Source organism: Anolis sagrei, chromosome 2 (assembly GCF_037176765.1).
Source record: "Anolis sagrei isolate rAnoSag1 chromosome 2, rAnoSag1.mat, whole genome shotgun sequence".
NCBI lineage: Eukaryota > Metazoa > Chordata > Lepidosauria > Squamata > Dactyloidae > Anolis > Anolis sagrei.
Genome location: NC_090022.1, coordinates 159,539,883 through 159,676,714, shown reverse-complemented (window position 1 = coordinate 159,676,714; position 136,832 = coordinate 159,539,883). Strand labels below are relative to the sequence as shown.

Here is a 136,832-nt window from a genome sequence, read left to right as displayed (position 1 = left end):
GACATCAATTCAATTATATTTTAGGAACGTCAACAAGGACAGATTTTCTGCTTTGAACTGGATTATATGGCAGTGTGGACTCAGATAACCCAGTTCAAAGCAGATATTGTGGGATTTTCTATCTCGATATTCTGGGTTATATAGCTGTGTGGAAGAGCCCTAAGAACCAGATCTTTCAGAGGGAGAGCAACTCCATCCAAAACAGGCTGCGATCCCAATCCCAGCTTGGTATTCCTACTGTCCTTCCCTCTTCTCTGCAGTAAATTTCAGCATATTCACTCACATCCAGTCTTATATTGCATTCAGACAATTCAATACTACTACAGCCTTCTTGGTACCATGTCTTGGTTTCAAACCTGTAACATGTTGGAGGGTATATACAGAGGCCCTAGGTAATTTTCAACGGTAAGCAAACAGTATTTCCCCCCCCCCCCCCCCGCCAAACCAATTACTGATACATATTTTCTGTTCGTCATGTGTGTGCCATATTTGGTTCAATTCCATCATTGGTGGAGTTCAGAATTCTCTTTGATTTTAGGTGAACAATAAATCCCAGTAAATACAAGTCGCATATGTCAAGGTCTATTTTCCCCCCAAGAGCGCCTCAAGAGCGCCCCTAGGCAAAATCAACTATAATGCAAATGCTTACTTTGCGTAATGGGTTGAGCTGCCCCTGGGTATATAATGGAATCTGTTGGCTAGCAGCACCTGGCTGGCCACATTTGAGTAACTTCATTTGGAAGGATATGTCTACAACAGGGAAGAGTTTCCCTGTAGGCAATCATCAGAGGATATGACTCGTGACTGAGTAAGATTGCCTTCCAAGTGTAGGGTTTTGGTAGTGGTGACTGTAGAGACCTATTCCTGATCCGCGTGTTCTTTTACAGTAACGACATCAATTTCCAGGTGGAAGGTAGCCCTGACAAAGGATGGCTTGACACACCTTCCTCTTGACATGTTTCTCCCTTTCGTCCTCCATTCATGCCTCTTCAAATTCTACAACACTGTTGGTAGCAGCTGACCTCCAGTTAGAACGCTTCAGGGCCAGGGCTTCCCAGTTCTTGGTGTCTATGCCACAATTTTTAAGGTTAGTTTTAAGCCCATCTTTAAATCTCTTTTCCTGTCCACAAACATTTCATTTTAGGCAATATAATGTTGATGAATTCATGTGGCATTTTACGCATAATAAAATAGAATTAACTGAGATGAGGGATCTGCTCATGTGGTTAAGCAGGGGTTACCTTGGCCTCATCAGTTTTGTATGTTCTGGCAGCAAAGGGAATATTACGGCAAGGTTATTATCTCACAACACAAGAAAGAACCTCCTATTTCACCAGAGTGGGCAAAGCAGGGGGAGCAACACAAAGGTTTGCATTGCTACCATCATTCTACTGCTGGTTTAACCAGTAGAACCACTTTCTGGAAGGTTACAGGTGCTGGCGCCTGAAAAGCTGGCACATTTTAGAGCTGCCATAACAAAAAGTGACACCGACTACAAGTATCACACCACTGTGATGACTCCCCACATTCTTCCATCATCCTGGGCACAGTGCTGTACAGCCCCCCTAACATTGGTTAATGGATGAGCTGGCCCTTCACGGGTAATCTCTGATTACGGTGAGCATATACTAGTCTCTAGTAATAAAGAGAGCATCTCCAAACACCAGGGTATAGGGATACATCAGCAGGGAGATGCTATAACTGTCATGTTGTCATCGAGGGCAGCAGAGGCCCCCACTTTCAAGTTGGTCTGACCCACAGCGGAGAGTTCCGCAGTTCCTGGAAGCCACAATTGGGACAAACTGATGAAATGTGCCCCAACAGACAGCTCAACAGGGACTGCACTCAGCCTCTATGCCTTTCTATCACTTTCCCCCAAGCCCTAACTTTGTAACTATTCCCTTAATAAAGATACTTGAAATTGCAACTTTTTAACTTTCTAGCCTGATACTTTGTGTCACTTCTTGCCTGAACTAACTAAATGCATGAATTCAACCTTTTCCAGGCTGCGGGAGACTGCGAGCCTTCCCGGAGTGCCTCCCTGGTGTTCCGGGGACGCCGGATCCGCGCCGCTTGAAACCGCGGATACGGAATCTTTCTTTTCAGATCTCCGTATCCACAAAATGGCGGATTAGCTCCATTTTAACTACTTATTTTTCTGTACTAAATTCTAACCCTATCTGCCATCTCCCTTTTCCCATTATGGATCCCTATGCTCAGGAAATAACCTCTCAAGTTTTGAGGATATATTTTATTAGAAATAGCTGATTGTCAAATGTGCTGGTTCCATTGCTGCAGCTCCATTGCTCCTCACTGCCCCTCGCCTCTGCCAAGCTCCAGACCCGGGGACTCAATGCGGTTCCCCCATGGGACTTCAGGGAAGAGCCTGGCCATAGAGCCTCAGACCCTGAAGGGGAGTCCTAGTTTTCCAAGGACCAAAGTGTGAATCCATTGCAGCACAGCTGAGGTTTCATCCGCCAGCCTTTACAAAGATCGAGGACTTTCTGTTGCCTGTTTTGAACTTCAGAAAACACCAATTCCCAATGAACTTTCTTCAGAGACACTGGACTCAAAGTTTCCAAATGAAATTAAATCTTTTATTAAATGTACTTGGAATGTGGGGCAAGGATGGGGTTTATTGCTATGAAATGTTTATGGTTTGAATGCATGTATATCTTTTTATGAATTATCCCTTGCCCTTTTGCTTTGCCCAGCTCTTGGCTCCTTGCCCAACCTTAGAGTGATGGCCAGGAAGTGACCAGCTGCCCGAGGGGGCCGTTGCCCTCACAAAAGCAAACATTACACAAACTCTTGCATGGACAATAGCAAAGGAAGTTCCTATTGATTTTCAGAGTTAGGCTGATGATAGGCATCTCCTCCGGTCAGTTTTGATTAATAGAAACAATACGGGCCAGACTGCCCACAGGGAGTCTTCTGCCCAGCTCCGTTTTGCCTCATGCGAAACACATCACAAACATCCCTTATCAGATCAGGGACAGGAAAACTTTTCTTAAGTCAATCAACTTCTCATTATCAAAACAATAAGCCAGTTCCCCAGCTGGCCGACTTCCTGGACGCAGGGACACATAGGTTTCAGGAATGTCATAATCCTATCATCCCCCATTGTCCCTGATCGTCCCGCCTCCTCTTCCCTGATTCGTCAATTCCCCGAAGGGGGGGAAGCGCTCTGATAGGCTCCCCTTAAGCGGGGAAGCCTCGTGATTGGCCCAGGCTGGGGGCGGGCCGCCAAGCCTCCTCCCAGCTGTCCGGCCACCAGCCAATCACTGTCAAGCTGGGCGGGGAAGGGAGGGCGGGAATTTTGAAATCTCTGTACATGTTTTTGCTATAAAGATGCTTGCAAACTTTGTAACGGCATGCTTGTATGTGAGCCATCACTACAATTGCATCCGCTTCAGCTGAATCGCTCCAATAAATGCCTTGGTTGCCACTTCTTCCGCTTTGGTGAGAAAATCATTATTTTTATTATTTTAATATTGCTAGAATTCATCTTCTCTGTCCTTGCCAAAGTTGCGGACTCTCTTTGGTGCGGTCCTAGGGGTCTCTCTTACCGGGGAGACCCTCCTAAAGTCTAGTTTGACTTCAGAATGAAGCATCTTGTTTTTCACAGGATACAAATATCAACACAGACCATTACGAAATCACATAAGAGTTTGGGCAACTTTATTCATACGTTCCAAGTGAATAGGGGAAATATAGCAACTTTAGTTAAGAAAGGTTTCTCATTGTTTTATAAAATGACACAATTCAGACCTTCAGATCACCTGGCAGTCTGACTTAGAGGTTGTCATTGCTGTTGAGAGATCTTTTGAGCCACAAGTAAATGTTTGCACAGATAGGGCATCCCTGCAACTCCTTAATGTGTGCTTAAAGTTTGCATTGAGCAATATTGCCTCATCCCTGCCCAAAAGAAAAGATCCTGTGGCAATTCCAGTTCCCAATTCCTAAATTCTAGGGTCCTTCCAGACACCCTCTATATCCCAGGATCTGATCCCAGGTTTTCTGTTTATCCCAGATTTTCTGACAGTGAGCATTCATATAATCCAGTTTAAAGCAGAAAACCTGGAATCAGATCCTGGGATATAAGGCCTGTCTGGAAGGGCTCTCAGTTTCCTCCATTACTATCGAGTAAGTGGTTTTAGTAGAAATAGGTTTCACTTGTTCATCAAATAAAGAGTACACTGGCAAGCAACCTATATTATATTGTACGATGAGATTTTGATAAACAGTGGTCTCTGGTTAATGAAAGCTGACACAACTATTTGTCCATGAGGATATAAGAAGCCTTTCTCTTTTACCAGAGCAAACATCAGTCCAAGAAGGGGATGATAATTGTTACTGAGGAAACAAAGCAGAGGAAATATACAACTTGCTATGTTATACAGCTTACTGTGTTCACCAAGATCCTGACCAGTTTCCTACCCGGGGAAACCCATTGAAGTCAATGGTTGCTAAACAACGCCATTTTTCCAATAGTCCCTTTTGAATCAGATGGAGCTGTCACTGGATTTTGCCCTTACATTCCAAAGCATGCGACTTGGCCTCACCTCCAATTTACTCTTCTGCCGATGTTGGGCAATATGGCAAGGCCTGCTGACTCAATACGGCCCAAAAGCAAAAGTCAGTCATGTAATCATCACCAATACACTAGGATTCAACTCTTTCTTCTTTTTTGTTTTTTTGGGGGATTTTTGTTGCTGTTTTGTTTTGTTTTTTGGGTTGTTTTTTTTGTTTGTTTGTTGAACAACCATAGTTAAATTAAATCATATTTCAGGAACGTTAAAAAGGACAGATTGCTATATGCCCATCCAAGTGAGTAAGGTGGCAGTACTCATGGGCGCTTCTTCTGGCTCAGAGCCCTTCCACACAGCTCTATATCCCAGAATATCAAGGCAGGAAATCCCACGTTATCTGAGTGTGGACTCAGATAACCCAGTTCAAAGCAGATAATGTGGGATTTTCTGCCTTGATATCCTGGGATATAGGGCTGTGTGTTATACTTGTGATCAGTGCCACTTTTTGTTATGGCAGCTCTGAAATGGATCTGTTTTTCAGACACCAGCACCTGTGACTTTTCAGAAAGTGGTTCTACTGGTTGTGCTAGAAGTAATATGATAGTAGCACTGCAAACCTTTGTGTTGCTGCCCCCCTGCTTTGCCCACTCTAGGCTGGCAAAACAGGGGGTGCTTTCTTACTGTTGTGAACTATTCCTGTTGTCAGACTATTCCCATTTGCTGCCAGAACATGCAAGAATGATGCGGACAGGATAGCCCATGCATTACCCACACTAGCAGATCCCTTATTTCCATTTATTATATTTTATGATGCATAAAATGCCAGCATGAATTCATCAACATTGCATTGCCTGCAAGGAACCATCCATCTTCCAAAGCCTCATGGTAGTGGTGTATGATTTTCCTTCCCTCTCAATCCTTCACAGGATATGGTGCATTTGCATTGCTTTATGGCCCTTCAATTGCGATCCCTGGTCAGGACAGCCGCATACCACCTCTAGATCTACAAGCCACTCTAAACACCTTCACAGAAACATATGAGAAGCTTGGCCTGTCATTGAACATCGAGAAAACCAAAGTGCTGTTCCAGCAGACACCAGCCAACCCCTCTCCAATGCCAGCGATACAGCTTAATGGTGTAACATTAGAAAATGTTGATCATTTCCGCTACCTTAGCAGCCACCTCTCCACCAAAGTCAACATCGACACCGAAATACAACACCACCTGAGCTCTGCGGGTGCAGCATTTTTATGAATGAAGCAGAGAGTGTTTGAGGACCAGGACATCTGTAGGGATACCAAGGTGCTTGTTTATAAAACTATTGTTCTCCCAACCCTGCTATACGGCTGTGAAATGTGGACTGTCTAGAGACGTCACATGCAACTCCTGGAACGATTCCATCAGCGCTGCCTCCGGAAAATCCTACAAATCTCTTGGGAAGACAGGCGGACAAATGTCAGCATGCTGGAAGAAGCAAAGAACACCAGCATCAAAGTGATGGTACTCCACCATCAACTCCACTGGACCGGCCACGTTGTCCGGATGCCTGATCACCGTCTCCCAAAACAGTTGCTCTACTTCGAACTCAAGAACGGAAAACAGACTGTTGGTGGACAGGAAAAGAGATTTAAAGATGGGCTCAAAGCCAACCTTAAAAACTCTGGCATAGACACTGAGAACTGGGAAGCCCTGGCCTGTGAGTGCTTGGAGGACCATCATCCTCGGACTATGAGGGATCGCTTAAGTAAGTATACCACCACTAGTAATAGTGCCTTCAAACACCAGGGCTGGGGACACATCAGCCAGAAGGTGCTATTGCTCTCATGTTCTGGTTGCGAGCTTTTCATGGGCATCGAGCTGGTCACTTTGGAAAGAGAATGCTGGGTTAGAGAGGCATTGGGTCTGATACAACATGGTGCTTGTTACATTATTAGTCCCTAGGCTGCAGATAGTTATTGGGGAGCTGCACGGAATTTTTGTTATCTGTGCACTCGTGAAACAAATATCTAGGGCTGAAGATGGGGCTGATACTCAAATTATTGAGGGGAGGTAAGGTGGTATGAAAGTCTTTGTGTTAGTGTGTTTCATTAAACCCACTGATATGTGTTTGGAGGTTTTTTTGGGGGGGGGGGGAGGGGGAGGAAGCTGAACTGGGATGTTTTCTGGAAAACAATGCTACCCAAGGCAGATAACGTTGTCTATTTAGGACCCTTCTACACTGTCAGATTATCTGATTTGAACTGGATTATATGGAAGTGTAGACTCTGATAATTCAGTTCAAAGCAGATAAAGTGGGTTATCTGCTTTGATATTCTGGATTATATAGCAGTGTAGAAAGGTCCATAGTGTTTTTTTATTAGAAACTACAAATGACTTCCATTTCAAATCCTTTCCATGTAGAAATGTATAGCTCTGACCAACACACATTTTGGTGCCTCAAATGTTAGTCCTGTTTCTGGATATATTTGATCTGCTGATTCCAAAAATGGCACTAGTTTTCCCCTATCAGCTCTAGCTTTTGGAATACAGAACATATGCCATATGTGAACCTTCAGCTACTTGCTCATAGAAAATCATGGTAATCAAGGGCCCTATATCCCAGAATATCAAGGCAGAAAATCCCACAATATCTGCTTTGAACTAGGTTATCTGTGTCCACACAGCCATATATTCCAGTTCAAAGCAGAAAATGTGGGATTTTATTCAGCTGTGTGGAAGTGGCCCAAGAAACTAGAATTGGTGAGGTCTACCCTCTGCAAAATTGGACATGAATCAGTGCCCCAAATAACCCCTGGAATAAGCTTAAAAACCAAGAAATGTTTTGTGTTTAATTAAATAACATGTTTGGCAGAAATATAAATATGGAAACTTTAAAAAGCATAATTGATTGCACTACAACAAATGAAAAAAATACAGATTAGTGTGCTTGCACAAATGTGCATGCATGTATGAATTGGAAATGTCACAATGAAAGCTGTAACACTGGGAAAATTCTGTGGAAAATTTTCTATCCCACAATTTTAAAGATGCTTCTAGAGAGCATAAAAATGTGGTTTTTTAATGGAGGCCAAAATAATGATGATGATGATGATGATGATGATGATGATGATGATACACTTTATTTATATTCCGCCCTTCTCCCCAAGGGGACTCAGAGTGGATTACAGCATATAAACAGACACAGGCAAGCATTCAATGTCGTGTTACAGTGGTTACAGTGAAATACAATAAAACACACAAACAGACAAAGGCAAAGGTTTCCTTTCATTTCCAGGACCTGAGAATATGCCCCCGCATAGACTTGTGAGTCACTGGATTTCTTCCCCCGCCGTCCTCACAGGCTTTCTCTGTATTGGAACAAGATGGAGGGTAGACATTCGGTAGAATATCTTTATAAAAAATCACACTGTTATGTGCTGAACTGTATATGTGAATGTGCACATATGAGGTTCAGCACATAACAGGGGGATTAAAAAAAACTTTTGCCAGATTTCTATCTTGCCCCAATTATTTATTCGAGTTTTGTTTAATATTATAAAGTTTAAAATAAAGAGTTTCAGAGAGTTCTAATTGTTCTCCATTTATGCTTCCTATAAACCACCTGTGTGTCCATTTAACAGCCCAAACAGCTGATTAGCTGTTTCAGGCTTTTTAAAAGCAGATGTGTGCTGTAGCAGTCAGGGGGGAGGTAAGTGTTGTGAGTGCAAAGATATTCAGTGATGCGAATATGCACATTTTTCAACGGGAATATGGATAAAAGGGGACCTTTTTACCCTGTGTTCTTTGTCCATTATAGTGAATCAGTGCGGATTTATCACTAGCATCATGTAGTCATGTTATAGAGCTAAAATTTAAGGGTCTTTGCCAGGAGGCAGAGACCAATTAGACTCATCAAAGAGTTCTTTTTCCCTGGCGAGACAAAGAAGCATCCCATATTTTTCCCTGATTTCCCAATGAAATGTCTCACCAGTTGAAGAAAAGCCATCGAAGTTTAATGCGATTCAGCTGAAACCGGATGCAAAGCTGCAATCATTCGCCAGCAGAGCATGAGGAGATTACACCAATGCAGTCTTATTTATAGTAAATTCAAATTTGCAGAGTTCAAACTCCCCGCCCCGGCTTCCCTGTTGTTCCCTACTGTGATTGGGTGATGGGCGGACACCTGGGAGGTGGCCCTCCCACCCCCGGCGCCTCTGGACCAACCAGGAAGCTCCAGTGGTCCGTAGGATCCAATGGGGAGACCTCTGCCACCTGGTGGCGACAGCCAATCAGGAGAGATGGAGGCGGGATGATGGAACACAAAGGAATCTGGGAAGGAATCTTTAAACAAAGGAAATGCCATGTGCTCTTGTGAGACAAAGAGCCCATACAGGGCTGCTTTGAGTGTTGTGAATCAACATGTGTCCTTCCTGGCTGTGAGACAGGGGAACAATGCCTGGGGTTTATGCTATCAATGGAAAGTAAACATAAAGCAGAGGGGAAGGTTTCCCCTTATCTTACAGAAACGTTTGTCAAACAATTGTTTAGGCCAGGTGGTTCCCTTACATATTTCTTTGGAGGGAGAAGGGGCAAAGGGTCAGGAATACAAGGAAACATAAAAACCATATAGAAATTATACACAGGGAAATCATATGCAGCTATCTTCCCATCCAGGACCCCAGAGAGAGATTAATAATACCAATTATAAAAAGCAGATGGTATCAGGACACAGCATGAATTCATAAGTTGTCTTGAAGAAAGTTCATGGGTAGAGAGCGAGTCCTTGAAGAGAGTGAAGTCCAGGAATGTAGCAGAATTCAAAAAGCCAGACAAAGGGAGTCTATGGAGTTCCACTGGGTCAAGACACAAAGCCCTGCAGCGCTGGGATGGAAGCCAGTCCCATGGTCCTTGGAAAACTGCAACTCTCTCTCGAGAGAGGCAGAGACCCCAAGGTCTAGCCATTCCCAAAGTTTCATGGGGTCCTCATTGTTGTTAAGGCCTTGACAAATTGACCAAGACTTAACCCCTATTGTGCAGTCTGGTACCTTTGTCCTTTGCAGAACTATAAGTCACCATCCCTTGTTAGGGGGGTGGTCATGTTCGGCTTCATTCACACTCCTTTTAACTAGGGAAATCTCATGCTTTAGGTACTGTGTAGGTGGGCCCTAAGTTGCAGAGCCCCAGACTCTATTCTTCCAAGAAGGTAGAGCAGAATCAACACCCCTATCCATTCTTGCAGTTTAAAAGTCAGTATGTTAGCAGCTGTAAGCAAGGCTTTTAAACTCATGGTTGGTACTCTCTTTGTAGCCCTTCAAGGAACAGTGAGACTCTATAATGGCACTTTTCTTTATTTTCTCTTTGAGACAGAAGATGTTGGGAACCTGGGACTGTAAATAATGCCTAATCCCTCGGTGAACAAACAGCATTCCCCACCCGGACATACACAAAAGCGTAAGGAAACAGGGATGGGTGAGCTCATTTACCCTCATTATGTTTATCATGTTCAAACAAAGAGAAGTTTAAACAAATAAGGGAAGGAATTGACTTCATCAGCTCTCTACTTATTTTTCATGCACTAGAATTCATTCCTTGGGCTGTGTCCATGCCTGTGCATCTACATCACAATCCTGGAAAGTCCTACGAGGGTTGAATGAAAAGTAATGCCTCCACCTGTGTAACTCCTCAACAGATGGCAGTACTGCTATATGGCAGGTACTGGCTTGTTCAGTAGACTCTCCTCTACAGTTCCATTTTGGAGGGAAGCCTTAGCATTGAATGGTTGTGTTGTTAAAGTGCGAAATATGGAACCCTGTTCAGACGATCGGTCAACTTAAGCAATGTGCAGTCATTGAATTCTTGATAGCAGAAGTTGTCACCCCAAAGGAGATTCATCAGAGAATGCAAGCTGTTTATGGTGATTGTGTTGATGTGAGTACTGTGCGTCATTGGGCGAGTAAGTTTAATGATGTTGAGGAGACACCTTCTGCTGTCAAGAATTCAATGACTGCACGTTGCTTAAGTAGTATTGACCGACTGTCTGCGCAGAGTTCCATACTTCGTACTTTAACAACACAACCGTTCAATGCTAAGGCTTCCCACAAAAATGGAACTGTAGAGGAGAGACTAGCTGGAGCAGACTTCAGCTGGAGTAATGCCAATTTGCTACTGAGCACAATTCAAAGTCTGGCTTTAGCCTATAAAGCCCTAAACTATTCTGGCCCAGCTTACCTGTCCGAAAGTATCTCCTCCTATGAACCATCTAGGAGCTTAAGATCGTCTGGGGTGGCCCTGCTCTCGATCCCGCCTGCCTCGCAAGTGCGACTGGCAGAGACGAAGGACAGGGCCTTCTCAGTGGTGGCCCCCGGATATGGAACTCCCTCCCCAGGGATATTAGTTCGGCCCCCTCCCTCCTGACTTTCCAGGGGGGAAAAGAGCAAGCTTTTGAGAATGCAGTGGAAAAGATAACACGGAACTATGAATGATGAACATGGAATGGCCAGACGATGTTACTGAATAATGTTTTTAACAAGATGACACCAATTATTATATGCTTTAACGGTTTTTATTTATGTTTTCTTTTGTAATGTTGATTTTTAATGGCACTTTTATGAATGCCTGACATTGAATCTGTAACTGGCTGAGAAAGGCGGGCTATAAATATTGTAAATAAATAAATAAATAATGCAGCATAAAGGAGTGATGTGATAAGGATCTAATTGTAGTGGTTCCCTTCCAAGAATTCTTTGAGTTGCGATTTGGCGAAAGCACTCTGGATTCTTTCACTTTAAGTCCCTGCATCACAGAGCTATTTTCTAGAGAAACAAAAAGCATTGCAAATATGTGATGTAGGTGTTTCCTTAATCTAGGCAGAAACTGTGCTGTTTGCTTTGGTCTTCCATAGAAAGCAGCTCAACACATGCCAGTGCAGCTTTTCCATGACCTTTGGACCACAAGACAAATTAGTACACAGACAGAAATCCGGTGTGTTTTCTCCCTGTAACGCCCTTCTGAAACCGGTGTTGGGATGAAATCTCACCATCTCATCACACAGGGTTTATTTTTTGGCCCCTGGGCTCATTTAAAAACAACTTGTACCCATTGCTACTGAACACCTTTTCGTTTAAAGGGCCCGGTCCTGTTCAACATCTTTATTAATGACTTAGATGAAGGGTTAGAAGGCATGATCATCAAGTTTGCAGACGACACCAACTTGGGAGGGAGAGCCAATACTCCAGAGGACAGGAGCAGGATTCAAAACGATCTTGACAGATTAGAGAGATGGGCCAAAACTAACAAAATGAAGTTCAACAGGGACAAATGCAGGATACTCCACTTGGGCAGAAAAAATGAAATGCAGAGATACAGAATGGGGGACGCGTGGCTCGAGAGCAGTACATGTGAAAAAAGTCTTGGAGTCCTCGTGGACAACAAATTAAACATGAGCCAATAGTGACATGAAGTGGCAAAAAAAGCCAATGGGATTTTGGCCTGCATCAATAGGAGCAGAGTGTCTAGATCCAGGGAAGTCATGCTCCCCCTCTATTTTACCTTGGTTAGACCACACCTGGAATACTGTGTCCAATTCTGGGCACCACAATTGAAGAGAGATGTTGACAAGCTGGAATGTGTCCAGAGGAAGGCGACTGAAATGATCAAGGGTCTGGAGAACAAGCCTTATGAGGAGTGGCTCAAAGAGCTGGGCATGTTTAGCCTGAAGAAGAGAAGGCTGAGACATGATAGCCCTGTATAAATACGTGAGAGGAAGTCATAGAGAGGAGGGAGCAAGCTTGTTTTCTGCTTCCCTGGAGACTAGGACGCGGAACAATAGCTTCAAACTACAAGAAAGGAGATTCCATCTGAACATAAGGAAGAACTTCCTGACTGTGAGAGCTGTTCAGCAGTGGAACTCTCTGCCCCAGAGTGTGTTGGAGGCTCCTTCTTTGGAAACTTTTAAACAGAGGCTGGATGGCCATCTGTCGGGGATGCTTTGAATGCAATTTTCCTGCTTCTTGGCAGGGGGTTGGACTGGATGGCCCATGAGGTCTCTTCCAACTCTATGGTTCTATGTTTCTAAAGTTCTCACAAAGCCATTCTACTACATTTTTGCAGGATTTCATTCTTATAATGTCATGCAAGAAAGGGGTTTGCTATCTACTCTCCAACTTCCAAAATTGTGTGCTTTTGGATGTTCAGGTAGAGGGAAGGGAGTCCCTCTTGTGAAAGAAACTAAACCAATGGTTCCCTTTTCCCATCCAGAATCCAGACCCCTATCCAGATGTTTTTTGGGAATGAAAAAAGTGTGAATTCTTGCAACCCAATCCTCCAATTTTTGCCAGTTATTGCTAAGGATTTTTTTTTTTTTACTGTTGCTATTTGGAATTTTCCAACACACCCTTTTGACTTCTTGTGCTTTTATTACAGTTTTATTAGTTTCCTCCAACCCTACCACGTTCTAGCCTAAGGTAGTTTACATATTTCTCTCCTCTTAATGCATCTATTTTATTTATTTAAAATATTTACATTCCGCCCTTCTCTCCTAGAAGGGACTCAGGACGGACACAGCACATATACGGCATTGGGCAAACATTCAATGCCGGGACAAGAATTCATTATATGCATACATAAACATTCAAAACATTGTATTGTCAAAGGCTTTCATGGCCGGAATCACTGAGTTGTTGTAGGTTTTTTTCGGGCCATATGGCCATGGTCTAGAGGCATTCTCTCCTGACGTTTCGCCTCCATCTATGGCAAGCATCCTCAGAGGTAGTGAGGTCTGTTGGAACTAAGCAAAAGAGTTTATATATCTGTGGAATGACCAGGGTGAGACAAAGGACTCTTGTCTGCTGGAGCTAGGTGTGAATGTTTCAACTGACCACCTTGATTAGCTTACAATGGGCTGACGGTGCCTGGGGCAAACTGTTGTTGAGAGGAAATTAGATGGTCTCACAGCCAAGTTTTTATATATGTGGATGGCATTCCCTAAAAGAAGATCACAGAATGATGACAGTAAAAAAAGTGAATTTAAGATGGGGAATATGTGGGTAACTGGACTGTATGTCTCATTAACCTGTACCATTGGTTGAGCCTCCTGATGGGCATTGCAATACACAGAAGGCAATGCATTCCTCATGGGCCACAATTTACTACCCATCTCCTATACTGTCATGATGTGCCACATAATCTATCCTTAAATAAGCCTTCTAGCTCAGGCTCCTTCTACACTGCCATATAATACAGATGATCAAAGATGATAATCCACATTATCTGCTTTGAACTGGATTGTCTGAGTCTGCACTGCCAGATAATCCAGTTCAAAGCAGATACCCTGGATTTTTTTTTAAATGTAATTTTGATGTTGTTGTTGTTATTTGTTGTTTATGTTTTGATTTTATTGCTGTAATGTGTTATTCGGGCTTGGTCCCATGTAAGCCGCTCCAAGTCCCCACAGGGGAGATGATGACAGGATATATATAAAGATTATTATTATTATTATTATTATTATTTGGCAGTGTAGAAGGGGCCTCACATGCGGAAGTGCATAATGAGACCGCTTCTAAACTGCCATATAAAATCCAGGTTATCTGCTTTGAATTGGATTATATGGCAGCGCTGCCTCCGGAAAATCCTGCAAATCTCTTGGGAAGACAAGCAGACAACTGTCAATGTGCTGGAAGAAGCAAAGACCACCAGCATTGAAGCGATGGTCCTCCGCCAACAACTCTGCTGGACCGGCCACATTGTCCGGATGCCCGACCACCGTCTCCCAAAGCAGTCGCTCTACTCCGAACTCAAGAACGGAAAACGGAATGTTGATGGGCAGGAAAAGAGATTTAAAGATGGGCTCAAAGCCAGCCTTTAAAACTCTGGCATAGACACTGAGAACAGGGAAGCCCTGGCCCTTGAGCGATCCAGTTGGAGGTCAGCCATGACCAGCAGTGCTGCAGAATTTGAAGAGGCACGAATGGAGAGTGAAAGAGAGAAACGTGCCAAGAGGAAGGCGCATCATGCCAACCCCAGCTCCCTTCCACCTGGAAACCAATGCCCTCATTGTGGGAGAAGATGCAGATCAAGAATAGGGCTCCACAGTCACCTACGGACCCACTGCCAGGACACTACACTTAGAGGACCATCATCCTCAGACTACGAGGGATCGCCTAAGTAAGTAAGTATATGGCAATGTAGACTCACATAGTCCACTTTAAAGCAAATAATGTGGATCATCTGCTTTGATAATCTGCATTATATGGCAGTTTAGATCTAGTCTAAATCTCATCTGACTATGGATGATGGGATAATGCCTGCTGACATTTCACCTATCACTCTGCAGACCATTTCCCTTTTTGCACAGCTATTAAAAATACAGAAACCTTCTCTGGAAACCTTAGCTGGAACATAAGGTATAGCTCTCCTCCTCCTTCGTAGCATACATTCGGGATCACCACTGTGTTCCTTGCCCGGAGAGGACATCCAAGAACAGGCAAGAAATTGCCCCAATCCGAAGGAGTCTTTTTCTTCTTTTCCATTCTGGGAATTGTTACAAAGTGTGTGGGGGAAAAAATGCCTTACATTGTTACTTCCCTTGTCCTGGATTTCAAGCCGAAAGAGAAATCCAAGATGATTCTGGCAACTTCGGAGATCTTTTGGCCTTGGGTGAAACTGGCAGAGGAATGAAGTATGCAATGAGGATTGTCCTGTGGTGCAAAAAACGCAAAGATGGCCTTCACTGAAATGTTATATTTCCTTTATGGTTTTGGGACACCATAACAAGACAACCCACTCCCTAGAGCAGAGCTTTCCAAACTATGTGTTGTGACATATTGATGTCTCAGCTGCAGTGTGTAGTCCTGACGTAATGAGGCCCTTTCTGCACTGCCATGTAAATTCAGATTATCAAAGCGGATAATCCAGATTATCTGCTTTGAACTGGATTATTTGTGTCTACACTGCCATATAATCCAGTTCAAAGCAAATAATCTGGATTTTATATGGCAGTGTAGAGGGGGCCTGTGTCTATGTGATACACAAACACACACACACACATATCAATAGGTAAAGGGAAAGGTATTCCCCTGACATTAAGTCTTGTCGTGTCCGACTCTGGGGGTTGGTGCTCATCTCCATTTCTAAGCTGAAGAGCCAACGTTGTCCGTAGACACCTCCAAGGTCATGTAGCCAGGAGCGCTTCCCGCCGGAGCGGTACCTTTTGATCTACTCACATTTGCATGTTTTCGAACTACTAGGTTGGTAGGAGCTGGGGCTAACAGTGGGAGCTCATGCTGCTCCCCGGATTCGAACCTCCGACCTTTCGGTCAACAAGTTTGGCAGTTCATGTGTTTAACCCACAACGCCACTGGGGGCTCCTTACACATATACAAACATATATACACATACACAAAAGGTTTTCACGAGATATATTGTGTGCTCTTACATTTCATTACTTGGATTTATGTTTGTCTGTATCGCTTATAAGGACATGGTTTAACCTTCAGGTTGGTAATAAAACTGAATGACAATGTTGCAAAATGATACTGGTCTAAAAATATATACTGTATATATTCGAGTCAAGGTTATTTATTATTTTACCCTGTCAGAAATACATAATAAATGTATTGTTGTTGTTGTTGTTGTTGTTGTTGTTATTCCATTGATCATTCTACTTTATTATTGTTTTTATTATTACATTTATTATTTTACTCTATTATTACTGTTATTATTACATTTCCATTATTTTACTCTATTATTATTATTAGTATTATAACATTTATTATTTTACTCTATTTTTATTGGAAGGATATGCAAGCACATTTACTTTGAAGAAGGTTTGAATAATGGTTTAATCAGAGTTACACAGTCTTATCTTAAATTATAGTTTTATGTAAATATTCAAAACATTTAACCTACTGATGCCTCAATTAATGTAATTTTATTGGTGTCTATTTTTATTTTGAAATTTACCAGTAGCTCCTGCATTTCCCACCTTCGGCTTATACTCGAGTCAATATGTTTTCCCAGTTTTTTTGGTAAAATTTGGGTCGGCTTATACTCGAGTATATATGATATATCACCAAAATGCAGTGATTGAAAAGCCCTGTCCTAGACGTTTAATTTATGGAAAGAAGGCAGGGAAATAGGCAGACAAATTTATGCCGACTATTCAGCGAGGGCAGAATAACCTAGTATTTTGGCAAGCACACATTTCCAAATCTGTGCTTGTGGAGAGATTCAGGCCCCATCTACACTGCCAAATAAAACCCAGATTTGTATCCACAGGGGGTCCTTGAACCAAGCACCAGCAGATACCAAGATCTACTGTATGTATTTACAGTATTTATAATATTCATAACATACCTTTCCATTGTGGATAGCAATTCCCAAGATGCCTTCTTGGGAATTGTGAAAAAGATCTTGGAGTTGTGAAAAAGATCTTGGAGTCCTGTGGACAACAAGTTAAACATGAGCCAACAATGTGATGCAGCGGCACAAAAGGCCAATGGGATTTCGGCCTGCATCAATAGGAGCATAGTGTCTAGATCCAGGGAAGTCGTGCTACCCCTCTATTCTGCCTTGGTTAGACCACAACTGGAATATTGTGTCCAATTCTGGGCATCACAATTGAACGGAGATGTTGCTAAGCTGGAATGTGTCCAGAGGAGGGCGACTAAAATGATCAAGAGTCTGGAGAACAAGCCCTATGAGGAGCGGCTTAAAGAGCTGAAGAAGAGACGGCTGAGAGGAGCCATGTATAAATATGTGAGAGGAAGTCATAGGAAGGAGGGAACAAGCTTGTTTTCTGCTGCCCTGGAGACTACAATGTGGAGCAATGGCATCAAACTGAAAGGGTCTTTGTGTGAAATTTGCAAATGCTAAGCAAGGGGCTTTGAATGAAATTAACAGCAAAAGAGAAACATACCCTTTCTCTGTAGAAAAGGAGCAACAGGGAAGAAAATGTTTTTAAGAAACAAGATGTGACATGTAGAGGTTGGAAGTTGTGTTGTGGTTAAGTTCCAAGGTTGTGGTTAAGAGCAGAGTCTGCAGGTACAAGAAGGTACTTTCCATCAAAAGGTCAAGGGAGAGGGGCTGGAAAGAGAGTACTTTCCATGATCTATTACTTGAGTATAAAAGTCAGCAGAAAAAGAGGAGGGGCGCGGCAGTCACTTGAAGGGTAGCATCTGCGTATGCTGCCAGGCTGTTCGTCTTCTTCATGAAGAAACTAAAATAAACCTTGTTTTTTTATCTTTTTTGGGACTGTCTCCTTCCTTACGTGTTCCCGTGATGTGGACCTAAGGAGACCCAATTTAGGGTCTCTAACAAAATTATAAGAAAGGAGATTCCGTCTGAACATTAGGAAGAACTTCCTGACTGTGAGAGCTGTTCAGCAGTGGAACTCTCTGCTGTGGTGAAGGCTCCTTCTTTGGAGACTTTTAAACAGAGGCTGGATGGCCATCTGTCGGGGGTGCTTTGAATGCAGTTTTCCAGCTCCTTGGCAGGGGGTTGGACTGGATGGCCTATGAGGTCTCTTCCAACTCTATGATTCCAGCGATTGAAACAACTCTCAGCGGAGACTAAGGCTCAAAATTGCAAGCAGGTTTTACACCTGCCAGAATAAACTGTTTGCTTCTACCTAATTCCACAAATAAAGGAGTATTCCTGCAAAATGATGCAAACATGCTTTGCTGCAATGGGCCTGCTTGGCTAAAGACCGATTTATTGGTATGCCGGGAAGGGGAGGGCAGGGGTGTTTTCTGTCTCTGTCTCATCATGCCAAGTGACGCCCCATGTGCACTTGCTTGGCATTGGCATTTCTCTGCCGCTCTTGCCACTCTGTGGGTGGGGATGGAAATGCAGGCTTTGGATGTGGAGGAACAACTTTTAAAGCAACCATCAGAAAGCCAGGAGCCCTTAAGGACAGTTAGTTAGGCCTCTTCTACAATGCCATTTAATCCAAGTTATCAAAGAAGATAATCCACATTCTCTTCTTTGAGCTCCAGTTACATGGGAGCCCATCTACACTGCCATACAAAATCCAGATTATCTGAAGCAGATTATATGAGTCCGCACTGCCAGATAATCTGGGATAAATAGAAAACCTGAGATCAGATCCTGGGATATGGGGCCTGTCTGGAAGGGCCCTCATATAATCCAGTTCAAATCAGATAATCTGGATTATATATAGCAGTGTACTTGAGACTTCAGGCTCCTTCTACACTGCCACACAGAATCCAGATTATGCTTTAAACTGGATTATATGAGTCCACACTGCCAGATACTCTGGGATAAATAGGAAACCTGAGATCAGATCTTGGGATATAGGGTGTATCAGAAAGGGCCCTCATATACTCCAGTTCAAATAAAATAATCTGGATTATACACAGCAGTTTATATGGGACTTCAGGCTCCTTCTAAACTGCGATATAAAATCCAGATTATCTGCTTTGAACTCGATTACATGGCAGTGTAAATTTAGGCATCATCTACACAGCCATATAAAATCCAGGTTATTTGCTTTGTACTGGATTATATTAGTCTACACTGCCATATAATCCGGTTCAAATCAGATAAACAGGTTTTTATATGGCAGTGTAGAAGGGGCCTCACATATGGTGGTAGATATTGATGCCCCTTCTACATTGCCATATAAAATCCAGATTATTTGATTTGAACTGGATTATATTAGTCTACACTGCCATATAATCCGGTTCAAAGCAGATAATCTAGGTTTTATATGGCAGTGTAGAAGGGGCCTCACATATGGTGGTGGATATTGATGCCCCTTCTACACTGCCATATAAAATCCAGATTATTCGATTTGAACTGGATTATATTAGTCTACACTGCCATATAATCCGGTTCAAAGCAGATAATCTGGGTTTTATATCGTAGTGTAGACGGGGCCTCACATATGGTGGTGGATATTGAGGCCCCTTCTACACTGCCATATAAAATCCAGATTATTTGATTTGAACTGGATTATATTAGTCTACACTGCCATATAATCTGGTTCAAAGCAGATAATCTGGATTTTATATGGCAGTCTAGAAGGAGCCTCACATATGGTGGTGGGTATTGAGGCCCCCTTTACACTGCCATATAAAATCCAGATTATCTGCTTTGAAGTAGATTACATGGTCGTGTAAATTTAGGCCTCATCTACACAGCCATATAAAATCCAGATTATTTGATTTAAAGTGGATTATATTAGTCTACACTGCCATATAATCTGGTTCAAAGTAGATAATCTGGGTTTTATATGGCAGTGTAGAAGGGGCCTCACATATGGTGGTGGATATTGAGGCCCCTTCTACACTGTGATATAAAATCCAGATTATCTGCTTTGAATTGGATTATATTAGTCTACACTGCCATATAATCCGGTTCAAAGCAGATAATCTGGGTTTTATATTGTAGTGTAGATGGGGCCTATATAATCCAGTTTAAATAGCATGGATTATTTGATTTAATAATCTGGATTATAAGGCAGTGTAAATCCAGCCTCTCTAAACCGCAAATCCCAGGACTCCATCTGATTTTGCCATGTAGAGTCCTAATGCTATGCTTGTTTAGTGTGATCCTCATTTTGATTCGGGTGCATCTACACTGGGGAATTAAAGCGGTTTGACACCGCTGGATCAATATTATGGAGCCCTGGGAGTTGTATTTAGGTGAGGTACGAGCACTCTTTGGCAGAGGAGGCTGAAGACCTTGGGCGGAATTCAAGAGATAAATAAAGTGTGTCTGAGACTAGATTAAGCAGTTACATACAAAACAAAAGCGTGTAGGTCTCTGGACTACATTTCCCACCGCACCCTGCGGCCTCTCTGCATGGCTATTGGTTGCTGTCCTGCTATCATGTGACTCGTGGGACTCTGGCAAAGCACGTGTGAAGGCGGCCTGCAGGAGCTTCCGGGGCAAGATGCTGCAAAGGATAGCGGTGAGGAGGCAAAACACGTGGGAATGGGATTGGAAAAAGGGGGAGGAGAGGGATTGGCACCCTACAAAGTCTGGAGGGTCATCTATACTGTAGAGTTGATGCAGTTTGATCCCGCTTTAACTCCTGCCTCAATGGTATGGAGCTGTGGTTATGAGAAACCATATCAGGCTACTCTAGGGAAGTGTGTCAAAGGGAATCTGGTGAAAACAGACCTCCCAAACCCAGGCCCCTTCTAATTCGGATTATCGAAGCAGGTAATCCACATGATCTGCTTTGAACTGGATTATTTGATACTATAATCCAGTTCAAAGCATATAATCAGGATTGTATATGGCAGCGTAGAAGGGGGCCTCACACTTTAATCTCCCAGCAGCAGACTGTGACATGCCTTTGATGGCTCAGATATAAATGTTGAATGTAAACAATGCTTCCCATTGCCATAGACTTCATTATTGTGCTATGAACATAATATAATATATTGTATTTACTTTTTACTTGTAAGCCGCTCTGAGTCCCCTTCGGGGTGAGAAGGGCGGCATAGAAATGTCATCAATAAACAATAAATAATAATAAATATTCTTTCGCCTCTTCCTATGAGGTTTCATGGAATCCTAGACTTCGCAGAGAGCTCCAAGGGCCATCCAGTCCAGCCCCTTTCTTCCATGTAGGAAAAGCACAAGCAAAGCACCCCCGACAGATGACCATCCAGCCTCTGTTGAAAAGCTTCCACCACACTCCCAGGCAGAGAGTTACACTGTTGAACAGCTCTTTCAGTCAGGAAATTCTTCCTAAATTTCAGGTGGAATCTCATTTTATGCTGTCACGGTTGATGCTGGTAGAGTTGGCTTCCTGCCCAGTCAGACTACATCACTACAGGTAGAGCCGCCCTATTAGGAATTCCCAAAATGCCCCATGTTTTTTGTTTTGTTGTTGTTGTTTTGGTCATGTCAGGAGTGACTTGAGAAACTGCAAGTCACTTCTGGTGTGAGAGAATTGGCCGTCTGCAAAAAAATTTCAGGTGGAATCTCATTTTATGCTGTCACTGTTGATGCTCGTAGAGTTGACTTCCTAAGTCATTACAGGTGGAGCCTCCCTATTAGGAATTACCAAAATGCCCCATGTTTTGTTGTTTTGTTTGTTTGTTTTTGGTCGTGTCAGAAGTGACTTGAGAAACTGCAAGTCGCTTCTGGTGTGAGAAAATTGGCCATCTGCAAGGACATTGCCCAGGGGATGCCCGGATGTTGTGATGTTTTAACATCCTTGTGGGAGATTTCTCTCATGTCCCCGCATGAGGAGCTAGAGCTGATAGAGGGAGCTCATCCGTGCTCTCCCCAGATTTGAACCTGTGACTTGTCGGTCTTCAGTCCTGCCAGCACAGGGGTTCAACCCACTACACCACCGGGGGCTCCAATGCCCCATGTGAGTGGCTTAGATAGTGGTGCCTTTGCTTTTCAAGTGTGCCCATGTTTCAAAAATATTATGTATAAAATTACCTTCAGGCTATTGTGTATAAGTTATATATGGAAACATAAATGAATGTTGTATTTATTTTTGGGTCCCATCTCCAGCTTCTGTGGAAATACAGATATTCCAGGGTCCAAAGCATTTTTGGTCACAAGCATTTTGAATAAGGGGTGTCCAACCTATATTACTATAAGTCCATATAAGTGCCATAGCTTCATACTGTGTAGTCCTGGGATTTCTAGTTTGATCAGAGGCATTAGTGGAGCTCTCTAGCTGGAGACTAGGATATGGAACAACGGCTTCAAAGTACAGGAAAGGCGATTCCACCTCAACCTTAGGAAGAACCTCCTGACTGTGAGAGCTGTTCAACAGTGGAACTCTCTGCCCCTTTGGAGGCTTTTAAACAGAGGCTGGATGGCCATCTGTCGGGGGTGCTTTGAATGTGATTTTCCTGCTTCTTGGCAGAGGGTTGGATTGGATGACCCATGAGGTCTCTTCCAACTCTGTGATTCTATGAATTTTAACTCCCTCCCACAAACTGCAAATCCCAAGCACAGAATGTGGATACACTTAAATGCAGTCACAGCACTATAATTGTATAGTGCAAAAGTGTCCCTGCATGATTAGTCTCCTTCTGCCTCTTTTGAGGGGAAAAAAACAAGGTTGCCATCCTATCTTATGGAAAATAAAGCCGGCTCCTTCAAGACGTTTGTGACCTGCATCTTCCAACATCCTTCATTGTTAGTAGACTTGATGGGAGTTGCAGTCCAACAGCCTCTGAAGGATAGAAGATCCCTTCCCTTGCCCTAGATCACTGTTTCTTGAACTGTGGGACCTGACTTGAAATGTGATCCCTTTTATTATTATTATTATTATTATTATTATTATTATTATTATTATTATTATTTACAGTTTTTATATACCACCTTTCTCACCCCTGGGGGGACTCAAAGCAGTTTACACATAAATAATGGCAAGAGTAACCAGTAACCAGGTCTTCCACCCATTCTTCTTTCTCTCTCTGCAGCACCCCTTGCGGCTAGGATGCCACGTCCTCTCTGTTTCTCGGTGCCTCCACCAGTCTTCCAGGAGCCACATCCCTCTTATCCCCATTGTGGTGGAACAGACGGTAGGCGCAGCATGCTAGGATGTGTTGGCAAGGATAGAAACACTTGTTTGGGAAGGAAGGAAGGAAGGAAGGAAGGAAGGAAGGAAGGAAGGAAGGAAAGCAACCAATCTACCTACCTAGATAGTCAAATACCTGCTTGAAGTTATAGGAAAAAAAGGACACATTCAGCAGGTTTGGTGGGGTCAGTTTTGCCCTGTCCCCGTTGTGGGATAGTAGTGAATCCCGTAAGTTAATATGAATATTAGCAAGCAGAAGGTGAGCAACAACCTGCCCCACCTCACCAATTCCCACACTGCATCTGGCAAAGAAAACAAGGAAGGCTTTTTAAAATCAGTTTTTAATCAGTTTTTCTCGCACATGTAGCCGCCCATTATCACTGTGACTGTGTTTATTTATGTATAATCTTATATTGTTAACGTATTCATATGTTTTATGTAATTATGATGTTGTTTATTGCATGTGTTTTTGGTTTTATTTTGCTGGAATTTGTTGATTGGGCTTGGCCTCATGTAAGCCACCCCGAGTCCCCGTTGGGGAGATGATGGTGGGGTATAAATAAAGATTATTATTATTATTATTATTATTATTCCTTGTAAAAAGAAAAACAAGCAAGTGTCCTTTGTATGTACCTTACAGGTACTAAGGATTTCATTTCATGATGAGAGGATGTGTGTGTTCAAACGTGGAGGGGAAATGGAGAAACTGCAAATCGAAGGATGGACAAATTTGGATTAAGAGACAGTGGAATAGAGAAGAAGTGGCCAAAACCAATAAGCAGGAAACAATATCAATAAACACTATGCAGTTAGGGAGATGAAAAAAATCATTAAGTGTGTTATGAACCCAAAGAGGTTCCTGTTCTTTTTGCAGAGTGTTCAAGGATAGTAAGGCAGTTTAGACCAATGAGACACTTTAGAGACCAAATTTGGCTTTGACACTATTTATGTAACATTTATTGAAATACAATCATCACAGAATCATATCAGAATCACATCAAGGAGAGCTCTCGTACACACACACATTCACACATACTCAGGCATATGCAGGCCTTCTCCAGACGAAGATGATCAGCTTTCCTCTGAGAAGGTGTGGATGTTCCCGTTGCCACGGGTCAGGAAGCGTGTATGTTGTTGGGGGTCCCCTGCATTTATAGGCCAAAACCCATTTTTCTTATTTTTAATAATCAGGTTGTTCTGTCCTTTTCAAGCTCTTCCAAGTTCTTGTTCTTCCCAAAGTTCAAGATATTCACATTCCAGACCTCATGACTTACGGGGTACCTCCTGCACACTCCTTATCCTCCTTACGTTCTTGACCGCATACCTCACTATTCATTGTCCTTCAGGTATGCCTTGCTGCCTTCTCGCTTAGGCTGCCAAATTCGTCCCATATCATGCCTTGCGAGAACTCCATGTTGGTTTTTCTTCAGGCCTGTTTCTTCTGCCCTTCTACATGCATCCTGAACATTCATTCTTTACAATGTTGTTGTTGTTGTTGTTATTTTACTGAAACAAAAACACAGTATGTCACAGCAAATGAGATCTGTATGCTGGATTTCGTATCACAAAATCACAAGTCGAACACTTCCCAAGAGTCTAGGACTGTGTGATGTATTTTCGAATGATATGCGCAGATCCAAGTAAGGTGGCCTTTTGCAGTTGACAGATCATGATTTTGTCAATGTTTATTACTTCCAAATGCTGGCTGAGATCTTTTGGAACGGCACTCAGTGTGTCAATGACCACTGGGACCACCTGTACTGGTTTGTTCTAGAGCATATGCGATTTGATTTTGAGGTCCTGATAAAGCCTGAGTTTTTCCTGTTGTTTTTCCTCAAAGCGGTTGTCACCTGGTATGGCGACATCAATGATCCAAACTTTTTTATTTTCCACAATCGTGATGTCTGGTGTATTGTGTTCCAAAACTCTGTCAGTCTGGATTCGAAAGTCTCACAGTATTTTTGCGTGTTCATTTTCCACAACCTTCGCGGGTTTATGATCCCACCAATTCTTTACTGCTGGCAGGTGGTACTTGTGACATAAGTTCCAGTGAATCATTTGGGCCAGAGTTGTGCCTCTGTTTGTAGTCCATCTGTGCGATTTTCTTGCAACAGCTGAGGATATGATCCATGGTTTCATCAGCTTCCTTGCACAGTCTGCATATTATTATCATTATCATCATCATCATCATCATTATTTACATTGTTGTTGTTGTTATTATTATTATTATTAATTTTACTTATACTCCTTTTTTCTCTGCCGAAGGAGACTCAAAGCAGCTATATTGATGCATTTGTGATTCTAAGCCAGTGTTTCCCAGATGTTTTGGACTTCGGCACCCAGAATTCCTGACTGTTGGTCAAGCTGGCTTCTGGGAACTGAAATTTAAAACACCCAGAGGGCCAAAATTTGGAAATCACAAACCCCGGCCTCCAAGTTAAATTCCAGCAAGCTTGTTTCCTATGCAGAAGATCTGTGGGTCCTCTCTGGAGGAAAATGAGACCAAATTTCAGGCTTGAGGGCACTGATGTTGACCCAATGTCTCTTTCAGGGCCGTGGGGAGCGAGCGTATGACATCTACTCTCGACTTCTGAGAGAGCGCATTGTCTGTGTGATGGGCCCGGTAAGTCTATAACTTTCTCCGTACAGACCTAATCCAACTTGGGTAAAGGTTATTTTTAAAAACAGGTTTCTTGCCTGTTCTTAAAAATAAGAAACATGAGAACTGTGTGGTCAAAAGGATATGCAGAAATGTTAGTAGCCAGAAGAGTGACAATGTAAGGCTTCTTGTATTGCAAAGTCAGACATTCAATGCCCAGCACAGTTTCCCTCATGGCATGAACTGTATACATTATTTAAGCATTCTGTGATAGGGTTACTCTATGTCGGAAATGATGAAGTCACACAACTACATGTACCTGAAGATCTCAGGGGAGGTATCGTCTGTAATACAGCTTTAGCTGAAACATTTTCAAAAGGTTAAAACATTGAAACATATCAAAATAAACCTGCAATCAAAAAAATATGCAAAGTATGAAAAAATGCAGATTACCTTTGCGTAATTTTTATATATTGCATAATATGGATTACTGTACTGGCCAAAATTTTAATTAATCCTTTAATATTGTATCGGCTGAAATCTTAATTCTTTTCATGCATAAGATGTTTACTAAAACGAATGCAAAGTATAAAGGCCTTTTAAAATAATATTATAGTAATAATTTTATTTTTTCTATTATTATTAAATAATTCAACATTGTGCTTCTGCATGTAAAGGTAAATGTAAACGTTTCCCCTTCCCATTAAGTCTAGTTGAGTCTGACTCTGGGGTGTGGTGCTCATCTCCATTTCTAAGCCAAAGAGCTGGTCCGTAGACACCTCCAAAGTCATGTGGCCAGCATGACTGCATGGAACGCCGTTACCTTCCTGCAGAAGCGGAACCTATTGATCTACTCGCATTTGCATGTTTTCGAACTGCTAGGTTGGCAGAAACGGGCTAACAGCAGGAGCTCACCCTACTCCTTGGATTCCAACTGCTGACTTTCCGGTCAGCAAGTTCTGCAGCTTAGCGGTTTAACCCGCTATACCACCGCAGCCCCTTGGAAAGCATGTAGCCTTCTAGATATCCCTAGACTGCAGTTCCTATCAGCCCTATCCGGCATAGAAAGTAGTGACTGCATGTCAGCAACACCTAGAAACAAGCTGTCCCTTCTTCTGATTTAGACAGTTCATTTCAAGAATTGCCTATATTTTATCTGAATTAAATCCCTTGCATCTTAGTAAAGTGTGTGCTTTGCTTTCAAAGCCTTGGCTGCAGTTTGGAAGCCTCAAAAACAAAATTTGTTTTCTACCACAAGGAATCCCTCTGGGCTGATCATGAATTCCCTTGTGTTTACTGTTTATAGATTGATGATGGTGTGGCGAGCTTGGTCATTGCACAGCTGCTCTTCCTGCAATCGGAAAGCAACAAGAAGCCCATCCACATGTACATAAACAGCCCAGGTAAGTGGTTGAAAGCAGCAAGTGTCTGCGGGAATCTTTGGAGGTTTTCCCCTCTCCATTATTATTATTATTATTATTATTATTACTGACAAAAACACACAGTATGTCACAGCAAACGAGATCTATATGCTCGATTTCATATCACAAAATCATAAGTCGAACACTTCCCAAGTGTCTAGTACTGTGTGATGTATTTTCGAATGATGCGCGCAGATCCAAGTAAGGTGGCCTTTTGCAGTTGACAGATCATAATTTTGTCAATGTTTATTGTTTCCAAATGCCAGCTGAAATCTTTTGGCACGGCACCCAGTGTGCCGATGACCACTGGGACCACCTGTACTGGTTTATGCCAGAGCCTTTGCAGTTTGATTTTGAGGTCCTGATAAAGGCTGAGTTTTTCCTGTTGCTTTTCATCAATTTGACTGTCACCTGGTATGGCAACATCAATAATAATTTATTATTATTATTATTATTATTATTATTATTATTATTATTATTATTAGAAACACAAGATGAGTACACAGCAAACAAGATGACTATGCTGGCTGTTGTATTGGATCACACGTTGGAAACTTCCCAGGTGTCTAGGACTCTGTGATGTATTGACGAATAATGCGTACAAATCCCAGTAAGGTGGCCGTTTGCAGCTGGCAGATGGTAATTTTGTCAGCGCCAGTTGTGTTTAAGTGCAGGCCAAGGTCTTTAGGCACTGCACCGTGTGCCGATCACCACTGGGACCACCTTGACTGGCTTGTTGTTGTTGTTGTGGTTGATGTTGTTACTAAGTGCAGTCCAAGGTCTTTAGGCACTGCACCAAGTGTGCCGATCACCACTGGGACCACCTTGACTGGCTTGTTGTTGTTGTTGTTGTTGTTGTTGTTGTTGTTATTATTAAGTGCAGTCTAAAGTCTTTAAGCACTGCACCCGGTGTGCTGAATTATTATTATTATTATTATTATTATTATTATTATTATTATTATTTTACACAGGTGGTACAGTGACGTCTGGTCTGGCGATTTATGATACCATGCAGTATATCCTGAACCCCATTTGCACATGGTGCGTGGGACAGGCGGCCAGCATGGGCTCCCTGCTTCTTGCTGCAGGTTCACCAGGCATGCGCCACTCCTTGCCCAACTCCCGCATCATGATCCACCAGCCCTCCGGTGGGGCACGGGTAAGCCAGTTAAAGGTGTAATATCATCTAGCCAGCATAGAGTCCTGATTGGAAACGGTATTGTGGGAAACGGGGGAAAGGCCTGTACTCCTCTGACTTCCCAGTGGACCCTGGTGGATCAAATGCTCCAATGATTGGTCAAGATAACTTTTCCTTGCTTTCCTGTCCCAGGGTCAGGCAACAGACATTGCCATCCAGGCGGAGGAAATCCTCAAGCTAAAGAAACAGATCAATGGCATCTATGCCAAACACACGAAGCAGAATCTGGAAGTGATTGGTAAGGAGTGTGCAAGCCAGTGTTGGTGGGGTAGGTGGGTTTTTCCCCCATCAAATATTGTGTAATGATGGCATACTGAAGGAGAGGGAGACCAAGCCACTGTACAGGCAAGTTACAAATATGATAGGTTCTGTAGGTTTGTTCTTAAGTTGAATTTGTATGTAAGTCAAAACAGGTACATTTTTAAAGTTCAACTCCAGCCATATATATATACACACACTAGCTATCACCTGCCACGTGTTGCTGTGGCCCAGTCTGGTGATCTGGAAAATAAAGTAATGAGAAAGTGTTGGTTTCTAATATATGTAATTTCTTTATGCTTGTGGGTAAACAGTAGTTCTTGTTTTTTTGTCAGTGTTGATGTGGAGAGTGTCTGGTTTGCCTACTCTGGAATATGCAACATATCATTGCCCTTCTTTAGGGGTCCCTTTCAAATCTAGGATACGATATCTGTGTGTGAATCATATCTATCTATCTATCTATCTATCTATCTATCTATCTATCTATATCTATGGCTGGATGGCTCTTTGTCAGGAGGGTTTTGATTACATTTACTTGTCCTGGTGAAGAGAGTTCAACTGGATGGCCTTAAGTATTTTCTGTTGGTCATGGGGGTTCTGTGTGGGAAGTTTGCCCCAGTTCTGTCATTTGTGGGGTCCAGAATGCTCTTTGATTGTAGATGAACTATAAATCCCAGTACCTACAAATCCCAAATATAAAGGTCTATTTCCCCCACACTCCATCTGTGTTCATATTTGGGCATATGGAATATTTGTGCCAAGTTTGGTCCAGGATCCATCATTGTTTGAGTCCACAGTACTCTCTGTATGTAGGTGAACTACAACTCCCAAACTCAAGGTCAATGCCCATCAAACCCTTCTAGTGTTTTCTGTTGGTCATGGAAGTCCTATATGCCACGTTTGGTTCAATTCCATAATTGGTGGAGTTCAGAATGCTCTTTGATTGTATGTTAACTATAAATCCCAGCAACTACAACTCCCAAATGACAAAATCAAATTTTTTTGAGTGAAGGACATACATTGGGTTGTTAGGTGTATGCTGTCCAAATTTGGTGCCAATTCATCCAGTGGTTTTTGAGTTCTGTTAATCCCACAAACGAACATTACATTTATATTTAGAGAGAGAGCTTTGGATAGCATAAGAAAGGATTAATACCCCTGTGGTGTATTTGCTTCGTGTGCCCCTATGCAGAAGATTTCACCTCCCTTTCTGTCCCTGTGATAGTTGGATTTTGAAAAATATGTGTTATTTGGTGGTCTTCGGCGACCCTTCTGACACCCCCCCTCACACACCCCCCCCCCCCCCGGGGTCCCAAACCCCAGGTTGAGAAATGCCATCCAGTCCAATTCCCTTCACCAGGGCAAGAAAGGGTCATCCAGCCATTCACACACACACATATATGTATATGATAGATGCAGTATCAAAGATTTGAAAGGGACCCCTAAAGAAGTACAGTTATATGTTGCATGTTCCAGAGTAGGCAAACCATACAGTCTCCACATAACACTGACAAAGAATTACAAGCATACAGAAATTACATATATTAGAAACCAACACTTTCTCATTACTTTATTTTCCAGATCACCAGATCAGGGCCACAGCAACGCGTGGCAGGGGACCGCTAGTATTTTAATAATTTTGCACATTAAACAATGCGTGTGTACATTGAATCTTCAGAAAGTTAACGTGTCACTGTCTTACCCACCCGTGTGAACAATTTTGGAGTATTTCTGAACTCAGAATTCTAGATTAAAGGATGCTTGACCTGCAATTTGTTGTCAACTATTAATGTTCTGTGCCAGAAGAAAATTGATGTGTGATGGTCTGTCTAGCTCTATTTTCTTCCATTTTGTGTCTTCACAGAGGCAGCCATGGAGAGAGATCGCTACATGAGCCCAGTGGAAGCCCAGGAATTTGGCATTTTAGACAAGGTGCTTGTCCATCCTCCACATGATGGAGAAGATGAGCCAGAACTGGTCCAGAAGGAGACTCCACCAACAGCCAGCCCTCCCTCATCCTCAGCTGAGCCCTGAGAGGAGAGTTGCATCCTCCAAATCCTTGTTGTTTGGGGAATTATTATCACAGTGGAAATCACCCAAAATGAACCTTTCCCTCACTCTTTAGCCAGATCTTGGAATTACCTGGGGACACAAGTCTTAGCAGACCACTTCTTAAGGCTGATAGTTGGCCAGCTCTGATTCAATAGCGGGTCTCTCTGCCTTTTGCTCTTCAAGATCTGATTCTGCCTGTAGCAAAGAAAGGTTCCTCCCCCCTTCTTACTGTTACAGCATTGTAGAGTAATGGTTCGAAATTAAACTTTGACTCCAGTGTTGTAGGCATTTTTTCCCTTCACTTTCTTTCCCAAAAGACTGTTGCTAGAGATCCTGAGGTTCAGACAACTGCCCTGGCTGATTCTGCAAAATGTACCATAGTGTTTTCAAAACTCAAACTATGATGGATTTGGACCAAACTTGGCACGTATATTCCATATGCCCAAATATGAACACAGATGGAGTTTGGGGGAAATAGACCTTGACATTTGGGAGTTGTAATTACTGGGATTTATAGTTCACCTACAACCAAATAATGTTCTGAACCCCCCAATGACAGAATTGGGCCAAACTTCCCACACAGAATCCCCATGACCAACAGAAAATACTTAAGGCCACCCAGTCCAACTCCCTTCACCAGGGCAAGAAAACGTAATCAAAGCCGTCCTGACAAAGAGCCATCCAGCCATAGATATAGATAGATAGATATGATACACACACACACAGATATATCATAGATTTGAAAGGGACCCCTAAAGAAGGACAATTATATGTTGCGTGTTCCAGAGTAGGCAAAAGCAATTTTCCCCCTTGTAGATTTGCATGTTGCATAAATCTATCCCTGTAAGACAAATGGATTAAGAAGAAAAGGTAAAGGTTTTCCCTTGACATTAAGTCTAGTCGTGTCTAAATCTGGGCGGTGGTGCTAATCTCAATTTCTAAGCCAAAGAGTCGGCATTGTCCATAGATGCCTACAAGGTAATGTGGTCGGCATGACTGCATGGAGCACTGTTACCTTCCCGCCGAAGCAGTACCTATTGATCCACTCACATTTGCATGTTTTTGAACAGCTACATTGGCAGAAGCTGGGACTAACAGCGGGAGCTCACCCTGTGCTCCGGATTTGAACCTCAGCCTTTTGGTCTGCACGCTCAGCAGTTTAACCTGCTGTACCACCGGGTTAATAACAAATGGATTATTATGTCTATTTTATGCCATCAAATATTTATGCAACCATTCAAATGTTTATGCAACTATGCATAATAACAGTTTCAACAACTAACTGCTTTATAGAAACTTTGGATAAACCTTATGTGGAAGATGTGCCCTACACAACCCTTACATACCCAAAAGCCACAATGTATTTATTATAGTCTTCTTGTGTCTATGCAGATATGGGAGAGTATGGCCTGCCCAAGGTCACCTGGCGGATTTTCATGGCCAAGCATGAATCTGAATCCTTTTCTCCTGAGTCACAGTCCAGTATTCAAACTACCACACCTTGCTGGCTCTGGTCCCAAATGGTCCATGGGTATTTTTGGGGGGAAAATTCAATAAGCTTTTATTTTTATTTCATGTCAAAAGCATTGTATAAATACATATAAAACTGATAATAGAGGGAACACAAGCAGTTAAATAAAAAAAACGGGCAACAGCAACTGTATTGTCTGTAGCTTTAAACAATTCTTCCTCTGTATATGAGGCAGGACATTGTGGACAAGCATTCAGATGCGGAATTGTTTGCTCTGCTCCACAGTCGAACAAGGTGGAGGGTTATTCTAGGAAGTGACATTTTGCCAGGTTGTCTTTTGATCTGCCCACTCCACTTCTGACACAACCTCTGAGAATTTATTTATTTATCATGTCAGGAGCGAACCAAAACAGTTGTATTGCATTAAAAAACAGACAAACAAAACACAAAGTTTGCAGACTTGGTATTTTATTAAAGGTCCTTTCACCAGTATCTGGCCACTTGGAGTGCCTGTGGTGTTGCTGCAAGAAGGTCCTCCATTGTGCATGTGGCAGGACTCAGATTGCATTGCAGCAGGTGGTCAGTGGTTTGCTCTTCTCCACACTCGCATGTCGTGGATTCCACTTTGTAGCCCCATTTCTTAAGGTTGGCTCTGCATCTCGTGGTGCCAGAACGCAGTCTGTTCAGCGTCTTCCAAGTCGCACAGACTTCCGTGTGCCCAGGAGGGAGTCTCTCATTTGGTGTCAGCCATTGATTGAGGTTCTGGGTTTGAGCCTGCCACTTTTAGACTCTCGCTTGCTGAGGTGTTCCAGCGAGTGTCTCTGTAGATCTTAGAAAACTATTTCTTGATTTAAGTTAATGATGTGCTGGCTGATACCCAAACGGGGTGGGCCGGAGATGTCACTGCCTTGGTCCTTTCACTATTGATTGCTACTTTCCGGCGGATGTCAGGTGGTGCAATACCGGCTAGACAGTGTAATTTTTCCAGTGGTGTAGGGTGCAGACACCCCGTGATGATATTGTTTCTAGCGCCCACTTTTTGCTTGATGTTCAGGCAGTGCTTCTTGTAGGTAAGAGCACGGTCCAGAGTGACTCCCAGGTATTTGGGTGTGCTGCAATGCTCCAGTGGGGTTCCTTCTCAGGTGATCTTCAGAGCTCGGGATGCTTCTCTGTTCTTGAGATGAAAGGCACATGTCTGTGTTTTGGATGGGTTGGGGATCAGCTGGTTTTCCCTGTAATAGGCAGTAAGAGCACCTAGAGCTTCGGAAAGCTTCTGTTCTACCATCTCAAAGCTCCCTGCTTGAGCAGTAATGGCACAACCTGGGGATCACAACCAGACACAGTGAAGACATCTCTGCCCTTGCGCTGTGTTACTCTGCTGCTGAGTATGCATGCCCAGTGTGGAACACATCTCTCCACACTAAAACAGTGGATGTGGCTCTTAATGAGACATGCCGCATTATCACGGGGTGTCTGCGCCCTACACCACTGGAGAAATTACACTGCTTAGCCGGTATTGCACCACCTGACATCCGCCGGGAAGTAGCAGCCAATAAGTGAAAGGACCAAGGCAGAGACTTCTCCAGCTCATCCCCTGTTTGGGTATCAGCCAGCACGTCAACAACTTAAATCTAGAAATAGTTTTCTAAGATCTACAGAGACACTCGCTGGAACACCTCAGCAAGCGAGAATCCAAAAGTGGCAGGCTCAAACCCAGAACCGCAAGCAATGGCTAATAACCAAATGAGAGACTCCCCCCTGGGCACACAGAAAACTGGGCGACTTGGAAGGCGCAGAACAGACTGCGCTCTGGCACCACGAGATGCAGAGCCAACCTTCAGAAATGGGGCTACACAGTGGAATCCTCATATGCGAGTGCGGAGAGGAGCAAACCACTGACCACCTGCTGCAATGCAACCTGAACCCTACCACATGCACAAGGGAGGACCTTCTTGCAGCAACACCAGAAGCACTCCAAGTGGCCAGATACTGGTCAAAGGACATTTAATCAACTACCAAACTCACAAATTTTGTATTCTGTATTTTGTATTTTTGCATTTTGTCTGTTTGTTTGTTTTGTTCTATTAGAAATGTAATATAATTGACTGGTTGCTGATGACTCGATAAATAAATAACCCCGTGATAATGCTGCATGTCTCATTAAGAGCCACATCCACTGTTTCAGCGTGGGGAGATGTGTTCCACACTGGGCATGCATACTCAGTAGCAGCAGAGTAGCATAGCGCAAGGGCAGATGCCTTCACTGTGTCTGGTTGTGATCCCCAGGTTGTGCCAGTCAGCTTTCGTATAATATTATTTCTAGCGCCCACTTTTAGCCAGTTGTGCCAGTCAGCTTTTGTATGATATTATTTCTAGCGCTCACTCTAGAAGCGACCTCTGAAGATGCCTGCCATAGATGTGGGTGAAACATAGACATACCACCCAAAATAACAGCAGCCCAAGCCTTGTACAGCAAGGTGACAGGGAAAAACAGTAATGGAGTATAGTATTTATTGTCTATCTTTAGACCAGTATGATCAGGGGAAAGCGCGAACGCAGTCCCCCACTACCACAAATTATGCAGTCGAGTTTCCCGCATTTGGGGAAATCGCAGGGGTCAGCACACCCGGAGTGCAATGGATGAGCCTCACCCTGGGAAAACCACCTTCGTGATCATGGTGTCTCCCCTGCCAGGTAAGTATGAGTTGGAGCAGCACCCTCCCCTCCTCGACTCTCATCTGCACAATCTTTTAGGGCACAGCGGCCTCCCTTTGCAGAACTTGCCCTGAGCTTCACTGGACAGAACGGCATTTCTGGCTTGTCCCACTCTGAAGATTTGTGTCTTGGGGTGTCATACAATCCCTAATCTGCACCCGAGTTTTACTCCCGTCATGCCCTTGTGTGTGAGTATTTGCATACCTGCATCTGATTTCTCCTTTCCTGTGTCAATCTGGAAGCATCCATCCATTCTGGTTTCCCATTGGTGCTGCAAGACAAAAGGGAGGCGGGACTCAGGAAGATTCTATCCCTTGGCCTGTAATCCGCCACAGAGGTCTAGAGGCAATGGCTGTGGCAGCTGCATCAACTCAAGATGCTTTGTACATTCGCTGTATTCTCTGATTTACTCACCTCTTCCATGCAGTCATGCCGGCCACATGACCTTGGAGGTGTCTACGGACAACGCTGGCTCTACGGCTTAGAAATGGAGATCAGCACCACATGCCAGAGTCAGACATGACTGGACTTAATGTCAGGGGACTACCTTTACCTTTACCTTCCAAAGAAAACGGCGTATTTCGCATGTTTGTTTTAGCCCTGCTTTGATCAAGGCTCTCTTGACCCCAAAGACAAGGAACCGATTTTTCTGCATCCATCTCCTCTCCTCCAGATCCTTCTCTTTCCCAGTCCAACACGGAATATAAATAAAGTGTTGTTGTTGTTGTTATTCCGCTGAGATGCTGAACCTGCTGACCGGAAGGTCAGTGGTTCAAAACATGGAGAGCAAGGTGAGCTCCCGCTGTTGGCCCCAGCTTCTGTCAACTTAGCAATTCGAAAACATGCAAATGTGATTAGATCAGTAAGTACCACCTTTGCGGGAAGGTGACAGTGCTCCATGCAGTCATGCCGGCCACATGACCTTGGAGGCATCTATGGACAACGCCCGCTCTTTGGCTTAGAAATGGAGATGAGCACCAACCTCCAGAGTCATCCACAACTAGACTTAATGTCAAGGGGAAACCTTTACCTTACTGTTATATTTATTTATACCCCACTTTTTCTCTCCACAAAGGAGACTCAAAGATACAATCTGTCAAGGGGCTTGGATGTTTCGATGTTTGGTTCCCCATTGGAAAACCTTTCAGAAATTGACGGCTCAGAGAAACAGTAACAATGGATTTCACAGCATTGAACATTGCTATATGTAAACAAAATAGTTTTAAATCAACTAGTTACACCAACCATAAACCCAAAGCCGTTTCAGCATCAATTCTTGTTTCCAATGTATCACCCTCTCCAAAAATCCCCCACTCCCTTTTTATCCCACACAAAATAATAATAATAATAATAATAATAATAATAATAATAATAATAATATAAACTTTTATTTGTATTCTGCCCTAGATGGATTCCAACATGCAACAGCAAACATTCAATGCTTTCATAAAACAGATACCGACATAAAATACCAGAAAAAACCCACATATGAAAACAATATAAAACCTAACATCAATAAATTTAACATTTATAGCCAGACAAAAATTATATGATGACATAAAATCTAACAAATATCCAACCTGAATTTACAGAAACCAACTGGAGTTCAATGAGTTGTGTGGGTTGGTAGTGTGGCCACTGATGGTAATTGGGCTGACATGAGCTAGCAGAGCCCAGATACAAATAGTTCTCAGCCAGGGCCTGATAGTGATCTCTTATTATCTAACTACAGCTTCCAGCATTCAGTACGTGATAGAAAGGAAATAGTGTTTATGGCTATGATAGCTAGGTCTACTGGAGTGAAGACCCAACAATATCTCGAGTCCATTGTCAACCCCAGTGTTACACCTTGGTTTCATCTCTGCAGCCTACTCCACTGGAAAGAATTTTAACTGGAATGCCAGACAATCTTCCCCAAACATTCTGTTTATCATATGGTTTGATCCATCCTCTTTTCGGATATCAGCCAGCATGCCAACGGCTTAAATCAAGAAACAGTTTCCTAAGATCGACAGAGATACTCGCTACTCTCAGGAACACCTCAGCAAGCAAGAATCCAAAATTGGCAGGTTAAAACCTGGAACCTCAGTCAGTGGCTGATACTGCATGAGAATCTCCCTCCTGGGCACAGAGAGGATTGACTGGCTTGGAAGGCACTGAGCAGAATGTGCTCTGGTACCATGAGATGCAGAATCAACCTTAAGAAATGAGGCTACAAAGTGGAGTCCACGTTATACGGGTGCGGAGAAAAGAAAACCACAGACCACTGACTCCAATGCAATCTGCGCCCTGCCACATGCACAATGGAGGGCATTCTTACAACAACACCAGAGGCACTCCATGTGGCCAGCTTCTAGGTAAAGGTTTCCCTTTGACATTAAGTCTAGTTGTGTCCGACTCTGGGGTGTGGTGCTCATCTCCATTTCTAAGCCGAAGACCCGGCGTTGTCCGTAGACATCTCCATGGTCATGTGGCCTGCATGACTGCATGGAGCACCCTTACCTTCCCACCAGAGCGGTACCTATTGATCTACTCACATTTGCATGTTTTTGAACTGCTAGGTTGGCAGAAGACCAGCTTCTAGTGAAAGGAAATCTAGCATAATACCAACTTTTAAATATTGTATGTGATTTTTAAAATAAATTCTAACTATATTCCCAATTTGCTTCTGACATGATAAATATATCTGGTTTGATAAAAAGTTTAAAAAATAAAAATTCTTGCTTTCCATATTTGATATTTTAATTGATATAGTAGATATGCTACAAGAACTAAATAAAAATACAAACTGTCTAATATATTCCTCTGAGATGGTGTTTTGTTTTGGATACTAAGATTATGTATGTAAATTCTAAGATGGACAGAGTGAAATGACACCATCATTGTAGGAGGTTTCTCTCATGTTGAACTGATAAAGAAAACTAGTAAAGGGTTTGAGCATATTCCTTTTCTATCTTTGTACCAGTATGATCAGGGGAAAGCGCGAACGCAGTCCCCCACTACCACAAATTATGCAGTCGAGTTTCCCGCATTTGGGGAAATCGCAGGGGTCAGCACACCCGGAGTGCAATGGATGAGCCTCACCCTGGGAAAACCACCTTCGTGATCATGGTGTCTCCCCTGCCAGGTAAGTATGAGTTGGAGCAGCACCCTCCCCTCCTCGACCCTCATCTGTACAATCTTTTAGGGCACAGTGGCCTCCCTTTGCAGCACTTCCCCTGAGCTTCATTGGACAGAACCGCATCTATTACTGCCTGAATTTTCAGGACTGTGTTTTAGGGTGCCATACAATGCTTGATCTGCACCTCATTTTTACTCCCGTCATGCCTTGATGTGCACACATTTCCATGCTCACGCCTGGTTGCTCCCTTTCCTGGCTTCCATTGGTGCAGTAAGACAGCGTGGAGGCAGAGCAAAGGCGTTTCCTCCCCTCCCACATTTCTGGAAACACTGATTTCCCTCCCTCCCAGCTACTCAGAAACATGAGTGCTGAAGCAACTACACTAAATGTAGTAGCTTTTTGCTTTAGCTGCATTTTCTGCCACATTTGCCCTTCAAAATCATCATAATCATCAGGTTTGCATTTGCTCTTCCATAGCCCAACCTTGGCCAAAGCAGACCCTAGGAACTTTGCTGTGTGTGGCTGCATCTACACCAGTGTTTCTCAACCTGGGGGTCGGGACCCCTGTGGGGGTCGTGAGGGGGTGTCAGAGGGGTCGCCAAAGACCATCAGAAAACATAGTATTCTCTGTTGGTCATTGGGGTTCTGTGTGGGAAGTTTGGTCCAATTCTATCATCGGTGGGGTTGAGAATACTATTTCATTGTGGGTGAACTATAAATCCCAACAACTGCAACTCCCAAATGGCAAGGTCTATTTTCTCCAAACTCTACCAGTGTTCACATTTGGGCATATTGAGGATTTGTGCCAAGTTTGATCCAGATCCATCATTGCTTGAGTCCACAGTGTTCTCTGGATGTAGGTGAACTACAACTCCAAAAACTCAAGGTCAGTGTCCACCAGACCTTCCCAGTATTTTCTCTTGGTCATGGGATTCTGTGTGCCATGTTTGATTCAATTCCATCATTGATGGAGTTCAGAAGGCTCTTTGATTTAAGGTGAACTATAAATCCCAGCAACTCCAGCATTACCAAATGACAAAATCAATCACCCCCAACCCCACCAGTATTCAAATTTTGGGTGTATCGGGTATTTGTGCCAAATTTGGTCCAGAGACTGAAAATACATCCTGCATATCGGATATTTACATGACAATTCATAACAGTAGCAAAATTACAGTTATGAAGTAGCAACGAAAATAACGTTATGGTTGGGGGTCACCACAACATGAGGACCTGTATTAAGGGGTCGCAGCGTTAGGAAAGTTGAGAACCACTGATCTACACTGTAGAATTAATGCAGTTTGACATAACTTTAACTGCCATTACATAGAGCCCTCGGTGGCGTAGTGGGTTAAAGCCCTGTGCCGGCAGAAGTGAAGACCGAAAGGTCGCAGGTTCGAATCCGGGGACAGGCGGATGAGCTCCCTCTATCAGCTCCAGCTCCTCATGCGGGGACATGAGAGAAGCCTTCCACAAGGATGATAAAAAACATCAAATCATCCGGGCATCTCCATGCAGCAGCCAGGCATCCCATTGGCGCTGCGAGACTGAAGAGAGGCGGAGCTCAGACATTTCCTCCCCTTCCATCTCTGCAGTCATTGATTTTCCCTCTTCATCCTCCCTCCCAGATACTTGGAAACAGGGATTTGCTGAAGTGGCTACACCAAATATATCACATCCGCTTCCATGCTTGTTTTTTTTTTAAATAAACAACAACATTGGTTTGTTTTTCTGTAGCCCAATCTTGGACCAAGGCTTTAATGCTGCTTCTACCCATTAGAAACTGAAGTCTGGCCCAAAGCAGAGAAAAAACATGGGGGAAATCTGCCCCACTTGTAGACCGCAAGAAGTCTGCCAGGTGAATTGTACTCCTAAAACTTTGATCTGCAACTGGTGTTTGCTCCTAACATGCTTAGAAGTGAATATACAGTATTCGCATGCCCGTGTCTTGCTCCTTCCTTTCTATGCCAGTTGTTTGGGTCCATCTCACTAGGTGTTCAACTGGTGGTGAAAGACAGAAGGGGAGTGGAACTCCACCAAGTCATCCCCTCACGCCACACAGAGATTTTGCCCTTTCTCAGCATTCCTTCCAGTCCTTCGACCTGGGAATGAAGGAGGCACTTATTCCAGTCCTTAATCAGGTCACACTTACGGTGACTCTAGAGAAAGCTATCATGGGGCTTCCATGGAAAGATTTGCCCAGGGGCATGTGTGTGTGTGTGTGTCCCTCTGAGGCTAGGAGAGTGGGGCTTCCCCTAGATAACCCAGTAGATCAGTGGTCCTCAACCTAATACAGTTTGTTCCTCATGTTGTGGTGACCCCCAACCATAAAATTATTTCTGTTGCTACTTCGTAACTGTAATTTTGCTACTGTTATGAATTGTAATGTAAATATCTGATAAGCAGGATGTATTTTCATTCGCTGGACCAAATTTTTCACAGATACCCGGCACGCCCAAATTTGAATACTGGTGGGGTTGAGGGAGATTAATTTTGTCGTTTGGGAGTTGTAGTTGCTGGGATTTATAGTTAACCTACAATTAAAAGCATTCTGAACTCCATCAACAATGGAATTGAACCAAACTTGGCATACAAAACTCCCAGGACCAACAGAAAATACTGGAAGTGTTAGGTGGGCATTGACCTTGAGTTTTGGAGTTGTAGTTCACCTACATCCAGAGAGCACCGTGAAACAATAATGGATCTGGACCGAACTTATGCCCAAATCTGAACACTGGTGGAGCTTGGGGAAAATAGATCTTGACATTTGGGAGTTGTTGTTACTGGGATTTGTAGTTTACCTACAATCAAAGAGCATTCTGAACCCCATCAATGATAGAACTGTGTCAAACTCCCTACACAGAACCTCAATGACCAACAGAATAAATAAAAATACTGTGTTGTCGAAGGCTTTCATGGCTGGAATCACTAGGTTCTTGTGGGTTTTTTCGGGCTATAGAGCCATGTTCTAGAGGCATTTCTCCTGACGTTTCGCCTGCATCTATGGCAAGCATCCTCAGTGAGGATGCTTGCCATAGATGCAGGCGAAACGTCAGGAGAAATGCCTCTAGAACATGGCTCTATAGCCCGAAAAAACCCACAAGAACCTAAAAATACTGTGTTTTCTGATGGTCTTTGGTTATCCCTCCCATTCGTGACCCCCTCCCCCCAGGGTCCCAACCCCAACCCCCCCCCCCCCCCAAGGTTGAGAAACACTGCAGTAGATTTCTGTTAAAATTAAGGTAGCATAAGATGATCACACAAGTGGTTTTGCATGGCCAAATGGGGAATCAAAACCCTAGTCTCCTAGAGTCTGAATCTCTGACAATGATGTGAAAACAGTGTTTATGTGGAATTTAAGGAGTAAGAGAAACCAAAGCTGAGAAGAGTTTGAGCATATTATTTTTCTATCTTTGGACCAGCTTGATCAGGGGAAAGCGCGAACGCAGTCCCCCACTACCACAAATTATGCAGTCGAGTTTCCCGCATTTGGGGAAATCGCAGGGGTCAGCACACCCGGAGTGCAATGGATGAGCCTCACCCTGGGAAAACCACCTTCGTGATCATGGTGTCTCCCCTGCCAGGTAAGTATGAGTTGGAGCAGCACCCTCCCCTCCTCGACTCTCATCTGCAATATCTTTTAGGGCACAGCAGCCTCCCCCTGCAGCACTCGCCCTCAACTTCATTGGACAGAATTGCATCTATGACTGCCTGAATTTTCAGGAGTGTGTTTTAGGGTGCCACATAATGCTTGATCTGCACCCCATTTTTACTCCTGCCATGCTTTGGTGTGTGCACATTTGCATGCCCCCGCCTGGTTGCTTCCTTTCTTCAGAGACTGCAAGCACCCATGCAGCAGCCAGGCATCCCATTGGCGCTGCAAGACAGAAGGGAGGCGGAGCGCAGACATTTCCTCCCCTTCCATCTCTGCAGAGTCATTGATTTACCCTCCTCATCCTCCCTACCAGATACTTAGAAACAGGGGTTGATGAAGCAGCTACACCAAATATACTACATCTATTTCCATGCTTGCCTTTAGAAACAAAACAAAACAAGATTGGTTTGTTTTTCTGAGGCCCAATCCTGGACCAAGACTGTAATGATGCTTCCACTCATTATAAATTGAAGTCTGGCCCAAAACAGAGACAAACCATGGGGGAACTCTGCCTTTTGCCGCCTCATAGACAGCAACAGGTCTTCCAGGTGAATTGCACTCATAACACTTTGATCTGCAACTAGTGTTTGCTCCCACCATGGTCAGAAGTGAATTGTAGGTCTTCTGTTACTTTACTTAAGCGATCCCTCATAGTCCAAGGATGATGGTCCTCCAAGTGTAGCACTGGTTCTCAACCTGGGGTCCCCAGATGTTTTTGGCCTTCAACTCCCAGAAATCCAAACAGCTGCTAAACTGGCTGGGATTTCTGGACAAGTCTATATAGATAAAGGTAGTCCCCTGACATTAAGTCCAGTCGTGTCTGACTCTGGGGTGTGGTGCTCATCTCCATTTCTAAGCCGAAGAGCCAGCGTTGTCCGTAGACACCTCCAAGGTCATGTGGCTGGCATGACTGCATGGAGTGCCGTTACCTTCCCGCCGGAGCAGTACCTATTGATCTACTCACATTTGCATGTTTTCGAACTGCTAGGTTGGCAGAAGCTAGGGCTGACAGCGGAAGCTCACGCCGCTCCCCGGAATCGAACCTGCGACCTTTCGATCAACAAGCTCAGCAGCTCAGTGCTTTCACCCACTGCGCCACCGGGGGCTCCCAAGTCTACATAGGGACCACCAAATGCAGCATTGCCCAAACACGAAACAAAGAATCAAAGAAAAGCACTGCAGACTACTTCAGCCAGAGAAGTCAGCCATAGCAGAGCACCTGATGAACCAACCTGGACACAGCATTTTATTTGAGAACACAGAAATGCTGGACCACTCTCACAACCACCATGTCAGACTACACAGAGAAGCCATTGAAATACACAAGCAGGTGGACAATTTCAACAAAAAGGAGAAAACCATGAAAATGAACAAAATCTGGCTACCAGTATTAAAAACTCTAAAATCAAAACAGCAGAGGGAAAATAATCTGGGACATCTAATCACCTCTCAACAAAAGATTGCTCCAGACAATGCTAATCAAGTTGGTCAGTTGAAACATTCACCCCTAGCTCCAGCAGACAAGAGTCCTTTGCCCCACCCTGGTCTTTCCGCAGATATATAAACCCATTTTCATAGTTCCAACAGACCTCACTACCTCTGTGGATGCTTGCCATAGATGCAGGCAAAACGTCAGGAGAGAATGCTTCTAGAACACAGCCATATAGCCCCCAAATACCTACAACAACCCGGCTTCTCGAATACTTCTGTGAAAGAGTTTAGAGCAGTGTTTCTCAACCTGGGGGTCAGAACTCCTGTGGGGGTCGTGAGGGGGTGTCAGAGAGGTCACCAAAGACCATCAGAAAACAGTATTTTCTGTTGGCCATGGGTTCTGTGTGGGAAGTTTGGTCCAATTCTATCGTTGGCCGGGTTCAGAATGTTATTTCATTGTAGGTAAACTATAAATCCCAGCAACTACAACTCCCAAATGTTAAGGTCTATTTTTCTCAAACTCCCCCAGTGTTCACATTTCAGCATATTGAGTATTCGTGCCAAGTTTGGTCCAGATCCATCATTGCTTTGAGTCCACAGTGAACTACAACTCCAAAAATTCAAGGTCAATGTCCACCAGATCCTCCCAGTATTTTCTCTTGGTCAAGGAAGTTCTGTGTGCCAAGTTCGGTTCAATTTCATCATTGGTGGTATTCAGAATGCTCTTTGATTTTAGGTGAACTTTAAATCCCAGCCACTACAGCTCCCAAATGACAAAATCAATCCCCCAACCCTACCAATATTCAAATTTGGGCATATTGGGTATTTGGGATTTGAAAATACACCCTGCATATCAGATATTTACATTACAATTCATAACAGTAGCAAAATTACAATGAAAATGTTATGGTTGGGGGTCACTACAACGTGAGGGGTCGCGGCATTAGAAAGGTTGAGAACCACTGGTTTAGAGTGACTTGTAGGTCTTCTGAATGCACACAGACGACGTTGTCATCAGCATATTGGAGTTCTATATCAAATGTTATGACCTTAGTTTTGGCTTTCAGTCTCCTGGGGTTAAATAGCACAATAGGTTTTCCCATAATCACTTTTATCCACCCACTAAGGCTCAACCCATTTAATACAGACATTCTAGTGTACTTGTGAGTAACTCACATAAACCAAGAATCTACAAAAGAATCTGCGAACCCCACCTCCTCCAAGATGAACTGAACCACCTCAACTGGGCTCTCCAGGCCAATGGAGACTCCACCTCAGACATCAGAAGAACTGCAAGACCGAGAACAAGCCACGAGAGTCAAGACAAAGATCCACCCAGAGGAAAAGTGTTCTTGCCATACATCAAGGGAACCACTGGCCGCATAGGGAAGCTGATGAGGAAACACAACATACAAACAATCTACAGACCCACCAAGAAAATCCAACAAATGCTACCTTCAGCAAAGGACAAGAGGGATCCTCTCACCTCTGCAGGAGTCTACCGTATACCATGCAGCTGTGGACAAGTCTACATAGGGACCACCAAATGCAGCATTGCTTGAACATGAATCAAGGAACATGAAAGGCACTGCAGACTACTTCAGCCAGAGAAATCAGCCATAGCAGAGCATCTAATGAACCAACCTGGACATAGCATATTATTTGAGAACACAGAAATGCTGGACCACTCTCACAACCACCATGTCAGCCTACACAGAGAAGCCATTGAAATCCACAAGCATGTGGACAATTTCAACAGAAAGGAGGAAACCATGAAAATGAACACAATCTGGCTATCTAAAAAATAACAGCAAAACAGCAGAGAGAAAACAATCAGGGACATCTAATCACCTCTCAACAAAAGACTGCTCCAGGCAATGCTAATCAAGTTGGTCAGTTGAAACACTGACACCTAGCTCCAGCAGACAAGAGTTCTTTGCCCCACCCTGGTCTTTCCACAGATATATAAACCCCTTTTCCTAGTTCCAACAGACGTCACTACTATTGTCGAAGGCTTTCATGGCTGGAATCACTAGGTTCTTGTGGGTTTTTTCGGGCTATAGGGCCATGTTCTAGAGGCATTTTTCCTGACGTTTCGCCTGCATCTATGGAAAGCATCCTCAGAGGTAGCGGGGTCTGTTGGAAATAGGACAATGGGTTTATATATCTGTGGAATGGCTCACAACAGACCTCACTACCTCTGAGGATGCTTGCCATAGATGCAGGCGAAACGTCAGGAGAAATGCCTCTAGAACATGGCCCTATAGCCCGAAAAAACCCACAAGAACCTAGACCTCACTACCTCTGAGGATGCTTGCCATAGATGCAGGTGAAACGTCAGGAGAGAATGCTTCTACAATGCAACCATATAGCCCCAAAAACCCTACAACAACCCGGCTTCTTGAATGCTTCTGTGAAAGAGCTTAGAGTGCTAGGTTCTTGTGGGTTTCTTCGGGCTATATGGCCATGTTCTAGAAGCATTTTCTCCTGACGTTTCACCTGCATCTATGGCAAGCATCCTCAAAGATAGTGTGCTTAGAGTGCCTTGTAGGTCTTCTTCTGAATGCAAACAGACGACGTTGTCATCAGCATATTGGAATTCTTATATCAAATGTTGTTATGACCTTAGTTTTGGCGTTCAATCTCCTGGGGTTAAATAGCACAATAGGTTTTCCCACAATAGCTTACTATCTACCCACTAAGGATCAACCCATTTAATACACAAACTCTAGCGTACAACAGTAAGACTTGTGAGTAATCCACATAAACCAAGAATCTACCAGGGTTTTTTCGGGCTATAAAACCGTGTTCTACAAGCATTTCTCCTGACGTTTCGCCTGCATCTATGGCAAGCATCCTCAGAGGTAGTGAGATGAATCTACCGTTAGGAAAAGCATCAGAAAAATCTTTTCTATCCTTGGACCAGTTTGATCAGGGGAAAGCGCGAACGCAGTCCCCCACTACCACAAATTATGCAGTCGAGTTTCCCGCATTTGGGGAAATCGCAGGGGTCAGCACACCCGGAGTGCAATGGATGAGCCTCACCCTGGGAAAACCACCTTCGTGATCATGGTGTCTCCCCTGCCAGGTAAGTATGAGTTGGAGCAGCACCCTCCCCTCCTCGACTCTCATCTGCACAATCTTTTAGGGCACAGCAGCCTCCCCCTGCAGCACTCGCCCTGAGCTTCATTGAAAAGAACTGCATTTCTAGTCTACCCCATACTGCAGATTTGGGTCTTGGGGTGCCACACAATCCTTAATCTGCACCCGAGTTTTACTCCCGTCATGCCATTGTGTGTGAATATTTGCATGCCTGCATTTGATTGCTTCCTTTCTCCGCCAATCCGGAAGCATCCACCAATTCAGATTTCTCATTGGTGCTGCACGACATAGAGGAGGCGGAACTCAGGAAGATACTCCTCCTGTCTGAACCTCCCCCAACACTCAAAACAGGAAGTAGCGTGGCAACTACATCAACCAGGGTTGCTTTGTACACTGCTCGCAATTGCCTGCCATTATTAAGCTTTTCCAAACTTGCTTTATTATTTATTTTGTTTTATTTTTTATTTTATTTCCAGCATTTCTACTCCATCCTTCTCAACCCCCGAAGGGGGACCCAGGACGGCTTACATTTGGCACAATTTGATGCCATTAAATATAACAAAGCAATATACAACAATTAAAACAATGAATAGAACATTAATTAAAACAATAAAAACAGTATTAACTGGGTTGTTGTAGTTTTTTCCGGGCTATATGGCCATAGTCTAGAGGCATTCTCTCCTGACGTTTTGCCTGCATCTATGGCAAGCATCCTCTTTGCCATAGATGCAGGCGAAACGTCAGGAGAGAATGCCTCTAGACCATGGCCATATAGCCCGGAAAAACCTACAACAACCCAGTGATTCCGGCCATGAAAGCCTTCGACAATACACAGTATTAACTGCCATATCACCATTCCACTGGAATTCCATATTTATTTATTTATTTATTTATTTGATGCACTTATTAACCGCCATTCTCAGCCCATAAGGGCGACTCATGGCGGTGTACAGTACACATAAAAGACAATTACAAAAAAGCCAGTTACAACAACATGAACTACAACAATTACAGACTACACTAAAAATCCGCTTCGTCTCATAGTGGAATCATAACCAGTCTCGTATTCCTTGTTCCATTCCAGTCCTCTTTACCGTATTGTTTAGCACTTAATTAAATGCCCTCTCGAACAGCCATGTTTTAAGGCTTCTTCGAAAGGACATAAGGGAGGGCGCCTGTCTGATGTGTGCGGGGAGAGTGTTCCACAGCCGGGGGGCCACCACCAAGAAGGCCCTCTCCCTCGTCCCCGCCAGACGTGCCTGTGAGGCAGGCGGGATCGAGAGAAGGGCCTCCCCAGACGATCTCAAGGTCCTCGTGGGCTCGTAGGCCAAGATGCGGTCCGAAAGGTATTTTGGGCCGGAACCGTTTAGGTACTATATCCAAAGAGCTATTTATGCCTGCTGTCCAAAAGCCTGGTGCCAGAACCACGACTTCACTTTCTGCCTTTACCACGGCTCTGATCAGTACTGACTGAGACATTAGCGAATTTGATTCTCAAAGTCAAGGAACCAGTTTGTCAACATGCTTGTATTCCAGAAACAACACATAAATATTATTTCAATCTCAAAAAGGAGATGCGAAGATCCTAGATCTATGATCTTTGGGATACAACATTGTATATAAATATAATATTTATAATATTATAATGTAATATAATATAATACTACTACTAATAATAATAATACAATATAATAATTATATATTTTATATTATATGCAACATTATTAATAATATTACAATATTATTAATTGTAATAATATTAATTGTAATATTATAATTAATTGTAATAATATTACAATATAATGGTGTAGTACAAGCTATATAAATAAAAATGTAATGTTTGTTTGTCGGATTAACATAATTCAACAACCATTGGACAAATTGACACCAAATTTGGACACAAGACACCTCTCAGGCCATCAGTCATAAAAAAAAAAAAAACCAGCAGAAGTGACTTAAAAAGCCAAAAAACAAAAACATACATTACAACGCATGTGCAAAACCACATATATACACATAAAAAAATATATGCACACACAAAACATATATACACAGACTGGGCTACAGCAACGCGTGGCAGGGGATGGCTAGTCACTCACTGGAAAACACAGCAGAAGAGGCTTAAAAAACCAAAAATTAAATAACAACGCATGTGCAAAACCACATATATACACATATATACACACGAAACACATATACACAGAGTGGGCCACAGCAACGCATGGCAGGGGACGGCTAGCACATTTATATAAATAAAAATGTAATGTTTGTTTGTGGGATTAACATAATTCAAAAACCACTGGATGAATTGACACCAAATTTCGACACAAGACACCTATCAGGCCAACGAGTGACCATCACTCATTAAAACACTGAAAAACACAGCGGAAGAGGCTTAAAAAGCAAAAAAAAAAAAAAGCCCCAATATTACGACGCATGCAGAAAAACCACATATGTACACATACACATACAAAACACATATACACAGACTGGGTCACAGCAACACGTGGCAGGGGGTGGCTAGTAATAATATATAATACTGATATTGTGCTATGCTAATAATTTAATATATTGTGTGTGTGTGTGTGTGTGTACACACACACACACACGCATATATATATATATATACACACACACACACACACACACACATATACATACATACATACATACATACATACATACATACATATAGTAAGCCACTCTGAGTCCCCTTTGGGGTGTGAAGGGCAGCATATAAATGCCGTAAGTAAATAAATTACAACAACTTCATCCAGTCTGGCTTTCCCCCCTTCTCCTAACTAAAAAATAACAAATACAGGTTTTTCTTTTAAGATAGTGGTTCTCAACCTGCGGGTCCCCAGATGTTTTGGACTTCAATTCCCAGGCATCCTAACCGCTGGTAAACTAGCTGGGATTTCTGGGAGTTGTAGGCCAAAACACCTGGGGACCCATACTGTCAGGACTTCCTGCCCAAAACTATGATCATTATAATCTTATTTCCATATCTGTCCTAAACATGGAATTTGCCTACTGTCCAGAGCGTTGTTACCTCTCTAACCTACCTCCTCCTGAGAAAAATGCGACTTAAGGTGACTTATGATTTAAACAAGAACAATACAGTCAAAAACTAAATGAGGGCCTACACCAGGCATCCTCAACCTGCCTCCCTCCAGCTATTTGGGTCTCCAACTCCCAGAAGCCCCTGCCAGCTTGTTCAAAGGTCAGGAATTATGGGAGTTGGAGGCCCAAACTGTTGGAGGAAGCAACCTTCTCAAGCCTCCTCTATGTGATGTTTGCCTATCTATTTTGAAATAATGATCTATTAGTATGTCATTTTAGAACCTGAAATGTATGTCCTTTCTGATTTGCAGTTTTCTTGTCTCTTTGCAGTGGGAGGAGCTGCAGGTCATCTGACTGACCCAGTGATAGTTTTAAAACAGAATGTTGTTGTTGTTGTTTATTCGTTCAGTCGCTTCCGACTCTTTGTGACTTCATGGACCCCTCACCACCCCCAGCTCCTTCAAGGTCAAGCCAGTCACTTCAAGGATCCCATCCATCCATCTTGCCCTTGGGCGGCCCCTCTTCTTTTTTCCTTCCATTTTCCTCAGCATCATTGTCTTCTCTAAGCTCTCTTGTCTTCTCATGATGTGGCCAAAGTACTTCATCTTTGCCTCTACTATTCTTCCCTCTAATGAGCAGTCAGGCTTTATTTCCTGGAGTATGGACTGGTTGGATCTTCTCGCAGTCTAAGGCACTCTCAGCACTTTCCTCCAGCACCACAGTTCAAAAGCATCTATCTTCCTTCGCTCAGCCTTCCCTAAGGTCCAGCTCTCATATCCATAGGTGCCTTATGAGAGATTCCCACCGGAGTGGAAATCATCTATCGGACAGATGGCAAGCTATTCAACCTCAGCAGACTGAAAGCCAAAACCAAGGTTACAACAACATCTGTTATAAAACTCCAGTATGCTGATGACAACGTCGTCTGTGCGCATTCAGAAGAAGATCTACAAGCCACTCTCAACACCTTCGCAGAAGCATACGAGAAGCTCGGCCTGTCATTGAACATTGAAAAAACCAAGGTGCTGTTCCAGCAGACACCAGCCAACCCCTCTCCAATGCCAGTGATACAGCTTAATGGTGTAACATTAGAAAATGTTGATCATTTCTGCTACCTTGGCAGCCACCTCTCCACCAAAGTCAACATCAAATACAACACCACCAGAGCTCTGCGAGCGCAGCATTTTTCCGAATGAAGCGGAGAGTGTTTGAGGACCAGGACATCAGTAGGGATACCAAGGTGCTTGTCTATAAAGCTATTGTCCTCCCAACCCTGCTATATGCCTGCGAGATGTGGACTGTCTACAGACATCACATGCAACTCCTGAAACGATTCCATCAGCGCTGCCTCCGGAACATCCTGCAAATCTCTTGGGAAGACAGGCGGACAAATGCCAGCATGCTGGAAGAAGCAAAGACCACCAGCATTTAAGCGATGGTCCTCTGCCATCAACTCCGCTGGACCGGCCACGTTGTCTGGATGCCCGACCACCATCTCCCAAAGCAGTTGCTCTACTCCGAACTCAAGAACGGAAAACGGATTGTTGGTGGACAGGAAAAGAGATTTAAAGATGGGCTCAAAGCCAACCTTAAAATCTCTGGCATAGACACTGAGAACTGGGAAGCCCTGGCCCTTGAGCACTCCAGCTGAAGGTCAGCTGTGACCAGCAGTGCTGCAAAATTTGAAGAAGCACGAATGGAGGGCAAAAGAGAGAAGTGTGCCAAGAGGAAGGCGCGTCAAGCCAACCCCAACCGAGACTGCCTTCCACCTGGAAACCAATGCCCTCCCGGCGGAAGATGCAGAGCAAGAATAGGGCTCCACAGCCACATATGGACCCACAAGAACACTGGAAGACAATCATCCTCGGAAAACGAGGGATCACCTAAGAAGAAGATGGAGAATACCATGGCTTTGACTATGCGGATCTTGGTTGCCAGTGTGATGTCTCTACTCTTCACTATTTTATCGAGATTGGACATTGCTCTCCTCCCAAGAAGTAAGCGTTTCCTAATTTCCTGGCTGCAGTCTGCATTTGCAGTAGTCTTTACACCTACAAATACAAAATCTGTCACGGCCTCCACGTTTTCTCCCTCTATTCGCCAATTATCAGTCAGTCTGGTTGCCATAATCTTGGTTTTTTGATGTTTAACTGCAACCCAGGTGCAAATGTTGCAATTAGCAAGCTTGAATAGCATTGAGTAGCCATGAAGCTGCAAAGTTGATGAGTGATGACCAGTAATCTGAAGACCTTTTTCAAGCAGTAAGAGACTGCAAGAAAAACATGGCTGAAATTGAGAAAGAGCAAATTCCTTTTCTATCTTTGCACCAGTATAACCAGGGGAAAGCGCGAACGCAGTCCCCCACTACCACAAATTATGCAGTCGAGTTTCCCGCATTTGGGGAAATCGCAGGGGTCAGCACACCCGGAGTGCAATGGATGAGCCTCACCCTGGGAAAACCACCTTCGTGATCATGGTGTCTCCCCTGCCAGGTAAGTATGAGTTGGAGCAGCACCCTCCCGTCCTCGACTCTCATCTGCACCATCTTTTAGCACACAGTGGCCTCCCCCTTGCCCTAAGCTTCACTGGTCAGAACTGCATCTATGACTGCCTGAATTTTCAGGAGTGTGTTTTAGGGTGCCACACAATGCTTGATCTGCACCCCATTTTTACTCCCGTCATGCCTTGGTGTGTGCACATTTGCATGCCCCCGCCTGCTTGCTTCCTTTCTTCAGAGACTGCAAGCACCCATGCAGCCGCCAGGCATCTCATTGGTGCTGCAAGACAGAAGGGAGGCGGAGCACAGACATTTCCTCCCCTTCCATCTCTGCAGAGTCATTGATTTGCCCTCCTCATCCTCCCTACCAGATACTTGGAAACAGAGAGTTGCTGAAGTGGCTACACCAAATATATTACATTTGCTTCCATGCTTGTTTTTTTAAAAAAACCCAACAACGTTGGTTTGTTTTTCTGTAGTCCAATCTTGGACCAAGACTTTAATGATGCTTCTACCCATTAGAAACTGAAGTCTGGCCCAAAGCAGAGACAAAACATGGGGGAAATCTACCCTTCGCTGCCCCACTTGTAGACCGCAAGAAGTCTGCCAAGTGAATTGCACTCCTAACTCTTTGATCTGCAACTGGTGCAATGCTCCCACCATGCTTAGAAGTGAACATATTTGCATGCCCATGTCTTGCTCCTTCCTTTCTATGCCAGTTGTTTGGGTCCATCTCACTAGTGTTCAATTGGTGCTGTAAGACAGAAGGGGAGTGGAACTTCACCAAGTCACCCCCTTGGGCCACACAGAGATTTTGCCCTTTTTCAGCATTCCTTCCAGTCCTTCAATCTGGGAATGAAGAAGGCACTTATTCCAGTCCTTAATCAGGTCACACTTATGGTGACTCTAGAGCAGGGGTCATCAAACTAAGGCCTGAAGGCCGGATACGGCCCTCCAAGGTCATTTACCCGGCCCTTGCTCAGGGTCAACCTAAGTCTGAAACAACTTGAAAGCACACAACAACAATCCTATCTCATCAGCCAAAAGCAGACCCACACTTCCCACTGAAATACTAATTAGTTTATATTTGTTAAAATTGTTCTTCATTTTAACTATTGTATTTTTTTAAGTTTTTTTTTCACTACAAATAAGATATGTGCAGTGTGCATAGGAATTCATTCATTCTTTTTTCAAATTATAATCCGGCCCTCCAACAGTTTGAGGGACTGTGACCTGGCCCTCTGTTTAAAAGGTTTGAGGACCCTTTCTCTAGAGAAAGCTATCATGGGGTTTCCATGGCAAGATTTGCCTAGGGGCGTGTGTGTGTGTCTCCCTCTGAGGCTAGGAGAGTGGGGCTTGCCCTAGATAACCCAGTGGTTCTCAACCCTCCTAATGCTGTGACTCTTTAATAAAGTTGGTTCCTCATGTTGTGGTGACCCCCAACCATAAAATTATTTCTGTTGCAACTTCATAACTGTAATATTGCTACTGTTATGAATTGTAATGTAAATATCTGATATGCAGGATGTATTTTCATTTGGTGGACCAAATTTTGCACAGATACCTGACACGCCCAAATTTGAATACTGGTGGGGTTGGGAGGAGATTGATTTTGTCATTTGGGAGTTGTAGTTGCTGGGATTTATAGTTAACCTACAATCAAAGAGCATTCTGAATTCCACCAACAATTGAATTGAACCAAACTTGGCATACAGAACTCCAAGACCAACAGAAAATACTGGAAGTGTTTGGTGGGCATTGACCTTGAATTTTGGAGTTGTAGTTCACCTACATCCAGAGAGCACGGTGAAACAATAATGGATCTGGACCAAACTTATGCCCAAATGTGAACACTGGTGGAGTTTGGGGGAAATAGATCTTGAAATTTGGGAGTTGTTGTTACTGGGATTTGTAGTTTACCTACAATCAAAGAGCATTCTGAACTCCACCAACAATTGAAAACATGATAGAATTGGGTCAAACTCCTAACACAGAACCTCCATAACCAACAGAATAAATAAAAATACTGTGTTTTCTGATGGTCTTTGGTTATCCCTCCCATTCGTGACCCGTGACCCCCCCCCCCCTCAGGTTGAGAAACACTGCAGTAGATTTCTGTTAAAATTAAGATAGCATTAGATGATCACACAAGTGGTTTTCCATGGCCAAATGGGGAATCAAAACCCTAGTCTCCTAGAGTCTGAATCTCTGACAATTATGTGGAATTAGTGTTTATGTGGAATTTACAGAGTAAGAGGAACCAAAGCTGAGAAGAGTTTGAGCATATTTCTTTTCTATCTTTGTACCAGCTTGATCAGGGGAAAGCGCGAACGCAGTCCCCCACTACCACAAATTATGCAGTCGAGTTTCCCGCATTTGGGGAAATCGCAGGGGTCAGCACACCCAGAGTGCAATGGATGAGCCTCACCCTGGGAAAACCACCTTTGTGATCATGGTGTCTCCCCTGCCAGGTAAGTATGAGTTGGAGCTGCACCCTCCCGTCCTCGACCCTCATCCGCACAATCTTTTAGGGCACAGTGGCCTCCCTTTGCAGCACTTGCCCTGAGCTTCTTAGGACAGTACTGTGTCTTTGGCCTGACTCACACTGCAGATTTGGGTCTTGGGGTGCCACAGAATCCCTCATCTGCCCCACTTTTATGCTCCCACAATGCTCTTGGCATTAGCGCATTTGCATGCTCCCATCTGCATTCTTTCTTTCTGCCAGCTGCAAGAAAGGCGTGCAGGAGAGAAAGGAGGTGGAGCTCAGCTCTTACACACAACAACAACAACAACAACAACAACAACAACAACAATCTTATCTCATCAGCCAAAAACAGGTCCACACTTTCCATTGAAGTACTAATACATTTTTATTTGTTTCAATTGTTCTTCACTTTAATTATTGTATTGTTATTAAGTGTTTTTTTGCACTACAAATAAGGTATTTGCAGTGTTCATAGGAATTTGTTCATTTTTTTCAAATTATAATCTGGCCCTTCAACAGTTTGAAGGACTGTGACCTGGCCTCTGTTTAAAAAGTTTGAGGACCCCTGATCTTGACCTTCCCATGAGGCTTCCACTTTTCTTAGGTCATATAGTGGGTTTCTATCGCCGCAGGAATTTGATCCATGGTTTCCAGCGTTATAGCTCAACACTCAAACTGTTACATCATACTGTCTTACTAATCTTTGGCTAGTCTCTTAATGAGACATGTCGCATTATCACGGGGTGTCTGTGCCCTACACCACAGGAGAAATTACACTGCTTAGCCGGTATTGCGCCACGTGACATCCGCTGGGAAGTAGAGGCCAATAGTGAAAGGACCAAGGCAGTGACATCTCCAGCTCATCCCCTGTTTGGGTATCAGCCAGCACGTCAACAACTGAAATCAAGAAATAGTTTTCTTAGATCTACAGAACACTCGCTGGAACACCTCAGCAAGTGAGAGTCCAAAAGTGGCAGCCTCAAACCCAGCACCTCAATCTTTGGGTGATACCAGATGAAAGACTCCCCCCTGGGCACACAGAAGACTGGGCAACTTGGAATGCGCTGAACAGACTGCGCTCTGGCACCACAAGATGCAGAGCCAACCTTACGAAATGGGGCTACAAAGTGGAATATACAACATGCGAGTGTGGAGAAGAGCAAACCACTGACCACCTGCTGCAATGCAACCTGAGCCCTGCTACATGCACAATGGAGGACCTTCTTGCGGCAACACCAGAGGCACTCCAAGTGGCCAGATACTGGTCAAAGGACATTTAATCAACTACCAAGTTTGCAAAATTTGTGGTTTTTTATCTGTTTGTTTTGTTCTGTTAGAAATGTAATATAATGGTATGGTTGCTGATGACACGATAAATAAATAAATAACTAGTCTTTGGCTTGCTTTTCTATAGCCTATACTCTGACCAGTCAAGACATTTAGTTGCCCAATTCCCTATGTCAAGGAATAGATTTTTTAATTCTATGTATTGATGAATATTCATGGTGTAGTGGTTTGAGGGTTGTGCTATGGCTCACTTGGCCATGGAAATCTGTTGGGTGACCCTGGATAAGTCAAACTCTCTCAGCCCCAGAAAAACCCTCAATGCCTTGGGGTTGTCATAAGACTCACAACTACAGCACCAGTTTTTTTTCGTGTCAGGAGTGACTTTAGAAACTGCAAGTCACTTCTGGTGTGAAAGAACTGGACGTCTGCAAGGATGTTGCCCAGGCGACACCCGGATGTTCAATGTTTTACCATCCCGTGGGAGACTTCTCTCATGTCCCCGCATGGGAAGATGGAGCTGACAGACAGGAGTTCACCCCGCTCCTCGGATTCGAACCGCCGACCTGTTGGTCAGCAGTCCTGCTGACACAAGGATTTAACCCAGGGGTCCTCAGACTAAAGCCTGGGGGCCAGATACGGCCCTCCAAGGTCATTTACCCGGCCCTTGCTCAGGGTCAACCTAAGTCTGAAATGACTTGAAAGCACACAACAACAACAACAACAACAACAATCCTATCTCATCAGCCAAAAGCAGGCCCACACTTCCCATTGAAAAACTAGTAAGTTTATATTTGTTAACGTTGTTCTTCATTTTAATTATTGTATTGTTTTTAAGTGGGTTTTTTTTTGCACTACAAATAAGATATGTGCAGTGTGCTTAGGAATTCATTCATGCTTTTTTCAAATTATAATCCGGCCCTCCAACAGTGTGAGGGACCGTGACCTGGTCCTCTGTTTAAAAAGTTTGAGGACCCCTGGTTTAACCCATTTCGGGGGCTCCAGCACCAGTTTGAAGGTATAGTGTTAAGTCCGATAAATGGTTACATACCTCCAGTATTGTTGCAATATCCTTCACCAGATAAATGGCTTGCCTTTGAAAAAGGTCGGAGGCAATTCCCACGTGTTTTGTTAATACAGTTGCGTAACTTCAATGCGGGACCTTCCAAAGCTGATCCATGTGGAAAGAGGTCTCCATAGAACAAAATCACTAGAAATCTACAGACACAAAAACAAGCAACACTGGTCACAATTACTTTAAACTATCATATATACGTAGACTGGACATGCAGAAATTAGTCCAACACGACATTGAGCCATGGCAGCCAAAGTGGTATCAAACTGTGTTAAATCAACAGCAAAGATCCATTCTATAGTGTTGATGCATCCTCAGTCTACACCCAGAGAGCACTATGGACTCAAACAATGATGGATCTGGACTAAACTTGCCACGAATACTCAATATGCCCAAATATGAACACTCATGGAGTTTGGGGAAAATAGAATCTTGACATTTGTGAGTTGTAGTTGCTGGGATTTATAGTTCACCTGTGGAGCCCCCAGTGGCGCAGTGGCTTAAACCCCTGTGCTGGCAGGACTGAAGACCGACAGGTCGCAGGTTCGAATCCGAGGAGAGGCGGATGAGCTCCCTCTATCAACTCCAGCTCCTCATGCGGGGACATGAGAGAAGCCTCCCACAAGGATGATAAAAACATCAAATCACCCGGGCATCCCCTGGGCAACGTCCTTGCAAATGGCCAATTCTCTCACATCAGAAGCGACTTGCAGTTTCTCAAGTCGCTCCTGACACGACCAAATAGTTCACCTACAATCACAGAGCATTCTGAACCCCATCAATGATAGAATTGGGCCAAACCTTCCACACAGAACCCTCATGTGGGCCACAGCAATGCGTGGCAGGGGATGGCTAGTCTAAATAAATAAATATGTAATGTTTGTTTGTGGGATTAACATAACTCAAAAACCACTGGGTGAATTGACACCAAATTTGGATACAAGACACCTCTCAGGCCAACGCGTGATCATCACTCATTAAAACACTGAAAAACACAGCGGAAGAGCCTTTAAAAGATATATATATATATATATATATATATATATATCATTACAACGTATGCACAAAACCACACACACACACACACATATATATATACATACCCATATACAAATATATACACACACAAAACACATATACACAGACTGGGCCACAACAACAGCTAGTCAGGAAATAAATTTCCAAGCAGTAAGGGGCTAACACCTCCCAACAAAGGATTGCCCTCAGGCAGGAAGCAGCCAGACTTTATTCAATGGTAATCAAACTGGCCAATTGCAACATTCACACTTGCCTCCAACAGACAAGCGGTCTTTCTCCCACACTGGATGTTCCACATGTATAAACCCCACTTGCCTACTTTCCCACAGACCTCACAAACTCTGAGGATGCCTGGCATAGATGTGGGTGAAACAGAAAACTCACAGCAACACAATAAGGGATTGCAAGAGAAAGGATGATAATTAAGATGGCATACCAACATATTCTATCTTTGCACCAGTTTGATCAGGGGAAAGCGCGAACGCAGTCCCCCACTACCACAAATTATGCAGTCGAGTTTCCCGCATTTGGGGAAATCGCAGGGGTCAGCACACCCGGAGTGCAATGGATGAGCCTCACCCTGGGAAAACCACCTTCGTGATCATGGTGTCTCCCCTGCCAGGTAAGTATGAGTTGGAACAGCAATGTCCCCTCCTGGACCCTCATTTGCACTCTCTTTTAGGGCACAGCGGCCTCCCCCTGCAGCACTCGCCCTGAGCTTCATTGGACAGAATTGCATCTATAACTGCCTGAATTTTCAGGACTGTGTTTTAGGGTGCCATACAATGCTTGATCTGCACCCCATTTTTACTCCCGTCATGCCTTGGTGTGCATACATTTGCATGCTGGCGGCTGGTTCCTTCCTTTCTTCAGAGACTGCAAGCACCCATGCAGCAGCCAGGCATCTCATTGGCAGAACATTTGCATGCTTGCGCCTGGTTGCTTCCTTTCCTGGCTTCCATTGGTGCAGCAAGACAGAGGGGAGGCAGAGCAAAAGCGTTTCCTCTCCTCCCACATTTCTGGAAACACTGATTTCCCTCCCTCCCTCTATCAGCTCCAACTCCTCATGCGGGGACATGAGAGAAGCCTTCCACAAGGATGATAAAAACATCAAATCATCCGGGTGTCCCCTGGGCAATGTCCTTGCAGACGGCCAATTATCTCACAACAGGAGTGACTCCTGACACGACAAAAAAAACCAAAAACTGCCATGAGTAGGAGCCCCCGGTGGCGCAGTGGGTTAAACCCTTGTTCCTACAGGACTGAAGACTGACAGGTCACAGGTTCGAATCCAGGGAGAGCGCGGATGAGCTCCCTCTGTCGGCTCCAGCTCCCCATGCGGGGACATGGGAGAAGCCTCCAACAAGGATGGTAAAACATCAAAACATCCAGGCGTCCCCTGGGCAACGCTCTTGCAGTCAGCTCCTCATGCGGGGACATGAGAGAAGCCTCCCACAAGGATGATAAAACATCAAATAATCCGAGCATCCCCTGGGCAACGTCCTTGCAGATGGCCAATTCTCTCACACCAGAAGCGACTTGCAGTTTCTCGAGTCGCTCCTGACACAGAAAAAAAAACCTGCCATCACTCAATCCAATGGAATCCTGGAATTTGTAGTTTGGTGAGAGACCACCACTGTTAGGCAGAGAAGGCTACAGACCTTGCAAGAGTCCAATTCCAAGTGTTCCTTAGCATTGAGTCATAGAGTTAAAGTAGTGTCAAACGGCATTAATTCTACAGTGTAGATCAGGCATGGGCAAACTTCAGCCCTCCAGGTGTTTTGGACTTCAACTCCCACAATTCCTAACAGTTGCAATCCAAAACGCCGGAGGACCGAAGTTTGCCCATGCCTGGTGTAGATGCACTCTGCTTCCACCTACTAAAATGGCACTGAATTCATTTTAGTAATCCAATTCCACCCCAAATCCACTAGTATTCAAATTTAGACATATTGGGTATTCACACCAAATTTGGTGCAGATCCATTGTTGTTTGCATTCACAGTGCTCTCTGGATGTAAGTGAACTATAATTCCTAAAAATCAAGGTGAATTTTCCACATAGCCCTATTTTTCACTTTTATTATGTTCAGCCAATAGAAAGCAAAAGATTGGCATATTTGCTCATAGCCTCACCTCAAGCCCAAGACAGGCAAAATACCAGAGGACCTCTTCTTCCCTTTGGCACCTCACCATTCCTCTTTAAACATTGTGTGTGGTTGAAGGCTGAAACACAATAAACCAGATTAAAATCATCAGTTTTTGAGCATTTACATAGTGAGAATCCCATGAAATAAGTCTGCAAACTAATTTCCTTTTCCTGTCCTGAGTTTGTAACAACTAAACCTTGGTTTGTTTTAAAGTCTCTTCTATATATTTTTTTACCTTTGGAGAAAAGGCTTCATTTTTCTTATTTCTTGAAATTGTCCTGTATTATTATTATTATTATTATTATTATTATTATTTTAAATACAATGGGGCAAATAGAACTTGTAGATGCAAATATACCAATCTTTTGCTTTCTATCGGCTGAACTTTTTAACGGACCACAAAAAACAATTATTATTATTATTATTATTATTAGCTGTACCTGCCACGCGTTGCTGTGGCCAACCTTCCCTCTCTCTTTCTCTCCTTTTTTTTCTTTCTCCCCTTCCCTCCCTCCTTCTTTCCTCCCTTCCCTCTTTTTCTTTTCCTTCTTCTTTCTTCCTTCTCTAGCTGTTTCTTTCCTCCCTTCCTTTGCTCTTTGGTTCCATCCTTCTCTCTTTCGTTCCTTCCTTCCTTCCTTCCTTCCTTCCTTCCTTCCTTCCTTCCTTCCTTCTTTCCTTCCTTCCTTCCCTCCCTCCCTCCCTCCCTCCCTCTTTCATCCCTTCTCTCCCTCCTTCCTCCTCTCTTTTCTTTCTTCTTTCACTTTTTTATTTCCTTCTCTCCTTCCTTCCTTCTCTACCTTTCTTTCTTTCCTTCTCTTTTTCTTTCCCTCTTTGTCTCCCTCCTTCTCTCCTTCCTTCCTTCTTCTTTCCTCCTTCCTTCCTTCCTTCCTTCCTTCCTTCCTTCCTTCCTTCCCCTTTCTGTGTATATGTGTTTTGTGTGTTTATATATGCATATATGTAGGTGTCTATATATTTGTGTATGCGTATATATATGTGTGTGTGTGTGTGTTTGTGTATATGTATGGTTTTGCGCAAGCGTTGTAATGTATTTTTTGTGTTTTTGGCTTTTTAAGTCTCTTTTGCTGCGTTTTTCGATGTTTTTAGGGGTGATGGACACTCATTGGCCCGATAGGTGTTTTGTGACCAAATTTGGTGTCAATTCGTCCAGTGGTTTTTGAGTTATGTTAATCCCATAAATGAACATTAGATTTTTATTTATATAGATGATGATGATTATTATTATTATTTACACCCTACTTTATCTCTCCTGAAGGAGACTCAAAGCGGCTTACAATTAAAAATATGACCACATAATTCAAAATATATAAATACGCAAACATTAAAAGACAATTAAATATAGCAATATTAAAATTCACAGTTAAAATCCTTTAAGACATATTCAAAGCATGGAAAAATCCAGTTGATCCAATGACTCTTAAGTAAAACTAGCAATAGGGCTGGACTATACATATATAGAGGAGTGTGTATATATATAGAGAGAGAGAGAGTGAGGAGGGGCATTCAAAATGTAAGTAATAATAAAGCCCACCACACGCGCGCACACACATCACAATATAAGCTATATATACTAGCTTGGGGACCCAGAAGTGCCCGGGTTATTTGAAAAAGGCATGTGATGGCTGGGCTATTAGTCGACTGGGTTCAGGGTTCTCTGGATAAGGGTGAACTACAACTCCCAATATCAAGGTCAATTCCCAGAAACCCCTGCAGTATGTCCAGTTGGTCATGGGGCTTCTCTGTGCCAAGTTTGATCCTGGTCCATTGTCGGTGGGGGTGACTGTTCCTCTGGATGCAGGTGAACTGCAACTCCCAAAATCAAGGTCAATTCCTAGAAACCCCTACAGTATGTTCATGGGGCTTCTCTGTGCCAAGTTTGATCCTGGTCCATTGGCGGTGGGGGTGACTGTTTCTCTGGATGCAGGTGAACTGCAACTCCCAAAATCAAGGTCAATTCCTAGAAACCCCTACAGTATGTTCATGGGGCTTCTCTGTGCCAAGTTTGATCCTGGTCCATTGGCGGTGGGGGTGACTGTTTCTCTGGATGCAGGTGAACTGCAACTCCCAAAATCAAGGTCAATTCCTAGAAACCCCTACAGTATGTTCATGGGGCTTCTCTGTGCCAAGTTTGATCCTGGTCCATTGGCGGTGGGGGTGACTGTTTCTCTGGATGCAGGTGAACTGCAACTCCCAAAATCAAGGTCAATTCCTAGAAACCCCTACAGTATGTTCATGGGGCTTCTCTGTGCCAAGTTTGATCCTGGTCCATTGGCGGTGGGGGTGACTGTTTCTCTGGATGCAGGTGAACTGCAACTCCCAAAATCAAGGTCAATTCCTAGAAACCCCTACAGTATGTTCATGGGGCTTCTCTGTGCCAAGTTTGATCCTGGTCCATTGGCGGTGGGGGTGACTGTTTCTCTGGATGCAGGTGAACTGCAACTCCCAAAATCAAGGTCAATTCCTAGAAACCCCTACAGTATGTTCATGGGGCTTCTCTGTGCCAAGTTTGATCCTGGTCCATTGGCGGTGGGGGTGACTGTTTCTCTGGATGCAGGTGAACTGCAACTCCCAAAATCAAGGTCAATTCCTAGAAACCCCTACAGTATGTTCATGGGGCTTCTCTGTGCCAAGTTTGATCCTGGTCCATTGGCGGTGGGGGTGACTGTTTCTCTGGATGCAGGTGAACTGCAACTCCCAAAATCAAGGTCAATTCCTAGAAACGCCTACAGTATGTTCATGGGGCTTCTCTGTGCCAAGTTCGGTCCTGGTCCATCATTGGTGGGGTTCAGAGTGCTGTTTGATTGTAGGTAAACTATAAATTCCAGTACCTACAACTAACAAATGTCAAGGCCAATTCCACCCCAAATCCACCAGTATTCAAATTTGGACATATTGGGTATTCATGCCAAATTTGGTGCAGATCTATCCTTGTTTGCGTTCACAGTGCTCTCTGGATGTAGGTGAACTATAATTCCTATAAATCAAGGTGAATTTCTCACAAAGCCCTCTTTTTCAGTTTTATTATGTGTATATATGGATGTGTGTGTGTGTATGTGTGTATATATGTAATGTTCGTTTGTGGGATTAACATAACAAAAAAAACCACTTGACGAATTGCCGCCAAATTTGACCACAAGACACCTACTAACCCAAGGAGTGACCATCACACACACAAAAAATAAATGTGTCATTTGGGAGTTGTAGTTGTTGGGATTTATAATTAGCCTACAATCAGAGAGCGTTCTAAACTCTATCAATGATGGAACTGACCCCAACGTGGCACACAGGACTCCCATGACCAACACTCGAAGGGTTTGGGGGGCACTGACCTTGAGTTTGGGAGTTGTAGTTCACCTACATCCAGAGAGCACTGTGGACTCAAACAATGAAGGATCTGGACCAAACTTGGCATGAATACTCCATATACCCAAATATGAACACAGATGGAGTTTGGGGAAATAGAGATTGACATTTGGGAGTTGTCGTTACTGGGATGTATAGTTCACCTACAATCAAAGTGCATTCTGAACCCCACCAGCAAAAGAATTGGGGCAAACTTCTCAACGAGTGACTATCAGTCGTAAAACACTGAAAAACACAGCAGAAGAGACTTAAAAAGCAATAAAATAAAATAAAATACATTACAATGAAAGCGCAAAGCCACATACATATATACACAAACACACATATACAGAAATATATACACACACAAAATACATATACACAGACTGTGTTGTAGTAGAGCCTGTAAGTAATGTTGCAAGCAGTTGTATGAATGGGTTACTCGTGAGCAGGAGTCATAGAATCAAAAAGTTGGATGATACCTCATGGGCCATCCAGTCCAACCCCCTGCCAAGAAGCAGGAATATTGCATTCAAATCACCCCTGACAGATGGCCATCCAGCCTCTGTTTAAAAGCTTCCAAAGAAGGAGCCTCCACCACACTCCAGGGCAGAGAGTTCCACTGCTGAACGGCTCTCACAGTCAGGAAGTTCTTCCTCATGTTCAGATGGAATCTCCTCTCTTGTAGTTTGAAGCCATTGTTCCGCGTCCTAGTCTCCAAGGAAGCAGAAAACAAGCTTGCTCCCTCCTCCCTGTGGCTTCCTCTCACATATTTATACATGGCTATCATATCTCCTCTCAGCCTTCTCTTCTTCAGGCTAAACATGCCCAGCTCCTTAAGCCGCTCCTCATAGGGCTTATTCTCCAGACCCTTGTTCATTTTAGTCGCCCTCCTCTGGACAGATGAAGAACAGCAAAGGAAAAGGATCCGGGATATACTTATGGCGCCTACCTACGAAGACTCATTCGAAGGGTTTTCTGGAGACAAAGGGTCAATGAGTGAGGGAGAGGAAAAACCTACAACAACCTAGTAATCCCATAATATCTGCTTCGAACTGGGTTATCTGAGTCCACACTGCTATATATCCCAGTTCAAAGCAGATAATATGGGATTTTATTATGAAAGAAGCCTACGTGGTAAAAAAGTGCAGTTTAGATTAATTAGATTAATACATACATGACAGAGGACGTATACATGGAGCCTCCATGTCCAGGAGCAGTCTGCCTTTGGAGCCAGTCATTGGGGAGACTGTGGCTTTAACAGTCTCAATGGCTCTCTCTCATGCCTATTGCTCTGCACAAATAAAAGGGCTGAGGCCTTGGAGCTAGGAATCAATTGCAGATCCAAGGAAAGAGGGAGCTTCACTCTTCTAGCATTGCTTTTCTCTCTCTAACTCTAGAGGTAGGTTGGTTTTTTTGAGAAGAAAAGGGGTTTCACTGTCCCAATACTATCATAGAAGAGCTGGTGGGGGGAAAGGAGATGAACTTGGGTCTAGCTTAAGCAGACACGTGTCCAAATCACGTGGGTATGGCTTCAACACGTGTCCAACTCTGAGTGAGACTACTAGAAGCAAGGCAGGAGGGCTTTCCCTTGGGGTCCTTCCAGACAGCCCTTATATCCCAGAATATCAAGGCAGAAAATCCCACATTATCTGAGTGTGGACTCAGATAATCCAGTTCAAAACTGGATTTTCTGCCTTGATATCCTGGGATATAGGGCCTTGGGATGACAGAAAGAAATGAAAGCCCTTCTAGACAGGCTCTATATCCCAGTATCTGATCCCAGGTTTTCTGCCTTAAAATGGATTATATGAGTCCGCACTGCCAGATAATCTGGGATAAACAGAAAAACTGGGTTCATATTCTGGGATATAGGAACAGTGTGAAAGGGCCCTGAGATTGTTTGGTTATCAGATGCTTAGTTTTCCAGCATTTGGACTCATTTTTTAATGTCTTTATGGATTTAATCTGAATTGATTTTTTAAAACTAGGATGTTTAATACTTTTAAAATATGTGTATACTAGCTGTACCCGCCACGTGTTGCTGTGGCCAACCTTCCCTCTTTCTCTTTTTCTTTCTCCTTCCTTCCCTCTTTTTCTTTTCCTTCATCTTTCCCTTCTTCTTTCTTCCTTCTCTACCTGTTTCTCTCTTTCACTCCTTCTCTCCTTCCTTCCCTCTCTTTCCTTCCTTCTTTTTACCTTTTTATTTCCTTCTCCCCTTTCTTCCTTCTCTACCTTTCTTTCTTTCTTTCCTTCCTTTCTCCTTTCTCTGTGTGTGTTTTGTGTGTGTATATATGCATATATGCGTGTGTATATTTGTGTATATTTGTGTTTGCGTATATATATGTAGTTTTGTGCATGTGTTGCAATGTAATTTTTGTTTTTTTGGCTTTTAAAGTCTTTTTTGCTGTGTTTTCCAGTGTTTTTATGAGTGAAGGTCACTCATCGGCCTGAGAGGTGTCTTGTGTCCAAATTTGGTGTCAATTCGTCCAGTGGTTTTTTTGAGTTCTGTTAATCCCACAAACGAACATTACATTTTTATTTATATAGATTCTCAAATTGTATGCTGATGTTTCTATGTTAAGCTTCTTTGAGTCTCCTGTAGGAGAGACAAAGTAGGGTATAAATAATAATAATAATAATAATAATAATAACAACAACAATAACAACAACTGTAAAGTCTCTGGCACAAGCCAGTCAAGGTGGTCCCACTGGTGATTGGCACACTGGGTGCAGTGCCTAAAGACTTGGCCTGCACTTAAACACAATTGGCGCTGGCAAAATTACCAGCTGCCAGCTGTAAATGGCCACCTTACTGGGATCTGCCTACATTATTCGCCAATACATCACACAGCCCTAGACACTTCGGAAGTGTCCGACGTGTGATCCAGTTCAACAGCCAGCAGAGTGCTGTGGACTCATTTTGTTGTTTTTAAAATAATGCCCTATATCCCAGTATCTGATCCTGGATTATCTGACAGTGTAGACTCATACAATCCAGTTCAAAGCACATAATCTGGGATCAGATCCTGGGCAGTGTAGATCAAGTCCAAGAGAAAAGTGTATACCTGAGTTGATATTAATTGAGGCCGATGGATACAAATGAGATGTATGTTTCCCACATAATTTGGGGGCAATCCAGGGGATTTTAGAAGAGCTAACTATTCTTCGTTTCTTCCACATTGCAGTCACAGTTTTGAGTAAAAAAAATGGAGCCCTTGAGCGTCCCAGCTACTCCAGGTCGAGAGACATTCACAGGTAACTGAAAAAGATTTACCAGTTTGCCTCTTCTCAATGTTTGCCTATTGTATTTATTTTGCTTATCCCACCTTTCTTTGGGGCTTGAGGCAATAATACACATGACACAGTAATACGTGTTTTTGTAGTCACAACAGTCTCTAGGAGAGCAACAACAAAGCAATGGTTTTTTCATGTTTGAAGACTGCCATTTTATTATGACATCAGCTTTGATGGGCTTCAGGTAATATTCATGGGGTGTATTGAAAGTCATACCAGATTACAGCTATGTATACAAATATTATTATTCTCTGCCCAGAAGGTAATGAAATCCTGGAAGTAGAGCAATGGGTATCCTTTTCCAAGCAGTGGCCCCTGACTATAGAGGTTGAGCGATAACCCAGGCGTTCTTGTCTTTGTGAAATGGTTACTAAATTATTCTGATTAAACAAACAACAACAAAACAACAACAAAACCCTTTTGCCTAGTTCCAACAGACCTCACTACCTCTGAGGATGCTTGCCATAGTTGCAGGCAAAACGTCAGGAGAGAATGCCTCTAGACTATGGCCATATAGTTCGAAAAAACCTACAACAACCCAGTGATTCCGGCCATGAAAGCCTTCGACAATACATTGAACAACAAAACAAACACCCCATAGTTGGCTAAGCTGAAGGAAACAGATGGAGATTTGAACCTGGGTTGCCCCGATTCTGATCAAGAATTTCAAAAAGTTGTGGAGTACAGCTTTCTTTCTCTCCTTGGCATATTGACTAGGAGGCTTTGGATTGAGAATCCAAAGAAAATCAACTTTTTATGTTAGTTTTCTTTCTCCTTTCTTTCTTTCTCTCTTACACTCATATTTCTTGTAACATACACTCAAGCATATTGATGGACTACCACTCCCATCTGCCTTGCTGGTGGATGATTGAACAGCGGTCCAACAACAATCAGGAGGGTTGTATTTTCGCCATTTCTTTAAAGTCTCACCTACAATGCCATATAAAATCCAGATTATCTGCTTTGAACTGGATTATATGGCAGTGTAGATTCATATAATACAGTTCAAATGAAAGGATGTGGATTATCTGCTTTCATAATCTGGATTATATGGCAGTGTAGATCCAGTCCCAGTGATAATGTTCCTTTTTTAGTGGCCGAGTCTTGGAGGAAAAGCAGGATACACACTAAGGGCGTATCAGGGGCGGCTCAACCCATTACGCAAAGTAAGCATTTGCAGTATAGTTGATTTTGTCCAGGGGCGTTCTTGAGGCACTCTTGGGGGAAAATAGACTTTTACATATGCGAGTTGTAGTTACTGGGATGTATAGTTCACCTACAATCAAAGAGCATTCTGAACTCCACCAATGATGGAATTGAACCAAATATGGCACACAGAACTCCCACAGCGAACAGAAAATATATATCAGTGATTGGTTGGGAGGGGGGGGGGTAAGATATTATTATATATCTTACCACTCCTCTTCTTGTGGCTCAAGGCGGGTTACAACATAGAAAAAACACATAGTCATCATAAACATACAAAATACACATTCTAAAAGGTTCAGGACTACACTATATAGTCTACACTGCTATATATTCCAGTTCAAAGCAAATAATCCAGATTTTATATGTCAATATAGATGGGACCTAAGTCTCATTTTACTGTCCTCTTTGTCTTCCTTTACAAATCCTCAGAACCGCTGCTTTGTACCACACTTCCATTTCTCCCTCCTGATGTCCCTTCCTACAGCTAGTATCTCCATGTGTCTTCTTATTGATGCCTTCTCTTCCTTCCCTTTTCTCTTAGACGCACATCACGTCATAGGCAACTATGCTTTTGAGCTGTCACCAGCTCTTGGAGTCACTTCTACCCGCTTTGCTGACTCTGTGGAATTTCTTGGAGGACTTGGGGAGCTCGGAGATGTTGTTTGCTGGAGTGACAATGTGGACCATTGCATCTCCTACCTTAACAAGGTGAGCATCCGTGTCCGCCAGGGCACCTGGAGTTCATATGGTGAGAATTTGGCCTTTGCAATGCAGACATCTCCCATACTCTCTAACTTGTTTTGCAGGGGCAGTCTTAAGTAATCCTCTGCCTCCCAGTTTCTTCTTCTCCCACTTCCCCCAGTCCTCAGTTTATCCAACTCCTGCACACTGAATTCCAAGTGTAAAAGTGGTTTGCACTCTCTTAACTCAGTACAGAGAGGAAGAGGTAGAAGTTTGACTTTCTCAATAGGCTCAGGAAAATTGTAAACTGCATTATAATGGATGCTCAAGCTCCATTATATATAGTGGTAGAGTAACATTGTGTCCCTTATATCACACCGGGATTGTGGTGCAGCTGGCTGAGTGTCAGCTGCATTAAGATCACTCTGACCAGAAGGTCATGAGTTCGAAGCCAGTCTGGGTCGGAGTGAGTGTCCGACCAATTGTGTAGCTTGTTGTCGACCTTTGCAACCCGAAAGACAGCTGCATCTGTCAAGTAGGAAAATTAGGTACCCCCTATGTGTGGGGGAGCTCGGAAGCTTCAAATGGTCCAGCGTTCGGCAGCCAGGTTGCTAACAGGAGCGGCACTCAGGGAGTATACTACTCCTCTGTTGCGCCAGCTCCACTTGCTGCCAGTTTGCTACCGGGCACAATTCAAAGTGCTGGTGTTAGTCTATAAAGCCCTAAACGGTTCTGGCCCTACTTACCTCTCCGAATGCATCTCCTCCTATGAACCGGCTAGGACACTAAGATTATCTGGGGAGGCCCTGCTCTCTGTCCCGCCTGCATCACAGGCGCGCTTGGCGGGGACGAGAGACAGGGCCTTCTCAGTGGTGGCCCCTCGGCTGTGGAACACCCTGCCTGCCGATATCAGATCAGCCCCCTCCCTGCTGGCATTTCGGAGGAAAGTGAAGACCTGGCTGTTCGAACAAGCATTTGATTAAACAGTGTAATTGAACATAGGAATACGGAATAATGGATGACGAGACTGGATTCTGATTTTACTGTTGAGGCGCTAATGATTGTTATATGGATGCTTAATGATTTATGTTACAATTGTTTTTAATTGCCCTATACTTGTCTCGTGATGTTTTGTATTAATGTTGTTCACCGCTTTGAGTCGCCTGAGGGCTGAGAAAAGCGGTATATAAATAAAGTAAATAAATAAATAAATTCACTGGATGTCTTTATTAACTGTGTTTTCACTTCCTCCTGTTTGTTTAGGAACTTGTAACACTGGGGTTCCCTGCCCTCTACAAGGATGATGGTTCTGGAGATGGTGTTGAGCATGGCTTTGACCTACTGGCATTGGTCAACAGCACTACCCAGCTGCTACGCCTCTACCAAGAAGTGACCACTAAACTGGCTGACATGGAAGCGGAGGAGATGCGGCGGGCTGGAGAGCTGGATTATCTGAGGGCACGGCATGGAAAGCTCAAGGTTAGAGTTTCCATGCAGCTTGTTATAAGGGGCACCTGACTCACTTGCTTGAGCTGTCCCAAGACGTTTTGGGCACCTAAAGTATCAGAAACAAGAAACCCAAATGGCAGAATTCCCCTGCATTAGGTGTGTCCAACAGTGCTTGTTGAAATGAACAAGAATTTGTGCAAGAGCACCTTCTGGAGGATTGTGACTTTTAGGACAGGTTACTCTACTTCGTATTCTTTTTTTCCCCTTCCATTAGCTACACCAACCCAGGAAAATTACAAAAAGAAAATGTATTTTTATATGATGGAATGCTTGAGGGCATGAAAATTGTCTCTTGGACCTCCTAAAATTCCTAGTTCCTGTTTCGTTTTAAAACAACATATAATAATCTTTGCCCAGGTCTGTCTATTGAATTTTGGAGATGTATGCATCACTAGTAACCCTTAGAGTTCTAGATGGCTACCAAAATCAGATTGTATATTACAACTTTGCATGTGGCAGTGGCCTCATCGCTAGAAACATCTATATATTTGTGAAAGCACACTTGCTTTGGAGTCAGTCTAGCATTTGTGGTGTGTAGAAACTGGGACAGAACATACTTGATTTTCATCATCATCATCATCATCATCATCATTTAATAACTTATTAATCGCCCTCCATCCGAGAATGCTCCAGGCGATTTACAGCTAAATTACAAAAGATAAAATACATACATACAAAAATTAAAAATCAAAAATTTTTGGTGGACGTTGACAAAAAAAGGTATGGGGGTCTTATTTATTTGTTTATTTACAGTATTTATATTCTGCCCTTCTCACCCTGCAGGGGACTTAGGGCTGATTACAATGCACATATACATGGCAAACATTTAATGCCATAGACACACAACATATATAGACAGAGGCAATTTAAGCTTCATGAGAGTATTCTCAAATTCCAGCCACTGGAGGAGATGTCACTTCACAGTCCACTTGTGACACCGAGTCCTTGATGGAGTACTTCCTCATTCTTTCACCCGCTGCTGGAGATTTTTATGGTGTTGTAAATTAGTTAAATTAGCCTCCCTGCATGAGCAGTACCTAAATTTCCTACTTGACAGATGCAACTGTCTTTTGGGCTGCAAAGGTCAACAGCAAGCTAGACAAATGGTCAGGAGCTTACCAGGCTGGCTTCGAACTCATGATCTTTCGGTTAGTGATGATTTAATGCAGCTGACTCCTAGCCAACTGCCCCACAGCCCGGTCTGTGTACATTGTTAGCACTCTGTCTTCCTTGTTAGGAATCACTCCACTGAATAATCCCAAATGATTTGCCTGTATTGTGCATTTTTTAAAGGAGGGTGTGTAGTTTTCTGTCATACTCTCTGTAAATGCTCCCCATGATCCTGTTGAGCATAGTCCTGGTGAAGAGGCTACAGATAGGCCCCTTCCACACAGCTGAATAAAATCCCATGTTATCTGCTTTGAATTGAGTTATACGGCACTGTGGACTCACATAACCCAGTCCAAAGCAAATATTGTGGATTATTTGCAAGTCGTTTCTGGTGTGAGAGAATTGGCCGTTGCCCAGGGGATGCCCGGATGATTTGATGTTTTATCATCCTTGTGGGAGGCTTCTCTCATGTCCCCGCATGAAGAGCTGGAGTTGATAGAGGGAGCTCATCCACCTCTCCCCGGATTCGAACCTGCAACCTGTCGGTCTTCAGTCCTGTCGGCACAGGGGTTTAATCCACTGCGCCATGGGGGCTCCAATATTGTGGATTATCTGCCCTGATATTCTGGGTTATATGGCTGTGTGGATTATCTGCCCTGATATTCTGAGTTATATGGCTGTGTGGAAGGTCCCTTAGTTGAAGGACAGACATCAAGTAGCAACAGGGGAAGCTTTGACCCTTCAAAAGCATTGGACTACAGTTCTCTCAATTCTTTACTGGGTCCTGGGTAGAGTTGATGAAAGTTTTTGGCCAAACAAGTTCCACACCTCAATCTACTTGTTTATCTAAATAGATCAAACCTGTGGATTATTACGTCAATATGATAGCTAGGAGATCTGGGTTTGATAATCCAAAAGCTCTGGTTATAATGAACGGAGTGTTTTAGCTAGTTTGGGTGATTGGTAGAAATTCTTTAGCTTAATTCTCATCTTTCTTTAGCTTAATTCTCATCCTATTTTCTTCCCCTAATATCTGCAGGACCAGGTGGAAGGTTGCGAAAAAGAAATTTCTGCCATAAAGAACAAGGAGCAGCAACTTCAGACCAAGAATGAGCAGCTGTGTGGCCTGTTGAAGGAAGAAAAGAATGAGGTGAGAATGTGGCTGGTACATGTCTAGAGATGGAAGATTCATTTGGCATGCCCACTCCCCCTGTTTTGTTTTGGGTTTTTTTTTTGTTGTGTCAGGAGCGACTTGAGAAACTTCAAGACACTTCTGGTGTGAGAGAATTGGCCGTCTGCAAGGACGTTGCCCAGGGGACACCCAGATCCTTGTGCGAGGCTTCTCTCATGTCCCCGCATGAGGAGCTGGAGCTGATAGAGGGAGCTCATCCGCTTCTCCCTGGATTCGAACCTGCGACCTGTCGGTCTTCAGTCCTGCTGGCACAGGGGTTTAACCCACTGCACCACGGGGGGCTCCACTCCCCCTGTTGATTAATATGCATTTCAGCCAATAATTTTGGAAAAAAGACTTTTTAGGAACACGTCCTCCAGGCAGTATGGGCAATTCTAGGAGCTATGTCCCATAAAAATTAGTTTTCCCACCTCTGGATTTAACCCAATGGGTTTGTAACACCCCCACCTCCCAGCCCCACGAGGCAAATCTAATTGAAACGAATAGCACCAGCACTAGAATACTGTATTGTAACCCATGCAGGAAAACCTTGTATTATTTCATGATGTTTTCTGATGCCAACAGTCAGCTGGATTTCGAATTCTGGAAAGTATCCAGGTTCCAATGCATAATTTGTTTGTTCCAACAGATCACCAAGCTCCAGAATTCCCTCGCAAACCAAAAGCACCAGCATCTTCATGAAATGAAGAGGAAAGAGCAAGAGCTGTTCCGGCTGAAAGAAAAAATGAACCAGCTGCTGACGGAGAGGAGGGACAAGAGAGGAAGTAAATGAGTGGTGTACTAATCAGTGTGTCAAAGTGGCGATGGAGGGGTGTGTGTGAATGTGTGTCTCAGGAGATCCGAGTGTGGTTGTTCTAAAAACTAATCGCAGCACAACGTAAATCCCAAATTACAGGAAAGGAGATTTCACCTGAACATGAGGAAGAACTTCCTGACTGTAAGTGCTGTTCAGCAGTGGAACTCTTTGCCTCGGAGGATGGTGGAAGCTCCTTCCTTGGAAACTTTTAAACAGAGCCTGGATGGCCATCTGTCGAGGGTGCTTTAATTGTGTTTTTCCTGCATGGCGGGGGTTTGGGCTAGATCAGGGGTCCTCAAACTTTTTAAACAGAGGGCCAGGTCACAGTCCCTCAAACTGTGAGAGGGCCAGGTCATAATTTGAAAAAACAAACACCATGAATGGATTCCTATGGACACTGCACATATCTTATTTGTAGTGCAAAAACATTTAAAAACAATACAATAATTAAAATGGAGAACAATTTTAACAAATATAAACTTATTAGTATTTCAATGGGAAGTGTGGGCCTGCTTTTGGCTGATGAGATAGGATTGTTGTTGTTGTTGTTGTTGTATGCTTTCAAGTCATTTCAGACTTTGGTTGACCCTGAGCGAGGGCCGGGTAAACGACCTTCGAGGGCCATGACCAGACCCTGGGCCTTAGTTTGAGGATCCCTGGGTTAAACCCTTGTGCTGGCAGCACTGAAGACCAACAGATCAGGGGTTCGAATCTGGGGAGAGTGCGGATGAGCTCCCTCTGTCAGCTCCAGCTCCCCATGTGGGGACATGAGAGAATTCTCCCACAAGGATGATGTTGTTGTTGCTGTGAGCTTTCAAGTCATTCCAGACTTAGGTTGACCCTGAGCGAGGGCTGGGTAAATGACCTTGGAGGGCCGAATCCGGTCCCCGGGCCTTAGTTTGTGGACCCCTGGACTAGATAGTCCATGTGGTCTATTCCACCTCTATTATTCTATGAGTCTGTGATTCTAATTTGGAGCGTCTAGATTTAGGGGTGTGATGGGAAGAATGAGAGGATTTCCTACTCAACCTTCTGCCTTGTTGTCTCTAGCAATTGATATCCTCAATGTCCTCCCCCGGCCTGATGGGAAGAGGGCAACATGGAAAACTGGAAAATCCCTTGGGAGGTAAGGAGTTTGCATTGGCTGATCTCCATCCATTAGCAAGGGGGTGGACCTGGATGAGGATGGCTCTGGACAACATTTGCAAGAATGAAGACCCAAAAACGCCAGGAATAAAACCTGGCACTTTCTGTGTACAAGGTGCTTTCATATGGCGCTCTGTGCTTTCTTAACACTTTCCCAAGTGACTGATAATTTCTGGTGTCAACAAAGAGGACAGAAAACTTTTACACGAAAATGAGAACCTATACCCGCTTTCTTCTATTTTAGAGTCTTGAGTGTTAGAATATATGTTGCAGTCCTACAAGGCCTTTCCTATTTGAGTGGCAGCAAAGGGAGCAAATGTCACTGACAACTCTGATGCACATGGATGCTTAATCTGTTCCAAACCTCCATGCAGACTTGACCTTGGAAAGGCAGGAAACAATGAAAGGGTTCTGTGCATTCAGTCTTAAAGTTGAAATTGGAATATGCCCACAGGAACCTATAATCTGCAGTTTGGTTTAAATCAGACACATTAAAATAATATGCTTGACAGAAATCTAATTCCCTAGAGCAATGAAAATAAATTCTATAGAGCTTCTGGTTTCCACAAATTTCTTTTAAACTGAGTAAGATACTGAGACTTTGCCAGGTTTTGCCTTCCCCGCAATACTTTTAATTTTCTTTTACTCTTTTTGAACTAAAAATTAGTAAAAAGATAAATCTTTTGACCTTCATGAGGCATCTTTCCAGTTTCTTTTGAGAATCTTGAGATAATGCTCCTGTTTTTTCTGTGGTCATCATGGGACACTTCCTAGTTTCTACTTCTCATAATCTATCTATATCAGTGGTTCTCAACCTGGGGTCCCCAGATGTTTTTGGCCTACAACTCCCAGAAAGCCTAGCCAGTTTACCAGATGTTAGGATTTCTGGGAGTTGGAGGCCAAAATCATCTGGGGACTCCAGGTTGAGAACCACTGATCTATGTACTTCTAAGCACGTTGTTGCAGCCATACTTTAGAGGAATTTATATTACAGGTTCAGTATCCTTAACCAGAATTCCAGAATCCTCCAAAATTATCCACATAGGTGGCTGAGATAGTGACACCTTTGCTTTCGGATGGTTCAATGTACACAGACTTTGTTTCATGCATAAACCAGTTAAAAATATTGCATAAAATTACTTTCAGGTGATGTATATATAGGGTGTCTGTGAAATACAAATGAATTTTGTGTTTTGACAGGTTCCATCTCCAGGATAAGTCTTTATACATGTGTGTGCAAATACAGTCTTCCACAGTCTGGAGGCGGGGGGGGGGGGGGGGGGTCTGAAATTCAAAGCATTTCTGATCCCACACCTTTTGAATAAGGAATAGTCAATCCGTAATATTTATTTATTTGCTTAATTCATTTCTACCCCGCCTTTCTCGACCCGGAGGGGACTCAAGGCGGTAATAGGGCATAGAACAGAATAAGAACTAGCTGAGTGAGTAGGAGGACAGAGAAGGTGAGAGGGCAAAACTGTGCATAACTGGCTAAGAAATATTTGACAAGCCGGAGGTGGGAAAAGTTACTTTTTTGGACTACAGCCACTGTGTAATTCTGGGAGGTGTGTGTGAAAGGATAACTTGGGAAGTCTAGCTTGGCCATGGTAGTCCACGCTCTGGTTACATCCCGTATAGATTACTGCAATGCGCTCTACGTGGGGTTGCCTTTGAAGACGGTCCGGAAGCTTCAACTAGCCCAACAAACAGCACCCAGGTTGTTAACAGGAGCAATGCCCAGGGAGCATACAACTCCTCTGCTGCGCCAACTCCACTGGCTGCCAGTTTGCTACCGGGCCCAATTCAAAGTGCTGGCTTTGGCCTATAAAGCCCTAAATGGTTACTTGTCCGAAAGCATCTCTCCTTACAAACCATCAAGGACCTTGAGATCATCCGGGGAGGCCCTGCTCTCGGTCCCGCCTTCGTCCCAAGTACATCTGGCGGGGATGAGAGACAGGGCCTTCTCAGCAGTGGCCCCTCAGCTATGGAACGCCCTCCCTAGGGAGATTAAATCTGCTCCCTCCCTCTTAATGTTTCGGAGGCAAGTTAAAACATGGTTACAAGTGTTTACAAATGCAGAGTAACTGATACAGAAAATCTAACAACTTGACAATGGAACTGGACAATGCTTGAGAATAAGGAGATGCTAATGGTGTTGTTTTTTATTGCCTTTGTTGTGTTTTATACTGTTTTAATGTTTTAATCTGTATTATGATACTATGTATACTGTTTTGTTGGAAACTGCCAATAGGCTGAGAAAGGCGGCATACAAATACAGCAAATAAATAAATAAATAATTTTGTTAAGCTTTTTCCTATTGTGGTGTAGAAATGGAATATGTTTTAGCTATTAGCGGACTATACTCAAATTTGAACCTCCCTTTCCAAGAGAAATGGTGCCCCAGGAAGTTATTTCTTTGTGTCTCTGCTTTGTAGAAAGGAGGAAGAGCTCTTCCGGACTCAGTTGGCCAAGCAGGAACGGCGGGAGCAGACCTTGGCTTTAGAGAATGCCAAGCTGAAGCAGCTGTTGAAAGAAGTGGGCCAGGATATGGAGCAGCTGTTGAGCAAGGATGTGAGCCAAGCCCAGGTGAGGCCTTGGAGTAACAACTATAGCGGCAGTGACAACAATTGCATCTCTTGCCTTGTCTTGCTTTGACTTTGGGAATATTCAGCTGCTGTCTTCTTTTCCCAAGGGCATGGAGCAAAGCTCTCCGTACGAGGTCTTCCAAGAACAGTGGTGCAGCCTCAGAAATCACCTGAAGACCCTTGGTTACCAAGGTATGGTTTGGAGATTTTTAGGAATGTGTGCGCTTTTCCTTTTTAATAGTGGGAAGAGACCATTCAGCTTGGTGGTCTAATTCAGTTACAGCGCACAAGGGGCCACATTCTAGTTGTGGTCAAGGCCAAAGGCAAAAGAGCCCCCGGTGGTGCAGTGGGTTAAACCCCTGTGTCAGCAGGACTGAAGACCGACAGGTCGCAGGTTTGAATCCAGGGAGAGCGCGGATGAGCTCTCTCTGTCAGCTCCAGCTTCTCATGCGGGGACATGAGAGAAGCCTCCCAGAAGGATGGTAACACATCAAAAACATCCGGGCATCCCCTGTTGATGTTGAAGGTGTGGTAGGTTACAAAGTCAACAGGTGAAAGTGCTCTATTGTCTCAAATCATCTTAAACCACTGAATACTACCTTGTGAAGTTGTGTGAATACAGTTATTAAAATTAATTGCATTTTGACGAAGTGTATGGGTTCAAAATATGCATGCTAGTTTATAGCACTTGCAAACAACCTTGTAAGCAGCATGGAGGCATATGATCTGTCTGATATACTCTGATCTCAAAAGTTAAGCAAGGTCAGGCCTGATTAGTACTTGTAAGCAAACCAACAAAGAGTATCAGTTGCTGTAGGTTGTATTCAGAGAAAAGCAGTGTCAAATCCCCTCTTGCGTTTTCATTGCCTTCAGTATTCATGGGTCACTGTAAATCAGTGGTTCCCAACCTGTTGCCCGTGGACCACCAGTGGTCTGCAAAAACTAAAATATGGTCTGTGCTTCACTGTTACTACACCATTGCAACAAGAGTGACTCGTCTCACGAAACTTATAGTGCTGAGACTTATTAAATATTGTTTTCTGTGGGCACACAGATGGCAACTACTGGATGCCATATGTTCTGTATGAGAAACTAGAGCTGATGTGGTCTATCCAATGCAATTTTCTGAATGAGCCTCCCTAATAACCAAACTGAATCTAAGGTTGACTAAAAACCGATTCATAAACCTTTTGGTACTAATGTTGGAGATGGTCCCTGGTCAAAAAAAGGTGGGAAACCACTGCTGTAAATCAACAAGTGACTTAAAATGTTGATCCCATTTTATAAACAGGGAATAAAAGGTAAGAATAGTAGCTAAATCAAGCATAAAGGAAGCAAGGTTTTGAACCTAACTAAGGTTTGATAACTTTTATCTGCATCTTTTGTTTTGAATAGTGATTTTTTGACAGCATGGTATGGACTGTGATTCTAGTGTACTTTTTGTATGCCCTCAAGCCATTTCTGACATGGTTGACCCTAAGGCAGTGTTTCTCAACCTTCCTAATGCCGCGACCCCTTAATACAGTTCCTCATGTTGTGGTGACCCCCAACCATAAAATTATTTTGTTGCTACTTCGTAACTGTAATGTTGCTACTGTTATGAATCATAATATAAATATCTGATATGCAGGATGTATTCTCATTCTCTGGACCAAATTTGGCACAAATACCTGATACGCCCACATTAGAATACTGGTGGGTTTAGAGGGGATTGATTGATTTTGTCATTTGAGAGTTGTAGTCGCTGGGATTTATAGTTCACCTACAATCAAAGAGCATTCTGAACTCCACCAATGATTGAATTGAACTTGGCACACAGAACTCCCATGACCAACAGAAAATACTGGAAAGATTTGGTAGGTATAGACCAGGGGTCCTCAAACTTTTTAAGCAGTGGGCCAGGTCACAGTCTCTCAAACTGTTGGAGGGCCGGAATATAATTTGGGAAAAAAAACATGAATGAATTCCCATGCACACTGCACATATTGTATTTGTAGTACAAAAAGGACTTAAAACAATACAATAATTAAAATGAAGAACAATTTTAGCAAATATAAACATATTAGTATTTCAATAGAAAGTGTGGGCCTGCTTTTAGCTGATGTGATAGGACTCTTGTTATTGTTGTTGTGTGCTTTCAAGTCATTTCAGACTTAAGATTGACCCTGAGCTAGGGGCCGGGTAACTGACCTTGGCCCCATCCAGCCCCAGGGCCTTAGTTTGAGGACCCCTGATCTAACAGCTGCTCTTTCTTTGATGCTGGATATAAACTTATTAGTGTTTCAATGGGAAGTGTGGGCCTGCTTTTGGCTGATGAGATCAGATTGTTGTTGTTGTTGTTGTTGTTGTGTGCTTTCAAGTAGTTTCAGACTTCGGTTGACTCTGAGCGAGGGCAAGGTAAATGACCTTGGAGGGCCATATCCGGCCCCTGGGCCTTAGTTTGAGGACCCCCGGTATAGACCTTGAGTTTGGGAGTTGTAGTTCACCTACATCCAGAGGACACAAACAATGATGGATCTGGACCAAATTTGGCACAGATGCTCAATATGCCCATATGTGAACACTGGTGGAGTTTGAGAAAAGTAGACCTTGACATTTGGGAGTTGTAGTTGCAGTGATTTAAAATTCACTTAAACCAAAGAGCATTCTGAAGATCACCAATGACAGAATTGGGACAAACCTCCCACACAGAACTCCCATGACTAACAGAAAATACTATGTTTTCTCATGGTCTTTGATGACCCCTCTGATACCCCCTTACGGCCCCTCTGGGGGTCCTGACCCCCAGGTTGATAACCACTGCCCTAAGGTGAATCTTTTTTTGAAGCTAAGAGAGTGTGACTTGCCCAAGGTCACCCAATTGGTTTTCATGGTGGAGCAGGGATTTAAACCCTTCTCCATAGTCAGTCTATCATTTAGAGACTAGCGTTCAAATTTCTGCTCAACCATGGAAAATCACCCTCTCTCTGTCTCAGGGGAAAGCAAAAGCAAATCTGCTTTGAATGACTCTGGCCAAGAAAACCCTGTGATAGGGTGTCCTTGGGGAAATGACTGTATTTTGCAAAGGCAGATTCCATGCATGGCCTCTTAGAAATGCAATGTTGGAGGCTCTGTACTGAGGGGCCTCTTGTATCTTTCCTTCCACAGCTGTGATGACTGATGGCTCCCGATTTTCAAAGGGCGAGGGGCAAGACCCTGTCATCAGCGGGACAGATCATGACAAAGAAATAATAAAGCTAAAGAGAGAGATTGAAGAGAGCAAGGCTCAGATGGCACAGCTGCAGCAGTGTTTCCAGGTAAAGGAACACTTCTGGGTTCTTCTCACATCATCCCCTAAGTGGCCTGTTTGATTCAGACCAGGGCTATTTGAATATGCACTTACATTGGTAAGGAGCAAGGAACGATCCAAGTTTTTCAAGTATCTTTGCTCCTACCTTTTGACCAGTAGAAGTTCTGCTTCCCAGTTTTAGGATGTGCTCACAAATCTTAGCAATCGGAAAGACTAGAAATTTGAAAGCCGAGGTTCTTAGGTGCTGGATCTGTGTGTGCTTAAGGAGTTGCAAAAACCATACACACAACACTCCCTTCCCCAAGCTCTCAATGCCCAATATGGGACTGATCTGTTCTGACCTCCATACCACCAGTGAAATCAAGTGGCCCTTTTGTATATATCATATTACACAATTTTTGGAAGGGAAAAAACCCTCTTGTGTACAGAAGCATTGACATTCCAAAAGTTATTGGTCTTCCAACTCTCAGAAATCTCGAACAGCATATCCAGTGATAACAGATTATGAAGATTGCACTCCAAGACTGTTGGAGACATCCCACTTCTGCTCTGTATGTGAGATTCCCCATTCCTGCTCACTCTTTCTTAATACTGTGTGTCCTTCCCCAAAATAGTATCTCCACCAAATTGAAAAACTATTTCAGACCCCAATTATTTATTTATTTATTATTTGTTTCATATATTTATATCCCACCCTTCTCCCCACAAGGGGGACTCAGCGCGGCCTCACATGAGCATCAGAGGATGCTAACAGCATAAATACCATAACATTACAATTCACAATAAAATCATTTAAAACGTTATACATCATCAGTAAAATTTAACAATAAATTAATAGATTAATGTGCCAGTAAAAATCAAGCCAAGCCGGGAGAATCCATGTCGCAAAATCCAAATTTCTTTTTCCTATTGCCACTGGCCTCTAATCGAATGCCTGACCCCAGAGCCAGGTCTTCAGTTGTCTTCTAAAGGACAGGAGGGAGGTGGCCAATCTGATGTCCTTAGGGAGAGAGTTCCACAGATGGGGGGCCACTGCCAAGAAGGCCCTGTCTCTCGTCCCCACCAACCACGTTTGTGAGAGTGGTGGGATTGAGAGCCGGGCCTCTCCTGATGATCTTAAGCTTCGTGATGGTTCATAGCAGGAGATAAGTTCGGACAGGTAATCTGGGCCAGAACCGTTCAAGACTTTAAAGGTTATCAGCACTTTGAATTTTGCCCGGAAGCTAAATGGCAGCCAGTGGAGCTGGCGTAACAAAGGAGTGGTACTCTCCCTGTACGCAGCTCCAGTTAACAACTTGGCTGTCGACTGCTGGACTAATTGGAGCTTCTGAGAAGTTTTCAAAGGCAGCCCCATGTAGAGAGCATTGCAGTAGTCTGTCCGGGATGTAACCAGAGCGTGGACCACCGTGGCCAATTATCCTCAAGTCTGCAATTGTTTAGTTGCCTCTCAGCATCTTTTCCACCCTATCATACGGTATTTCAGAAGGTTATTTTGTTCTGCCCAACATCTCCATAGAATACGTAGAACGAGAGCAAAAGAGATGCTCCTTGTGCTAGTGACTTGATCTAGAATTTGGTAATTTCATGAGCATGGAATATTTACCCAAAACATGCATACCTTCTCTTTCTTCTACACACCCAGCACAGATAACATAAAGCAAAACTCGAACCAGTTTTTAAAAAACAGTTTGGCAACAGTCATAAAACACTTTAAAAGAAGTCATAGCAGAGTGTAAACACAACCAGTAGAAATAATGAAATCCTTTCAAACGAGCAACGGTTCATTGTCTGAAAGCTTTTTTTTTACAGCACCACCTTACAGAAGGCTGTTGGAGGTTGAGATGTGTCATCTCTAGGAAAGCATCTCAGAGCCTGAGCACGATTAGCATAAAGGCTCAAATTAGGCATCCTTCTGAGATGATTAGGATGTGCAAGAGGGCTTCTAACAGTCTCAGTAGATGGACAGGTTAACATGAGAGGAAGTAGTCCTGCCAGGATCATGGTCCTTGAAGAACTCCAAGGTCAACAAAAGCATTTTGAGTTGTACCTAGATATTGGTAGCCTGTATAACTGTTTCAATAAGGAAGCAAGGAGCCCTCGGTGGCGCAGTGGGTTAAACCCGTGCCGGCAGAACTGAAGGACAGGTCGCAGGTTCAAATCCGGGGAGAGGCGGATGAGCTCCTTCTATCAGCTCCAGCTCTTCATGCGAGGACATGAGAGAAGCTTCCCACGAGGATGATAAAAACATCAAATCATCCTGGCATCCCCTGGGCAATGTCCTTGCAGACGGCCAATTCTCTCACACCAGAAGCGATTTGCAGTTACTCAAGTCGCTCCCGACATGACAAATAAATAAATAAATAAGGAAGCAAAGTTAAAAATCAGAATTCAGTGTTTCACTGTATATTAAGAGAGGAGGGGGAGAGGTGTATGCATGTTTGGCGGGATTTTAGCCCCAAACCATGTAAAATGCCTTTTCAATGCATGCAAACACTCCACCCACAAATACTTCATTTGTTTTCAAACACTATCTCAAAACAGTGACATCATGTCATGTTGTCATTTTTGAGAAGGACCCCAATGGGGAAAAACACATTTTGGTGCATGGGGTTGACACTGAGGTGGAGTGAATTGACTCTCTCATAGACCATGCAGTTGTCCACAGCATTGGAATTACACAGCATTGGAGAGGAGATGACACTACATAGGCACCCTACAAGAACCATCTTCCCAGAGATAACTGCAGCCACTTCTAAACCATGGTACCAACTTCCATTCTGGAAAGCTGGACTGGAATTGTACGTGTCCTGTGGTGTCGGAAGCCATTGCGAGTGCCAGCGAGGACACACTCTCACTTAAACTGTTCCTGTCGTACATCATTCACCAATACACCTGAACCTGTTTCTATTCCCAAACCATATTTATAGCCAGACAGAAATTGATCTTAATCTGGTGTGGAAATTATATAGTCTGTAGCTTTCACGTGGCCTTTGGAAGTCCTGTGTGTCTCTGTTATCTCCTTGTTTGCCCATGTCTGGGAGGGGGCATACCAAAATCCTGTGATTTTTCGACGTATGTGTTTCTATTTCTGTATTATTGCCTTTGATGCACCATTGTGTCACTTTCTGTTCCACAAGATGGCAGAAGTGTGATACTATGATAAGAAAACACTGCTGATGGCCCTTTTACTCCGTAGGCAAACCCACCCCCAATTTAAATTAGCTATAATATTGTTGAGATGAGTGACAGAACTGAGAGGGCTTGTGGTGCATATGTGTATATCTTGCATAAATCCAGAATGTTGGAAAGTAGTAAGAAATTCCGCACTACTGTAGGATTACACTTATTCTCTTGTCAAAATTTAATTTTTCTCTTTCAAACTAGCTAGTACTGCATGTTTTCTGCAAGTAAGTGTTCATGGTTTCCATTGTCTACATTATTTATTTATTTATTTATTTATTCACAACATTTATATGCCGCCCTTCTCACCCTGAAGGGGACTCAGAGCAGCTTACAAGATATATATATACATACAATATATTACATTATTAGCATAGTACAATATCAGTATTACATATTACTATATTGTACTATACCATTATATTGTAATATTATTAGTAATATTACATGTAATATAACATATGTAATTATAATATCATATTATTATTATTATTATTATTATTATTAGTAGTAGTAGTATTATATTGCATTACATTATAATATTTTTAATATTATATGAACATGAACAGTTCTCTTCTGGCAGACCCATATTTGCTGGGATAGACAACAATTAAGTATGTAGATTGCCTTTCTCTGAAACGGTATCTCCACCAAATTGGAAAACTATTTCAGATCCCATTATCCTCAAGTCTGCAATCTCAAAAAATGGGTCCACATCCTTTAGATGTACCTATCACTGAGCAAGCAGTTGGACTTCTTGGCCCACGAGACTCCCTTCCACTCTGTGATTCTAGAATAGGAAAGTGACGGCCAAAAGTATATTAGAGGAGAGAGAACACATGAATGTGACATTGGAAAACATTACTTGAAGAAAATGGAACCTTTAGTGGGATGGAGATGATAAGTTCTGAGCATGGCTTGAAGATGTTTTGGGCAGGGGTTGTTCAACAGCTCCCACCATGGACGGCATCTAGATTGGTTGGGAGATTTTAGGATTTGTCCCCCAAAAAAGTAACCTTTCCAAGCTGAGGCTGTAGGTAACATGCTTCCCAAGCTTTATTGGGGGGGGGGGGGGTGTACAGAAGTGTTTATTATAATGTGCTTATAACTATATTTATGTTTTACATTGGTTGCCTATGGCTGGAGCGGCCTAGCTGTGAGAGATGTGTTGCCATGGAAACAAGGCAGAAGAGGAGGTGGGAGGAGCTTAGAGAGAAAAAGGTTTTCGAAAGTGACAGTTAAGTTCAGTCAGGAGGAAGAGACCCTGAGAGAGTAGCAGAGTCAGATAGGGACTCTGAGAGAGTAGTAGAGTCAGGGAAGGGACTCTGAGGAGTGAAGAAGTGTAGAGTTAGTTTTAGTGTTCGTGAATATTTCTTCAGCTAGGGAGCTGAAGGGGAAAACCTCGTTAGATTGCTTTAGTTAAAAAGAACTAACAGAGGCTTTTAGGATCTCCAGTCGGTGGAAGACTGGAGATCACTGTCATTTGATCCAGTATAGATCAAACAGTGAGAATATTCACAGCAGGGAACACTGAATAATAAAGCGCTTCACTACAGCAAGAGTTAATAAGTTGTAACATCAAAAGTTTGAATTGTATCGCAACCAAGTCATATTGTAACCATCAAGTATATGCCAAGCTTAACATCTTCAATATTGCAACCATTCGCTTTGTTTAAAAATAAACTTGTTCTCTTTGTTTTTAAAACTGCCTCATCTCCATTAATTTTACGCTCTGTGCAACCACTCTACCAAAATTACCTCACAACACAAACAGAGACTTTAAGACCAGAGTCTCTATACATTTTGGTGGCAGTTTAATTAGCATTGTCGGAGGTTCTTTACAGGGGGGTATTGGAGAGAGAGAGAGCACCAGCATGATTGGTTGTTTGCCAGCAGTAGCAACAAGTTTTTTATTGTCTGGATACTGGTTTTGTGATTCCCTCTTGTGGCTGAACCTTTCAAATACATGACACAACTGTTGGGTTAGCCACTCTTCTCAGAAGGAATCCTAGTAGCTGCAAGTTGTAGTTAAGGTTGGAAATTACAGAAAGGGTTTCTGAGCACCCCAAAACCAAATTTCCAATCCAGGATTTGGTGGGAGAAGCCATGATGGATAAACTGACACATCAACATAAACCTGTCACAAAATGTGTGTTGTCCATACTTACCTTATTTGGCCGATCAAATTTTTGAACAGCTCCACAAGTGGATTTATATACAATATAGATCAGAGGTCCTTAAACTTTTAAAGTTGTGGTTCAAGATCCCTCAGACCATTGCCGGGGGTGGGGGTGGGGGGTGTTTGGGGGTTGAACTGTAGTTTTTTTTTAATGAACGAATTCCTATGCACACTGCGCATATTTTATTTGTAGTGCAAAAACCCATGAAAGAACAATACAATATTTCAAATTAAGAACAATTTTAACCAACATAAACTTACCAGTATTTCAGTGTGGGTCTGCTTTTGGCTGATGAGAGAGTCAAGTAAATTAGGATTGTTGTTGTTGTGTACCTTCATCGCTTCAGACTTAGGGCGACCCAGAATCCAAAGTTTTAGGACAGGGGCTGGGTAAAGGACCTTGGAGGGCCCGCAAAGCCTTAGTTTGGGGACTCCTGATATAGAGGGGCTGTTTTTAATTTTTCCTTTTACAACCATTTTTCCTGCTTTAAGGAGCAATTGACTTCTGCCATCAGCTCAGAGCTCCCAGAGCACCTGAAGGGATCTTACTTCCTGGAGGAAGAGCAAAGGCTACTGGAGGAGCGGGACATGTTTAAGGAGCAGAAGAAGGCATTTGAAATTGAGCGCGAAAACTTCACTGAAGCAGCCATTCGGCTAGGATGGGAGGTAGGCGGCTTGTTTCCTGGAACAGCAGAATCTTAGCCACGAAGTTCATGTCTTTCTTTTAAAGTCACTGTGGTAACATGCCTCCATGTTACCCATCAACCATCTTCTACTTCTTAGTTTTCCATTTTGTCAGCAGTGGAAACTCTAAACGTGGTGAATCTACTTCCACACATCTAGAAATACCAAGTGAGAATGGCAGCAGTCTTGTTTCAGATTTCTGGCTTTAGTCTGAAACAAAATGAAGGCACACAACAACATTCCTAATTTACTTGACTATCTCACCACTTGCTTAAATCCTGGAGAATTGCAGCATTCTCTACTGTCTTTTGAATATTGCCCTTATAATGCCAGATTTCTGTCTACTTAGTCTTTAGTTGCAGAGAATGGTGTGTTTGACCTATACAGAAGGCAGCAGGATGTTGCTGGCATGATCTGATGTTGACATCTGGATTTCTTGCAAAGCCTGGTCCCTCTAATTGTACCATTTTGTGTAGCTTGTTTCTAGTAAATAACTTCTCAAGCTGTATGTTTGTCCCACATTGTGGCTAATTTACATTGAGTATCCCTAATCTGGAAATCCAAAATCTGAAATGATCTAAATACTCCAAAATCCACAATTGTCCATTTGGCTGAGATACTGACACCTTTTGTTTTATTGTTGTTTCAGTGTTCCCTATTTTGGTTTCATGCACAAAAGTGTTTAAAATATTGCATAAAATAGCCTTCAGGCTATGTGCATAATATTTGTATTTATAAAAAAAAAATTTGTATGAAATATAAATGTATTTTATGATTAGATTTAAGACCCCATCTGAGGGTGGGAAAAATATAATCTGCACCAGTGTAAATTAGCATAATGCCGTTAGAATCATAGAGTTGGAAGAGACCTCGTGGGCCATCCAGTCCAACCCCATTCTGCCAAGAAGCAGGAATATTGCATTCAAAGCACCCCTGACAGATGGCCATCCAGCCTCTGTTTAAATGCCTCCAAAGAAGGAGCCTCCACCACACTCCGGGGCAGAGAGTTCCACTGCTGAACAGCTCTCACGGTCAGGAAGTTTTTCCTATTGGGGAGGTGGAATCTCCTTTCTTGTCGTTTGAAGCCATTGTTCTGCGTCCTCGTCTCTAGGGAAGGAAAACAAGGTTGCTCCCTCATCCCTGTGACATTAACATTTGTTGAATTACTTGGAATTTTTCCTTGTAACACTTAGAATATGGCTTTTTGATTTGTGTTTATAGCATAATAAAATATGTTTTTTAAAAAAACCTAAGACCCCATCTCTATTATACTTCCTTATGTATGTTATGCAAATACAGGCATTCCAAAATGTGGAAACATCAGAATCCAAAACACTTCTGGTCCCAAGTATTTCAAACAAATGATACCCAACCTTTACTGCATTTCTTTTAGCTTTAAGGTAGGGATCCCGGTGGTGCAGTAGGTTAGGGAGGAATGAAGACTGACAGGTCGCAGGTTCGAATCCAGGGAGAGCGTAGATGAGCTCCCTCTGTCAGCTCCAGCTCCCCATGCGGGGACATGAGAGAAGCCTCCCACAAGGATGGTAAAACATCAAAACATCCGGGCGTCCCCTGGGCAACGTCCTTGCAGACGGCCAATTCTCTCACACCAGAAGCAACTTGCAGTTTCTCAAGTCGGTCCTGACACGACAAAAAAAAAAAAGCTTTAAGTTCCCATAGGACCTATACTTCAATTAAGTCCCCGATCACTCCATTTAAACATGGCCTTATTCACAAGCTGATATTCTTTCCTTATCCCTGAATGTTCATAGCATCAAGCCTGGTAAAGATCTAGGCATAACTTGAAAGCTTCCTCACTGCTTTGAATCTGTCTAGTTGATTTTAGCAAACCTACGGTGCAGCTTTGTTCTTTACTATCAGTCTCTCTTTCTCCAAGGAGGAAAACAATACCCATTCCTCCTGCATAGATTTTAAATATAGGCCAGAGCTTAGTTCCTGGGCATCACATACCCTATGTAGAGACCCCACCTATTTTCTGAAGTGGTCCAACCTAACCATAGAGTGCCTTTGTGGACGCTCTGGAATTATTTTTCTTCTTTGCTCTCCTTTTTTTTAACAGAGAAAGCAATTTGAGGAGCAGAAAGCCCTTCTCCTGAAGGAAGAATTCTTCCGTTCATTGCCAAGGACAGAGAGAAAAGATCCAAACCGAAGGTTTTCAGCCCCTGTGACTATCAGAGAGGAAGAAGGTAATCATAGCTTCAGGCTTCCTTCCTGCATTGTTCTCTGTAGTACAGTGGATCTCTACCTGTGGGTCCCCAGATGTTTTGGCCTTCAACTCCTAGAAATCCTAACAGCTGGTAAACTGGCTTGGATTTCTGGGAGTTGTAGGCCAAGACACCTGGGGACCCACAGGCTGAGAACCACTGCCATAGTATACTTGGAAAACGTTTAAGTAGGGATGTACTTAAAGCATGTTCCAGAATTTACTTATATTCAGAGGTCTCAAAAATATTGCTGTATTATGATCTGTTTTGTTGAATTAGCGTCATACTTTTGAAAGTGCTAAAAATGTGATTCATTCTTACCCAGTGCTTTGACTTGTATTGATATTTGGTAACTTTTTTATTGTATTATCGAAGGCTTTCATGGCTGGAATCACTGGGTTGTTGTAGGTTTTTTCGGGCTATATGGCCATGGTCTAGAGGCATTTTCTCCTGATGTTTCACCTGCATCTGTGGCAAGCATCCTCAGAGGTAGTGAGGTCTGTTAGAACTAGGAAAAAGGGTTTATATATCTGTGGAATGACCAGGGTGAGACAAAGGACTCTTGTCTGCTGGAGCTAGGTGTTTTTTATTGTAGTTTTTCAATGCTTTTGCAAATGCTAAACACCTGGAAAGGGACCAGTCTCCATTAGGACTGGCTCTATCCATGGTAGGAGCAGCACAAGAAGGATTGTGCTGCTTTTGCAATTTGCAGAGGCTTCTACAAGTATTTTTTGAACTGAGCCTCTAACTCAGTGGTTCCCAAACTGTTTCAGTAATGGAACTCTTCAGAAGACTTTTTTCCTTCTGTGGAACCCAACTCTATCCTTGATTTTTTTCCTATGCATTGTGAACCCACAAAGTTTTTCCTTCTTTCATCCATTCCTATTGCCTGGGCATTTTGTATAATGTATTAGGTTTGGAAATAAATAGTTTTTAAAACGTTTATTTTGGTACCAAGAAAATACTGGATATAACAACAAAGATTTATTTTGCTACAAGAAAATAGTCGATTCACACCTAAAGTTATGAATATGTTTTTGTTTCATTGTTGTATTTTAAATAGTTTTCTAATTAGGTGTTATGTCCAACAGCTGAAAATGTAAGTCCAAGGCGGCATCCAACTTACTCCTAAATTTGTTTTCATTGTAAGCATCAGCTGAAAAGCTCAATTCGCTTTGATAGGTGGACATGAAGAGGAGCATTGTTTGGATAGCCTTTCTGTGGCGCAGCTGGCTGAGTGTCAGCTGCATTAAGATCACTTCTAACCAAAAGGTCATGAGTTTGAAAGCAATTTGAGGAGCAGAAAGCCCTTCTCCTGAAGGAAGAATTCTTCCGTTCATTGCCAAGGACAGAGAGAAAAGATCCAAACCGAAGGTTTTCAGCCCCTGTGACTATCAGAGAGGAAGAAGGTAATCATAGCTTCCAACGGAGTGAGCTTCCAACCAATTGTGTAGCTTGTTGTTGGCCTTTGCAACCCGAAAGACAGTTGCATCTGTCAAGTAGGAAAATTAGGTACCACCTATGTGTGGGGAGGCTAATTTAACTAATTTGCGAGGCTATAAAAGACTCCAGCAAAGAATGCGGGGAATGTGGAAGTACTTCATCAGTGTCGCAGATGGACAAGGAAAGTGACAGCTCCCCTGGCGGCCAGAAAAAGTTAAATAGCCTCTGACTGTCTGTCTGTATGTGTTGTGTGTCTTTGGCATTGAATGTTTGCCGTGTGTGTACATTGTAATCCGCCCTGAGTCCCCTGCGGGGTGAGAAGGGTGGAATATAAATACTGTAATTAAATAAAAAATAAAATTCTGGCTACTGGTAGTAGCTATATATCTATTACTCCTACCCAAAAGTCATTCAGTGGTACAGGTTCAAATTTTGTTTTCAAAGCAGAGGTATTTTGAATTTCAATAAGATCTTCATCCTCTGGCATGGACTTTTTAAATGATTTTAAAGATTTTTCCCTACAATGCTTTTGCAGAACCATAGGGTTCCACAGAACACAGTTTGGGAACCACTGCTCTAAGTAGTCAGTGGTGGAAGTGGGATGTTCAGCTGGATGGTCCTTTGGATTGATCCAGCATCACTGCTTGTACATATTTAGCCACTTTGGTAGAGCTCCCTACCTCTAGTCTTTCCCTGTTTTTCTCTTTCTTTGCCTGCAGAACATGAGGGATCAGCCAAACAAAAGAGATGGGCCAGACCCATGAGCACCCCATACCCAAAAGTCATTTTCACTCCTTGCTGTAATTCAGAGCGCTTCAGAAAACCACCGCTTATCTCTAACCCCGCCACTCCTGCCACATGCAGACAGCAGAGGAGGTTCCTCCCACAGGATTGGTAAGGCGACAGTTGCTTCTTGCCTTTGTCAGATAGTAAAGTGATAATAACACTATTTTTGTTCCTGGGTTGTATATGTCATTTTCTAATTGTTTCTGTCATAAAAACATGGGAAACATTTATTAAACTGCAAAAACATTGTGGGACTTCCTGCAGCACATTTTGCTATAGCTTTTCATTGAATATCTCAGAGAGTCTCAACCAGTTCAACATAGTTTGTGGCAGCCACAACAAAAATTCCTTAATGAAAATACACATTTTTTAACGTTTCACTAAGCAGACCACAACAAAGTTTTTGCAGTTTAATACAATTATTGCATTTTTAACGATAGAAGCAATTAGGAAATGACATTTATAAACCAGGAACAAAATTGTGTTACATAGTGTAATAGTTTTAAGCAGCAAACCATGGGTATCACAAACTATGGTTTATTGTGATATGAGACCACAATCAAAGAGACCATTGATAGTGCAAAGTTATAGCAGTATGACACCATTTTCGCTGCTATAGTGCCATTCTACTGAATCTTGGGATTTGTAGTTTGTTCCAGCATGAGATCTCTGAGACAGAAGGGTAAATATCTCACAAAACTACAAATCCCTGCACTCTGTAGCATTGATCCATTGCAGTTAATGTGGTGTCAAACTACGATAATTCTGTAGTTGTGGATAGAGCCTAAAAGATGGCAGTCAGAACAAAGAAAGGGGGAAAATAATATGTAATATTAATATTATGCTATGCTGATAATATAAAATGTTATATATACATATAATATTTACAATATTATAATGTAATGCAATATAATATTACTAATACAATATATTCTCTATAAATAAAAATGTAATGTTCGTTTGTGGGATTAAAATAGCTCAAAAACCACTGGACGAATTGACACCAAATTTGGACACAATACACCTATCAGGCCAACACGTGACCATCACTCATAAAAATTCTGAAAAACATAGCAGGAGAGACTTAAAAAGCCAAAATACAAAAAATACATTACAATACATGCACAAAACCACATATATACACATATACACAAATATATACATACACATATATACACACAAAACATATACACAGACTGGGCCACAGCAACACGTGGCAGGGGACGGCTAGTATATAATAATATTGTAATACTAATACATTAAATATAATACTACGGATAATATATAATACATAATGATATAATGTTTTATTATTGTATATTTGTATATTTTAAGTTGTAATAGGGGTCGCGGTGGCACTGTTAAGCTGTAGAACTTGCAAACTGGAAGGTTGGTGGTTCGAATCCATGGAACAGGGTGAGCTCCTGATGCTAGCCCCAGCTTCTGCAAACCTAGCAGTTCGAAAACATGCAAATGGGAGTAGATCAATAGGTACTGCTTCTGCGGAAAGGTTACGTCACTCCAATGACAATGTGATAAAAGAACTGGTTGTGCAAATGTCAATTCTCCGTTTGAAAAGGATCTACTGCAGACATTTTAAGTCAGAATTTAATTCTGTTTCCATAAATTCAACATGGCGAGGAGGAATCCCTGGATTTTTGTAAAAGTTTCATGGACTGATGATAACTGAAGTTCCTATGCACTCTTTTTCCCTGCTCCCTACTTTCTAGGTCAGCTTCTCCCATGCAACTCATCCAGAATAAGGAGAGTCGCCAAGACACTGCTTCCCAGACAGAAACTCCCATGAAAGAGGACCTTCCTGGTGACCTTTTGGATCACTTCCTGAACAGCTTCCTTTAAACACAGCTTCCAACCAGACTTTCGACCTTGTTCATGCTCAGCATTATTTTTTAAATTTTTAATATATTACATCTGGGCCAGCCATAGGTTTTTTTTAATGCTTGTCGTTATTGTTACTGCTTATTTTTGTTTATGAGATTATTTAAATTGTTGTATTGACTGTTTTTTAATTGCTTTTACTGTTGATGTACTTTGGGCTTGGCCTCATGTAAGCCGCACTGAGTCCCCTGGGGAGATAGTAGCGGGGTATAAATAAAGTTTTACTACATTATTATTATTATGTTTTTAAATGTATTTTAACCCTTTGTTTACATATTCTAACACTTGTTTTCTAAGGGCTCTTCTAAGGGTTCCTACCTTATAATAAAGATGAATGATTGTTTTACATAAATATGGTCTCTGTTCTAATTTTGGGAACTGGCACCACAATAAGGATATTTGATTTCAAATTGTAGATACATGGATCATTTGAAAACTTTCAACCTGAAACTGTTAATGAGCAATGATTGGAACAGCCTGAATCAGACATGTGGGCACTCAAAACGTATCAAATCATTTTGGTATAGAATTGTATTTCATTGACCAAAAATGCACATCCTCAGCACATATTATTACATTTAATTGAGACTATGTATTGTTGAATGCTTCCATGGCCTGAACCACTAGGTTATTGTGTGTTTTTCAGGCTGTATGGCTATGTTGCAGAAGCATTCTCTCCTGACGTTCCACCTGCATCTATGGCAGGCATCTTCAGAGGTTGGGACCTCACAACCGCTGAGGATGTTTCCATAGATGCAGGCGAAATGTCAGGAGAGAATGTTTCTGGAACTAATTGAGACTATTTCTGAACTGTGTGACAAGCAGCTAACAATAGTGCAAGTGCAATAAGTATTTAAACATTTTAATTCGTGCGGGTGACAAAAAAAGAGGCGAAAATAAACTGATATCGGCACACCAGGTGCATGCTTCTCATTTTTAATAATAGTCTTTATTTTTATTTTTAATATAATCCTTTGTTATCATAATTTTCTGTGTGTAAAATGTTACAATGGCTGATGTGAATAATTTTATAATTTAAGATTCAGGGTGTATTTACACCATCTTTCTTTTACCATGTAGTCGGATGAAGGTAGAAATATAGATACATAAATTAATGCAAATGTATCACATCTCTGTTTGTTTGCTTAAAGAAGGTACAGTAGATTTCCAGGTGGGAGCTGAGTCTGGATCTGCACTGCCCTATATCCCAGGATCTGATTTCAGATTACAGTGTTCATTTGCTACTTCACGGTTCGCTTATTACAGACTCGCTGTTTTGCGGATTTAAAAAAATATTAATTTAAAATATATATCATGTTATTGTCGCTGTTCTGTGGGGTTTTGCCGCTGCCGTCTTCAAGGCGCTTTCCCTCCTCAGTCGTCCCTCCAGCCTTCACTTTATTTTAAGTTTATAAACTTAAAATAGTGTAGAACTACTAAAATCTATATAAATAAAAATGTAATGTTTGTTTTTGGGATTAACAGAACTCGAAAAGCCACTGGACGAATTGCCACCAAATTTGGCCATAAGACACCTACTATCTCAAGGAGTGACCATCACTCAAAGAAACTGATTTTGTCATTTGGGAGTTGTAGTTGCTGGGATTTATAGTTCACCTGCAATCAAATAACATTCTCAACTCCAATGATGGAATTGAACCAATCTTGGCTCACAGGACTCCCATGACCAACAGAAAACAATAGAAGGATTTGGTGGGCTTTGACTTTGAGTTTGGGAGTTGTAGTTCACCTACATTCAGAGAGCACTGTGGATTCAAACAATGATGGGTCTGGACCAAACTTGGCACGAATATTCCATATGCCCCAATATGAACACAGATGGAGTTTGGGGAAAATAGACCTTGACATTTGGGAGTTGTAGTTACTGGGATTTATAGTTCACCAACAATCAAAGAGCATGCTGAACCCCACAAACGATAGAATTGGGGCAAACCTCCCACATTGAACCCCCATAATCAATAGAAAATATTTTCTGAGGGTCTTTGGCAATCCTTTTGACACCCCCTCATGACCCCCCTAGGGGTCCTAACCCCCAGGCTGAGAAATGTTTCCTTAAGGCCATTCAGTCCCACTCCCTTCAACAGGGCAAGAAAACATAAACAAAGCCCTCCTGACAAAGAGCCATCCAGCTATAGATATATATGATTCACACACAGACATATATTATATGACAGATATATCATAGGTTTGAAATGGACCCCTGAAGAATGACAATAATATGTTCCAGAGTAGGCAAACCAGACAGTTTCCACATCAACACTGACAGAGAAACAGCAAGAAGTACTGTTTACCCACAAGTATAAAGAAATTACATATATTGGAAACCAACACTTTTTAATTACTTTATTTTCCACATCACCAGACTGGGCCACAGCAAAGCGTAGCAGGGGATGGCTACTAATGTATAAATATTAAAATAAATACAGCATCCTTACATCACGGTTTTTCACTTATTGCGGGAGATCCTGGAACCTAACCCCAGCACAATAAGTGAGAGAACACTGTATCTCCTTTGAACTCGGTTATATTAGGCCCCTTCCACACGGTTATATAAAATCCACATTGAACTGGATTATATGGCAGTGTGGACTCAGATAATCCAGTTCAAAGCAGATATTGTGGACTAGCCGTCCTCTGCCACGCGTTGCTGTGGCCCACATGGGGGTTCTGTGTGGGAGGTTTGTCCCAATTCTATTGTTGGTGGGGTTCAGAATGCTCTGTGATTGTAGGTGAACTATTTATTATTTATTTATTTACAGCTTTTATATTCCGCCCTTCTCACCCCGCAGGGGACTCAGGGCGGATTATAGTGTACACATATATGGCAAACATTCAATGCCAATTTTTGACATACAAACATATACAGACATACACAGAGGCTATTTAACTTTTTCTGGCCGCCAGGGGAGCTGTCGCTTTCATTATTCATCTGTGACGCTGATGAAGCACTTCCGCATTCCCCGCATGCTTCCCCGCTGGAATGCTTTGCTGGAGTCTTCTTTATGGCCTCATAAATCAGTTAATTTAGCCTCCCCACACTTTTTAAAGGTGGTACCTAATTTTCCTACTTGACAGATGCAACTGTCTTTCGGGTTGCAAAAGTCGACAACAGGCTACACACAATTGGTTGGAAACCCACTCCAACCCGAGCTGGCTTCGAACTCATGACCTTTTGGTCAGAGTGATCTTAATGCAGCTGACACTCAGCCAGCTGCACCACAATCCCGGTGCGGCGCCACAATCCCGGTGCAAATCCCACTACAAATCCTAGCAACTACAACTCCCAAATGTCAAGATTCTATTTTCCCCAAACTCCACCAGTGTTAACATTTGGGCATACTGAGCATTCGTGGAGTTTGGTCCAGATCCATCATTGTTTGAGTCCACAGTGATCTCTGGATGTAGGTGAACTACAACTCCAAAACCAAAGGACACTGCCCACCAAACCCTTCCAGTATTTTCTGTTGGTCATGAGAGAACTATGTACTAAGTTTGGTTCAAATCCAGCGTCGGTGGGGTTCAGAATATTCTTTGATTGTAGGTGAACTATAAATCCCAGCAACTCCAACTCCCAAATGACAAAATCAAATTTTTGTGTGAAGGACATACATTGGGTTGTTAGGTGTCTTTTGTCCAAATTTGGTGTCAATTCGTCTAGTGGCTTTTGAGTTCTGTTAAACCCACAAACGAACATTACATTTTTATTTATATAGAAGATTATCTGCTTTGATCTTCTGCGTTATATGGCTGTGTGGAAGGGCCCTGAGTTTACTAATTCAATTCAATGTGTATGGAAGCGACCCATCTGGGATCAGATTCTAGGATTTAGAGTCTTTAGTTTTCCCGCCTAAATCGAACGCGGGCATGCAAATGAGCCGGGCTCCCGTCATGCACCGCGGCCTCCCCCTGCCGCCGCCTCCTCCCCCTCCTTTTGGCGTCGGCCGCCATGTTGCGTGGCTTTGCTGCGGCTGGGTGGCGGGCGCTCCTCTGCGCAGGCCCAGCCGGGGAGACCCAACCTTGGCCTCCTTCACTCGGCAAGGCCTGGGCCTCGAATGAGGCGCTGTGGCGGCGGCTGCGGGCGGGCGGCGCGTCTGTGGTGCCGGGCTTCCTCAGCGAGGAGGAGGAGGCCCTGTTGGTGGCGGAGCTGGAGCCGCAACTGAAGCGCCGCCGCTACGAAGAGGAGCATTGGGACGGGGTGGGTGGAGCTCCAGGGGTGTGACGTCATCTTGAGGGTTGCCATGGCGCCTCTGAGGCTGAGGGCCCTTCCACACAGCCATATACCCCAGAAGATCAAGGCAGAAAATCCCACCATATCTGCTTCAAACTGGGTTATCTGCTATATATTCCAGTTCAAAGCAGATAATGTTTTTTTTTAATTTTTTATTATTGAAAAAAATAATATATTTGAACAGATAATTGTCTATTGTAGGCATACATTATAATAACATATTTCTATATTATCTATTCTCATTCTTTACAGGTTCATTCATATTACATTTTTTATTTTGGGTTGTTGTAGGTTTTTTCGGGCTGTATGGCCATGGTCTAGAGCCGTGATGGTGAACCTATGACACGTGTGTTAGCACTGACACGCATGGCTATTTTTGATGACACACAGACACATGCGGCCACATACACCTTATAAGAGCCAATCTAATTCCATCCTTAAATTTGTAAAAGGCTCTACAAATTTAACATCTGCACATTTGAGCATTGTTTACCAGCTGTTAGGATTTCTGGGAGTTGAAGACCAAAAACATCTGGGGACCCAAGGTTGAGAACCACTGTTCTGGAGGCATTATCTCCTGACATTTCGGCTGCATCTATGGCAAGCATCCTCAGAGGTAGTGAGGTCCTCTGAGGAGACCTCTCTACCTCTGAGGATGCTTGCCATAGATGCAGGTGAAACGTCAGGAGATAATGCCTCTAGAACATGGCCATATAGCCTGAAAAAACCTACAACAACCCAGTGATTCCGGCCATGAAAGCCTTCGACAATACATTAATTTTACCTCAATTCCAAAAAAGAAAAAAAAGAACAGGCTTTCCCAATGCGCTCAGGAATTTGTTTGGAGCAGTGATTCTCAACCTGTCAGTCCCCAGATGTTTTGGCCTTCAACGCCCAGAAATCCTAACTTCTGATAAACTGGCAGTTGTAGGCCAAAACACTTGGAGACCACAGGTTGAGAACCACTGGCTTGGAGGATGGTTATTTGAAGGGATCTGACAAGGGCTGTGCTGTGATATCCACAGGGGTGTTCAAGATGAGAGCTTTGGAAGGAATAGCTGAAGGACTGCCACCACCAAAGGGTTAAGGCCTCTCTGCCTAATATAAGCTGTTATCTTCCCAAAATTAGGTGTCGCTTATAGGGCATATCATATCCCCTGACTTCTCATCATTAAATATTTGGAGGTCGTTGGCGAGCTTCTTGTATTATGTTGGGGATACAGTAGAACCCTCTTATCTGTGGGTTCAGTCTCTACATTTTCACTTACCCACATTCAAAACTGTATTACTCCCCACAGAAGTGGGCCTCTCTTAAGTCCTCCAGTTCTATGTTATTGTATGGCCTAGATCAGTGTTTCTCAAACTCTGCTCCTCCAAGTGTTTTGGACTTCAGCTCCCAGAAATCCCAGCCATCTTACCAGCTGTGAGAAGCACAGTTTGATAAACTCTGACCTAGATATACCATTGAAATGCACTAGAGGACCTAGGGAGGCCCATAAAAAGTGCTTATGGGCTTCTCTGTGTCTTGGGGTCCTGGAACATCTTCCTTGGGGCTACATGGGCTGTACTGTACTATGAAGGAATCATTACACGAAGACATTACACATGTCTTGGTGTAATGCTTTAAATAACTAAATTATATTCTTGCATGTGCAAACTGGGGCAGAGTTGGTTTCTCTTCTCTGTCCTGCAGGCTATTCATAAGTACCGTGAGACAGAAAAATCACATTGGAGCAAAGAGAGCCATGAGATTTTGCAAAGGGTTCGGGATGCAGCTTTGCCACCAGGAGTACCACAACTCACTCAAGTTCATGTCCTCGATTTGGCTAAAACCGGTTACATAAAGCCACACGTGGACAGTGTCAAGGTAATATAGCAGAGAAGAGCTGTGTGGGTTTCTTATGGAATAGTGCCCTCATAGTGGAGATGATATGGGGATGGAAATGTCATAAACACTATACGGTTTTTGCACAACAATTATTTTATTGTTTGGGTAATTCACATGAGAAAATATATTTTATTTTAAAAGATATGTAGCTTTGAAATGCAAAAGAAAGAAAAAATATATTAGGAGGCAGTGTTTTACTGATCCTGCAGGATAACAATGGGATGACACTATTGTTGATTTTCTTGCTAGTCGGCTCTCCTTTTGACTTGAATGTTCTAACATTATTAAGGGTGCGGGATAAGTTGTGTCTTTTTCTCCTAATGAGATGTTTACATTAGGAATCATTTGGTTTTGCAAACTTGAGGCTGTGGTATAGATAAAAGATTACACTCATTTCCTTCACAGAAGCCCAGAGATCAGGTTGCTGTTCTCAAGAAGTCTAACTGACTTTTCATTGCTATTCATTAATAAACAAAATACCCTGAGCCCTTCCAGATTAGATCTAGTTTCTGATGTGTGTGTGATCTTTGCTGTTTCAGAGTGCAGATAAAACCTTATTAGTACAAATTTTTCCCCTGCAAACAGATTACTCTATGACCTCCCATGTCCATGGAACCAATATCCATGGTTTTATTTTTTTTGACCTCTGGGCATTTTTAGGTCCTCCAGAATGATTCTATGGTATTTCTGGACCAGAAGTCCTTAATTTCAATAGTGTTTGCTATTATTTACAGTTTTGCATAACCATGTGAACTTTGGGGATGTCCCATGAATGTGGGGGTTGTACTGTATTAGCACATGTGAGGTTTTGTCCAACCTTTTCTCTGATATTCCCATATTTTAAGATTTGCTTCTTCCATTTCCCAGATGAGTTTCAGTATACTTGATGTCCTCGTTTTAGGACCATTGTTCTCTGTCATTCTTTTCTCCATAAGTTTTTCCCATTTCCATTTTCTAGTTCTGCGGCTGCACCATTGCAGGGCTTTCCCTACTGTCCTCAAGTGTGATGCGTTTGGTTCATGAACAGAATCCTCAAGACTGTCTGGATCTGCTGCTGGAACGCCGCTCTCTCTACATCCTCAGGTATTAAGAAACGTACACATTGCGTGATTGGGGCGCGTATGTCTATCATGCTCAGCATCCTGGATCCAACTTTGGCTAGTGAGAAAGTAAGAGCATGGCATGTTTGTTTTTTCCCCTCTGTAGCATTTCACTTAGCTGTCATATCTGGAAGTTTGATCTCTCTTCTGTGATAGACCTTTTTCTCCACTTCCACCTATGACAAAGGTAGGCAAAATGCAGTCTTTAGCTGTTATTAGACTGCAGCTCTGTATACCACTGTTAAGATAGGGCTGAAGGGAATAACAGTCTGGAAACACCCACACTGTGTCCCATTCTCCTTAACAGACATATATGTCCTGGCTTCCCAAATCATACACTCATGTGTTCTATCTATTGCGGACTGAATTCAAACTTTCTGGAAGATCAGGATAGAAATGCCCCTGATGATCATGGTGCCTGTAGTAATTGCTGTCCTCCCCCATGTATTTGTTTGTTTTAGTATCACTGGATGGGAAGGTTCCATTTGAGCATTATGGTCAAGAGTCCCAAGTAGACTTCTCTCTTTCTGTGTATATAGTTAACACTTTTTGCCCATGACTTGCTTTGTGACTGTTCATTTCACTATGTTAGATTTTATACAATTGACACTCTCCTGCTAATATTAGACAGTAGATCCTACTACCTCAGACCATGTTTGTAGGGATTTTGCAATGAACAAAATCCGAAAGATACCACAGTAGGATGGTTTACCATATTTTAGCCATCCAGCTATTGTGTGAAGAAGTTATAGATTGCTTCGAATTTAAGAGATAATAGTGGCCTCCTGCATTCTTAAGCTTGTGTTCGTGAACTCCTCACCTCTGATCTTTTATGGCTGCAGATTCCCTGGTAAATCCAGATTTCGGAAACTGTTGTTGTTTATTAGAATAAATCAGAATGAAAATGTGGTTTGAAAGCCGGGCTTGTTTTAACACCTTACTGTTCTGTGATTTTTTTTTTTATGTAAATGGGGACATGAGTGTTTGAAAGTGGAAACTTCCAGCCTCCTTGCAGGAATTAAGAGGAAAAGAGAGGAAGAATGCATGAACCCAAGCTTTGACCATGAAGTAGAAATGCATGGCTGTTTGCAGTGTTTTAGCCTATCGAATGCCTTATAAGAATTTATGAGAAGCTGTCATATACATGAATTCATGCAAGATATGAAGTTATACGAGACAGGCTGGAGATTGGATTAACTACTCTCAAGACCTTTCACTACAGCTCCCCAAAATATTTCCAAGCTCTGGCATATATACATTATGGACTGTATTTCTGAACTCTCTGTATGTGTATATACATGTATGTCTGTGTATGTATGCATGTATATGTGATTGAGATTTCCCTTAGGACTGCTGAAGAAAGGTGAATACAAAATGTCTGAATTTTAATATGGAGACACAAAGGGTTTTTTTGCCTCTAAGAGTGTGTCATGGTATCTTTCTGATATTTGAAACAAAATTCCTTCTGGATTATAGTAATATACTGACATCTTGTGTAATTCTTTTTTGGGGTGAAGAGGGCCAGCTCGCTATGAATTCACTCATGAGATCCTTAAAGATGAGGAGTCCTTTTTTGATGGAAGGAAGGTCCCCCGGGAGCGAAGGATCTCTGTTATTTGCCGAAACCTACCCTTACCATCAAATCCATCATAACTTTGGGATTGACGTTTCAGAGACTGAACGTTGTCTACAGCTGAAATGTAACCTGCTGATCCAGTGGAAGTGGAGCTGCCTCTGAATGTTAGCTATGATTGTTTATATGTGGAACTCAGCTTTGTAACCAACAATAAATGAAAAGACTACCTCTCCATAAACTCAAAGGAACCTGAGATTGTCTGAGATTTCAGGAGGTATTGTGGCTAATTTGCTGTTGAGAAAGTTAAGAAAATGGATCTGTTTGTTAGGAACTGAAGTACTGTTGATCAGAGGACAATTTTTATACTTCTTCTTTGACGTGTGTTGATGCTGAAATTAATGTACATTGAAGTGTGCAACATGATTGCTGGGAAAAGTCAGTTCAAGTCTTCTTGGTCTCTTTATTGTTGTTATTGTGTGTCTTCAGGACCATTTATGACTTATGAAGACCCTGTGTTGGGTTTTCTGGGGTTGAGAGTCTGCAGTGCACCCAAAGTTACCCAGTGAGTTTTCATAGCCAAGCAAAAATTCTAGCATTGTTTTCCTGGGTTGTTGTCCAACACTCAAACCTCTATGTCATATTCGCTCCTTACAGATCTTTTACTTCTCCCTTCTGTTCATCCTCTTACAGGCTTGCCCCAAAGTAGTGAGACTGAATGGTATTCATAAATGGAGCATTGCAACCTTCCCCACATATTCTCTTTCAAGTGATTTGGATGACAGTTCCCAGCACCCCCATCCAGATTCAGGGGTGTTTGGTGGTGTTGAAGATTGTCATATAACCAATCTAGAGGTTGTGAGTTGGGAAATGCTGCTCTTATCAGAGATGAATTGTGGAGGAAAATCATATACTGGATCCATTGTAGCAATATTTGTGAACAAAATCTAAACTTGGTGCATTTCTGCATGTCTGAATATTCAAGCAGTTTTCTGGGGTGGTGAGGACTTCCTTGTTTCTCCCGCTCCAAGATAAGCTCTGAATTTTGTCTTTTCTCGCAACTAGTCTACATAATGTTTTCTCTATTTTGTGAGTTGTGTACTTGAGAAGAATCTTGCAGCAACCCCAACAACATCCTTAGTATTTGTATATGCCGAAAATCATTCAGTGGCTAATTCATGATGTCCCAGCGTGAGATTCTGTCTGAACAGCAATGCAAAGGCTAATAATAAAGCTAGCTTTCCACATTTGCTTGGGTTAAAGCCATAGGATCTTCATGAAAGTGGGGAAAAGTGAATAAAATACCTTTTTAACACGAGAGAACATTTTGTTAGAAATTTCTAGGCCCTTTAGTATGATCATAGTTACACGGGTCAATTTAGAGGTTCCTAAAAAGGCTATATTGATCAAATCTGTGAATAATCAAATCCACAAAAGTTAAACTGCAGATGAAGGAAAGGTCTACTGACCTGCAGCATTGAACTATGAAGACAGTTTTCAAAGAGAAGAGAAGCAAAAGGCAAGGGGCTCATTTATATGAGAAAATTACACTGAGGAATGGGGCAACAGATAAAGCTCACCAAATTCTTGTTTAACCTGGGATAGGGAAGAATTTGGAGAAAAGCTGGAGCTAGACTAGCCGTTTGCTTCCATTTTAGAGCAGAGCCCCAGGTTTAATTTTAACCAGCAATAAATAATCTGTTTTTTAATGATTTACTATATATGGCCATATTTTCCTTCTCTGTGTTGTATTTTTAGGGTTTTTTCCTTCTCGTAAAAAAAAGGAAGACCTCACTTAAACCTTTGAAGGGTTCTTAACTGAGAATGTATGCATTGCACACATTCTTTGTGAAACCAAAAGGTTTTGCACTGTTGGGATGACTGAAAAGCGCTTTGCATTTTTTCCAAGTGTGTCTTTTCCTTAGAATGTAGGCTTGTGACCAGAGCCTGTTTTTGATTTTTATCTGTAGAGGATGCCTAGTATGATTTAGGTGCTGAATTACTGTTCATAATGCGTTGCTTTCCTTTCTTTGGAATCGTTTGAGTTACATTTCAACACTATTATTTGCTCTGGGGTATTCAGTGGGGAGAGCTACGTAGCCCTCGTTACTATGAAACTAGCAGAGAAATTCTGCTCCCAAGAGGAATCCCATAATCACAGATCTCTTTTGCATATTTTTGCATAGCTTTTATTATACTGAAACCAACTTGTACATATTTGGTCATTCTTAAAACAATTGTGAGGCTAATAATCTCAGCCCTCTTAAGAAATGAGCAAAAATAAATTAGGAAAAAAGGAGAGCTCAGATTTGAGACGATTAGCACAAATACTAGTTCTTTCTCAAATATAGCAAAGAAATAAATTAAATAACTTAGAAATGATCCATAAATACCTCAGGTTGCTAAGCTTTCAGACTGCTACCTCAGCGTCTCGGGCCTAATGCATACAAGGTTCAGTCAAATCAGCAGCATGTTCGTTTGTAAAGTTATGCGGAGGAGGAGAGAGGATTAGGGATAGTCCCTTTTTCTGTTTTGTGAGTTGTGTACTTCAAAAGAACATGGACATTGTCTTGAGATTCAGCTATGCACCTGTACTGAGAAGATGCAGGAGGCCATGGTGGGCAACTCTTGCTAAAAGCACACTTGAGAGCCATGGCTTTGACTGGTACAATGTAAGGATTGCTTGTTCTACAGCTAGGACTATGAGTGCATTCCAAGTGTCTACTTCCTCCTGCTTCCTACCCCTGGGGGCTCGGCTCTCAGCCCACACAGCTGCAGGCAGAAGCAGAGAGCTTCTCCACCCTGTGCCACTGGTGGTTGTCGTCCAGGAAGGCCACATCTTCATAGTGTGTGGGGCGGCAGCAAGGATCCCCCAAGGCCAGAATCTCACTCTTCTGCAGGAGGCTCAAGAGGGTCAGATCATGGTTGCTGCGGGCTTTGGGGCAGCTCCCGCTGCAGTACTTGAAGAGGATGGTCTCCTCAGAGTTGTATCCTAAGCCCAGGTCTTTGATCCGAACCAGCAGGCTCCGTAGCCGGCACTCTGGGTCCTCAGGCCTCTCCCATGCGTGACGCTTGGGTCGTTCCCTCATCTGGATGGGGAATGGTTCAGATGGGTAGTTCAGGGGGCTGGTCTGGAGGCCTGCGGCATTTACAGATGCTCCTTTGGAGGTCCATGCTTTTGAAATAAGAGAGAGAGAAGGAATGGTAGCGGGAATAAGCAACTTTATATTCTGACCTAGCATAAAAATGGATTGGGATAGCCATTAATAGGGTCAGGACCTAAACTGAACACATACCTGCTGCTGCCTGAAACAGGCAAGATAATTTAGTCTGTCTGCAGAGATACCAGGTAAAGAACAGCAAGTGATATTAGCTTTGCTTGGAATCGGCGTGAAATAAACGTGCGAGCAACATATGACTTCCAAATGTTTTTGATCTAGCAGCCCCCGTTAATCCAATCCAGCATAGTTGATGGTGAGAGATGCTGAGAGCTGTAGTCCAAAAACATCCAGAGAATCCTAAATTCCTGTTGTCTGATGTAAGCATTTAGCCAAACAATCTGAAGAGAAACCAGAGTATGTATAACCAGTGCTTAGTTACATTTGGATGTTTAAAACCATTCCATTTAGCTCGAGAGACATAGCAAGAGGGCAATAATGTAATGCCTGTCTGTTCACATGTCCACATGTCTCACAATCACCTATGATACTTTACAACTGATTTCAAGATAGTTACAACTTTATAAGAGTAATCCTACTTTTTGTTTAGACATTAGATGTCACCAGATAAAACAGACAAGAAAGGGAAATGCCTGTTATCGAGATTTTATGCCCACTAAAGTAGAGAACACAAGGGTAAGTACACTAACAGTTTGGCCCTGTATATGGTAGTATTATTATCAAAAGAACCACTCGGTGGTGCACAATATGGTGCTTGTACTTTGTGATTTGATATTATTTCAGATCTGATAATTGAAATTCTCTTGTGATGTGCAGCCTGCCTGCATCAAGAAATGAATGACCTGGCTTCCTGCTTTTTATGGCAGTAGAATTTCAATTTTTGTTGAGGTTAGTGGTGCCAGACCCCTGCAGAAGAGGACAATCTGTGAATAAACACTTGCAATATTTTTTACTTGCAAAAACATCTCTCTAGAATGTTAAGAATTTTTCGGTGTGACTTTATGCTCACCTTCTGGTGGACATTGACTACAGAGTTGTGCTGAGTTTCATTGAGATGTTCTCTATAGGTTCTCTACCACAACTCTGATCAGCTTCTGCGGTTTTCCATATAATCTGATTTCCTGGAATTGTAGTCTAATAAAGTTGCTTTTCCAAGGGGGCATGCAGGGACAAACGCTGGTGCAGGCTCGGTATCCAATAACTGGAATTTTAAAATATTCTAGAATTGACTGCATGGGTGACACTTTTGCTTTCTGATGGTTCACTGTACACAAACTTTGTTTCATGCACAAAATTATTAAAAATATTAATAAAATGTGTACAAAGTTTATATTACATTCATTTTTAAACTTGAGTCCCATCTTAAAGATAACTCGTTATGTATATGCAGGTATTCCAAAATTTGGAATCAAATTGTGAACATGGCTTAAATATCATGAAGCACTTCTTAAATTAAGAATCATAGAAAAACAGAGTTGGAAGATCAGAGTCATTACTGATTATTAAATCACAGAGTTGGAAGAAATCCCAATGACCATCCAGTCCAACATTCTTCGGCCATGCTTGAATACAAAATCAAAGCACTCCCATCATATAGCCACCCAGCCTCTGTTTAAATAAATACTATGTTTTTCTCCTGTTTGAAGCAGCTCATCAAAATGTTTGTGAAGCTGTTCTGGATACAGGTTTGGAATGATTTTTCAAGATGACGTTGTGTATGTTGAATCAAACACTTGCATCACGTATTATTGTATGTGACCCAACCATTGCAACTGTGTGGCTCCTATGATATTGGAGTAGAGGGGATGAATTTCATTTTGTTTGTTTTTTTTCTATTTTCCAAAACTCCACCTGCTCCTTAGTGCAGCTATTGTGCTCAGCCCAGTGTTTTGAGGGACTGAATCTCCCATAATTACCCAGCAACATATGCACTGTGAAAGCTATAGTAAAAAACAAACAAACAACCCTATGTTCCCAAGCTCTAGTACAGCTCAAGTCACAGGTTTTACATCATGCAGGCATTTCCGCCTAGGTAACTGAATTCAAGCATCGCACCTTGGACTCTTAGCTTGCAAGCTGATAATAATCTTTCTTCCACCATTCTCAATCTGTGACACAACCAATTCCTTAGGTAGGAGCACAAGTTTAGAGGACTCTTTTCCAGGGAATTGTCCTACCTAGCAGCATCTGTAGCATGTTTCTGGTCCCGGTCCTTGTCTCCTGCATCATCAGGCCATGGCCTTCTTTAGTGGTCCAGGCGGGAACTATCTGGATCAGCAGGAAGAGAGAGAGGCCAGAGAAGAGCTGAGGTGTGCCCATTCCTTCCTTAGTGAGTAGGGCCAGATTCTATAGGGAGGAAGACTCCCTTCCCTTGTTTATATCTTCTTTGGGACAGCTGATGGGAGGGGGGAATACCATGTACACCAGCAGGAGGAGCTGGAAGTGTTAACCCTTGTGTCTTAAAATGGTTCCAGGTCCCACAAGTGGTATTTCCTACATGGAGGGCTTAAAGGCTCAAGTGAGTAAGTGCTCATAAATCATAAGTTGCTTTGATGAGTTCCCCAGGTGCAGGATGCAGACTTCTCTCTTGCTTTTAACAGCCTATTAACCAGAACTTGAGATTGCACTGTGGCAAAGAATGGCAGACATCAATTCCACTCCATTCTCTTTCTATCAGTGGCAAGAGCAACCCATATCATATTTTGAGGGTATAGTGAAACAAAGAGGGTGCTCCACTTAGTAAGACATCCTCTTGGCTAATGTACAATCCTACACATTTAGAGTATCTGCTTAATTGGTAGGATTTCTTATGTCGAACATCTGGATTGCATGATGTGTTTCCTTCAGGCAGGTAAAGGACTCTAGCCAACACTGATAAAGTATCTTACAGGAATCATGGGGCTTGCCCTTGCCTCCTCATCTGAAGTGGTTAAATCTTTTAAGACAGTCCAGAATCCTTGAATGGAAATTCCTGCAGTTGATAATGCCCAGACCCACTGTGTCTGAAATGCTTTTGAAAGGATTTGGTGGTGGTGCAGGGGAAAAGAGGAAGCCAGCCAATTCCATAAATTTCTGTTTCGTGGAACATGCCGAACTGACTGGCTTGGCCTGAGCTTCAGAGACAATTCTTGCCAGCAGCTAATCTGACAAGATGTCCGGAAAAGGGGGACTCCCATTATCAACAGTAAAAGATGGCTCAGAGATGTAGCCAGGCAGCATTGGACAAAGAGAGGCTTGGAAGGTGTGTGTGAGAGAGCTTTTTTTGTAAATATACTAGGATCTGTGACACACGTCACTTCTAGTCAAAGAGCTGAAGGGGCCACGGCAGACAGTAGAGTCGTATGTTGGAAGCTAACTCTAGAATTGTGCTGGAAGACCTACAGATGCCTTTATAAATGTGCTCTTGAGGAATCTCTGGGTCCTACAGTATAGCTCTATGGTCAACATCTAGTAGATGAATAGATTAGATTTCTCAGCTCTGATGGAGAAGGGTTATTCTCTTCTGCTTGTTGGATAGCCCGGTAAGGCTTAAAGTGTTGTTAAGGCATTTGGAAATTTTAATTTGATGCGGTTTTGATCCCAAACACTTGGGTGCATTCAAATAATTTCCGACATATGACCCTATGGCAACTCTATCACAGCAACATTCATTGAGAGGGGTTTGCCTCTCTCTGAGGCTGAGAATGTAACTTGCCCAATGACATCCAGTAAGTCTTTGTGGGCAAGGAAGGATTTGAACTCTAGTCTCTTAGAGTCATAGTCCAATGCTCAGACAACTATGTCATGCTGTGTCTGTCACAGAACACTATTTCTTCCACTGCCAGCCATTGGTGATCTGTGTCTGTAGGATGTGATGATGCACAATCCCTTCTACTGTTCTTGCCCTTTCTGTCTTCTGGGCTGCTTGGAATGGTGTGTGAATTATTCTGGCTCCATGGTCCCCATGTCTGCTTAGCGTTCCTGGGATGCTAAAGGAAAGGTCAGCAAAGGGAGAGGAGAAATTTGGGCAGGCAGACCGCCATTGTCTGACTGTCTGTCAGCTTAGTCCTGTGGTGAATGGAACATCTTTTTGAACCTCCAAGAAGCTGAGAGGGGTTGCCTGTGGCATGACAGGGCCAATAAATCATCATTAAACTGTCCCAAGGGGGATCTCTGCTGTCTGTACTCCGTCTCTCCAAACACATTCCTTCTACTTGGCTTCAGGAACAGCACAATAGGACCTGATGGGGGCTTAGCAGGAGAGGAAACTGTCTGGAGGACAACAAGGCGGAGGAGGAGGAGGAGAAGCTGGTGGAAAGAGGAAGGATTGCCAGTGGGCAGCATGAGAGTAGGAAAGTTTTGGCCTTCAAATTATTCTCTACATTATACAATTCCACTTTAACTGCCATGGAATCCTAAGATTTGTAGTTTAGGGAGGTTTGCGTAGAATTCTCAACTAGAGAGCTTCTCTAGTGCTTTTGATTAAACTATACATCTCAGGATTCCACATGATGGAACCAGGAAAATTAGATTGCCAGTAAAGTTCATTGCAGTTGACCCTGCACATTCATGGGTTTAACTACTGATTATTCATGTATTGATTAATATATTATCTCTAGGAGTCTCCTAAGTCTTTTCTCACTATTAACTTCTGTGGATTTGGTTATTAATATGTCCTCTCCAGAAATGTCTAGGTTCCCCCAGTGTGATTCATCCATCAGAAGATGACCACTGAATTCTGCTGCAGGACCTAGTAATGCCTAGAGATTCTCTTGAGTCAAAAGAAAATTACTGGTAGCCTCTTTTAAATTGTGTGTTGTTCCTCATTCATGACCTTTGCTATCTGGATCACACTCTGAAGTTCCTTGGCCACATGTGTCCTGGTTTTAATTGGTGAAATGTTGGAGGGTATGCAGTTTCTATGGCCTAAACATCCTAATGGCACTGGATCCTGCCTGAATTTGGAAGGTAAGCAGCATTGGCTCTGGTTAATATTTGAATGGGACACCACTAATGAATACCAGGCGTTGGAGGCTATATTTCAGTGGAAAGAACTTGCAAACCACCTCTGAGTATTCTTTGCCTAATAAAATCCTGTGAAATTTGTGTCGTCTGCATAAGTTGACACATAATTTGAAGGCAGGTTCACACACACGATATCTGTAAATGAAATGCTCTGTAGGCCTGCAGACATAACCCAAAGCCTAAAGAGGCTGACTTGGTTCCAAAGCGAGGTGTGTGCTCCCACCCAGGTGTTATCTGAAGCAAGTTATTTTTAACCAGGACATCTAAATGCTCTCCATGGGTAGTGGCATGCAAACAACAATTTGAGAAATGCTGGGCTGTTCCAGATTGGGTAGAGTGAAGATAATAGATTTACTGAAGATAAATCACGCCTGAATTTTCCTTGATGATCCTGAATGGGTGATGGATGAGGACGAAGTATTGAAAGGGAAGGAAGCAATGGCTAGGTGAGCTGAGAGAATACTGTAAAGAGATCATTTTAACTCACATTGTCTTCTTATGCCAAAGGCAAGAAATGAGTCCTCTGATGCTCAAGAGAGCTACCATTCCCTCTACCTACAATCACTCCTCCATCCTTCTTCCGTTCATATGGCATATGCATTTTGGCCGTTACATCACTTCTACAAATTGAATTTTATATAACTTGCTGTTTGCTCTAGTGGTTTGAGCACTGGACTATGACTGGGGAGGCAGGAATTTGAATCGCCACTCAGTTGTGGAAACCCATTGAGTGATACTGGGCAAGTCACACTCACTAGGCCTCAGAGGACAATGAAGGAAAGCTCCCATGATAGGTAGGCCTTAAGGTTGCCATAAGTTGGAAACCGCTTACATGCACATAGCAACGCAACAAAACACTATGCTTCTAACAAAACCCTGTTGGTTTGCCAAAATTTATTACGTGTCTCCTTTCTATTGTACATTTAAAATGATCTCTGGAGGTTTCGGAAAGTATTGAGAGCAGAATTTGAACTTCACACAGGTCTGCAGTGGTAGAAGAAGAAAAATCGCAGTTCTAATAGTGTCACATATATAATTATACCACTAGTTATGCATATTTTTTAAAAGTTCTCACTCGTACCTATTTACTGTGTCATTATGTCACTTAAGCATTGTAATACATTCAAAATAATCACAACAAAGGAAGGCTCTTGAGGTATACTGGTGATTTTAGCAGATGGAGAAGACATTCTCGACCTTTTCACACTATGCTATGATTCCAATTAACTGCCATGGCTTCATCCTGGGATTTTAAGTTTAGGGAGGGATACCTAGAATTCTCAACCAGAGGTTTTATTTTGTGCCTCTGACCAAGTTATAAATCCCAGGATCCATAGGATGAAGCTATGCCCATTAAAATGGAAGCATGGAGCTACAATTGAGTCATAAAAGGATCCTTTGTATTTGGGATCTCTGGATGTCAAGGTCCCAAAAATTTTAGATAAAGATACTCAACCTGTTGTGTTTTCTTTACCCTGTTGGTTCTTTTCATTTTTGTGAATAGCATAGGCAGAATCAAACTTTTTTGAGGCTGGGGTACAATCGTTTTAACAGGGCAGACATATGCCTATACGGTACATGCACATCCATTACTGTTGATTTTGTCTGCTGATGCTTGTGCAAGAATTAAAAGGAAAGCAGTGAACCAAAGCAGCCAAGGCTGTGCATCCTTCTCCTTTTATCTCCTGAATGTTTTAGGTGAATTCATCCTCAAATATTTTTCATATTCCCATAGAAGGTGATGATTGTCGGAGAGGAACTGGGAAGAGTACTTTCATCCCTCCCTCCCTCAAGAGCCCAGAGGAGACAAGATTGGGATGCTTGGCAGACAAGTCAGAGAATTTTTAGAAAAGTAGTCACAACATGTCATGAATCACATATCCAAATGCTGGAACACGAGTAGAGGGAGACACAGCCCAGGGAAGTAAATTGGGAATCAGAGGCTGATTTTACACTGCATTATATAAGCAAAATACATTATATGGCAGCTCTTAGAGTCAGGAAGTTCTTCCTAATGTTCAGGTAAAATCTCCTTTCCTGGAGTTTGAACCCATTGCTCTGAGTCCTAGTCTCCAGGTCAGTATAAAAAAAGCCTGTTTCCTCTTCCTTATGACAGACTTTCAAATATTTAAACATTATTATTTGATACACAACAAGATTGGTACACAGCAAACAAGATCTCTATGCTGGCTTTTGCATTTGATCACACGTCAGATACTTCCCAAGTGTCTAGGACTGTGTGATGTATCAGCTAATAATGCGTGCAGATCCAAGTAGGATGATCTTTTGCAACTGACAGATGGTAGTTTTGTCAGCGCTGATTGTTTTTAAGTACTGGCCAAGGTCTTTAGGCACTGCACCCAATGTGCCGATCACCACTGGGACCACCTTTAATAACAACAACAACAACACTTTATTTATATTCCCATCCCTCTCCAAACACCCACCCTTTCTCCTGGTATGCAGCACTTTTAATTTTAATTATTACATTTGGCCCTGCCATAGTTTTTAATTGCATCATTGTGTGTTGTTAATGTTATTGCTTTGTTTTTTATTTATTTTCTGTATTATTGTTGTTGTTGTTTTATTGTTGTATTTGGGCTCGGCCTCTTGTAAGCCGCACCGAGTCCTTCGGGACATGGTAGCGGGGTACAAATAAAGGTTTATTATTATTATTATTATTCCGCCCTTCTCACAGTACATATACTTGGCAAACATTCAATGCCGTTTCTATAGACAATACACAGACAGACAGACAACAGAAGGAAGTGGTTTGTTTCGATTCAGTGTCCATGGAAGGTTGGGCTTGAGTCCAGGGGGTACTGTTGCTCTATCCTCTATGACGAAGAGCCGTCAGGACTTTCTCCTTCCTTTTGGTCGCCCAGCATTTTCTGATCTTCTCTCTTTATGGTATCGTTAAACATCTTCCCTGCTTTTTTTAGCAGTACCTAATTTCTCTAATTACAGCTAAAGCTGTTTTCGAATTGCTTAGGTAAACTGCCTTGTGCCAGAATCTTTGGAGTTCTATCATTAAATCCTCATATTGTGTAAGCTTTTCCAGTTGCTTCTTGTCAATTCTGCCTGGTGTTGCAACATTAACAATCCACACAGTTTTTAAATTATTATATTTATTTATACCTCACTTTATCTCCCCCAAAGTGTGCAGAAGCCTTCTCTTCTGCACACTAAACATATGCAGCTCTTTAAGCTGCTCCTCATAGGGCATGGTCTTAGGAAAAAGCATGATTCCAATCGATTGAATGCTTTCATTACATCTGGTGATAATAACAACTGGTGCTTTAGTAGTATTTGATTATATTATAAAAATGGCACCCACACAACCTGACACTTGCTTGCCTGGCACAAAAGCAAACTGATCTTTGCCCCTATTCATCCCAGAGGATCATATTGCTTTGAATCCCATGAATGGAGCATGCACCTCCCTTCTAAGGAGGGTCCAGAGATTTATCATTTTTATTGCACTGGTGACCTCTTCTAGAGCAATGCTTTTAAAACTGCATGTCCCAACCCCAAACGGAGCTCCACCATCTCAGTGTTGGAGTCCCGAAAAGATTGGCTACAGTAATATGAATTTCAGCTCATGGCTGTTTTAGGCACTTGCACAGATCTGTTGTATAGTGTTTACAATGGACTCTACAAAGGTGCTTCAGCTGTACTTCGTAAGTCTCACCAGTAATTCGGGTTTTAGAGCAATTCCCTATATTCAGTTCTGAAGGATTTGGTTGATAAAAAACACATGTGGTGTTTAAGGTCCTCCCATTAACTCAGATATATATATATATAGCTTTTCATAGAACTCTCTAAAGGTATAGAGTATTGGTTAGTTACGAATCAACCATAGTGCTCCTATTGTTGTGATTTTATCTGTATTTTTCACCATCAGTTCAGAATAAATGATAAAGTTCAGCCATTTGCATTTCCGCCTCCCGCATGTGCTACTTCCAATTTAGTAAGAGAAACACAGTATGGTAACTAGAACATTCCTATTTTTTCCCCACTTGTACACATATTGAGGGGGAAGCCAGAGAATGATTTATCTGGGAATATGAATTGAATATTGCTAAACAAATGAGTGTAGTCCCTCTCCAGCAGATGCTTATCCCTCCAAATATTCAAAAGAAACCATCCCAGACAGATCAAATTGTTACCTTGTGTGGAATGTGTTGCCATTCTGTCTCATCTACCATCTGTTAATATATTTGAGTCACCACCCAACAATAGTATGGCATTTAAACTGTATTTGCAATTTTAATGTTTTTTTGTTCGGGTTTTTTTGCCAACGCTGCTCTGAAATGGATGAAGGCATGATCTGCAGCAACTAAGAATGGAATGAAGAAGTACAGAAGTCCTCAGCCAATGTATAGACATGTTTATGCCCATTTGGATCTGTCCAGAGCTCTGTCCAGTGATGACACCATTGCTGCAACCAGGTCAACCAAAGGCCTAAAACTATGTACTATCACATGAAAGTATGTTATAAATAAGACTGCAACTGAGAAAAGCTGATTAAATTGTTTTTCTGCACTACCCCAGCAATTACTCATACCCAAAAGAAAAACAAACAAAGCAATCCTGCAGCTATTCTCACCCAAATAATCACAAAGCACAAAAATGAATCTATGCTGTTTGCATAATTTGTTTTCATCTTTTCCAGAGACTAAAATTTGCAGCTTATTAAAAAAAAACTATAAGCCAACATTTATATGTAATTCTTATCACAAAGATATAAATGAGCCCAGATTTCAGTTATTGCAAATGAAAAATAACTATGTGAATCCAGCCAAAGGAAACCATTCACAGCAGGGTATTCCGAGACAAAGCTTTCCTCTGTTGGCCAGAATGTACAGAGAATAACATTATGTGGAAATAAATTGTGAGCCAGCTTTTTCTGAATCTTTGTGCTTCAGACTAGGGGAGAACAGAGCAAGTTGTAAACAGCTTCTGGAAGATGTTCCTACTAAGCTCTTCTAGGACAGGAATCAATGCAGGGAAAAGGTTATAAAAGACATCCTCTGATTTATTTCCACAAATGGTAGCATGTCATTTGGGTGATCTGAAAATTATCCCCCAGTCAAAGAGGCCATGTCTTCTCGACCCCACTATAGGCTCAGTCAATATCCTGACCCTCTGTCCACTGTCCTCAGTCTTGAGATGGCTCACAGGCTTGTTCCTAGACCCACAGCTTCCAGGCAAAAGTAAGAGACTCAGAGCTGCCTGGACGGATGGCAGGAGCTAAAGGCCAGTTTGTATTTGGACTCAAATGTCAATCCTCCTTACTCTTTGAGGAAAAAGTGCATCTTGTCATTGATGTTCTTGCGCTCGGGGTTCAGACGCTTAAGTATCTGAGCCAGAACGTTGACTGTCTGCTCACTACTTAGCCCTGTCTTCTTAGTCTGGAACTTCTTCAGTAGATCCTTAGTAGTCATGGGTTTGCGGGTCAAGTAACGGCGGACAGCATCTTCTGTCAGCTGCACATCACTGCAAGGAAAGAAGGAAGGTTGAGAGACTGCGACATCACACCAGAAGCATGAGGAAAGGCTCCAAAGAGGACAGTCATATCTTTCCCTCCAACAAAGACAGCTGGCTTTCACATACAATGCCTGTACTGTCCTGACACTCTTCCTTGGTTTCTGTAACCACATGTGGCAAATGCACATTTGAGAAGCATGGATGTTTACTTCTAACCCTTGCCAAAAGCTCTTGTTGGTGGATTGCTCTCTCAATGTTGACTATGAAAGTTAGAATAGATGGGAGTTGCAGTCTACTGATGACTAGAGGGCCACAGGTTTCCTTTGTTGTACTGGTTTTGGTGTTGGACCTTGAAGACCAGAGTTTGAATCCTAGAGTGGCCATGGAAACCCACCGGGTGACCTTGGGGAAGTCACATTATCTCAGCCATTATCTCAGCCTTAGAGGAAGGCAATGGGCTCCTCCCTCTGAACAAATCTTGTCAAGAGAACTCCATGATAAGTTCGCCTTGGGGTCACCTTGAGTTAAAAATTACTTGGAGGCATAAGACAACAACAAAGCTTTGTGGCCCTTGGCTTCTGGATAACAAATAGCCATTTACATTGTTTATTGTTTTATTGGTGCATGTGCAAAATTCATAATTTGTATGCTGTCAGGAATCCTTACAAACGTTGTATGTGTTTCTCTGTTACTTGACTTCAAGTTGATCCTAACTTATGGCGATTCTACTACCAGGTTTTCTTGGCCAGATTGATTTTGCCATTGTCTTTCTCTTAAGAGGAGAGAATGTGACTTGCCCAAGGTTACATGGTTGTGTTAAAAGCTTCCGTCTTTGGAGGCTTTTAAACAGACTGAATAGCTATTTGTCAAGGGTGCTTTGGTTGTGTGTTCCTTCATGGCAGGGGTTTGGACTGGATGCCCTGTGGTCTCCTCCAACTATGTTACTCAAATATTATTACTCTCATATTGCAGATTGTGGGTGATGACTTAGGCAGACCAAAAGAGTGGCACAACTCAGGTTGGGATTTGAATTGAGAAATCCCTCTCCACAACTAGGAGCCACTATATTAATTTCAAGCTGGACTTATAGAACACTTTCTCAAACCCACATTGACCCCCCTGGGTCCAATGCCAGTTTTCCACCACCAAGAGTCAAATTTGCCCTGTTCGACTCATCGTGGGGCTGGTTGAGCTATTATTGCCAACACTTACCCACTGCTGGGAGTTGACTTGCCCGACTGTGGTTGAGGGGTAGATTTCCCAGATGTTGTAGCAGCCTGGTTTCCACTTTCCAGTTTCAGCCGTTTGGCAGCAGGGAACTCACCAGAACCTGCTTGCCGCTTGCCTGTTGCAAGGAAACAAAGCCAGTCAACTTCAGGAATTTAATCCACAAGTGCCGTGTTGTTCCATCTCCAGGGTTCAGGCCCCGTCTCCTCTTTATTAGCAGTCAAAACCAAGAAAACAGAACCTCACCCAAGTCATGGGAAGTTGCCCTGTATTGTGTCAGATTCAGTGGCCCACGCTGCTCAACATTCTCAACCTGGGCTACAAGTCTAGGACTATTCCCTAGCCCTAATTAGGATTGAACCTGGAACCTTTTGCATACAAAGTATGTGCTTTGTCACTGAGCTACAGCCCTTATTAGTGGGCTGACTGAAGCAGAAACGGAACTTTTCAATTCTTATCAAATGTCACCCCAAACAAATTCCACCTCTATACAGAAGCAAATACAGCCAAACCTCCATATTTGCTGGTTGAATTTTTGTGAATTTGATTGTTGACAGATTTAATTAATAAGTTGTTTCCAAGAATCTCCAGGTCCTGTGCTGGAAGGTGAATATAGTGCCCCAATCTTCCTTCCCCCCCTTCCCTCCCAGAACTCCTGGCCATTAGACATGCAGGCTAGGGCTTCTAGGAGTTGGAGGGCCACAAGTTTGACACCTCTGCACTACAGCAGGAGTGGGAATCCATTTGGCTCCCCAGAAGTTTTGCACTGTAACACCTATAGTCCCCTCCCAGTGGCCATGAGGGTTAGGACTGCCAGCAGCTGAAATCCAAAATGTCTGGAAAGCCAAAGGTTCTGGACTAATGCTCCCAATTCCTTTTGAAGGTGCAGCTTAATTTATCTCCAAAGACATCTCTGTTGGCATGGGTTATAAAAATAAATAAATGGCACACCGTGCTTTTGAAAAACACATTCGTTTCAGAAATCACAATCCTAAAAGGTAAAGAATGTCAAGCCTTGGCAGATTTCTACACTTGGCCATACCTTGCTCCAGTTTATTGGCTGCAGCCCGCAATGTGGAGGAGGTGCTGCTGGCATCCACCAAGGGAGTCCCTGGGCGGCTGTTTCCTTGTGAGCTGCTGGCGGAGCCCTTGCGCTCCTTCTTGGGAGGGGTCTTCTTTTTCTGTAAGGACAGAGGGCCTGGTTCAGTTGGAAATCATTGTCTCTCAGGCTCCACTATTCTAATGAGAGGAGATGTATTTTAAGCATGCACAAAACCACCTACTGAGCATAAGTAACAAGAGCACAGGAATTGGTTGCCGGTTCCAAGATACAGGATGGAAAATATTTATTCCTGTTTTCTGCTTATTGTCCAGGAGACAAAAATTTAGAACAATATAATCACGTTTTCACTCATCCACGCTTTAAAAACTATCTCCAAACCCAGAAAGTGTTTATGGGTCTCTCTAGCTTATCCAGTTTGACTGTGTTTGCTTCCAGCCTAACTACAGTCAAAATATAGGGTTTGCCATTATCCATAGTCTCAGGTATCCATCTATTTCCTGTGAGTACAAGGATCATACTGTCACCAGGAAGACTGGGAATGTTTCATGTGCTTATAGATATTGCAAGCCAATTTCCAAGGCTGACTAAGTACATTTGAGAAAGTCAACAGAAAACAAGGGCAGGGTTTTAATAGAAAGTATTATTTAAAAAGGACAAATCATTTAATTACTTTGTTACGGCCACCAGAATAAACTACATGAGAAATTGGAGATGCAAAAAATAGCTGATATTATGAACATGAATAATTTGACACAACTACTAACTAACCAACAAGGCAGAGCAAAAAAAAAAAAAACCAGTCTGGAGACCATTTAAAGAATTTTTGAAAAGACAAAAAATTGAAATGATAATTTAAAAGAAAGAAACACAGTAAAATACTGTTCACACTTGGAAACAAGGAATAATGGGAGAAGAACTATCCAAAGAAACAAAGTGTTATGAACCACAATGAGGAAGATTGGAAGTAAACAAAATCCCCTTTCCTTTCTCCCTTCACCTTACTCTATCTCATACTTTATATTCCCCCAAAATGGTAGTTTTTACCCCAAACCCTACCTATTTATCCCTCCCAATCCCCTTACCCCGCTTTTATAATATTGTAGATTTTTTAGAAGAAAAATTATTTTAAAAAGAAAAGAAAGCAAGGGCAGAGTGTAACAATTAACAGAAAGATAGCTGAGATACAGACAATGAACGTCAAGAGAATGCAAATTTGCAGACTCCCCAAAAGCAGAGTCATGCTCAACACTGCAATGTCAGGTTGCCCAATCTTATTAGGTTACGTGCTGGTGGTCATCACACAAACAGAAGTAACTTCGTCAAGAAGGTTCCGTCCATGGAAACCTGCCCAGACTGCAACCACACTTATGAATGATTTGTGGACTCTCTTGCATTTCTTACTTGCCTTTTCATGTAATTCAAGCCCTCAAGGCAACTGAGAACTATAAATGAGAAAATGGGATGGGACATAGGTTTTGCTGGTAAGTAGCAGCCTCATGGAGGGATTAGTATTTAACGAACAGTGCTGGAAATGGAGAAGATAATGATATCCCTCCTCCCACTTCAGTTCAGAGGACATTTAACAGAAACCAGGTCTCTTCTTAAAACAATGACAAAATGAAAAGGCACTTGCTATGACATGAGGCTTTTGGTTAAGAATGCTTTGAATCATAACATGTCTATGCCCAAAATAAACTTCCCCCAAAGATTTAATTAGAACTTCCACAAAGAGATCATTATAGAGCAGGGGCAGGAATCATGTAACCATTCAGATGTTGGACTGAAACTCTCAGTAGCCCTAGATGGAATAATCAGCAATGAGAGTTGTAATTCATCAATATCTGGAGAGTGCATGATACCTACCCTCGCTATAGAAAGTTGTCGATCAGCTGCATACAACACAACCGAAGACAGTGACCAAGGCTGTAATTATGATGGGAGTTGTGGTTTGATGAGACATCAGCACTCTTTGGCAGATAAAGCTGAAGACCTTGTGAAACTACAACTCCCATTAATCTGAAGAGGCAGACGCAAACACACCAGAGAACATATCGCAAACACCAAAGGTAGAAAAACCCTCCAACATCAAATATGAAGGTAGAGACACCTGCAAAGCCAAATGCAGAGAGATCTCAGATATCCAATGTAGAACCCAAATAGGACACTTCACATGCATAAAACAAAATAACCCCCCAAAAAGTCCTGGCTAAGAAAGAAGTGGAGGGGAAGAACAAGAGTCCTGGCAATTATGGTGAAAATTTGCCACCCATCCTCATCCCTAGAAGGAGTAAAAAAAGAGGGGCAAGAATAAGCCAGAATTCTTTGTGGTGCCTCAAGCAAAAGTGTGCATGGTTGTTGGAAGAAAAAGTGTTGAGAAAATATGTTTTGAGAACGAGCAAGAAAGTCTGAATGTGAGACAGGATGTGGATGGGCTCACAAGACAAGCTCTGAGACATGGTTGTGGTGGAAATGACACAGTGTTTGGAGTAGAAAGGCACAGGGACCAGAGTGTGGTCAAAAATGAATGGATCTGTTAGAAAACGTGTTTGGTAGTAAAGAAGTGCAGTCATCCAGAAGCTGGAATGTATGTGTGCTTGGAAAGTGCAAGCAAAACTTGCAGAAGAGTATGGCAGAGACACGTGTGAATACCAGAGACACAGAAGGGGAATGTAAGGAGCCTAGATGAAGTGTGACAAAAGAACATGCATGTCTGAATGCCAAAAGCACAAATGTTGGATGTGTGGAGTTTGTCAGAAAGGAAAAACCCAGGGTCAGTGACTGGAAAGTTCTTAAAAGAGCAGTCAGGCACCCAGAACAAAACTCCCACATGTGTAGCTGAGGATTCACGGGAAATTTTTTGCCATGGTTGAGGCCAGAATCTGAAGGATAAATCCTGTGTATTGATGTATGTAAATAAAAATGTGTAATTGTAATAAAGATGCTTTGAAAAATCTGGGGAACTGCAAGGAAAAAGCAGGCAGACAAAAGGTAGCAACAACACTGGCAGGATTCTCTGAGATGAGAAGTCTGTGTTGGGAATTGAAACTGACAAATGTTTCATACAGTAAAATGTGACACGTTTTCAGAAGCATTTTTGGAGGGGGTTGTAAAAAATTCTGTACATGACACTGAAATCCACTGAATGGTTAAGTATGTGGTTTTGTTTTTTTTGTCGTGTCAGGAGTGACTTGAGAAACTGCAAGTCGCTTCTGGTGTGAGAGAATTGGCCATCTGCAAGGACGTTGCCCAGGGGACGCCCGGATGATTTGATGTTTTATCATCCTTGTGGGAGGCTTCTCTCATGTCCCCACATGAGGAGCTGGAGCTGATAGAGGGAGCTCATCCGCCTCTCCCCGGATTCGAACCTGCGACCTGTCGGTCTTCAGTCCTGCCGGCACAGGGGTTTAACCCACTGCGCCACCGAGGGCTTCAAGTATGTGGTGATTTGTAACAAGTGGGACTGGCTAAAGAAGCTGAGTCATGTGACAGGAATGAAAATATCTGCATCATTTCCTTTGTCCCTGAGCATAACGGGTAACCAGTGTGGGTATATAAAGCACGGAGAGCCATGTGCTCTCTCTCTCTTCTCTTCATGTCTGATGCCTCCATGAAGGAGGACCTGTCGCCACGCTGATGGCTATGTGTTTGTGACTATCATTAAGCCTGTAAATCAGTGGTTCCCAACCTGTGGTCCACAAGAACTAAAATATGGTCCACGGCCTCAGCATTACTACACCATTGCAACGAGAGCAACTGGTCTCATGAAAACCTCTTATAGTGCCAAGGCTTATTAAATATGGTTTTCTGTGGGCGAGCAGATGGCGACTACTGGATGGCATATGTTCTGTATCAATGCAGTCTATCCAATGCAGTTTTCTGAATCAGCACCCCAAATTTAAAAAAACAACAACAACAAATCTAAAGTTGACCAAAAAACGATTCGTAACCCTTTTGGTACTAATGTTGGAGAGTGGTCCCTGGTCAAGTGCTCCCTAGTTAAAAAAAAAAAAAAGGTTGGGAAACATTGCTGTAATTAAACTACAAATACAGGAAGTCAAAAATAAAGTCTTCAAAGTACTCCAGTGTTTCATTAAGAGATAAGGCTTGGGAGCTGCACAATACTTCATTCTGCTAAACACTAAGTTGCTGATAAAGGACTCAGCTGATGTTTGGCTGCTTGGATCTGCTTGCCGTGGTATATTCCGTATGAGCACAGCCTAACGGTGGTAGTAATTGGAAGGCTATAAATTACGTGCCTACCTGGTGGGGTGGTTGTGAATGTTGATCCCAACCCACTCTGACAGAATCTGTGGCATTGACCCATGACAGTTAAAATGACAGTTAAAATGCATTCATTCTACAGTGTCACTGCACCCCTTCGTAACAAGAAGAAAGGATAAGTGGAGGAAGAGGCAAAAGAACTTTGAGGTACAATTGGGTGAGGAAGAGGAAGCATACAAAGCTCTTTCAACATACTAAATAATCCCTTGTAAATTCAAAAGGGAGAACAGTTACCATTCGAACTACTTTTTGTTGTGTGCTCACACTGTTTGAAGGAAGTGAAAACTGAAGGGTGTTAAAAATAATTCCCTACATGTGATCATAAATGTTACAGTCCATGCTAGTAACCCATGAAGACCAAGCTTGAGCTAGAAATAATGGGGGAACCACATGATGAAGCTCCAGATGAACCAGCCCTCCACCATCCAAACTCTCAGGAATTACCGTCATAAAGAGCGCTGAAGAGGCTTCGCTGTCAATGTCGCTGTCCTCAGATGTCTCAGATTCATCACTGCTATCTGTAACACAGTGTCAACAAATCAACCTAGGCTTTAGTACACAGGTCCTCAAACTTTTTAAACAGAGGGCCAGGTCACAGTCTCTCAAACTGTTGGAGGGCCGGATTATAATTTGAAAAAAAAAAAGAATGAATTCTTATGCAAACGTCGCATACCTTATTTGTAGCACAGAAACACTTTAAAATAATACAATAATTAAAATTAAGAACAATTTTAACAAATATAAACTTATTACTATTTCATTGGGAAGTGTGGGTCTGCTTTTGCTGATGAGATAGGATTGTAGTTGTGTGCTTTGAAGTCGTTTCAGACTTAGATTGACCCTGAGCGAGGGCCGGGTAAATGACCTTGGAGGGCCTTATCCAAACCCCGGCCCTTAGTTTGAGGACCTCTGCTTTAGTACCTTCATGGCCACCAGTTATTTGACTCACTAGTAACCTGTACTCAGAAGTTCATACTTTTAAATTGCCTGCTAAAGAAATTCTTCTTAAGTAACATCTCGCCATCTGCCACTTCAAGATTCCTCTTGCTACAAATTACAGACAGGCTAGATACATCACTTCAGTATTCACCTCTGACTTGCAATTATGTGACTTACCCCAGAAACTCTCAAAGCATTAAAAGCCTGCAAATATGCATGATTTCAACCAAAAAATATAATCACAAAAGGAGGCTAACAGGATATGAGAACCTTCACCAAACAGGCACTGTCTAGAGGCATATTATTATTTATTACTCTAGCCATAAGAACAAGAATCTTTTCTCTTCAAACTGAAATTTTAGGAAAGATGAAGTCTGTAACCTAAAACCATAATCTCTACTTCTGTAAAAATGTACCTCAGGGAGCCCTGCCCTAGGCCTGACTTACACATCTCTTTCCTAGCCTTCTGGCATATTTGCTTCAGCATCCCAACTGTACTCACCTTTCTTCTTCTTCTTGTCCTGTGGAGTGGGGACCTTCTTCTCCTCCTCTTCCTCTTCTTTCTCCTCTGCAGGTTTCTCCTCTTCACTCTCTTCACTACTCTCGCTTGCTTCATCTATACCTGAAAGAGATAAAATAAAGGCCATTATCTATTGCCACCTGAGCTCAGCAGCTTGCATGATGTAACCAGAAAGAAGATAAGGGAGCAATCACTGTGAGCCCTTGGTAGTGCAGCAGATTAAATTGCTGAGCTGCTGAACTTGCTGTCCAAAAGGTCAGCGGTTTGGGTCCAGGGAGCAGGGTGAGCTCCTGCTGTTAGCCTCAGCTTCTGCCAACCTAGCAATTTGAAAACACACAAATGTGAGTAGATCAATAGGTACTGCTTCTGCGGGAAGGTAATGGTGCCTCATGCAGTCATGCTGGCTACATGACCTTTGAGACATCTACGGACAACGCCAGCTCTTAGAAATGGAGATGAGCACCACCCCCCAGAGTCGGACATGACTAGTCTTAATGTCACAGGGAAACCTTTACCATTATCACTTAGCTGTGTGGCTGCTCTTGGCAAGAATGCCTATCCATTTCCCAAACAAACCCTTTATGAATGCAACTAAAACTGAAATCACTAGTTTGTGTGCCTTGCTGTTGCATTCAGCTGTATCTGGAAGGATATGGCTAGGATTCCTTAATAAAGAATGATCATCAGCCTCAACAAACTACAGTTACTACAGTTCTTTTTATGCCTTAAAAAGGCATAAGAAATACAGACTGTTTCAAAACGATGGACCCAATTTCAAAGCAGCATATATTACAATGGCAACATGTCACAATTACACAAGAAGTTGCAAATTGTTGAATGAATTATCAAGTTTTGCTATTTTATAAATGCTCTATGTGCTCTCCACCTGCTGTGTGTTTTCTGAACTGCAAAAAACAAAACATCTTATGTTACGGGATCACCATCTTAAAAATGACTGAGACTATGGGCTGTTTCTGCACAGAGAGAGGGTGCTTTGAACTCTTTTCCCCACCCTTTCAGGGGGGAAAAGTTTCATTCATGGGCAGTTTGTGGTTGCAGATATGGCGATTTTCTTTTCGAAACACCTTTTACAGTAGGGTGTTTTGTGGGTAGGGAGAATGACAAGTTAAAATATGATTTTTTAAACTTTTTTTAACTAAAATATGATTTTTAACACTTTTATAGGGATATCTTTAGGTCCTCCAGTGTGGCTCTGCTAGAGTTTGGCCATACCATCGCTCTGGAAAACCTAGAGAGTCCTAGAGAGACCAAAGTTAAACTCTCAAATTTGGAGGGCCAACAGTATACAGTTGCAGTGTACAATTACATCAAATGATAATAAGGTAGGACATGAACAGATGATTTTGAATCTCAAAAACTTCTACATCAAATACAAGTGCGTGTCCTACAAAGAAGTCAGGCATAGTAATTATTAGGGACATTCATACATACATACATATTCCCAAGCTTTCGGGTGGCCCTTCAGCCTGGTTGTTCTCTCAAAATCAGATTTATTTATTCATATGAGTGCTGATACTTCAATTTAACCACATACCTTTGGGGATGTCTTCTTCATTGGTTGTCTTGGGCTTTCCCACCACTTCCTCTACTGAGCTACTGCAAGAAGACAAAAAGCCAACCAAAATATGAGCTATTGAAGACAACAGGGCAAAGAGAAGCAGTCCCCTGTGGAGATATATACAAAGAAGCAGGAATCTGGCAGAGTTGTGTGTATCACACAGTCAATCCCACCCTAGTTAAGTCATTTTGCTTCCGTCAAGTGCACAGCAAACTCTCTCTTTTCACCACTGCTGAGAGAAACTCAGCACTGGTGGCAACAGGAAATGCAAAAAAAAAAAAAAAGGAACATACAGAAAACACTGAATGGGGAATACTGAGGGGAGAAGGGGAAGCAGCAGCAGCAGCAGCAACTAAACTAATTGGGAATGCCCTGACAATGGAGACTAGAGCAAGTAATGTTGGGAGAAAAATCAGAGCAAATCTGATCAAGCATGAACTACAGTGTATTTGAAAACCTATTCTGCGGCATTGGAGGCAGCAGAGAAATCGTTTAATGCTGCCACCATTGCATCTGCAAAGAACCACCCAGTTGAGCTGTTTCAAGTGATACTTAAGGAGAAAATTCTGACCATTCAACAGCTTGGTGTGAAGAATTTGCACTGTACTTTGCAGATAAAGTTGTTCAGATCCATTCTGACTTGGATGCTGTTATTGATACAGTTCCAATGGATGTAACTTTGGCTCCTGCTTGTCCTGTGTTGATGGATACCTTTCAGTTTGTGCAGCCTGAGGATGTGGACAGGATCCTTGGAGAGATGAGAGCTACCACATGTATTCTAGATCCTTGTCCTTGCTGGCTGATGAAACAGGCCAGAGGGGGACTGGCTGAGTGGGTAAGGGGGATGGTCAATGCCTCCCATAACAGTAATCCAGATGGGATGTAACTAAGGAATGTACCACTTTGGCCAGATCTGGCTGTTGAAGGGTCAGGAGCAGTTTTAGTTGTGCAAAGGCCCTCCCGGCCACCACTGAGACCTGGGCCTCCAGGTTCAGCGCTGAATCTAGGAGGACCCCCAAACTGCAGATCTGTGTCTTCAGGGGGAGTGTGACCACATCCAGCACAGAATGGATCCCTATTTCCTGGTCTGCCAATTGACCAGAAGCACCTCTGTCTTGTCTGGATTAAATTTAATTTATTTGTCCGGATCCTAAACTGATGACAGGCACTAGTTTAGGATCAGGACAACCTCATTGGCTTTAGGTGGGAAGGAGTAGTAGAGTTGGGTCTCATCTGCATATAGGTGGCACTGTGCTCCAAAACTCCGGATTATTTCCCCCAGCAGTTTCATATATATGTTGAACAGCATTTGGGGGGGGGGGGGGGGACAAAACAAAACTCCGAGAAACTCCACAGGACATGGGTGGCCTTTGAAGAGTGATGAAAACTGCAGCTGGTCCAAAAAGCTACAGCCAGGTTGCTAACTGGGGCTAGTTACTGGGAGTGGAGAATCCCCATTGCAACAGCTCCACTGGCTGCACTGGTTTCCAGTCACAATTGAAAGTACTGGTTATGACTAGAAGGTTCACATCCAGGCTATTTGGCTGACCGCATCTCCTATACAAACCTGCCTGGCCCTGAGATCCTCATGAGACGCCCTTCTCTTGGTCCCACCTCCATCTCAAGCTCAGTTGGTGAGGGAACAAGAGAGCAGGCCTTCCTTCTCAGTGGCTGCCCCATGACTCTGGAACTTCCTTCTTCCCAGGAAAGCCAGAATGGCCCCCTCCCTGCTGGCCTTCCGGCAGCAGGCTAAAACCTTTTTAAGCTTGCTATGGGCTGCTGTGGTTTTTAACTGTGATTTTTTAAAATACTATTGATATTTAATTCTGTTTTGATTTTTGTAGATTTTAAATTGTATTGAAATGCTTTTAATGTAAGCCACTTTGAGTCTTCTTGTGGAGAGGAAAAGCAGGGTATAAATACACATGATGATGATGATGATGATGATGATGATGCTTTCCCAAGCTGAGAAGAAACTACTCGCAATCTGTGGCAGAGCTCACCTAGAGCCATCAGACATATAGTCCACTTCCTGGCCCTCAAAGTCCCCATCATCACTGTCTTCAAAGGCTTCATCATCAGATCCCTTCTTTTTCTTCTTCTTCTTTGTGAGAGGGGCTTTCTTCTTGGGTTTCGTTGGCTTTTCACCTAATAAGAAACAAAAAGCAAAAATGTCAAGGCAATCCACTGAAAATGGAGGGCTATTAGTTTTAGCACTGTGTGGACATTTTGGCCCGGAATCCTATGGAATTGAAATGGGGAGGGCTGCCTTAGAAATGACCACTCCAGGTAGCAAATTTGAGGTGTCACCAAAAGGTAGTAAACTGAAAACGTACATAATGATCATTATGTGTAGACCGCTGTGGATGGGAAAAGGTGTTTGTGGAATTGAGCCTCATGAACTTAAATAATTTTACTGACTTTAGGCAATCAGGTGAATGAGAGGTGGGTCACCACTATACTCCTTCAACTCAGGAAGCAAACTGTCTTGGACCCAGGGCTGTCCATTCTAAAGCAAGCCACTGAAAAGGACCATCTACAAGAGCTTCCTGAAGGTAAGAGCTGTTTGGCAGTGGAATATGCTGCTTCCTTGGTGTGTGGTAGAGTTTTTGGAGGTTTTTAAACAGTAAACATCTGTCAGGAGTGCTTTAAGTGTGTATTCCTGCCTGGCAGAATGAGGGAGGACTGGATGATCCTTTGGGTCTCTTCCAATTTATGCCTCTATGATAAACAGTCACACCCACTACTCTTCTAGTCTCAACTTTCCATACCATCGGCATCACTGAATTCGCTGTCATCTGAGCTCATTTCCAGATCATCTTCCAGATCGTGGATTTTCAAATCATTCCCTTTCTTTTTGCCTTTCTTCTCTTTCTCTTCCTCTTCCTCTTCGCCTTGGTCCTTCAGCCGCCGCTGTTGCATGATACTGAAATGGTTCAGCACTTTGTTTCGCCTGCAGAAGAGGAAAATGGGTCACACTCAGCCACCAGAGGCACATGCAAGAAAGCTGGGTCAAACCTTGAGACTATGACATTGTCATCTCTCTGGAGCACTCTCTGAATTGGAGGCGCAAAGAAAAGTGCTAAAATAAAAACAGATGAGAATAGGCAACTTCAAACATTTCAGTTGATTTTAGGGCCCCAGCTGGTGAGGCTATGAACTACAACTGAAAAGATCTGACTGCAAAGACTGGGTGCAGCATAGGAGACAAATAGTAATCTCATATCTGCCATGAACTCTTCGAAAATTCTTGTACAGATTATTAAGATAATTAATGTGAAGTGGAGCCCCTGGTGGCGCAGTGGGTTAAACCCCTGTGCTGGCAGGACTGAAGACCGACAGGTCGCAGGTTCGAATCTGGGAAGAGACGGATGAGCTCCCTCTATCAACTCCAGCTCCTCATGTGGGGACACAAGGATGATAAAAACATCAAATCATCCGGGCGTCCCCTGGGCAACGTCCTTGCAGATGACCAATTCTCTCATACCAGAAGCGACTTGCAGTTTCTCAAGTCGCTCCTGACACGACAAAAAATTAAAAATAAATGTGAAGTGCTTTCTAAATGTACACTGTTCTAGTTATGTATACCTAAACTATCCTCTCCCTCCATGCCAACTGTTTGGAGACAAATGATACAGCATGGGAATCCTATCTCCATCATGTACCAGCCTCCAGGCCTATTTGGAACATCCCCATACTATATCTTGGGACGATATTAAGGCTCTGTACTCTCACCTTTCCCATTCCTCCTCAGCTTCCTCTGCAGTCAATGTACGGTGTTTGGCAATGGGGGTAAAGTTATACCAGTTATTAACTGGGAAGGCTTCAAAGGCACCATCTGGACACTGGGTGAAGATGTAGTAAGATGTGTTTTCTGTCACGCCACCCTTTTTCACACCTTTGAATCTGGGTGAAAAGAAACAGGAGATATCTTAAGAATTTAAAGCAGACATAGTGGTTTGAGCATTGGACTATGACTACACTGAGCTGTGGAAGCCACTGATTAACCTTGGACAAATCACTCTCTCTCAGCCTCAGAGAAAAGCAACAGCAAACCCCTTCTGAACAAATGTTACCAAATGAATCTTTTAGGGTCGCTACAAGTCAGAAATGAGTTGACAGCAACAACCCCCCCCCCAAAAAAAAAACCCCACCTCATTTGAAGACTAGGATTGAAAGATTTTGGCTTTAGATCCAGAAAAGAAACAAAGCTTGTGTACATTGGATCATCAAATGCGTCATAATTTTGGATTTGGGGAGTATTTCAGAATTCTGCCTAGGTGAATATACAACCTGTTTAAATGGACACATTTATCAACATTCATATTTTCAAAAAGCTTTAACAGAATTAAGGTGTAAAAAAAGCACTTAATGAAATTTGTTTACAGGAATTGCATTTTTTTATTTTAACTTAAGGAGCATTCCTTTAGAAATCTATCTGATCTAGCAGACAAACTTTTTTTTCTCCCATGCATTAGAACCCAGTACCACCCTTGGGCCCTATTATTGATTACATCCAACATTTCCCCCAGAAACTTGCTACCATCTGGCAGCCAATGGCTCATAGAGCTGCAGGATCTTTAGGCAGCACTTTCCTAGAGACAACTATGGAGATGTTTTTCTTTCCTCCCTCACATTATTAAAGACCCAGGATCATCTAAGAAAACTGAACTATGTTTGACTGAGCACAGGCAGAAGTTCTTCTTCACACAGAGCACAACTTAAAAACTATGAAGTTGGTTCCACAAGATAGAACGATAGCTGCTAACCTGGTCAGGTTTAAAGTAGATTAGAGAAATTCTTGGAAGACAAGGCTATTAGTGGCTACTTGGTGGTGTTATTGTTATTATTATTTATCACCTCTATTGACAGATGTTGTAAGCCTCTGCATATGGTTTTTGGTAGCACAAGCAGGAAAATGCTATTGCTCGGATGTCTTGTGAACTTCCAATTGGCATTTGCTTGCTTGCTCTGGGAGCAGGAGACTGAATTACATAAGTCTCTGGTCTGATCCAGTCCAAGTTACAATCTTACATCTCTCATGTGTAAGTAGAGTACAACCCCCTTATCCGCAGAACTATTTTTATGGTTTCATTGATTCAGTTCTCCTTATTCACGTAGGGCATCCTGCACATGCTACACTCTCTTTTCAGTACCTCCATTATTTGTCCCACTGAAAATAATAGCTTACTCTATTATCCATGATTTCAGGTATTCATGTGAAGTCTGGGAACGAATCCCAGTAGATATGGAGGTTGTGCTATATCCCGTTCTGCACTCAAGTAATGTATGTATCTCTCCCTACATGCTCCTAATTTAGTCAAGGTGGAAGAATAATGGCAATTATCCTCCAAAAGCAAGACTTCTACTTGACAAAAGACACCACTATCAACTGCTCACTTGCGCCCAGTCTTGCCATTGACTTTCAGGATCCAGGGCTGGTCCTCTGGCTTGAACTCCTTTAAGATGATGCCGTATTTCTTGCGCCGTGCCTCCTCTCGCAGCTTACGGTTGAACTCACTCCCAGCTCCTGACTCAGGCATTTCTTCTTCCTGATAGATCTTCTTATTGCTGAGATCTCGCTCCATCTTTGCCTGTGGAGGAGAAGGAAAGAAGGAGCTAAGGCCTGGTATGTTGCCTGATAAGCAAGAAATAACAGTTCCCTAAGCAGCCCATCAAACATACAATACTTTGGTGAAGTATTCTTTTTTCCTCTTTGTCAACATCATGTTGGGCCTTCTTTCTGATCCAGTGGTGACAACCAGGACTAAGCAATAGTTAAGTCAACAAAGACTAAAGCAGAAGCACCACAGCTTGGCTGTGCCAAGATGTGAAGACACAGGATCTCTCTGTGGCTGAAAAGTGTATGTGTTTGGAACTGAACAAGCTTTTGGTACTTAAGCCTTTGTTCCTCCTTGCACATTTCCTTCACTCCAAGATTCCTTGGCTGTTTAAGTCTAGGCAGAAAAAATAAATAAGGAATAGGACCAGCAAGATTTGAGTTTTGGCTTAGGATGCTGGAAACTAGAGTTCCAATCCCTGCTTGACCATGAAAACTGAGTGACTTTGGGGAAGTTGCAATCTCTGCCTCAGGGGAAGGCAATGGCAAAGCTCCTCTGAACAAATCTTATCATTATATGTTTGCCTGAAAGTTTCCATGAGTTGTTATATTTGCTAATTTTGGATTCCCCCCCCCCCCATATGAGCACAGGTTGCCATTGCCTAGACAAACAGACAGACAGATAGTCAGCATGTGAGATTTAATCAAATATTGAGTATAACCTGAACTTGAGTGTCCTACCTGGTGCCAAGTAGCAAAGTTGACTTTGTCGGCAGCATTGAAGGCCATAATATTATATTTTTTGGAGGTATTTCTATGAAAAGGGAAAAAAAGAAACCATTACTTACAATCTAATATTAAACTGAGAAATAATCAAACATAAAATTGAGCAATACCTACTTTAAGAAGAAAGAAAATTACAAATGGCACTTACTTGGGAACTCGCACCACATATTCAGTTGCCGTCTGGCTGCTAGTTCCCTAAAAATAAAAAAGTAATTTCCACAAGTTAAAAAAGAAAACGGAATGGAAGGAGTGAACTACTGTGTAATCCACGTTATTTTGCAAAGTGTATAAGGAAGTATATATTGTCTGTTTTAACTAACACACTCCCTGCAGGAAAAGAAAGGCCAAAGAAACAGTGACACTACAAAGAACAATGAAGACAATCTAATATCCATGGCTAGTCCATCTTTCAATATGCTCCTTACAAACTGTCAGTCTAGCTTTGGTTAATCTACACATATTTTTACCAATGTACCAAATGTGAAGACTAAGGTATGGATGCTTTTCTAATAAGGTGCTTCTGAAATGTTTTGGACCTTCATCCAGTGCATATCTCATTGGGGCAGTTACACATTCAGGTCTCCCTATCACTGCTGTGGAGAAGGGAGCTGGACACAGAGAACTTTTTTCATTAAGTGTTGCTATAACAATTATTTTGAGAGCAACTTTGTCAAAGCAGGCCAGATGGGATTTCCAGAGATAATTGAGAGTAATGGTCTCAATTTGGGACAATATAGTACGGTGGGAAATAGTGGGCTACTAGTGTATATACCTGGCATTGCCTGAGTGTCATTGGGATTATTGCCTACCTCCTTTCTCCAGCTCTAAGAAGGCTGACCTCATAATGTCTCCATGGCAACACTGGCTGTGTTAGGTAGGCTCTCTTTGTAGCTTGTTCTTTCCTTCCTCCATTTCCCTCATGCATCTTCTCCCTCTCTTTTACTTTCTTCTTCCCTTGCATTCCCTCATATACTTTTCCTTCCATTCTTGTTCTTTTCCCTTCTTTGCTTCCTCTTCCCTACTTTTTCTCTCTTCTCTTCCTTCCTTCGTCCCTTCCTTTCTCTTCACTTCTTTCGTTTTCTTTCCTCCCCTCATTTTTTCCATTTTCATTCTCTCTCCTTCCTCTTATTTTGCTTTTTTCTCCTTCCCTTCCTTTTCCTCATACATACTTCATCTAGCAGGAGCCAAACCATTTCACTCCCTTTCTTTCTTTCCCAGTGGCATCAGAGGGTCAGTTCATCTACAAAGAGGCAATCCTTCATCTAGCCACATCATCCACTTTGACCTTTTTCTTTCTCTCTGCTCTGGGCCTGAAAGAGGTGTTTTGTTTTGTTTTTTAGTTCAAATCCCTCAACTATTTCAAGATGGATAATGAAGAGTATGTGTGCCAAGTTTGGTCCAGTTCCATGTAAGAACCTTTGTGGTACAAACAGACAAACCAACATTCATACATACATTCATACATAGACTTTTATTTAGTTTTACAGTACTTTGGATGCTGCCGATTACTAGGAACCTCTAAGAGGTCACATGCATTTCAAACAACCCCAAGATTAAAGGAACTCACCAAAGAAGTCATTTCTGGATGTGCAGTGCAGGTACTCAGCAATGACTTGGTAAAATACTGACCTGAAGGCGAAAGAATGAAATAATCAGGTTAAACAGGATGAGCAAAAGCTCTGTGAGTAAAGAAAGTCAGCAGAGGCACTGGAGAAAATGATGGCAGAGGGGAGAGAGGACTGAAAATACCAAATGGGAAAAGAGCAACAAGGAAAAACATCACTAAGGACTGCCACATTTTGCTGCCTCAAATTCTGACACTCCAGGAATATCTAGAGAAGTGTGGAGTGCCTTTTGTCGGAGCAGATTTTCTTTTAAAAGGACAAAATGTCTCCAGTGAGTAAAGGCCTAAATGTATAGGACCCGAAGTGTTTTAGAATTTGGACACATCTTGGAGATGGAGCCCAAGCCTAAACACATAATCTGTTTATGTTTCCTAAATATGCATATATATGTTTTAATTGATTTTAACTTTGATTTTAAAAATGTTTATGTTTGCATATTTGTATATTTTAAATTGTATGCTAATGCTTTTATGTTAAGCTGCTTTGAGTCTCCTTTGGGAGAGATAAAGCGGGGTATAAATATAACAATAACAACAATAATATCAGTTGAATAAAATCTCACATTATCTGATTTGAACTGGGATATATGGCAGTGTGGACTCAGATATCCCAGCTCAAAGCAGATATTGTGGGATTTTCTTCCTTGATATTCTAGGTTATATGGCTGTGTGGGAGGGCCCTGGGTTGTATGCAATTTATATATATAGATATATAGGACACTCACATCTGAATATACATATAGATATATTTAAGCCAGAACACTGGGCATCTGACTGTAAGGGTGCATCTACTACATGAAGGCAGTTCGACACTTAGGCCCCTTCTACACTGCCATATAAAATTCAGATTATCTGCTTTGATAATCTTTATTATATGGCAGTGGAGAAGGGACCTTACTTTTCACTGCCATGGCTCAATACTATGGAGTCCTGGGAACTGTATTTTGATGAGGCCCCAGCACTCTTTGGCCGAGAAGGCCTTGAAAAACTACAACTTGGTTGAAGGTTTAGAGGGCGTGATTATCAAGTTTGCAGATGACACCATATTAGGAGGGATAGTCTATACTCCAAGGACAGATCAGAATTCAAAAGGACTTTAACAGATTAGAGAGCTGGGACAAAAATTACAAAATGATTTTAAATAAGGACAAATGTAAGATACTCCACTTACGCAGAAAAAAATGAAATAGAAAGATAGAGAATGGGGGGTGCTTGGCTCAACAACAGTCCATGTGAAAAGATTTGGAGTCTTTGTGGACAACAAGTTGAACATGAGCCAACAGTGTGATGCAGCAACTAAAAAAGCCAACGGGATTTTGAGCTGCATCAAAAGAAGCACGGTGTCTAGATCCAGGGAAGTCATGGTGCCTCTCTATTCTGCTTTGGTTAGACCTCACCTGGAATAACACTGTGTCTAGTTCTGGCCACCACCGTTCAAAAGAGATATTGAGAAGCTGGGGTGGGTCTAGAGGACGGCAACTAAAACGATCAAAGGTCTGGAGAACATAAATCCCTATGAGGAGCGTCTTAAAGAGCTGTGTCTGTTTAGCCTGCAGAAGAGAAGGTTTAGAGGAGACATGATCGCCGTTTATAAATATGTGAAAGGGGTGTCATGAGGAAGAGGGAGCAGATTTGTTTTCTGCTGCCCTGGAAAATAGGACTCAATGGAGCAGTGGGTTCAAATGAGAGGAAAAGGAGATTCCACCTGAACATGAGGCAGGACTTCCTGACTATGAGAGCTGTTCTCTGCCTCAAAGTGTAGTGGAAACTCCATCCTTGGAGGCTTTTAAGCAAAGGCTGGAAGGCCATCTGTTAGGGGTGCTTTGATTGTGCTTTTCCTGCATGGCTGCAGCTTGGACTAGATGCGGTCTCTTCCAACTCTATTCTGTGATTCTAACTCTCACACATTGGACCAAGGCAGGTAAAAGGGTGGGGGGGGGGGTGTCAAACCACATTAGCATTACACTTGGTTGGCCAGAGAGAGAGCCAAATCCCTGGCTTAAAGGCCGGTCAATTCCCTTTCAAAGCCTTAGGGAGGAAGAAAAGAGGGCAAGGGGAGCCTCCCAAACGCAATCGCTGGCTGTTCTTAATGCCCCTTTCCTTGTGCCAGGCTGGGATGCCTGGTTCTAGTCTGGAGGGAAGGGAAAGGGAGTTTGGGGACAACCAAAGCCACAAAAGACAGCAGCGCCATGAAAGACTCACCCTCTTCTAGGCAGCTTCAGCCTCCTCTTGTTCCGCCGCCACTGCGCATGCGCCGGAAGCCGGCGGCCACCAAACACACTTCCGGTAGCCGAGTGCAGCTATTCTATTCCTCCCTGCGAGAGGCGTTGGCGGCCGGCAGGGGGCGCCCGCGAACTCTGAAATCAACAATCCGGCAGAGAGTTTGTGTCTTGGATGATTTTCTATGGCATTTGTTCCAGGTGCAGAGTTGATGCTTTCTTTCTTTCCCTCCCTCTTTCTCTCCTTTCTTCCTTCTCTACCCCTTTCCCTCCCTCTTTCTCTCCTTTCTTCCTTCTCTACCTCTTTCCTTCCTTCTCTCTTTGCTTCCATGCTTCCTTCTCCCTTTCCTTCTTTCTTTCTTTCCCTCCTTCTTTCTTTCCTTCTTTCTCTCCTTCCTTCCTTCCTTCCTTCCTTCTCTTTCTTCCTTCCTTCCTTCTCTACCTCTTTCCTTCCTTCTCTTTGCTTCCATGCTTCCTTTCTCTCCTTTCTTCCTTCTCTACCTCTTTCCTTCCTTCTCTTTGCTTCCATGCTTCCTTCTCCCTTTTCTTTCTTTCTTTCTTTCTTTCTTTCCCTCCCTCTTTCTCTCCTTTCTTCCTTCTCTACCTCTTTCTTCCTTTTCTCTTTGCTTCCATGCTTCCTTCTCCCTTTCCTTCTTTCTTTCTTTCCCTCCTTCTTTCTTTCCCTCTTTCTCTCCTTCCTTCCTTCCTTCTCTTTCTTTCTTCCTTCCTTCTCTACCTCTTTCCTTCCTTCTCTTTGCTTCCATGCTTCCTTTCTCTCCTTTCTTCCTTCTCTACCTCTTTTCTTCCTTCTCTTTGCTTCCATGCTTCCTTCTCCTTTTTCTTTCTTTCTTTCTTTCCCTCCCTCTTTCTCTCCTTTCTTCCTTCTCTACCTCTTTCTTCCTTCTCTCTTTGCTTCCATGCTTCCTTCTCCCTTTCCTTCTTTCTTTCTTTCCCTCCTTCTTTCTTTCCCTCTTTCTCTCCTTTCTTTCTTCCTTCTCTTTCTTCCTTCCTTCTTTCTCTACCTCTTTCCTTCCTTCTTTGCTTCCATGCTTCCTTTCTCTACTTTTTTCCTTCTCTACCTCTTTCCTTCCTTCTCTCTTTGCTTCCATGCTTCCTTCTCCCTTTCCTTCTTTCTTTCTTTCCCTCCTTCTTTCTTTCCCTCTTTCTCTCCTTTCTTTCTTCCTTCTCTTTCTTCCTTCCTTCTTTCTCTACCTCTTTCCTTCCTTCTTTGCTTCCATGCTTCCTTGCTCTACTTTTTTCCTTCTCTACCTCTTTCCTTCCTTCTCTTTGCTTCCATGCTTCCTTCTCCCTTTCTTTCTTTCTTTCTTTTCTTTCTTTCTTTCTATCTCTCCCTCTTTCTCTCCTTTCTTCCTTCTCTACCTCTTTCCTTCCTTCTCTCTTTGCTTCCATGCTTCCTTCTTCCTTCCTTTCTTTCCCTCCCTTTCTCCCCTTTCTTCCTTCTCTACCTCTTTCCTTCCTTCTCTCTTTGCTTCCATGCTTCCATCTCCATTTCCTTCTTTCTTTCCCTCCCTTTTTCTCTCCTTTCTTTCTTCTGTATCTCTTTCCTTCCTTCCCCCTTTTTCTTTCTCTTCTGCTCCCTCTTTTCTTCCTTCTCTCTTTCCTTCCCCCCTCTTTCTCTACATCTTCCCCCCTTCCTTCTCTTTCTTTCGTTCATTCTTTCCCTTTTTTCTTTCCTTGTCTCCTTCCCTCCTTCTCTCTTTCCTTCCTTCCCCCTTTTTCTTTCCCTTCCTCTTTCTCTCCTTGCTTCCTTCTCTACCTCTTTCCTTCCTTCTCTCTTTGCTTCCATGCTTCCTTCTCCCTTTCCATCTTTCTTTCTTTTTTTCTCCCCTTCCCTCCCTCTTCCTTTTTTCTGTATTGTCATTTAGCTTTTTGTCATTTAGCTTTTTGGGGCTTTTTTAAGTCCCTTCTGCTGTGTTTTTCAGTGTTTTTATGAGTGAAGGACATACATTTGGGTTGTAAGGTGTCTTGTGTCCAAATTTGGTGTCAATTCCCACAGTGGTTTTTGCGTTCTGTTAATCCCACAAATATACATTACATTTTTATTTATATAGACTAGCCGTCCCCTGCCACGCGTTGCTGTGGCCCAGTCTGGTGATCTGGAAAATAAAGTAATGAGAAAGTGTTGGTTTCTAATATATATAATGTCTTGATGCTTGTGGGTAAACAGTATTTCTTGTTGTTCCTTTGTCAGTGTTGATGTGGACAGTGTCTGGTTTGCCTACTCTGGAATATGCAACATATCATTGTCCTTTAGGGGTCTCTTTCAAATCTATGATACTATATCTGTGTGTGTGTGTGTGTGTGTGTGTGTGTGT

General features: G+C 42.7%; 4 protein-coding genes and 7 non-coding genes across 11 annotated transcripts; 3 read left to right on the top strand and 8 right to left on the bottom strand.

Moving 5' to 3' along the window:
• Positions 1 to 20,369: 20,369 nt before the first annotated feature.
• On the top strand, positions 20,370 to 30,848 carry CLPP (caseinolytic mitochondrial matrix peptidase proteolytic subunit). The gene is made up of 7 exons (XM_060763640.2): positions 20,370 to 20,443; positions 22,935 to 23,036; positions 25,584 to 25,655; positions 26,938 to 27,034; positions 28,024 to 28,211; positions 28,383 to 28,488; positions 30,373 to 30,848. The coding sequence occupies exons 1-7, from the start codon at positions 20,426 to 20,428 to the stop codon at positions 30,540 to 30,542; spliced, it is 753 nt and encodes a 250-aa protein (XP_060619623.1). The 5' UTR covers positions 20,370 to 20,425; the 3' UTR covers positions 30,543 to 30,848.
• Positions 30,849 to 34,569: 3,721 nt separating this feature from the next.
• Positions 34,570 to 34,733, bottom strand: LOC137096472 (U1 spliceosomal RNA). Its single transcript, XR_010909479.1, has one exon. It is a non-coding gene; the product is annotated as a U1 spliceosomal RNA (small nuclear RNA).
• Positions 34,734 to 37,717: 2,984 nt separating this feature from the next.
• Positions 37,718 to 37,881, bottom strand: LOC137096471 (U1 spliceosomal RNA). The gene has a single exon (XR_010909478.1). It is a non-coding gene; the product is annotated as a U1 spliceosomal RNA (small nuclear RNA).
• Positions 37,882 to 41,295: 3,414 nt separating this feature from the next.
• On the bottom strand, positions 41,296 to 41,459 carry LOC132769502 (U1 spliceosomal RNA). The gene has a single exon (XR_009630856.2). It is a non-coding gene; the product is annotated as a U1 spliceosomal RNA (small nuclear RNA).
• A 4,426-nt stretch (positions 41,460 to 45,885) lies between these two features.
• Positions 45,886 to 46,049, bottom strand: LOC132769498 (U1 spliceosomal RNA). The gene has a single exon (XR_009630852.1). It is a non-coding gene; the product is annotated as a U1 spliceosomal RNA (small nuclear RNA).
• A 5,405-nt stretch (positions 46,050 to 51,454) lies between these two features.
• On the bottom strand, positions 51,455 to 51,618 carry LOC132769499 (U1 spliceosomal RNA). Its single transcript, XR_009630853.1, has one exon. It is a non-coding gene; the product is annotated as a U1 spliceosomal RNA (small nuclear RNA).
• Positions 51,619 to 53,930: 2,312 nt separating this feature from the next.
• LOC132769500 (U1 spliceosomal RNA) lies at positions 53,931 to 54,094 on the bottom strand. The gene has a single exon (XR_009630854.2). It is a non-coding gene; the product is annotated as a U1 spliceosomal RNA (small nuclear RNA).
• Positions 54,095 to 57,963: 3,869 nt separating this feature from the next.
• LOC132769501 (U1 spliceosomal RNA) lies at positions 57,964 to 58,127 on the bottom strand. The gene has a single exon (XR_009630855.1). It is a non-coding gene; the product is annotated as a U1 spliceosomal RNA (small nuclear RNA).
• An 8,087-nt stretch (positions 58,128 to 66,214) lies between these two features.
• On the top strand, positions 66,215 to 92,210 carry LOC132765508 (afadin- and alpha-actinin-binding protein A-like). The gene is made up of 13 exons (XM_067465557.1): positions 66,215 to 66,263; positions 68,053 to 68,219; positions 69,456 to 69,671; positions 71,851 to 71,961; positions 72,632 to 72,767; positions 73,850 to 73,925; positions 76,381 to 76,531; positions 76,638 to 76,722; positions 79,651 to 79,826; positions 85,671 to 85,844; positions 87,943 to 88,069; positions 90,250 to 90,424; positions 92,047 to 92,210. The coding sequence occupies exons 1-13, from the start codon at positions 66,215 to 66,217 to the stop codon at positions 92,174 to 92,176; spliced, it is 1,773 nt and encodes a 590-aa protein (XP_067321658.1). The 3' UTR covers positions 92,177 to 92,210.
• A 3,956-nt stretch (positions 92,211 to 96,166) lies between these two features.
• Positions 96,167 to 101,467, top strand: ALKBH7 (alkB homolog 7). The gene is made up of 4 exons (XM_067463988.1): positions 96,167 to 96,431; positions 98,158 to 98,331; positions 99,311 to 99,435; positions 100,970 to 101,467. Exons 1-4 carry the CDS (start codon positions 96,183 to 96,185, stop codon positions 101,103 to 101,105), a joined length of 684 nt encoding a protein of 227 aa, XP_067320089.1. The 5' UTR covers positions 96,167 to 96,182; the 3' UTR covers positions 101,106 to 101,467.
• A 12,758-nt stretch (positions 101,468 to 114,225) lies between these two features.
• Positions 114,226 to 134,552, bottom strand: GTF2F1 (general transcription factor IIF subunit 1). The gene is made up of 14 exons (XM_060763641.2): positions 134,480 to 134,552; positions 132,221 to 132,282; positions 130,802 to 130,848; positions 130,609 to 130,681; positions 129,708 to 129,901; positions 128,043 to 128,213; positions 127,079 to 127,260; positions 126,311 to 126,455; positions 124,284 to 124,345; positions 122,711 to 122,830; positions 121,714 to 121,787; positions 116,968 to 117,106; positions 115,911 to 116,043; positions 114,226 to 114,707 (listed from the first exon to the last, which is right to left on the bottom strand). The coding sequence occupies exons 2-14, from the start codon at positions 132,230 to 132,232 to the stop codon at positions 114,503 to 114,505; spliced, it is 1,557 nt and encodes a 518-aa protein (XP_060619624.1). The 5' UTR covers positions 132,233 to 132,282; positions 134,480 to 134,552; the 3' UTR covers positions 114,226 to 114,502.
• Between the last annotated feature and the right edge of the window lie 2,280 nt (positions 134,553 to 136,832).

Coding starts and splice junctions, on each gene's coding strand:
- CLPP (XM_060763640.2), top strand. Junction 25,656..26,937: donor TTGTCTGTGTGATGGGCCCG/GTAAGTCTATAA, acceptor TACTGTTTATAG/ATTGATGATGGTGTGGCGAG. Junction 27,035..28,023: donor CATGTACATAAACAGCCCAG/GTAAGTGGTTGA, acceptor TATTTTACACAG/GTGGTACAGTGACGTCTGGT.
- GTF2F1 (XM_060763641.2), bottom strand. Junction 130,682..130,801: donor TATGTGGTGCGAGTTCCCAA/GTAAGTGCCATT, acceptor CCCTTTTCATAG/AAATACCTCCAAAAAATATA. Junction 126,456..127,078: donor CGAATTCAGTGATGCCGATG/GTATGGAAAGTT, acceptor GTTTCTTATTAG/GTGAAAAGCCAACGAAACCC.
- LOC132765508 (XM_067465557.1), top strand. CDS start 66,215: ATGGAGCCCTTGAGCGTCCCAGCTACTCCAGGTCGAGAGACATTCACA. Junction 68,220..69,455: donor GCATCTCCTACCTTAACAAG/GTGAGCATCCGT, acceptor CTGTTTGTTTAG/GAACTTGTAACACTGGGGTT. Junction 69,672..71,850: donor CACGGCATGGAAAGCTCAAG/GTTAGAGTTTCC, acceptor TAATATCTGCAG/GACCAGGTGGAAGGTTGCGA.
- ALKBH7 (XM_067463988.1), top strand. CDS start 96,183: ATGTTGCGTGGCTTTGCTGCGGCTGGGTGGCGGGCGCTCCTCTGCGCA. Junction 96,432..98,157: donor AAGAGGAGCATTGGGACGGG/GTGGGTGGAGCT, acceptor TCTGTCCTGCAG/GCTATTCATAAGTACCGTGA. Junction 98,332..99,310: donor CACACGTGGACAGTGTCAAG/GTAATATAGCAG, acceptor TCCATTTTCTAG/TTCTGCGGCTGCACCATTGC.